At 38.3% G+C, this 121,896-nt stretch overlaps 5 protein-coding genes across 8 annotated transcripts; 2 read left to right on the top strand and 3 right to left on the bottom strand.

Annotated features, from left to right (window-relative positions):
• Window positions 1-32,430: 32,430 nt before the first annotated feature.
• Window positions 32,431-33,468, bottom strand: ccl19b (chemokine (C-C motif) ligand 19b). The gene is made up of 4 exons (XM_052117371.1): window positions 33,374-33,468; window positions 32,831-32,951; window positions 32,602-32,720; window positions 32,431-32,453 (listed from the first exon to the last, which is right to left on the bottom strand). Exons 1-4 carry the CDS (start codon window positions 33,447-33,449, stop codon window positions 32,431-32,433), a joined length of 339 nt encoding a protein of 112 aa, XP_051973331.1. The 5' UTR covers window positions 33,450-33,468.
• Window positions 33,469-47,529: 14,061 nt separating this feature from the next.
• pigo (phosphatidylinositol glycan anchor biosynthesis, class O) lies at window positions 47,530-63,254 on the bottom strand. The gene is made up of 11 exons (XM_052117347.1): window positions 63,051-63,254; window positions 58,800-59,281; window positions 57,847-57,990; window positions 54,848-54,971; window positions 54,568-54,727; window positions 53,972-54,151; window positions 51,785-53,330; window positions 51,469-51,672; window positions 50,552-50,739; window positions 50,208-50,278; window positions 47,530-49,062 (listed from the first exon to the last, which is right to left on the bottom strand). Exons 2-11 carry the CDS (start codon window positions 59,278-59,280, stop codon window positions 48,933-48,935), a joined length of 3,228 nt encoding a protein of 1,075 aa, XP_051973307.1. The 5' UTR covers window position 59,281; window positions 63,051-63,254; the 3' UTR covers window positions 47,530-48,932.
• A 1,395-nt stretch (window positions 63,255-64,649) lies between these two features.
• Window positions 64,650-72,875, top strand: si:dkey-200l5.4 (uncharacterized). The gene is made up of 9 exons (XM_052117372.1): window positions 64,650-64,780; window positions 65,250-65,303; window positions 65,652-65,684; window positions 66,752-66,784; window positions 66,889-66,924; window positions 67,804-67,821; window positions 67,921-67,944; window positions 68,098-68,136; window positions 71,747-72,875. The coding sequence occupies exons 1-9, from the start codon at window positions 64,726-64,728 to the stop codon at window positions 71,788-71,790; spliced, it is 336 nt and encodes a 111-aa protein (XP_051973332.1). The 5' UTR covers window positions 64,650-64,725; the 3' UTR covers window positions 71,791-72,875.
• A 1,450-nt stretch (window positions 72,876-74,325) lies between these two features.
• On the bottom strand, window positions 74,326-107,468 carry slc20a1b (solute carrier family 20 member 1b). Its single transcript, XM_052117348.1, has 11 exons — window positions 107,198-107,468; window positions 105,261-106,009; window positions 101,288-101,428; window positions 101,073-101,158; window positions 99,161-99,257; window positions 88,878-88,997; window positions 82,605-82,823; window positions 81,842-82,391; window positions 81,137-81,322; window positions 80,938-81,022; window positions 74,326-76,481 (listed from the first exon to the last, which is right to left on the bottom strand). The coding sequence occupies exons 2-11, from the start codon at window positions 105,607-105,609 to the stop codon at window positions 76,326-76,328; spliced, it is 1,989 nt and encodes a 662-aa protein (XP_051973308.1). The 5' UTR covers window positions 105,610-106,009; window positions 107,198-107,468; the 3' UTR covers window positions 74,326-76,325.
• A 2,256-nt stretch (window positions 107,469-109,724) lies between these two features.
• stard7 (StAR-related lipid transfer (START) domain containing 7) lies at window positions 109,725-121,318 on the top strand. 4 transcript variants are annotated; one of them, XM_052117352.1, is made up of 9 exons: window positions 109,725-109,784; window positions 111,689-112,232; window positions 114,406-114,566; window positions 114,984-115,033; window positions 115,316-115,426; window positions 115,715-115,797; window positions 115,942-116,041; window positions 116,136-116,220; window positions 118,130-121,318. In XM_052117352.1, exons 2-9 carry the CDS (start codon window positions 111,733-111,735, stop codon window positions 118,294-118,296), a joined length of 1,257 nt encoding a protein of 418 aa, XP_051973312.1. In that variant the 5' UTR covers window positions 109,725-109,784; window positions 111,689-111,732; the 3' UTR covers window positions 118,297-121,318. The 4 variants fall into 4 exon arrangements, with proteins under 4 accessions (XP_051973312.1, XP_051973313.1, XP_051973314.1 ...); XM_052117353.1 differs by having other exon boundaries at window positions 109,737-109,784; window positions 111,718-112,232; XM_052117354.1 differs by having other exon boundaries at window positions 109,753-110,371; window positions 111,888-112,232.
• The last annotated feature ends 578 nt before the right edge of the window (window positions 121,319-121,896 follow it).

Below are 121,896 nucleotides of genomic sequence, written 5' to 3' on the forward strand. Positions count from 1 at the left end.
AAAGTAACATCAGCAATATCCTCTCCTTTTCCTCTTCAGCTCCTGATTTCTGCCGTGGCAGTCTGGTATTACAAAACCTCTTGTGTAAAGAGGCCGCATTGTATTAGCAAAGCTAAACACATTTTTTATTAAGAGTCAGAGGCATATTGTATTTTAATTACATCATAAGGAACATTAAGGCCATAATTAGATGATTATTAGATGATTAGATGATGGTTATGTAATTGTTGTTACTTCAGCTGTGTTTTGCCCTATCACTTCCCACTAGGCAGGCCAAGGGACCATCTGTTTTAATAACCAGTGCATTACAGTGATTTTACCACCGGAAACAGTTGTTCTTCGGTACAACATTAAGCAAAGTCACCAATGCTCAATAAGCAATACAATTGAATATAAATAATAAATGAAATAATCATTTTTTTCTATCAAATACTATAGTTTACTGTTTATGGTTACCAAGAAACACAGCATTCTGCCGAATTTGCATGGAAGAAGCGGTCACAGGTGTGCACGTATAGTAATTATATGCCCTCAAAATAGCGGAAATGATCCAGTCAGAAATGATAGATGTATTTTATTATATATTACCTTAATTGAAGTGTTTTAGAAAATTTGTCCTAAATCATATAGTGCTCCATGAACCCAAAATTATAAAACAAATTAATTCCGTATTCAGCTAGATAAAATTTTAGTTCCGTCATCATCTGAAAACATTGCTGTTGTTTTAATTCTAATATAATGGCAGCGCATTATACTACCAGATTTCTCAGGGAAGTTTTCCAACATTTAGTCTTGGGAATGAGAAACCAAAGTTGTTCCCTGAGTAGGCGCTTCTATTTGACTAATTTCAGACATAACAACCAGAAAACTTTTCACATTTACTTATTTATTTAAATATTCTGTTATTATGTTTTATATTACATGGAGTGGGTACACTCATGGGGCTGCCATGTTAGGATCACATGATTAGCCACATACTACTGTAGAGTATGAAGTAGAATCATGAACTCAGTGATTCTGAATACAATGAACACACTGTTAAACCTTATCTAAATCACTGAAATAGCGCCAGCTAGTCTGGGGAGTAGAATGCACTATTGACAGAGAAAACCCCCACTCATGTGACTCGCCCCACACCCTCGTACCTTGCCATGTGAGAAAAGAATGTGAGAAGTTGAAAAAAATGTGTGTGTCTTTCATTTAAAACCCAGAAATGTCTTAATTTTAAGGAAATATGTTTTATCCCCGTATGTTTGTGTATTCCTGATGTTAGATCAAACTAGTTAAGATTGTTTAGTTGTGTAGTTAAACTCTGAGGCCTTATATAAAGGGTCTTAATATATATATTCACTTTTAAGTGTACCAAATACAAGTTTCTTGGTATCAAATTAAACCTTACGACTCGCCCTAGCTGAATATATATATATGGTTACATTAAAATGTATTCTGCTATGTGTTACCATCTTTTGAGTGATTCAAACCACATCCAGGACTCTGTCATAAATTAAGGCAAATGACCAGCCTTGACAAGACAAAGGGAACCTTCCCGCGCCAAAACTGAGGAGCCTCATTGGGTCATTCCTCCCAAAGGAGGTGTGACCTCCCTACCTTAAAAGTCCGGATCTGGTGTTGAATCGGCCTCTTTGCTCTCTTCTGCTGAACATTTCAACTCTGACATCTCTTTTGCTGCTCCCACTTCAACCCTTTCCTCTCTTACCCCGCTTCTGGACCTCTTCGGACCCTCTCTCTCTCTCACCCCGGCTCCCTTCTCCTCCCTCGGACTCTCCTGAACACTTCAACCCTCCGGAACACTCAACTCTCCAACAGTTACTCTTAAGACGCTTCGAACTTTCCGCGAACAATTCACGCTCTGGAAGCACCGACAGAAAGCCCATCTCAAGGACGCCACGAGGACACGACATACACGCAGTCTTGCTCAGCTACACAAAGGTCCATTGTGCAAATATTATTTCATTGAAATTCAAATGCGTTACAGTGTGTAACTTCCGTGCTGGCTCTAAAGGGTTAACTGTTGAAATAAGTTTGCTATACCTCTAATTCTTTATTTTCCCTTACTGTATGTACTTTGTTTATTTTATGTTTATTCTATGTTAAATGTTTGTTTGTTAAGTGTAGTGATATATCCTAGTTCCTTGTATTAAACCCAATTATACGCTTGATTGTCTGTGTTTGTTGGTCATAAAACAAAGCCTCTTTAATGTGCGATCTAAAGCTACGAGCTGATATTATCAAAGTAAGTTAACGTGCTTTGATTAAGTAAGCTTATACTAAGAATAAACCTTCTGGAGAATTGATCAAGAGTATCGAGCAAAGTGGTTCGTGCGGATCGAACTGGTTGGTCGCGATACGGGTCAAGTCCATTAAGGTGTATCTGAAAATTAATATAGCCTGTCTGCATATGATGTATATTCCTAATTAAATATAATTTGTTGTGTTTAATTATATTATATATATATATATATATATATATATATATATATATATATATATATATATATATATATATCTGAAGCAGACTCTTGGACTATATAAGCCCTTTTTGGGGCGATTTAGTATGTATTGTTATCTAGTTCAAACCGTATGATTAATCATTGATTACGATCATTAAAATTAATTGTACATTCCCCAAACCTGAACCTAGATACCCTACACTACTCAATTAATCTCAGTAACTGCCCTGTTATTGGACCCTTTACTTATGAATTAAGTTATTTATGGCTGACTGTGAATAGTGTATTTCTATAATGGCATTGGTAACTGGAAACTACTGCTTTTGAATAATGCTGCAGCCACATTACTAGTTGTCAATGTAAGTCCAAAATGACAAATGAAAAAAAATACTGAGTGCATCTTTAAGCATCAATTTTTACTTGATTTAACCCTTAAAATAAATTTTGTTGGTGTAACCAAATGTATGTTGGTTTACGCAGTGGTATTAAATAGTATTTTCAACATGAATCAAACCAGATGTTCCCACGTGAAGTACATTTTTAAGTTAACCTTTTTTGTAGTGTACATTAAGTTACAGAGAACCGCAGCTATAATGCAAGGTTTCCTTTCAATTTCACCAGTCTATTGGCAGATGGTGCTTGATGCAGGGATCTGCTCTCTCAGGCACAAGGCATGATCTGGCATACTTGGCAGGAAAGGTGGAAACTTCTTGTCCGTGCCATGAACAGGGCTCATCTGATTGTCACAGCCAGTGCTCAACACCATATTACAAAATCAGAGCCCCCTAAACAAGGTGTCTACATGCCTTGAAGTGGCACATTTCCACTGACTGGTGTTCCTCCCAAGGGAGAACCCAGTGCATTGCCCTGTGCACACAATGCTTCACTTCTGGCAAAAGCGTTTGGATGCAGGAATCACTTTATCCGCACTCAAAGTGTATGTGACTGCTATAGCAGTGGGCCATGCCTCTTTGGGTGTGAGCAAACACCCATTGGTCATTCAATTCTTGCGAGGAGTGAAATGGCTGAGACCCTCTCACCCCACTACTGTCCCGGTCTGGAACTTAGCATTTGTACTGAATGGGCTTACCGTTCGAGCCACTTGATGCAGTAAGCTTGCACGTACTCTCTATAAAGAATATGCTGTTACTTGCCTTGGCTTTCGTCAAACATTTTGGGGAACTTTTGTCCCTGTTGGTCCATGATTCTTGCTTAGAATTCAGACCTGGCTTGTCAAAAGCAGTTCTCAAGCCTAGACAGTGTTATGTGTTAAGGTTTAGGCCACTCCCTTCAGAGCTTAGGTGGTAACCTTACATGCTTTTCTCCTCTTCCGTTAGAATCGGATGAGGCACGGAGACTGCACATGTTCTGCCCTGTGAGGGCGCTATGCGTGAACATTTACTGTACAAGTCAGTTTCTTTGTCTGCTTTGGAGGCCATTCAATAGTTTTGGCCATCTCCAAGCAAAGACATTCTCACTAAGTTGTTGATGCCATTGTGCTTGCTTATGAGTCACAAGGGGGTAGTGTCCCATTAGAGTTAAGGCCCACACTACTAGGAGCATGGCCTCCTCCTGTGCTTAAGTGAAGAATGTGTCCTTGTGGGACATCTGCCTGGCTGAAGGCTTGGCTTTCATTAACACTTTTGTCAGGTTTTATAACTTGGTGTTTCCTATCTCTCTTTCCAGGTTCTTCCTGCAAAAAAAAAGTTGATTTCCCAGAAGTTTTGCGTTCTAGCTGTTGGTCTTAGAAACATGCCATTCCCTGACTCTTCTCAAAGTGAAGAACAATGTTTTAATGTTCTACTGCCCTGTTGGTTAGGAGCATTACTTTGTTTTGTCAGCCTATGACCATTCTGAACTATTTTCCCCACTGTCGTGTGGATGGGAATTTCTGAACAGTGTTTAAATACCCAGTATGGGTATTGTCATTGTTATATTTTCTAACCATGCATGGTTATAGAGTATCTCTCTTTTTCTTCCTATTGTTCAATACAAAGGGAATACTATGCCAACAACTTCCCATGCTGCTACGCTATCCTGTGAATCAGTAGCATGGGGCAATGGAACACATTTTCCCATAGTGTTAGCTACTTGAGCTAATTGAAAAGGAGCATTCTGGTTACGACTGTAACTACTTATTTCTTGCTGTTAAGGGCCCAAAAGATGTGCTCTCTTCCCTTCAATTGAAAATTTTTGTTGAAATTGCTCTGTGTTCTTTTTTAAGTGCCTGTGATGATGCATGTATTGCTCACACAAAGATGTAATGGCTACAGAAAACTTTTAAGACACCACACAAGCTGTATGGACTACATTTATGACACTTTTATGGTATATTTTTGTCTTATTTTAAGCTTGAGAGCTCCTGGTCCACATCTTCTTTTATTGGGCAGCTCGAAAATTCTTCTAAATGTCTCCTTTGGTGTTACACAAAAAAAAAAGAAAGTCATGCAGGTTTGGAATGACATGATTGTGTGAAAAAGATAGCAGAATTTTTATTTTTGGGTGAACTATAATTTAAAACCGTCATTAAGGTGTAATATAGATTCAACTAAAATACCTATAATGTTGATTAGGACCTCAGATATGGTATTGATCTATTCAAAAATGTGGAAATGACACCGAACATCATTCATTGCCTGTTTCCTTAAGCTACTAGACTGCCTCAAGTGTATCTCCCTTCCAGTTAATTCTGGCAAAGTGTTTTATTTGCACCTCTGGAGGAGGAAAGCTTTTTTATAAACTCTGTAGCGCAACAGATTCCAACTGTCAGTCCTCCACCATTCACCATAGATCAAACCCAATGGATATTTCTGCAGTGATTCGATTGGAATGGTGACATAAGCTAGATTTACGAATGTATAACCTTGACAGAATTTTATACTGAGTTCAAATGCAGTCCGAATTTGGCAAAATATCCTGATATTCAGCCAGTGTGGAGCTCAGATTTCCATTAGAAGTGTTCAAATGGGCAGTCTCTAGCAGCACAGCCAGACAGATATTTAATTAAATGTCTGTGCTGTCCTTAGCACATTCACGGCACTACACTGTCAAATGTATTTTATCGGTTAATCTAAAAAAATGTACTTCATGTCGTAACATCTAAATTAACTTTTTATTCAAGTCAAAATATGATTTAGTATGACTGAATAAATCTGACTAAATTAAGTTACATCAATGAAAGTTATTTTTAAAGGTCAGATCAGGCAGAAAGTTATGTCATGAAACTACACAGCTGTCCTTTGACATGTAATCTGTAAGCCAAACAAATTGCATACTCCCTTTTTGTCTAGCAATTAAACAGCCCCTGTCGTTGGCAGGTCTCACTGCAACATGCTATGAGTTTTTTCTCTGAAACCCTAGAGGTCTTAAAATTAAACCTTTACCTGACCCGAAATAAAGAAACCAGCCCAAATAGTACCATCAGATTTTAAGACCAAACTCCACCCGAACCTGAAATCCAGGGGCATACTGGCCATCAAAGGCACTTGGCATTTTCCTGGTGGGCCACTGGGTAAGCACCGGCCCGTCATATAAGATGCACTGGGCTCCAACATGCCCACATGGGCCCCATAATAAAGCAAATAATCTAGCAATTCTGCAAGATAAAGCCAATACAATGGCTTTTATTTTGAAAGAATGTAATAGGTTTTATTTTGTAATTACTAACGCATCAGAGTACATGTCCATGTGAACAACTTAATTATATAGCTCTAGTGGAACTCATTATTTCACATACAAATTACAATAATGGTGACAACCGAAAACAACATATTAAGTATAAGATGAGCCCTGAATAATCACAAAATGGCAAATAACTCCAAGTTACAACAAATACAATAACAGCAGTGTAAATAAAATCGGCAAACAGTAAAGCTATGAGCAGCACATAGTCATTTGCATAATTTATTTATACCACAAAGCATTACTGGATGAAGTCTGGCTTGCTGAATAATGCTCACGCCTGAACGCAGAAAATAAGTAACTTTTTATCAAGAATAATCTGGGGAATGAGTTAAAACACTCCAGATATAAAGACTAGGGGTCGACCGATATATATATATATATATATATTTTTCAGGGCTGATAACTATTATTAGTAATCAAAGAGACCGATAACCAATATTTGTCGCCGACATTCATTTGCAGTTTAATTTTAATTTTAAATCAACAGAAAAAAAGTCTCCACCTCTTATCATAGCTCTAATTTTTTTAAAGGTGTATATTATTTACATACAATTTTAAATCTATGTGAATGTGAATGATATACAGTATAGCAAAGGGGAAGATTACCATTGAATCACAAAACATCAGAAGGCTTCAGAAGACTTGGAATATAACACCATTTATGTGGACTACTTTCATGGTGATTTCTTTTTTTACTGTCACTTAAAGGGAGATAGCACGATCCACAGAGAGAAGAAAATCATACAAGTTTGGAACAACATGAGGGTAGGAAGCTGGGTAGGGCAACTCAAGGTGGTACCCAGCAAACAGGGGACGTCCCCTGGATGTTTGCCAACATCACCTTAGGTCTGCATTTGGTTAATTATGCAACTGTCATTTTGATCCAGGTGAAACGTTCAGAAAACCACATTTGTGGGATGTTTGCGAAAATCGCTGTTTTGTCCAGCCTGATCTCATGAAATTTATGTGACAATGGCAACATTTTTGCAAATAAAAATGACGTGCTTTATTACACATTTGGCTGCAGTTTCCTGCAGTTAGATATTAAATGTTTTAATAAGTAAAACGTACCTCCCTAACCTCCAACTTTAACCTAACCCTAACTGATTATGTAAAAAAAATATAAATGAGAGGTAAACAAAAAAGACATCCTTACCCTTAATCAATGCCTTAACCTAACCGATAGTGTTTTAAAAGCAAATTTGACACGAGAAGCACATTTACTGAATCAACCAGGTCATTGTTTTGACACTTTTGCTTCACTTTCACTCTGAGAGTTACTGACTGGGCTTGAGGCTGGGTCTTTGAGTCGAAAGATCAACACTCCATCAGGTGAGCAACCACAGAAGCTAATCATGTTGAAATATCTGTGTAAATGAACGTGGGTTTGTAATACAAATGTTAAAATGTATAGTTTTTCAAATGATGCGTTAAAGTGCTTCGATTTCATAAAATAGCAGTGTATGAGTGAAAAATAAGTGTTTATAAAGTCATAATCAGCCGTTGTAGTCATGATTAATTGTAAAAGTGAATAAAACACACAGTTGTTGTTCCACCTGTAGTAATCATTTCACCTGGAACCTGCAACAAAACCTAGAAACTGGCACATAACCTCAATTTGCAAAATTTAGTCAGGGGTGTAAAAATGGGGTATGCAACATATGCAATCCATCAGGGCACCACACGAGGAGGGGTGCCAAAATCATACTTTTTAAATCTCCTATAATACCTTACAAATAAAAAAAAGCACAATTTTAAGCAATAATGAAAGGATGTATTTTATTAAAATAAACTTTTATTACTCTCATGGCGAAATCGTCAGGATTCTTTTTACTTTTCTCAATTTGGCTAATTCGTGCGACTGCGCTCATTTGAATTCCTACGAATTTCACTTCAACCAATGACGTCACTGGACATAGTTTCCATCTAATACACATCAATTACTTGCTTCTGCCACACACAACAGCTTCCTATCATGTTTACACACTCTACTGATTGGTTAAGTTTAGATAAGGGGTTTGGGTAAGGACGTAGTATTAATAAGAATGTGCTTAATGCCTCGTGCAGAGCTCACGTTTATTTCCGCATTACACATCTGGGAATTTGCATGTGATGAACTCGTACGAGTTTATGCGAACAACATCGTGCAAGACCATATGAAATAGCCAAATAGTGTAAATAGCGTAAATTATGTAAGAATTTACATTAGAGTGGGTTGCATGGTACAGTCACAGCAAGCTACTTAAAAAAAAAAAAAAAAAAAAGCTATTGTGAGAAACGTCTAGGTTACGGATGTAACCTCCGTTCCCTGATGGAGGGAACAAGACATTGTGTCGGAGAAGTGACACTAGGGGTCTCTCTTGAGCACCGAGTATGCCTCTGATCTATGAAAAAAGGCCAATGAGAAGTTGGCAGATAGTATTTGCATACCCCGCCCCCGGACATATGGGTATAAAGGCGAGGAAATATTCATTCAGGATTTTTCTGAGGAGCCGGAACATGGTCCGCTCAGCGACGTGGTCGGGAGGACACAACGTATTGTTCCCTCCATCAGGGAACGGAGGTTACATCCGTAACCTAGACGTTCCCCGTCTGTTGCTCTCTCGACATTGTGTTGGAGAAGCGACACTAGGGGTCCAATTTAAATCACGCCATGCACTGAGCCGTGTACGTGTTCTGCTGACACAGGAGCGGGCAGGTATTTTACGTGCACAGTGACCAGCTGTGTCAGACTGCACGTTCCCTTCCCCAATTTCCAAAAAAGTCGTCGGAATCCTTCTGGTTACCCTAGACAGTGGAAAAAGGTGACGCTTGCCAACCTGGGAACGGGCCGAGCCTCGCTGGGCCTCTTTTCTCTCTATGTTTCTCGCATAGAGCAATAAACGGCCGGGGCCCTTACATGCATCAAGGGAAGGGGGTCTTATCCAGTTGCCTATTCTTTCAGGGGGAAAAGACCCTGTTGAGACCACACCTGCCCGGAAGGGGAGGTAAGAGTGGTGAATACGTCACATGGGTTTTTAGGCGACATGTGGAAAGTGGCGCAGTGGTAGATCCAGCCTCAAGGAGGGGGAGTTGCTACAACACGGCAACTGGAGGGCAGCCGGGGACTGCCTAAGGAAATGTGGGTCCACTTTTGTAAGGGGACCATACCGCGGAAAATACACGCAGGGGGAGTCCACGTAGGAGCACCTAATTCAGTACAGGGTAGATTAAGTACCTGCAGTGGATTGGGTCTGCGAGTTCCTCCGCTGAACTGCAGACCCACAAGTGCTAGGGAGGAATCATCCAGGGATCCGTGAGATGGGATCTCCTGGGAGAAACAGGTGCATGGTTTTATCTCAGCTGAGGGAAAGGGTGCTAGGTGCAAGCGATTTCACGTGGCCAGTTTGTCAGTGTGTTACCGAGTTCTATGGGCTCGAACCTGAGAGAACACGGATGATACTGACTCAACCCGGAGATTGTAATATCTCACAAAGTTATTAGGTGTTGCCCAACCCGCTGCTCTACAGATGTCTGCCAGGGAGGTGCCCCTGGCCAGTGCCCACATGGACACAATGCTTCTGGTTGAGTGCGCTCGGACCCGCAAGGGGGGGGGGCACGGCCTGGACATGATAAGCCAATGAAATGGCATCAGCAACCCAGTGGGCAAGCCTCTGTTTGGAGACAGCGTTCCGTTTCTGCTGTCCCCCGGAGAAGACAAAGAGCTGCTCAGAATGTCTAGAGCTCCGCGTGTGGTCCAAATAGGTATGCAAAGCACGTACCGGACAAAGCAACGAAAGGGCTGGGTCTGCCTCCTCCCGGGGCAGCACTTACAGGTTCACCTGGTCTCTAAAGGGCATGGTAGGAACCTTGGGTATGTAGCCTGGCCGCGGTCTTAGGATCACATATGTGTCTGCTGGACTGAACTCCAGGCAAGTTTCGCTGACAGAGAACGCTTGCAGGTCCCCGACCCTCTTGATGGAGGTGAGCGCAATCAGCAGGGCCATTTTAAGAGAGAGGGCCCTGAGTCCAGCTGATTCTAGCGGCTCCAAGGGAGATCTCTGGAGGCCCGTGAGGACCACTGAGAGATCCCAAGAGGGGAACAGGCTTGGCCGGGAGGGGGCCAGACATGGAGGTTCTAAAGGTCTGGGTGCGGATGCCTGAGCTTGCCCCGTCCCTGAGAAAGAAGGTCCTTCCTCAGGGGAATTCGGGAGGGGCTGTCGCGAGAAGCATAAGGTCCAAGAACCAAGTCCGAGTTGGCCAGTACGGAGGCTTTGGTGCTGAGAAAAAACTCAAAGCACTTACCTTGCTCCGCACACCCGGCAGGGGGCAGGTTCGTGACTGAGGAAGAGGCCCAATGTTGGCGTCCTCTGATCTCGTCTGAACCGGCCAGCCGGGAAACAGTCGTGGGGCTGAGGGCGGAGGTACCGCGTTCAGGGAAACGGGACTGTTGATATCTGGAAGCAAAGTGCCGTGAGAATGGCATTTGTGGGCCAGGTGACCCAGAGACAAAGGAAATAGCTCTGTTATTGAGAATGTGGGTACCGCAGCCCCGGCTAGGGGGTGTGGCAAGTGAAATAATTTCAACACAAGATTCTCCTCCTGGCCCTCCACCGGGTGACAGAGCGGTCTTACCACCTCCGGAGCTAACGTCTCGGACTCTGGGTCGGATGTCTCAGGAGCGCCTGGGAGCCTTCCAGGTCCTCAAAGGGGGTCTGTGAGACAGGGGGCGTGAGGAGACCTGTGGGCCGCTCCGCCATCGAGGGTAGCGAGAGCGGATGAGCGAGTGGCGTTGTGACGAGTGGAGAGAGGTGCTCTTCGATGACGTCAGCTCATCATGCACCTCCAGGAAAAACGGGACTGGGGGGGCGAGTCTGTGAATGGCGCCCAGACCCCAGGAACCAGTCATCCAACCGCGATGGCTGTGGGGAGGATGGAGGGTTCCAATCCAACCCCACGCTAGCGGCAGCCCGGGAAAGCATGTCGGTCATCTGCGCAGCAGCCTCAGCCTGGGCGTGCTGGACCGGAAGCGGAAGCCCATGGGAGTCCTCTATTAGATGCAGCGCTCTCCGAAGCAGCGGCGAGCTCATCCACTTTGAGCTCAAGAGAATAGGCAGACTGGCTGTGAGGCGAGCCGCTGTTACCTCGAACATGGATGGGAGTCAACGAGCGTGCTGGGGGGCGGGTGGTCCGAGGGGGCGTACCCGGCGGACCTGCACCAGCTGCCATCTCCAGATCGCTTACAGCGCCAGCCGCATCATCCTCAATCCCATGGGAAGAAGGAGTAATGCAGGGGGTGGCTGGAGTGGCTTGCTTTCAACAGAAACGTTGCCATGGGCATGCTCTCGCAGTGAGAGCATGAGCCATCCACAGACGCAGCCTCAGTGTGATCGCTGCCCAGACACACCTGTGGCCGTCTGAAGCGGAGAGCACTCTACCGCATCCAGGAACAACACAGGGGTGGAAAGGCATCTTTAAAAAGACGCGTCCTGAAAAGGACGTTCACCTCCGCTGTGTTTTGCTCTTTTAGAGGAAATACTCTTTTACAATACTCTCAATGAAGGGTTATTGTCTGCGCTGTCGAAGCGCCCAGGGGCAAAGCCGCTGTTATGCGCCATCAATCCAACAGCATGCAGAGCGTCAGAGGAAAAGCAGGAACTGGTGTGTGACTCGCAGCAGACTGCATGCACTACCATCGGCTCCGAAGAAAATTTCTGAATGAACTCATAGTATTTCCTCACCTTTATACCTGTATGTCTGGGGGCGGGGTATGCAAATACTATCTGCCAACTTCTCATTGGCCTTTTTTCATAGATCAGAGGCATATTCGGTGCTCAAGAGAGACCCCTAGTGACGCTTCTCCGACACAACGTCGAGAGAGCGACAAACGGGGAACTTCAGTTACTCTAGAGATGCATTGTATCCCATATTTACATTAAGTCTACACAAGAAAATGTAGAAATGCTGCTCCCAAACTCATTAAAATTACATGTTTTAGTGTGGTTCTTTTTTTTTTTTAAATCTCATGAGGAGCATGTTCCCAGACCCCCCTAAAAAATAAGGGAACATTATTTTACTTCATAGGTGAATCGAGTAAGGCTAGATCGCTAGAAATGCCCCTCATATGTGTAAAACAAAATATAATTATAATTTTTTTTTATTTCTATGCATTCATAGCCTGGTTGGATAGTAACCCTTGATGTTTTCAAATCCTAGAGACGCCTCTGACAATGTCCAAGTGAATAAAGAGATTGGTAGGCTTAACTTATCACTTTATCACTGAAGGTTTTGAAGAAACGCTTGAAGTTAACTGACATTTAACATTGCAGAAAGGTACTGATGGCCAGTTAATATAAATATCAGTTAATTTCCATGTATTCATGTAATTACCTCAGGATTTATTAAACAATGCCTGGATCAATTATTGACTCAATCCAAAAAAAATTGGGCAAAGAAATGTGTGATGGAGTGGCTTGGGTCAGAATCAATCATGTTGAAAAATTAAGCCACTTCTTTCTTTTCTTTCTTTTTCTGTTAGGATGGAAAATAACGATGCAGATCAAATTAATGTAATAATTTGTTTTTATAACTAAATGGTTTAATTACTATTTACATGACTGTTCATCTAAAAATTCTAAATTAAATTCTAAAAATAAAAGTTTTAATTAAATAATTGGCATCACAAAAAGTTGTAACTTGTTTGGGGGTGCTCAACATTGATGTTGCATACCCCTCAATGAATGTGTAGTTGCGCCCCTGAATGTAGTTATAGTAACGTTCATTCTTTGAGACAAGGTTGGTTTTGTTCCATTAACATCTCTTCGTCTTTGGTCCCTCAACCTACATTTTGACAACATTCAGTGATCATGCGTTGCAAGAATGCTTATTATTGTAGGGATGCATTTTACAGATAAGGGTGCATTAACTTTACTTCCAAGCATTTGCAAAATGTGTCCATATCATGTGTTTACAGTTACGCATTTGGCAGATGTTTTTATCCAGTGCGACTTACAGTGCATTTTAAAAATCCCCCAAGAGCAACCTGGATTAAGTGTCTTGCTCAAGGTCACAATGGTGGTGGCTGTGGGGATCGAACCTGCAACCTTCTGATTAACAGTTATGTGAGTTAGCCCACTACACCACTACCACTCACTCATGTGCTGACTTCTCTTATCAGACCTACTTACACCTTGTTAATTTTTAAGCAACTTTGTTTTACTACAAACAGCAAAACAGCATTTTGATATCTCAGGCTTTTTAAACATGTGGTCAGTTAAATGTGTACCACAATGTGCACCACATAATAAACATAAGCTTTATTAGGCATCAGTGCAATGGAAACAGACACCATTGTAAAGTTATATATTAAAAATGTCAGTGTCAGTATTACAAATAAATAGTTGTAAAATGGATACATTCATCACGAACAATAATGACAATGTCCCCATAAGTCACAATGTTGACAAGTCTGAGGCTCTTTATAAAGTAAAATGAGAAAGATGTTCAAATGAGTGGTAATGAACGTTCCCTAAAGGTCCCAGAATGTTTACTGGAAGTTCTGGGTACAATCGCAGTGACCATTACGGGGACGCTCTGGTGACCTTTTTTTTTTTTTTGTTAGCTGGGTAAATTGATGTAGGATCCTCAACAAATGTCTTCCTCTAACAGCACGGGATGAGGCAGACTGAAAATCATATACTCACACCTATACTTGTGCAGCATAGACCTCTGAAGACCTGAAGGAGCAGATTAATTAAAATGAACTGACAAGGAAGAAGCATTCAGTCTCATCCATGGAGGACTGAGGAAGAGGTCTAGCTTTATTTCTACCTGAATGGAATTGAAGCTTGTACATAAATCAAATCTCAATCAGTGTTTTGATCTCAGGAAATATACATTTTTGGTGAACTGGGTTATTCCTGTTATACAAAAATATTTCCCCAAACATATATCTCCCAATTTATGGGTTCAACTTTTTTTAAAAAGATGGAAATACTAGTTGTATTCCTTTCGTCACAATATCATAATTAAGTAAACATTCTTTGGTTTGAATATATGACCCCATTTATTTGCTATATGCACAATACTGTAATATATTACATAAGAAATATTCCAGTTGTTTCTTCATTTACGTTTCTAATTGACATTTTTTAAACAAAACATGTTTTTCTTGGTAATTCTTTTTTTATTGGTAATCAATGTATTGTTTTTTGTGTTCTCAATATCACTTTTCTCCCTTCATGACATCATTTTGGTGGATATAACCTTTTATAGCAATACTTCCCTTAATTTACAACACAAGCATATTTATTTTTTTAAAGCTACAAAAGGTAAATTCTACAAAAGGTGATGCATAATATGACCCAATAAGTAAAAAAATTATTTACTTATCTTTGGGGTCTTAAGCATAAAAATGATGCTATCCACATCTTTCATTTATAATGACAGCACTTTAGGAAGATTTTTTTTTAAGAAGGGAAGTGCTCTTCAAAATTTAAGTGCATAATGGAGGGAAATAGAGTGAAATGCACGCAGGAAGAGAGAAAAGTGTGACAGGAGAGAGAAACAATCAAAGGTTTAATGTCAATACAGTACCTAAGACATTACTTTAAGAGTTTACTGTAAAACACATCCCTATCATAGTTTGGCTAAAAGCATATATGCGCTATCTATATCATGGGCTTTCATTCAACTCCATTAAAATACTCACCTAAAGAGAATGAAACCGTACACTTAGCCCTCCTATTCTGATCAAATAGGGCTTCTTACTGTGCTGTTCACAGTCAGGTGTAACTTTTTCTTTATTTTTAAGAAATTACAACATTTCTTCTTCCCTGAGGTAAAAACAATAAAATTATGCACTTCTTTTAAAATTGTATATTTTTTATATCTTATTTACATATACAGTTCTCAATTTCACCATTCATTTCCATATGCACGTTAGGAAATGTATGTAACTTCAATACAGTAAAAACCTAGTTGAAACATGAATAAAATATGAGAATATGTCCTGTACTGAGGTCAGATTGCTGCCATCTGGTGAGAAAGAAAAATAACATGACTTTAAAATCATGTTATGAAAATAATAGCAAGCAGACTGTGTTGTAATTCCAAATTTTATCACAGATTATGCATTTAGATATATTTAGACATTATCAAACTACTACTTGACAAAGTGAAGCATTTGTTTTTTTTATTGTTTTGAAGTGTCAATGTCAAACCAGACCTGGTTTTTCAAAGAGAAGACATAAAATATAACTTTTGTTAACAATCACTTATATCAAACATCACAATTCAATAATTTAAAGTAAATTAATAATAATCTCAATGAAATGAACAGTAATAAACAGAAATTACCAGCAATGGAATGTGAAAATTCGTGTATAAAACAGAAGACTTTGTGCTTTGTTCTCTGTGTGCATGCGTGCATAAGTGAGTGAGTAAGTGTGTGTGCGTGCGTGCGTGCTTGCGTAAGTGTGTGTGGCAATACGTGAGTGTGCATGTGTTTGTGTTCTGCATTCAGCCTTCTGTGTTAGTCTCACCCATTTATTTCAGTGCGTGAGTGTATTATGGTCTTACTCCCTCTTTGTGTGTGTGTGTGTGTGTGTGTGTGTGTGTGTGTGTGTGTGTGTGTGTGTGTGTGTGTGTGTGCGTGTATTTATCACTTTGTGGAGACCAAATGTCCCCATAAGGATAGTAAAACCCGAAATTTCTGACCTTGTGGGGACATTTTGTCTGTCCCCATGAGGAAAACAGCTTATAAATCATACTAAATTATGTTTTTTGAAAATGTAAAAATGCAGAAAGTTTTCTGTGAGGGTTAGGTTTAGGGGTAGGGTTAGGTTTAGTGGATAGAATATAAAGTTTGTACAGTATAAAAACCATTATGTCTATGGAAAGTCCCCATAAAACATGGAAACACTACGTGTGTGTGTGTGTGTGTGTGTGTGTGTGTGTGTGTGTGTGTGTGTGTGTGTGTGTGTGTGTGTGTGTGTGTTGTCTTCATAGTGGCTGATTTATAGATTTTATTTAAAAAAATATTGCTCTGTTATAGTGTTGCCAGTTCATTTTGTGTGTGCAGTAGTGAGTGTGTACAGTGTGTGTGTGTTTGGGGGGTATGTTTTGCACTCTGCATGTTGTAAAATCTCACTCCTTTTCTGAGTGTTTTTTTCTGCATTGTGGCTGATTTATATATTGTATTTTACAAATAAAAAAAATTGTTCTGTTTTTTAGTCTTTCCCATTCTTTTCCAAAGGTCAGTCAGTTTTGACAGTGAACAGCAAAGGTGTTCCTTTTTTAACGACCGCTTAGACTTATCAAATCAAGTCCAGTTTCTTTTGTGTGTTCAGTTGGCAAGCAGAGCAAAAGTTATTAAGTCTTTTACCATTCAGATAAACAAAAATATTTGGTAACACTTTATTTTACAGTGTTGGTAATCATTACCACTCACATTAAAAAGAAGACTCCAGTCATATCAGTAACTTTATAAAAGCTGTTTTATTCTACATGGAGAGGGTCCGGACATGGTCAGTGTAAGTCCAAGATGACACAAAGACAAAAGTTACTGAGTGCATCTTTAATGCTGATTTTTAGTAATGGAAGCATATACACATCAATTATAGATGATTAAGGGTCCCACTTAAGCAGTTGTCCCACTTTACCTGTATTCACCCTACAGAACAGAAAAGCATTCATTTCATTTGTATTATACCTTGCCCTATGCTAAGTCTTTAAAAAAAAAAAAAAAACACTACTTCTCACCATTAATAGCTTTCCATCTTAACGGCTAAAGGCTGTCTGCATACGCCTACATGTATCCCTATAACTATGATTAAGTGTTTTGAGATACTCATCCTATTATATATCATACTTTTCCAAAGGCTACTAAGAAAGCTTAATTCGTTTTCCTGTGTAAACATGGAAAAAACATCTGATGTTGCTCCATCACTGATAACAGAAGCTACACTACTGGACCAAACAAGCGGAAAATACACAATTAAGCTGATCTTATTTCCACCTCTGCACTTCCTCAACAATTAGACCACACAGCAGATGTCCCCGGAGATGACTTTTGCAATCATCATATACTTTACAGTGGCAAACTGAAGGGAAACTTGCAGAAACACTGATCAGTTTTTGTTTTAACGCCACATTATAACAGCACTGGATGCAAATAAGCTGTGATGGAGGTAATCAGACATGCTTCTTATCGCTGAAACAAAAAGCAAACTAAATGGTGAGACATCACTGAAAACTACCGGACTGTGGTGGACTACATTACGAATGACTATGTATTATTCATGAATTTTATTCATGAATGAGATTTGGGTGTTTGAGTTCATAAGAGATGGAGAGAGAAAATGCTTATTGCTCCTCGTAAAAAGAAAAATTGGAGCCAATTATGGGCACTAATAGGTTTCTTCCCCTGGCATAAATTTAAAAATAAAGAAAAACATAATGGGAATAACTGTGAGGACAAGATGCAGGATTGAGAAACACTGCTCTAGGACTTCATAAAGTCATAATAAATTACCTTGATTTCCTGATTATGAAAGTTTAATAAGATGATCCTCTCTTTCCATACATTTTTCTGTGAAATTAAAAACAAATCTGGAACTCAAGCATAAACCTTTTCTCATAAAAAATGCATCAGCACTCTCCAACAAACCAGCTGTATTCAATAGTTACTTCTGCAGAGTTTGTTGTGTCTTCATCCATTGTTATTCATGTATTTTAATGTAGTAAAATTCCTTGTTCAAGCTCAATTGACAGCATTTGTGGCATAATATTGATTACCTCAAACATTTATTTTGACTTGTCTGTTACAGTAAGACACTTACAATTGAAATGAATGGGCCAGTCCGTAAACGTTCAAATATTTAAAAGTATACAGAAGACCTAAATTATATGAGTGTTAACATGATTTTACTTTGATAAAATTGTTACTAACCTTTGTTGTGTAAAGTTATATCGAAAAAAAAAAAAAAAAAAAAGGCTGATTAAGACGAAGTTCAGAACTTATTTTAGGAGTAATTTAGACAGGGGGATAAAATTACGATTGTAGATGGAATCTCAAGGCATGGCATGGCTCAGATCACCGGCATAATGTCTCATAAGACGACAATGGAAACTGCGCTTTGAAGGAATAACATTCCTAGAGGCATTTCCTAACCAGACAAAAGAAAAATACTCCCCCCAATGCCATCCAACTGGGAGTCAATGTCCCATCTTTCATGTCATATAAAGCATGCATACACACTGTCTACACAAAGAGCCAGATTGTTCCTACTGAATGCATTAGCCTACCTTAAGGAAGTGTCTAAAATAAAACGACTAACCGCATCACTATAAATAGTTTACTAAAATAAAACTTTTATTCACGCTATGCACTTTTGACTGTGGTAAAACTGCTCTGTCTGAGTGCTCTTGATGGTCAGGGTTGTTTCTCATTATACCGTCAAATGCAAACTCATTACATTTCTGGGAATACAAGCTATAAAATAAGCCATCAAGTTCTTTAATATGGTCTACAAGTTCATGCTATTTCTTCAGTAGAGATTGTATGAGTATTTGCCTTACTGCCATATCCTTTATTCAGTAAATCTTAAGAGTGCTTATTGATAAACTTTCTTCTGTCATTTTGCAGCAGAACAGATTGACCTGTCCTTTCAAACATCTCTGGCAGCGCTCTCCATAATTTTGTTAAACTGACACTGTGGACAATCTTTCTGCATTAACATTGTGTCATTACTGTGTTCTTTTGAATGTAATTAACAGTTTCCTTGGTTGCATTAAAGGAATATTGATGATGAGATTCTGCCTGTATGCTGTTATTTTTTTCCGTGAATACAAAAGGAGACATTTTTGAAGAATCTTTATGCAGCTCTTTCCATACAGCAACAGTTTATCTTGGTCGCCTTCACACTGGCCAACCAGGTCTCTTGACAAGTCGTAATAAGAGTTGGCTTGTACAAAAACGTGTGACTTTTACTAATATAGAGAATAAATAACCCCTAACCCAAAACAAAACTGTTAAAGGCTCTATGTTTGTGGGCAATGTCAGGAGACAGGAGACAGCAAACAGTTAAGGTCAGTCTCTTTATTGGATACACACTTCTGCAGAGAAAGTCAGCCAGAACCATCTGCGCCTGTCTGTGGTCTGTGGACCACAATGAATTTAAAGCACTGAAGAGGCTAACCCTAACCCTGCATCATATTTATCATTGTGGGTGCACAAATGTGTTTGTGTATTACATCTTTGCAATTTTTTTTTTTTTGGTTCAACTCAATTCAGTGGTTGTGTTGCTTGACCCGGTCCTGCTTGACCCATTCCGAATGGGATTTGAACCGGCGTCTCCAGCATGGAAGTGCACTAACAAAGATGATAAAGGCTACAGCCTCTAGCGTCAGTCGCTAGTGTACCTCTTGAGGTCAGGGGAGTGAGGTTTTCATAATGCACAGCTACCTGCCAGCTGGCTCCTATTACACTCACCAACCTAAACCTCACTCCCATCCAGGTCACAGCACCACAGTAACCGGTCCTGCTTGAACCGCTCAGAATGGGAATAGAACTGCCGTCTCGGCATGGGAGGCGGGCGCACTAATGAGGAGGCTAAAGGCAACAGCCACTAGCATCAGTCGCTAGAGCGCCTCTTGAGGTTAGGGGCATGAGGTTAACATACTGCACAGCTATCTACCAGCTGGCACCTGTTACAGTTGTATCATCTTGTATCAGGTAAAATTTGTCCCGCATTCCTTATCACAGCGCTTATGCAACTGAAGAAGATTAATTTTGTAAGCCAAAGCTACCAAAACTATGTGTTTTTGTTGCTATGGCCTAATTATGGATTTCAGGCACATTTTCAACTCATTTCTGGATTTCTCTGGCAGGGAAACCAGTGCAGCAGAACTTTCAGATCTGTGGAATACAAAAAAAGACACAAAAGATTACACAAAATCCAAAGAAACGAGGCACATACTGTCTTATCATCTCTTTGCTGTGCAATTCCAGGGTCCCACTATCTTCAAGCGATGATGTAAATTCCCTGCAATTATTGATTTCTTGTCTTTTTCTCAGGAAGTAAAGTAATGCAGGCAAAAGGCTCTCAATGTTTTTCAAGCCCACTCATTCTTGCTTTGAGTAGCTTGCATAGAAGTTGAAGAATGTGTCTCAATCAGCTACCTACATCAGAAGTATGTACACTAACCAGGGCTGTCCCACTGTCATAACTGTTCCAATGTACTGAAACATTCTCTCCCTAGAAATTCCCAGAATGCACCATAAAAAACAGTTAGTATTTGCTGCTCACTATATACACTTACTATGAAAGTAGTCATGTCTAAAAGTTTGTAATGTTAACACTGAAAATGCAAAAATAAGTGTACCACGTGTTCCTGGATGATGCACTTCTTCAACTGCCAAAACGGAGTGTGTTATGTTGAACATATCATGCACTCACCTCTCATAGCAGAAGCCGCTTTTATTCCTATCTTCAGTTACATGGCTGCATTGCTGGTTAAACAAAACTATTGTAAATAATAGACAGCACCTTAGTTGAATGCTTTACCGTCACACCAAGCTGTGTGAATATGTACGTTGTTTGAGATACAAGTAATGAACTGAGGTTGGCTAACGTGCTAAAGCTAGCAGCAACACATCACATACAACAACAACAACAATTTACATTTATATAGCGCTTTTCTAGGCACACAAAGTGCTTTACATAGTATGGGGGAATCTCCTCAACCACCACCAGTGTGCAGCATCCACCTGGATGATGTGACGGCAGCCATAGTGCCCCAGAACGCCCACCACACACCAGCTATTGGTGGAGAGGAGATGGTAGAGTGATGTAGCCAATTCAGGGATGGAGATTATTAGGAGGCCATGATAGATAGGGGCCAATGGGGGGAATTTGGCTAGGACACCGGGGTTAAACCCCTACTCTTTACGAGAAGTGCCCTAGGGATTTTTAATGACCACAGAGTGTCAGGACCTCGGTTTAACGTCCCATCCGAAAGACGGATCCTCATGTATTTGAAACGTCACTTCCATCAGCCGTTAAATGGCAAATGCTTCCATGTAGTAAACAAATCATGAAGTGTTCCATTTGGGACAATACTACACTTTCAATTCAAATTCATACGCTACATGGCTAAGTGCATAGTATATATTGTGTGTCGTTTGGGACACAGCTCTTGTGTAACGCAGTGCTTAATAATTGTAGTTCTACCGTCAGCCTCTCAGCGAGGCTGTTCAGACATTCAGAAAGCATTCACACGTTTTAGCAGGCAAAATATTTGACCTCCTGTTGCCGATTTTTCGTGAGATCAGTCTGATTCGTGTTCCCAATATACTGATTGACAATATAGGGAACTAGGGAGTGGAATGAGACACAGCCAGAGAGCCACATTTATGTGCTTTGTATACCACTCTAACATAGATAAGAACAAGACACTCTGCTAATTTTACCATCATCACTTTCCAGGATAATGTCCAGCAAAGCAACATTCTGTGCATGTACGTCTGCATTGCACTTTAGGGAATTACATGGCATATAGAGTGTGCCAATCAGACAATCCATTCTACTGTCATGGGAATGCAGAGTTTCCGTCAATAAGAGTGCTTCTATTAGATAAGGCCCTTAAACAGCCATTGAGAACTTAGCACAAAGTACTCAGCGCAGTACTTGTGATGAACCTGCACATTTGCTTTTGGAGATATGACCCAATTGTTTCTATTATTCTTTGCAGCAGGATATTTTCCTTCTTTTTGCCCATGACAATATTTTCAACACTGGGATACTTTTCTCATTAATGTCTCTATTTACCATGAAAGCATCCATTTGCTAGGTTTTTCTATGAAATATTAACATACTGCTTGCAGGGGTGATTCATCTCAAACACAGTTTACCCTCTCATTTCAGACTTCCTTTCAGGAGTAGCAGCATAATTTTCCTGGAGGAAAGTATACATATATACTATACGTAAGTATATAGTAAACACTGACCATGGGTAACCGGGCTTTAAGCATAAAGGACAGAGAAGGACAGAGTAATTTTTGTTTTTCATTTTGGTTCTTAACATGTCTATTACCTACTGCTCTGAAGAATATTTTGGTGAATTCTATGCAACATAAAAATTGAATACTTATGGTGTCATCCAAGCACAGAAAAAATGGAAACTGTTCCCACTGTATATCTGAGAATTCGTTTTAGCTAATCTTGCTAACAACCATTTGTGCATTGGAAAAGGACAAGTTTGTGACAATTCTCTATAGGCTTTTTTAGTTGAAGAAAAGGAACACTAGGCTTTAGCTGCCCGGACAGCTTTTAATGTATGAACCTAAACGTTAATACTGAATTTTAAGGTAATCAATTTAAATAGATGCTAATGCTAATGTGCAAAAGGAAACAGTACACAACAAGGGGTATCTTGTGGTATCAAGAAACCTTTTTTGATGTGGTAATATGTCCTGATACTGGCATATTCTTTTGCTACACTGACATATTCTGTGGTTTAATTTCAAAACCACAGCTATTAATTGGGAATTGCAATAACAGCTTGTGAAACAGCTTCCACTCTTCTGGAAAGGCTTTCTATTAGATGTTAAATCTTGGCTGCAGGCATACAGTTCCATTCAGGCACAAGAGCATCATTAAGGTCAGGCACATATGTTGGGTGATGGGTCCTGGTCTGGAATCGCTTCTGCAATTCTTTCCAGTTGTTTTCAGCGGGGTTCAGTTCTGGGCTTTATGTGAGCCAGTCAAGTTCTTCCTCACCAGACTCTTCACGCAATCTTATTGGTGTCATCCCATGACAGGTTCTGCTATGTCTCATTCTATTGAAAATGTTTGTTCAAGAAGATTGCATGGCTGTATGCTTGATTTTATGCTTGAAATGGGTGTGAATAGCCAATTGCAATTGCCTTGCAAAGCTGAAATAGCCAATCCCATTATTTAGGTGAAAGTGTCCAACTTAATTTTGGCCAGTGTACTTTCAGTGCATAGTGAAACTATGGAAATTGGAACACAGCCTCAGTGTCTTGACCCCTGATGCTAGGCATGCTTATTATAAATGACCTTGGGCTTGTTTTTTCATAAAGTCGCTTATAAACATAGCCAGTTGCAGGTTGCATCTTTCCAGAAGACAGTCACTTTTTGGGGCTTGCTGAGTCTTGGCCCCCATAACACACGAAAGTTTGAAAACCCACTAATTGCAGACATCAAATTGCCCCACCAACTGTTTGAGCAGAACTCTATATTAGTGGTTGACCCAGGGCTTTATAAATGCTTGGGCTTACCGAGGCTTAAGCACAGACGGCCCGAACTCCCAGGAGGGGGGTCCAATCACAGCATCCACCACCTTATTTCCCCCGTCGAAGTTTGCGGGAGGACGCATATGTAAGCGCATTCAGCCCCACCCCACCAGAAATTGAGATGTACACAAATATGCTGAAATGAAACAAATGTTTTTAAACAATATTTCCTCGAAATTCACAAAGAATAAAAGAAAAAACAGACATTGCACATTATTCATTGTTTAGACTGTTTGTTAAATATTGGAACTAACAAAAGGGAGTGTTAAAAATTCTGTTAATCAGCCAAGGCGATGCGGATATTGGCCAATATATCGGTCTATCGACTAAACATTATTTTATTATTATGTACAGTACAGTAGTTTGTATCTCCTTTCATCCCATGTTTCTACTTTTCTCTGCCCTTCACCTACTCCAATAATGTTTAAATATACTTTTTTTTAAACCTGCAAAAACTTGGGGTTTCTTGATTTTGCTTATATTGGTGAAGCAAAATAAGTGTATTTTTTCAAACCAAATTTCTTGTTTCTCTTGCGAGATCTGGCAATACTGTTCTTGACCATTGTGGTGCATTAGCACACATGTAGGGGGGTCTAGGAGGTGTACTGAATGATCTGACCCTCAGGCTTCATCCATTAGCTCTAATGTATTTCACTAGTCCATTTGGCCTGTTAACCCCCACCCCCACACTCCCGCTCTCAATCTCTTTCTCCCTTCATTCCCTCACTCCACCAGACTTCTCCTTCAGGACACAGAAACAGAGAGCAGGGGAGCAGAGGCCGATTCTTTTATTCTCATCCACTTCTTTTGGGCACTGAGCGATACTGAACCTGGGAGATTAGAAAGAAAAATTTGAATAAGACATTTGAGAAGCCACTGGGCTTGATATAACTCAAACAGCAGTGAAAGGACAGAAGAAAAAGACTGGGGGAAAAAATAGAATGCAGAGATTGTGTAAAGGGATTCAGCTGAGTCAGTTTCCTCTGTTCGTAGCAGATCTTAAAGGGATACTTCACCCAAAAAAGCAGTTGTCAGGCAACCAATCTTATTTTGTGACAGACAGCCTTCATATGAACCTCTTTAAGGAAGTGTTAAAATGAATATGGAAATTCTGTCATAATTTACTCCAAACCTGTATCAATTTCTTTCTTCCTTGGAACATAAAAGTTTAGAAGAATGTTCACGCTGCTCTTTCTCCATACAAAAAATAAGGCAGAAACATAATCTTATGGGTTTGAAACATCATGAGGTTTAGTAAATACTGACAGTGAATGGTGTGGTGAGCCATTAATTTAGAGGCAAAGAGACTCATTTTTCATGTATATCCCTTAACAGATTGTCTTGATATTTGAATTTGGTTATCAGTGCGTTCTGTGCTGAAGGGGTTTAAACGGGACATCTGAACACATGAGTGGTTGTGTGTAAATATGTTGCTGTCCACAGGCTAAAATTTTCTCCTAATCCTTGAGATATCTGGAATCAACCACAGCTGAGTCCAGTCCAGTGGATTAGGCTACAGGCCAACTAATGGAATGTCAGCAATACAGCCAATATTCCGCTATCAAATATACAAAAGTTTTTTTATGAATACAGAGCAGAAATGAGGAACGATAGAGAGATAATGCAAACTTCCACAGCTACGTGTCTTCTAGTGGAGTCTTCTCTTCTGTACTTCTTCCTGAAAGCCCAACTAAACCTCCTCCAAAGAAAGGTAACGTAGAGGAAGACTCCACCGTGATCTCTACTCTATCTCAATTGATAAATAGTCATTCTGATGCCCTGGAGAAAATGGTGAGTGACAATACTATGAAAAAAACAGTGGACTTTGTATGTACAGAGTTAAATGATATCAAGGGGAAGGTCAACCACTTCGAAGCTGAAGAAGATGGAGTTCTACGAAAGACAAATTATAGAGCTGGAAAGATACTCTCGTCGCTGGAATTTATAGCTGCAGGAAGTAGCTGAAAAAGACAACAAAAACATCAGAGCAGGATCCATCCGTATTTGCATGGCTACCTTTCTAGAGGAGGGTAAAGCCCAACCAGATAAGATTGACACTGTACACCGAATTGGAAAGAGGCTTTCAAATGCTTCAAGGCCACAAGACATTTTTATCCAGTTTTCCTCACGGGTGATGAGAGATGGAGTGTGGAGGGCAGCGAAGTCATCAGAGTTTCTGCGGGCGAACGATTTTCGTTTTACTGAGGATCTTACTGCTTATGACTGAGAAAGGAGGCTATCACTATGGCCATTTGTGGAAAGGCCCATAAGGAGGGGAAAATGGCTCATTTTGTGGGTCACCGTGCTTTCATCGATGGTGTTTATTGGAAATTATGGAAATTAAGCCATCGTGAGTGTTCTCAAATGGTATGGCCTAAATCAAAACAACCGTTTTTTCAAGTTCCCTTAGTTTGAAAGGAACATTATTAGTGGCTGCAAAGTTATCTGAAATTAGATTTTTCAGCTGGTAATGCATTTTCATCTCTGATAGATTTTTCTACTCTTTGTTCATTGTTAAGAGTTCTTTTTGTATGTCTGTTTTTGTTATTTCTCTCAATGCCAGAGGATTAAGAGACATTACAAAATGAAAGGTTTGTTCCTGTGTGCAAAATCATTCAATACTAACTTTTGTTTTTTCCAAGAGTCCCACTCTATTCCTTAAGATGCTGTTTTTTGGAAAAATCAGTAGAACAATGAAATTTGGAGGGCTCATGGTTCAGAACATTCCACCTGAGTTTTGATTATGAAAACCCATTTTGCTGGGGAGGATTTACATCAGTTTAGTGACCCAAAAGGGCATTTTCTCTTATTGGTAATCTGCCTTACTAATACTGTAGTAATACTGGTTAATATTTATGGTTACAATGTTACTCAGGAGAATGATTTGCTGCTTGAACAAATTGGGAAAATGTTCTGCTATGGCTTAATACAAATCCAGATGCTTTTGTTTTCATTGGTGGGGACTTTAATATCGTTCATGACAATAACCTTGATAGACTACCACCTAGACAATCTGCCCCTATTAACTCCAAATTAAAAACGTTTAAGGAAAAATTGTATATCATTGATATTTGGAGGGAGAAATCTCCAAATATAAAAGCATACACTTAGAGTAACAAAAGCCTTTCTAGACAATTCCATATAGACTAATGGCTTGTATCACAATGTGTTAAGAACTTTAATGTTTGAGTTAGCATTCTTCCTACCCTTTTAACTGATCAGTTCTTATTGGAAACTTCATTCTTCTTTGCTTAAACAAGACAATTTGAGGAAAAGTATTTCCTTTTTGATTAAATACTACTGGATCAAAGCAGTAAGGAAAAAAATAGCCTAAATTGGGAGCTTCTTAAACATGAAGTTAGTAAGTGTGCCAGGAATTAGCTAAACTTAAAAGGTTTGAAGAGGAGACTGTCATTTCTAAAAATAATGACTCTCCACGAAAAAGAACAGGATGGCTTGTCAGATGTAGAAATGATAGAACTGGCTGAATTGCAAACTCAATTAGACTCATTGTATAAGTGTAGAGCAGATGGTCCCTTTATTCGATCGAGAAGAAGATGGCTAGAGCAAGGAGAGCAAAGTTCAGCATATTTCTTTAGGATGGAAAAGCATCATGTTAAGAACTTAATGGTTAACTCTCTGAAAATCAATGGTATAGTCACATCTGATTTTAAAGAAATTGGTTCTTTTTGTGCAAAGTTCAGTTCTAATCTCTATAAATCTAAATTATGTAAGGACTCAGCTTCTCTATTTTTCCAATCTTTAAAGGACATTAAGACATTATCTTATGATGAAAAGAGTGCTTGTGATAGCGATATATCTATAGTTGAAATATTTGAGTCTAACAATGCTCTTAAGAACAATAAGTCTCCAGGTACGGATGGACTGACAGACACATTTTTTAAAAGCTTTGCTCAAGAATTAGCACCTTTCTTGCTTGAGACTTATTTAGAGAGTATTGATTCAGAAATACTCACACCTACTTTATCGCAGGGGTGCTCACTTTAATCCCTAAACCTAAGAAAGATCATCTCTTGATAGATAATTGGCGCCCAATCTGTCTTTTAAATAGTGATTATAAGGTACCGTATTAGCTCTAATAACTGCCAAAAGACGTGTTCTGGGCACAAGTATAGATGAAGCTCAGTCTGGCTTTATCCCAAAAATACATATCACTAACCAGGGGCAGACTGGGAAGAGAAATCGTTGGGGGGGGGCTTTTCTGCATAACACGGTGGCCCATTTCACCTTATCACGGCCCATTCATCCCTGTGTCGCAGCCTGCCCTTCGGGAAAAGTACCGGTTCTCCCGATGGCCAGTCTGCCCCTGTCGTTAACAATATACACCTTGTTCTAGATTTGCCAGACTATGATGAACTGATTACAGAAGAAAGCTTCATTCTCTTTTTAGATTTTTACAAAGCTTTTGATTCCATTAAACACGAATTCCTTTTTCAATCCCTTTACAAATTTAGCTTTGGTTATCCCTTCTGTAAAACTATTCGAACACTATATAAAAACAGCAATTGCTCAATTAAAATTAATTCTGGTACTTCTCCTAGGTTCAGAGTGTTTAGAAGAGCTCATCAGGGCTGCCCTGTCTCGCCTTACTTGTTCTTAATAGCTGCTCAACTTCTCAAGTCTTTTCTGATGAATAGCCAATTACAAGGAATTAATATAGCTGATAAATATATGCTGAGTCCTTTAGTGAGTTCTTTAGGTGTAACCAGTGGCAAAGATGATAGTATGAGAGGTAAATTAAACTATTATCCAGTGGTTGCAAAAGCTAAGAAGAGATTGAATTCTTGGCTACAAAGGGATTTGTGACTAAGAGGAAGGGCTCTTCTCTCTAAAGCTAAGGGTATCTCTAGATTGACCCTGCTCTTTCAATCTCTGTGTAGAGATTGACCAAATGCTTTTTCATTTCTTATGGAGACACAAAAGACACTACATTAAGAAATATTTTGTTATAAACCGCTATGAACACAGGGTCCTAAATTTTCTTGACTTTTCTTCTTTAAACTATACTTTTAAAATAAATTGGTTAAAGCAATTCCCAAATATATGTTCTCCAAAGTGGGTTGTCTCTCCTTTTTGTTATTATGCAATTATAGTATTTCCAAATTACCTATTAAATTGTCAAATTCCCATAAGCAGGTACTCTTGGCCTGGCATTTGATCTACAAACATAACTTTAGTCCCCACAATTATTTTATTTGGAATAACCAGGATATCCGATACAAAAATGTGACTTTATTTTTTCCCGATTGGTTCAATAATAATATACTTTTGGTTTCTCAACTTATAAATACGAATGGATTTTTTGGCAAAGTACTGTGTTTCAGTCACTCCTAGGGATTTCGCTATAGTTATGGATGCTATTCCTTGCGGTGCTATAAAACTTTTAAAAGGCTCAAGTGGACCTTTGCCCCCTTTTACTTCGTTTGTTTGTTTTTCTGTTTGTTTGTACGCACCTCTATTTTAGCTAGTTTTTCTTTGCTTATTTAAGATGTTTTATTTGGTTTCCACAGTTTTGATAACTTAAAAAGTGAGTAATTTCTGATGAATCTGTTTATTTTTTTTTCTTGCTATGTTTTTTTTATACATAAGTGAACATTTCTGTCTGTAAAGCCCCTAATTACACTTTTTTGTAAAGACTTGAAAATTATTTAAATACCCCTTGTGCCTCCAGCAACTCCAAAGCTTGAAAGCCTTTGCACTGTGTGGTGAATATAATGTCTTTGCACTCTTGTAAAGTATATTTGAACTGGCTTGTTTCACTTGTTTCTAATAAAAGGTAAAAAAAAAAAATCAACCAAGGGGGCGCAATAACAAAGGCAAAAGCATTTCGGGCCATTGCTCCTAAAATGTACACTACCATTCAAAAGTTTAGGGTCACTTTCTCGTTCTTTCTTTCTTTCTTTTTCACATTTTAGAATAACAGTAAAGTCTTCACAACTATGGAATAATAGAAATTGAACAATGGGAATTATGTTGTGAATAACAAATCTGAAATAAATCCAAACTATGTTACATTTTAGCCTCTTCAAAGTGGCCACATTTTGCCTAGATTTTGCAGACATCTACTCTTGACATTTTCTCAAACAACTTCTTGAGGTATCACCATGGGATGCTTTTAAACAGTATTGAAGGAGTTCCCATCTATATGTTGGACACTTATTGGCTTCTTTTCTTAATTATTCGGTCTATGTCATAAATTTCAAAACTTTTTTATTAAATAAAATTTTAGTTTTGTAATTAAATAAATGAATATGTTGGATCAATTATATTTTTGCCTATGAAACTAATTTCAAACATTTAAGCATAAACCTTCAGATCAAAAGATTTTTAAGATCATGAGAAACATTTTAGTCAAGTGTTTCAAACCTTTTGAACGGTAGTGTATGTCACAGACTTAAGTGTGTTCTTATATCATTTGAACACTTGGCTCAAGATCTCTGATATAAAAAAATGTGCGCCTTGGCCACACTGTATAGCTATACCAATGAGAAACCTACATATAGCTCTAACTATGGAATCGTTGGTCTTTTTTTTCTCCCAATTTGGAATGCCCAAATCCCACTACTTAGTTGGTCCTCATGGTGGCGCAGTTATTCACCTTAATCTGGGTGGCGGAGGACAAGTCTCAGTTGCCTCTGCTTCTGAGACCGTCAATCTGCACATCTTACCACATGGCTCGTTGTGCATGACACCACGGAGACTCACAGCATGTGGAGGCTCATACTACTCTCTGCGATCCACACACAACTTACCATGCCCACCATTGAGAGCGAGAACATTTATCACGACCACGAGGAGGTTACCCCATGTGACTTTACCCTCCCTAAAGGGCAACTGGGCCAATTTGGTTGCTTAGGAGAGCTGGCTGGAGTCACTCAGCACGCCCTGGATTCGAACTCATGACTCCAAGGGTGGTAGTCAGCATCATCATTGGTCTTGAAATTTTAAATAGCCTATATATTAATATACATTTTGTTTTGCAAGTTATTCATATCATATGATCAAAATCCTCATTCTGAAAATTTTGCCTCAAGAACCATTGGTGTCAATCAAATCATCTGTTAAATACAGGTTATGAGATGATAATCCTAGGTTCTTCATTCAACTTAAACAAAACCTGTACAGGAAGAATCTGTGGTGAGCCTAGATCAATAATTATAAAAAAATAAATAAGTTGAAATTTTTATTTGGCTTGGCTGTAACAGGGTCATTTATAAATATGGGCATGGCCTAGTTTACCAAAAGTCTATGTTAGAAATTTTTAAAACAATAAATATCTATGGTAATCAGAATCAGAATGAGCTTAATTGCCAAGTGTTCTCAGGTACACAAGGAATTTCTTTTTGGTGATAGGAGAAACAATTGCACACAGAATATTACAGTGAGACACAGAATATAAAACAAGGTAAGTGTATAAATAGACATATAAATAATAGGCTAGGACATAAAACAGAATGGTGCATGTACATGTACAATTGGTAATGTATGTGCAAGGTAGGGGTATGAACAGTTATTGAATTAAATATGTGAATTTACATATGCACATGAGATATATATTTACATTAATTTACCTGATGTTGCTGAAAATTATATTTGCTTCTCTATTTCTATCTCTATTTTAGGTGCTTATTGTCATGCCTCCAAAATACTCTCAGCATCATCCCACTCTCCGCTCCCTCACACCAGAGTATTAATCACACACACACACATATATACCCACAACTTGCTTACCTTCAGTGTCTAGTCCCAACAAGGAATGTGCTGCTCTTCTACAGCTCTCTCATCATCATCAAAGATTATCAACTGAAGAGCCTCATCTAGTGAGGTATTCTAGTCCTCTAAATGTTTGTCCTTCCACTGCTCAAATCTGCTCTGCCATTGTATTGAAGATCATCTACTACTTTTCATGCCTGCTCGGTTCATCTGCTGTCTCCTGCAAGTGTTACAATTCCCCGTGTGATCCGCTGTATCTTTAATAAAAGTTCCAGCATTTGGGTTCATTACCTCCATCGGTGTGTATGCTTCATGACACTTATAGGCTATCTGAATAATGCTTTATCTTGTAACCAATGCACTTAAAGGCCCTATACAGCTTGAGCCCCGATAATTGCTGCTTGCAGCTATATATTTTTTTTTATTGCTTTCAGCTCAGCAATATTTGTCAGTAATTCATTGTCAGGTCAAAGTTGCCAGGTGAACCCTTTTCGTGACAGGCTTTTGAAAATCTAAATGTATATGAATCAGAAACGTTTTTCAAAAACGTGTTTTTTTTTTATCTCAAATAAAATAACCTCAGAAAACTCATGTTATTCTCGAATATCAATTAAAAATGTTTTTGAAATAAAGTTGTCTGCACTCACATGTGATCAAGTTGAGGAATAATTTGTTGACTTTTTACACTTTTATTTCAATACATTTCTATAAAAAATTACAACTTGCCACATGCTTTTGAAACCAGTTTCATAACAGATTTCTTTTAGACATCCTTATCTTTGACTCAGTATGAATCTTTTATGTATTTTATTTTTATTCATGATTTAGTCATTTTTTGGGGTGGGGGGGGTTATGCAAACAATTTTCATATTAAAGAAAAACAAATTGTATTAAAAAATATTATGTGAAAAATGTAGAAAAATATAATCTTGTCATATAGTGGCTCAGGAAACAGAGTTAGCTTTATACAACACAGAAAAAACACAAAAATTATGGAAATATTTTCAAATCTCTTCATACAGACCACCAGGGAAAGTTTCACATCTCAAAAATAGACTTAAAAAGCTTCTTCCTATGACAGTAGATTTATAGTTTTAGACCTGCTACACCAAAGTACACATGTAGTAAACCTGAGTCTCCACATTTTCTATAAAGATTAGCTACCATTAGCAAACTATTGCAGAATCAGTCCCATACTGGATGCTTGTAGTGTGAGACCAAGCTGGACTTGCATCAAATGTATTGTTACTGTTTTCTCTGTTTCTTTCCTGGAAGTAGAGAAAGCAAAACATTTTATATAACGTTATAACATGTTATAACATATTATAACATGTAAAGTATTGTTATATAGCCTAACATCTGTTAAACACAGTATATTAGGCACTAACATTGTACTTAATAAGTACAAACACTTACCTCTATGTTTTTTGGGTTTTTGTACCGGTCCTGCGAGTATGATGTCAATCAGTTCGCTGACCCAAGAACTCTTACTTGGAAAGGGTGCACAGAGTTTCAAGCCCCTCTTTGTGACAAACCTATGTGAATTTAAGCATACATAATTATGCATTTAACAATCCAACCATGCATACAAGGTCTATTGTAGTTTTGGGGTGAAGTATGTTCAAATGCATGTATTGCAACTTACACAGTGGCAGGAATTCTGCAGGCTCCATCACCGGTCTGAATGGTGAAAGACGTGACCACCCGCTGAGGAATGCGTCGGTCGCTGGTGGTTAAACAGCAATCCGCTGCCACATCACTTTGAGCTGTGGTAGTGAAACAGTGCACAGAACGTTAATTTTTAGCAACATAAATAGACGCACCTATTATAAAGATAGCAAGATTGTCTTCACATATAGTGGGGTCCAAAGTCTGAGACCACTATTGAAAAGTCGGCTATTTTGTATTCTTTTATAATTTTATAGTTTGTGCATAACAATTAATAGTGCAAATTATTAATTGTTTCTTCTTCATTTTGTCAACTTTTCTTTTGTGTAATTTTTTTCAAAATCATAAAACGTTTATTTTATTTTATAGGTTTAAATGGAAAAATCCTAATATTCAATGTGCAACTACAGATATTTTTGCAATGAATTTCAAAACTGCTTTGTGATTTTTAGCTTTAAAGACCTTTTAAGAATTCAGAAGATAAATGGATGTTACTAATTAATTGCAAATTTTGACTCACCGGTTGTACAGCTCCATAGACTGACGCTCAGAACAAGCAGACCACCCGCACATAGTGTCATTGAGTTTGAGAACATCGTTTTGTCACTTGCTATGTGTTAGTTCACCTGTGCTCAGAAGATGTTAGCCTCACCTGGTCCACACGCTCCCTTTATAAGTCTACTTCTCTAACTTTCAGTTTCTTTCTCCTTTCCTGTAAATCCATCCCAATTGAAAAAAAAATAAAAAATCCCTTTCACCTTATGTTAACTGTAAATTAACTGGTTTAGCGCCTGCCAAACGGGGTCATTCTTCTGAAGTGATGGGAAAGTTTCAACATGTCTATTGGGCTATTAAAATGTACTTATCAGTGTCACTCTTTCATGGGAAAATAATGTGGTGAAAGTATGGTCCTATTAGCATATCTCACTTATAGCTGGATGGAAGCTGGTTGCACATTAGCAGCTTTTGGACAAACTAGATGCTGCTTTAATTCCAATAAGTGCAATGAGTCTAGATAACGCTTGTTCATTTGCCCACTGCAAAATTAATTTGGGCTTTTCATTTGAATTTCCTCATAGCGCTGCAAGTGCTCGCATCTGTATGCATGTATCTGGGCAATCACTGCATGCAGTACAATCTGGATAATCACTTGAATGTGGATATCTTTGATAGTACACTAATAATAATCATTAGTGGACTGATTATGACTATAACCATGATTATGATCATGTTTATGACTCCTTTGAAACATGCCTCACTTTTTTTGGTGCTGAAATATTTGATCTTTTCCCTGTAAATACAGTATTTAGACAGCAATAAGTAACCCATTGGAAGGCAGATTTCCCTGAAAAGTGTAAGTAGTTTTAATCCCGACTAGCACGAGTCACATTGGCTCAACTAATGATGTGAGTTTGTGGCAGGACTATCTGTTCATCGGCCAAAAGACGGCAGGAAGCCTGTTTGAAATCAATGATTATTTTTGCATTTAGTTTGGCGCTGCTAGAGGCGCATAAATTACACCCTTCCCCTTTAATATCAAAGTCATTAAAGGATTGTCATTAAACCTCCAATTGTTTGATTGACAGCCCTAATTTGTTGGTGCATTGGTGTTTTAGTTATAACCCAAGATATAAGATGCAGGAACATGTACTGGTTTCTTAGAATTTTGATTGTGACTGATTACTTAAGCTGCACTCTCACTAGATGACTGCCAGACAACCTGAATTGCTGTATTGCTCACATTTCTTGTCATAGCAGCAAATACAGTACACTACACAACAGATCCCAGACGAGGTGCACAAATTACAAGATCTTTGGCCAAGAGGCACCCCCAACCAACAGCAGAAAAAAACTCTTTCTCACATAATTTCAACCAAGAAATAAGAGTGGTCATGGGATTTTACGGCCATGATCATCTCGCTGTCCAAAAATTGTATGTGTATTGATTTTGTCTGACAAATAAAAGAATAGACAAATAGCACCTGCTACACAGCACCAATATTTGCACTCAGAAAGTCTGATGGAAACACTGAAATTGAAGAAAAAATGCTACTACTAAACCTACTTTAACACGATATCTGATAGAAGCTTTATGTTAAAGTATTCTTGGCCAAGAATAGGGTTGCATTAAGATTAGGTTTAGGGGTTGGTGTAGTGTGTCTGTGGGTTTATTACAATAAAACACAATTATGATTAAATTTGATGTACAAAGATGCATGATGAGATGTGATTGGCTGGAGCAGTTTGGCATTGCTGCTGCATCGCTCACACTTCAAGATTATGTGGTGATAATAATATCAAGTCATTTTTATTTATATAGCAGTCTTCCTGGCTCACTGTGGGGGCACGTTTTTTGTTTAAAAAAAGTAAACTAAGTAAGTGTTAGGGGACAACATTAAAACACAAAAGATTTTGTATGAACTTTAAGATTAATGACTTAAGTCTTTGATATCCATCCTGAATTAAATGCAGAATTGCACACAGATGCATTTTCCTTTATTATTTGGCTGATGAAAGCTTTAGTTGGTTATTAATTAATTGTCTATGTATTCCATTTAAAGAGTGTAGTCCATCCTTTGACCAAGGTGATGCAGGCAGAGGTCAGTGTGTCGCATTGCGGTTCAACTATAACCTTGTGGAACTTAATTTCTGGTGAAGTCCAACTTAATTCCAAGTTTCAGGCAGTGGCCAGTGAATTATCCCATGTCTTACGGTTGGAGCTGACATCAAACATGCTTGAGAATATTACAGCGTCTTTGACAGCTCAAGACTGGCACAGATCATATCGCTATCCTGCTCATACCTATGAGCACCGAGTTGGCTTTAGAAAATACCACACCTCTCCTCATCAAATCGCTTGATTCAAGTTATAATTCATGTCTGTAGCACAAACATATTTTCGAAAAACCCCTAACCAAGCAATAATAGTGATGATTATTATTCTGCTGATCTATAAGACAATTTGCTTGATTTCAAGTAGTTCTGAGCAGTTATTGTGTTGTAAACCAGATTAAATTAGTATTTTCTGGATATTTCCAATCTGTACAAAACAGCTGCAGTGTGAATCATAATATTCTGTTGGACAGAAATGGTCTGTGCTGGATATACTGGTAGTGCTGTCTTTTAGGCATGCATGTGCATGTGGACGCTAAATATATGCTTGGAATAAATCCAGCAAAATGTCTGAAGGCCTCGGACCTGCTGTAATTGTGCATAACTAAAGTCTATTTAAAAAAAACAGCCCATATCTAAAAATCCAGCAGGATTAATAGCACATGGTGGGCTTTAGCCTCCACACGCCAGCCAGGTGTTCCTTCTGTGATGTGATCAAAGAGTTTCTTATGGGTCCTTTGATCCTCAACATGAGTTCAGCCTGTTTCATTCCTCATTACATCTGCGTTCAGTTTTCATTCATCAGTTCAGGATTGGAGGAACGGACCACATGCCGTGTCACTTCCTGTTGCCTCACTTACAGCAAATTTCCAGGTCTACTCTAAAGTTAATTAGGCTGCATTGTCTGATAAGGGTGTGAAATTAATGTGATGAGAACTGTTATAGACAATCAAATTGTTATTATGTTAACGTGGCAAAAAGGAAAGTTTCAGAATTATAAGATTTATATGCATTTAGGTTTACAGCTACAAGAAATATGAATAAAGCAGTTGCTTCAAGTATTGCATAGCCAGACATTTGGCTAAATGGTATAAGTTTGGGTACACATTGCAGGTTAATCCGGCCAAGATTCACCAACATCAACAGGAAGTGACAGTGTGAAAAACATACAATGCAACCAACCACAGAATGAAGCCAGGCCTAAATGCAAGTTTACAGTTGATATTTGAGGATTCCTATACTGAAAAACCACTTGCACCCACTTTTGAGGAGGCGCTTTGACAGGACATGGAGACTGATGGTCAAGTATATCCTCGAGAGCATCTCAACATCTATCAGTCTCGACAGACTGATAGACAGACCAACAGACAGACAGACTGATAGATAGACAGACCGAACGACTGACAGATCAAATGGCAGCCCGATAGATAGACAGACCAAATGGCAGACCAATAGACAGACAGACTGATAGATAGACAGACCAAATGGCAGACCAATAGACAGACAGACGATAGATAGACAGACAGAACGACTGACAGACATGCCAACAGACACACAGACCGTTAGATAGATAAACAGACCAACCGACAGAGCGATAAATATACAGACCGATAGATACACACCAACAGACAGTCACAGACAGACCGACCAACAGACCAATAGACAGACAGACAGACAGAGAGAGAAAGACCAAATGACAGACCAATAGACAGACAGATAGAGAGGCCGACAGACCAAACGACCATTCGACAATCAGACTGACAGACATGCCGACAGACAGACAGATCGATAGACAGACAGACCAATAGACAGACCAACTGACAAGCAGACTGATAGATAGACAGTCCAAAAGGTAGATAGACAGACTGACTGACAGATAGACAGACCAACCGACAGACAGACAGACAGATAGAATATGGAATAGATAGACGTGGAATGTGTTTTAAGATCCATTTTGATTTCATGTTGCATGAATCAGTTTGCTTGACATCATTTAACCTCAAAATCATTGGCTAGTGTCAGTATTAAAGTATTACATCATGACATTCTCCAATAATACAATAGTCTTGCTGTATAATGCTAGCAGTTTCTTTCATCAGCTTTTATTTCATTATTTTCATTTAGATTCTAGTACATTGGTTGACTTCCATTCACACTGGAAGAGAACAGGTTTACATTTGACATCTCTATTCAGATACGCACTTGTGGAAGCAACCAAAATATTTGCGGTTAGTAATTGGCCAAAGTTGTTTAACTTGCAAGAAGCTCTAATAACAAAAAAATATTCAGTCATTTTGAAGCTTAATTCATTGTCTTCATGATGAATGCCAAATATCCTCCTTGTATAGACTCGCCCAAGTCTCAAAAGAGTTTGTTGAAACAGGAGGCTCAAATTCACTTTCTTATAATAAAAAAAGTTAAGCCATTTCCCGCAGTCTCCACACATGCCATATCTGTCTGGAATCTGTACAAGATAAACACATCACAGAAATCTACAGTTCTTCCATTTACAGCAATTTGATTGGCACTGTTAAGATGCCTTGAAACTAAAGTAAACTACAGGAGTCTTCCTTCCTAGTGTCCTGTCTTACACTTAGTCACGTACAAGCAAATCACACACCTACAACCACTTGTATAGAAGTTAAAGGCATAGTTCACAAAAACATTTAATTCTGTCATCATTTACTCAAATTCATATTACTTTCTTTTTATGCCAAGCACAAAAGGGTATATTTTAATTAATCTTGGTCAGTTGACCCTTTAAATTTACCATTACAAATTTTACATCAACAGAAAGGCATTTGTGCTTGTCTGCCACGGGGGCATTGAATGTGCAAAGAAGTGATGAACATTAGCATTTGTCTAGGGCCGCATATGCACCACAAGAGATGTGAAGAATGTGAGCTGCTATTTAGGCAATTTATGTGAAGACAAACAGGTATGAGATATACATTACACAATACTGCACCAAGTGCTTTTGTGAAATCACACTTAAAATTAGTCATTGTCATCTGCCATTGACTGAACTGGGATGTTCATATTTTTTTACTATTGTGTTCCGCATAAGAGAGAAAGTCATATGGATTTGGAAATGACATTAGTGTGAATAAGTTATGAAAGGATGTATTTTTTTGGGTGAACTAAAATGCTAATAATTCACCCAAAAATGTAAATTCTGATCATTTACTTACCTTTTCAAAACTCGTATCACTTTCTGGAAGAATATTATCTAAGAATATCTTGGTTGCTCATTTTCATATATAACAGAGAAAGAGGACTGATACTGTCAAGATCATAAAAGAAGTCCATATGACTCAAACTCTATATCAGGGGTCGGCAACCTTTTTGACATGGAGTACCATTTATTTATTTACCTTGTCAATGGCTGGAAAAATTTACAAAAAATATGTAAATAAGGTGCAACAAATTGAAAATAATTCAAATTGCACACCTTTGTTCTACAGCTTCTTTTCGAGTGTCAGATGATGTTTCTTTAGCACTAATTTCCATGTGCCATCACAAAAACAGAGATGAAACATACTGTAAGCAAGCATCTGGACATCAGACTATTCAAAGCTTAAGGATTGCATAAGGATTGGTTGTCATTACTGATAGGACTGTACTGTAGACTCACACAGTCTCTGATTGGCCAATGCCATTTCATTGCTCAACACACATGACTGAGATTGGTTCGAAACTCAACCGCTGTAAAAATAAGTTGTAAATAGAAACCATTAACGCAACAGGAGTATACTTCAATTTAATAATTGTCGGTTTTCACGATTACATAATCAGCATTAGTTTTTCGATGAATTGTGCAGCCCTACCTCTTTGCAACCTGAACTTGTTCAGAACTTTAAATCTTTGAGACACCTGCACTAAAAACAAATGCGGCACAACGAATGAAACAGAACGCGGGTGTCTCGGCCTGCATTTTTGAGACCTGAAGAGACCTGAAGTATATTTAACTTGACATGGAGTCTAAAAATATGCCAGTCCTGCGTGAGACACTGAAGAAATAATGAGACGTGGTGCAGCAGGTTCGTCCAGTGCATTTACAAAGGAAAACAACAGATGCATGCAAAAACATGTTCAGTGTGAACGGCACCTAAAGGCCGAAACATACTTCACGCAAGTACGTAAACGCAGACAAGAGCGCTTGGCCAACGCATGGTCCTATTGTACATACATTACGTGCACTCTTGCATTGCTCTGATGGTACAGATCTCAGACCACAAGAGGGCAATAGATTTTTTTAAGGCATGACCACGAAACCAGTGCTACGCGATGAATATAAGGTGCTTTTCAAACTGTTCAGAGACCAGTTACTTAAAAGTTCCATTCATTCAAAACAGCTGTCAGTTTAGTAGTAATTAAGCAGTAAGTCAGCTGTCTACATTTTGGGATGCAGACCAGATGTGGTAGATTAATTGATAGTTGAGGAGTGGGGTGAGACACAGAGAAAAAAACAAGATAATTTGAATGGACTGGGGACAATAAGTCGTATATATTTTTCGAAACGTTTCAACTAAATTGATGTCCGAATCCACCATGACAGATGTTGATTGAAAATTCGCTCTACCGCCCCTTACGGCAATGCTGCGCATGCAGCGCGTACTTGCGTTGTGTTATGAATTGAGTGCTGACACGTTTCACAGCGATGCATGAAAACGAGCTTGCATAGCAAGGTGCGTCTGCATTCACGTACATGCGTAGAGTATGTTTGGTCCTTGTCTCATACGTTTGCACGTATCTGAGAGCATGTGGGTGAAACAAGTTTGGAAGGACTGTATATTTTTTTCATAAATTACAAACCTGAACACAAAATCCTACTTGAAAAACAGACTTAAAATCCGGCGGACCTCTAACGTGAACCGCTCCATGAGCGCTGACAACAGCGTATTCGCTACGCACATGTACCAAAAACAACATGTCACCCCTCAAGCAGCATTCCTACTGATGTTCAAGGCCCCACGCAATTGCATGGTTTGCGATATAATGTTATAATCATGATCCTGCATGTGAATTTTCAGTGAGCATCTTGTGAAAGTGCTTTATTTAATGAAAACCTGTCCTTTTGTGCAAAATGAGTTAACGTTAATGTCACAAATTTGATTACTGATCATGAAATTGTGTGGAATCTTAAATATTTATTATATTATGTAATTTTAATCATGTAATCACTAGCATGCAAGCAACAGCGAAAGATTGAGCAGGCTATTTTATTTATATTAAGTTTTTCGCACCTGCATTCCAATCTTGATGTAATCCTTCCTCATGTTCATGCGGCGTGTTTTCATCAGCTGAATGGGAGGCTAAACGTTGTTAAAGTGTGACGAGAGCAATTCAAGTTTGATGTACCACCTTGATATGGCAGCAGGGGGCAGTCAGCTCCAGCTGCATAGGTTACATGCTTTGTCAGAAACAGGCAGAACAGCCTTCCACTTGAAGACAGCTGGACCGAACCGAACACAATAGAGGGATCTTGAGATACATTTTTCAAAATTTCAAACTACATTTAACTTCTACTTTAGCATTCTACAAACACAGCACTTATAACTAGAGATGCTGAAAACTAGAAAACGCAATGCAACCAAAGTGAGACGCTCCGAAATCGTTCATCTGACGCATGAGTACATACTGTAGACCAATCATTAAAAATAGCTCAGACGGAAGCAAGCCAATAATAGTGTTACGATCAATGATATATATGTTGACAATATTAGACAATTTTTTGACTCTTAGGCCACTTTTTTGTATTGTACAAATGCTTAACTTGTCTACTGCCACATTGTATACTGTAATGTATTTAAATTACCTGAATTATAATATTTATTATATTATCATAATTATTTTACAACCCCAATTCCGAAAATGTTGGGACAGTATGAAAAATGAGAATAAAAATTATAATTCCAATTATATTCACCCTTTGCTATATTGAAAGCACCACAACTACACATTATATGATGTTTTTCCTTGTGAATTTCATAGTTTTTTGAAAATGTACAGTAATTTCATATCAGATGATTACAACATGCTCCAAAAAAGTAGAGACAGGGGCAAATAAAGACTAATAACAATTAACAACAAGAGTTGAAATAACAAGGCAATGTGAAACAGGAGATGTTAAAGAGGTGCAGCAATCATGTCATAGGATATTCATTCGAGACTTGTCAATTTGCCAACAGAAGCTTCAGCAAATAATCCAGCACTTTGACAATGCTCTCCAACAATGCTCCCCAAAGACAAATTGGAAGGATTTGGGGCATTTCACCCTCTACAGTGCACAGTATAGTTAAAAGATTCAAGGAATCTGGTCAAATCGCGGTGCGTAAAGGGAAAGACGAAAACCATTTCTGAATGCGTTTGATTCCTCGAGACATCACAGTCTTAAATATAATTCATCTGTAATGGATATCATGAACATGGGCTTGGGACAACTTTAGTAAACCTTTGTTAGTCAACACCACTTGCCGCTGCATCCACAGATGCAAGTTAAGACTTTACTATGCAAAGCAGAAACCCTACATAAACACTGATCAGAAGCACTGCCAAATTCTCTGGCCTCAGTCTCATCTCAGATGGAAATAGCACAGTGGAACAGTGTTTTCTGTCCGAAGAGTTTTTTAAAAACACAGCCATCGTGTTATCTGGGCCAAAGAGGAAAAGGGCCATCCAATCGGTTATCAGTGTCCGGTCCAAAGGCCAGTGTGGGCCAGGGGTGTGTCAGTGATCACGGCATGGTTTACTCACACATCTGTGAGAACACCATGAATGCAGACAGATATGTAAACATTTTGGAGCCACAAATACTGCCATCCAGCACTGTCTTTTCGAGGGACGTCCCTGTATTTCTGGCAGGACAATTTCAAACCAGATACTGCCTGGATTTAAAGTGCATGGCTGTGTAAACAGAGACTGTGGGTGCTAGACTGGCCTGCCTGCAGTCCTGACCTGTCTTCAATTGATAATGTGTGGCGCATTATGAAACACACCATACGGCAACAAAGAGCTCATACAATTGTGCAGCTAAAAACCTACATAATGGATGAAATGGGGAAAATTCCACTTTCTAAACTTAACAAACTTGTGTCTTCAGTGCCTAAATACTTAAGTGTTATTAAAAGAAATGGTGATGTTTCACAATGGTAAACACTCGACTGTAGAGAGCATCCTGACTGGCTGTATCACTGCCCGGTAAAGCAACAGCACCACCCTCAACCACAAAGCCCTGCAAAGGGTGGTGCGAACTGCCACACACATCGTTGGAGGTGAGCTTCCCTCCCTCCAGGACATCTATACGATGTGGTATGTGAAAAAAGCTTGGAGGATCATCAGAGACTCCAGCCACCCAAGCTATGGGCTGCTCTCACTGCTATCATCAGGCAGGCGGTATCGCAGCATCAGGACCCGCACCAGCCGACTTCATGACAGCTTCTTCCCCCAAGCGATCAGACTTTTGAACTCTTGATCAATATACATCAGCACTGCACTTTATTAGCCTCAGACTGGACTCACATTTTATACTTCTCTTAATAACACACTGGCAACTGACTATCAACTGACAGCTCAAGGTCAACAAGACACTTATTTATCAACACATATTTATTTCCACTGATTGTTTCAAAACAATGAAATTCACAGGGTAAAATATCATATAATATGTAGTTGTAGAGCGTATAAACAACGATTATAATGATTCCAAGACAGCCAATCATTGTCATTAAAGACTGCCTTAATGACTATCATCCTGTAACACTGACCTCAATTGTGATGAATTTCTTTGAAAGACTTGTCAGAGACTTCATCACCTCCTCACTACCTGACACCCTGTATCCCTTACAGTTCGCTTTCCATCCAAATCGCTCAACGGACGATGCCATTATACATCTCCACATAGTCCTAGATCGTCTGGACAAGAGGAAGGGAAATTATGTTAAAATGCTGTTTGTTGATTACATTTCAGCTTTTAATACTATAATTCCCTCTAAACTCACCACCAAGTTGGAGGACCTAGGATTTATCCCATCTCTGTGTCAGTGGATCTCCAACTTCCTGACTGACCCACCACTGTCAAGTTTGCTGATGACACTGTTGTGGTGGGCCTGATCTCTGATTACGACGAGAGGGCCTATCTGCAGGAGATCAAAGAACTGGAGGACTGTTGCCAGGAGAACAACATCCTTTTGAATGTCAGCAAGACAAGGGGCTGATAGTGGACTTCAGCACAAAGCAGGCGAGGAACTAACACCCAATTATGATCAACGTGGCCACAGTGGAGAGAGTGGACAGTTTCTGATACCTTGGCGCACACACATCTCACACGATCGGTCATGGACCTGCCACATTAACACCCTGGAGAAGGACCGTCAGCGTCTTTACCACCTCAGGCACTTAAAGGACTTTAAACTGCCCTCTATTTTGCTAAAAACGTTTACACCTGCACCACTGAGGGCATCATAATAAGAAACATCACAGACTGGTTTGGAAACTGCACAAAACAGGATAGACTGGCTCTACAAAGGGTGGTGCGATCAGCAGAGCACATCACCCACATCAAACTCCCTGACCTGGAGTCCATCTACAGCAAAAAAATGTTGGACCAAAACCAGGAAGGGTATGAAAGACCTTAGACATCCTAATAATTGACTCTTCTCTTTGTTGCGGTCAGGGAAACGCTTCCGCTCCCTGATGCCCAAAAAAGAGAGAATGAGAAGGAGCTTCTTTTCCCAGGCCATCCGTGTCCTGAACCAAGGACAACACCAGGACTAGTTTCCCTATTCAACACCACACACTTGTAGCAATATTACACTCTGCATTATCATTCATTTACAACATCACCTCTATAACATCAGCCTGCGCAGGTCAACATTACTGCACAATTGTACTTTACCTTGCACAATGTACATATTCCCAGTCAACTTTTGCTTCTACCACCTCTAAATCATCAAGTCATTATGCACTACTTAATACTCATATGCATACTTTGTACATACAGTATATATTTCTTCTTTCTCCTATTTTACGGTGTTGTATATATTCCCATAATCTCTTAATCTTTTTTCTTAATCTTAAAATGGTTAGATTTTTTTTTTATCGTAAACTGTGGGGAGAAAAGTCGTTCCAAGAATTTCAACACATGTCGTACTGTGTATGGTTACGTATGTGACCAATAAAACTTGAAACTTGATAATCTTTAATGATTCTTGGAATCTAGCCATTTTTGCAGAATTCCCCTTTTGGCTGCCAGAATAAGTAATGCGGAAGTACCATTTTCAGGCAGCAGTCATGCTTATCTGCTAAGTATGCCGGATTTTATAGATGCTTTTCTCCAGATAAGTTGGATATTCCGAGCACACTTTGCAGAGTGCAGTCAGCCTTACTATAGCATAGACAAGACCTAAGGTCTAACATAAACTACATTTAGCAGCAGTGCAGGAAATATTGAGATAAGCAGAAGAGTAGTGGACCTTGGCAGCTTACTGTTACGCACCACATTACAGGACATTCGGTTGATAAAAAATGCTTAATGTTCCTGGTTTGGAATGTGTTCTTTATGTTTGTGCAGTGATGATTATATTATACAAGGGACCTTTTTGTTGTACGGGGACAAAGGACATTGGAAACTCCCCAAGATTAATTTGTTTATGTCCCCAACACAGCTGGTCAAGGACAATTTTTCAAAATGACTGACAGGTGTTTCCCACTCAGTACACAGCCTTTTGGTTTCCACCTTTATTTTTGAATGGGTGGCAATGTGTACACAGTTTTTGTTACTTGTGATAAAAAGGAAACCGCTGATGGGAGGGGACAGTGCAGGACAGGACAGGTTCAATTGAAATAAGTGCAGTTTCTGCTTTGGTTTTGGTTGCGCTTCAGCATTGCAATCAATGGTATCAATGATGATGACAAAACATATCTTGTAACTGGTTTAGCATAGCACCAGCCATGTCAATGGGTTTGATTCCCAGGGAATTCATAAAATGATAACTGTATACCAATATAAATCACCAAATTTATCAAATTTATGCATTTGGCAGACGCTTTTATCCAAAGCGACTTAGTCAACTTATTACAGGGACAATCCCCCCCGGAGCAACCTAAATGCAAAAGTGTGCAGGCTAAGGCCATGAGCGGCTTAAAGAAAATGAATGTCACTTCTTTCTTGGTAAGAAAGTCAGATCTCTTCAATAATGAAGGAAACTGGTTTGTTTTTTAGTTCTCAGAAGCTTGCCATTTATAAACTTTAAAGACATTGCCATGGACATTTAGCTACTGAAGCTACTTAATGTTACTGTCCATTTTAGGTGGGTTTTGTCATTTGTTTAGCTTTACAGTAAGTGCAGAAAATGAAATAAATGTACCCGTGACGACTATTTTATACCTCAACAGCCCTGGAAAGTCCTCTTTGCAGTGATGTTTAATAAATGGGTCATTTTCAGGAAACGGTGCTGTCTGTTACCGATTATTTCATGTTTTGCTATAATTTGAAAAGGTCACTGCTGAGCTTTCAAGCAATCATATGTTCTTATCCAAAGTATCATGGTGGAGAAAGCCCAGATGGGACTTGTGATAGAAACCAAGTGTTTTTCCACTCATTTAAGGCAAATTGTAATTACCACAGAAGAACTTGAATGCAGAATGAGATGTTTTTGTCTGCAAGTAGTTTTCTTGTGTAGCTCAAAGTGGTGCTTGATGCCGGCCTTGATGCTCTGATGCAAATTATGAATGCGGCTTCACAACTGTAACAAAGTGGATAGCCATGGTCTACCTGCAAATTAATATTGTGGAGGATGAGAGTTTAAAAGATTTGTGGTAAGAGTGGTGCGCGGAGAAGGGGAGGGTGGCAGCTTTTGAGGAGGTATCATGTAAATGGCTGGAGATCTGGGATACATTTGATGGGAAATGGGGCAGTTACTTTGTGTTTGGGGTAGACTCTCGTGGAGGGGCTGTGGAGAGAGAAGTAGTTTTAAATGTGTATGATTATTTTATATATATATATATATAGAGAGAGAGAGAGAGAGAGAGTGTGTGTATACTTGTATGTGACCACAGGGGTGTTTGTTGGGGGTCAGGGTGGGGTTGGTGATTGGGGAGGGGTAATAGTGGGGGTTAAATGTTGATTCAGTGTATGTGGATATGTTTTGTATTTTTTTGTTATATGTATGAATCAATAAAAAATGTTTATCTGAAAGTCATGGGGACAAAGCAAACAAATGGTACTTTTTGTCAAGAATGACCCGGATTTACCCAAGCAGTCATGATAATTTTCCTACATTTTGACTGAGCTAAATGATTATGAAGCCAAGTTAGATTTCCCCATCACACCCCACTCTGACTGTTCTAAGGACATTTTCCTGTACAGCTTAATTTTGCACAGTAGCTTTTGCCATATCTCTGCACACACAGGGTGCGGTTCTTGATCTGTTGGCATTTAGGGAGTTTTTGTTGTTCAAAACTGAAAGAGACCCATTCATACACCACAAGTTCGTTGGCCATTCCTGAGCCGAAAGTTAAATCAAGGCAAGATTTTGAGAATGCTACAATGCCTATATGTTGACAAATGACAAAAAAGTGCTTTAAATATTTAAGTCTCTGAAAGGAACGGAAATGTGAATTAAATGCAAATACAAGTCTAACGTGTGTAAGAACAGAGCAACATTATTTCCATTATTTGCACAGAATAATGTTTCAAACAGCTCACACTTAACAAATATAGTGTACGGAGCAATCCACTAATCTCTCCCCTGATAAATATATTATATACAGTACACGTACATGCAAACTGTTGCCTCTGAGTATCTGACAAAATCTGATGTTTCCTTATGGAGCGAGAGATCCAGTGACAAATAAACTGGATCTAGGACTTACCCTCACACTTAATGCTTGGCCTAAGAATTCGATTTCAAAGGGAGTTGTGACGTTTTTAGATAAAACTGTGTTCTCTTCAGGCTGACAGCTGCACCTGCAAACAAAACACAAAAGGCACCAAAATACACAAATACAAATACACAAGTGAACAGTTCAAATTGTACAAAATATTTAATTGATTTTCTCCCCTTGATACATTTGATAAAACAATTTTAGGACAATTAAAATTATTTATTTTACAGCCTCTAAAATCAATCTTCACCATATTAAGACTTTATTAAAAGCCATCATTTGGCTTTACAGTATTATGATAAAAAAAAAAAAAAATCCGCTCTCACTCAAAAAGAAATAAAAATGCACCATGCACCACAGAATACTTCAATTGCATCATGGCTAAATTAAACTGAGCAGATGATGTAATTATTCTCACAAAAATTTGATCAGTAAAACCATTTAATCCATTAGTGAACTAAATATGGCAACTAAATAAATAACAGTCGATGCAAATTGAAAGAACAAATTTCATTCACTAACAACAATAAAGGCAACCATTAAAGCTAGTGACCTGTTACCTGGATGAATATCTTACCTAGCCAAAAAAGAAGGAAAAAAAGCTAAGAACATACATGGTGGCCAAAAATGTTTTGTATTTGGACACTTAAGCCAAACAATCTTTGCCTTACATATAACAAAATATCAAACCAAGTGCCATTCATATTAAAGAAATATACAATTTTTCCAAAATAAATTTGTTAGGTTTCAAATGATAAATATATAGATATTGTTCAAAATGTAGACACTATTTTAGTTGTCAAAGTTAGTGGAACTACACCTGTGGTCACTCTGCTAGTACACTTGTATTAGAACTTGTGGGGAACAGATTTTATATACATTCACAAATAAATGAATCAGAGACCAGTTGGTTAAAAGTCATAACTCAGAAAAGCCCCAGAAAAGTAGTTCTGAGGAAAGGTCTTGCATGTTTTTTGCTTGCAAAAGCCACTTGGTTTGACACTGTGTTATAATGCAATTACAATTTTAAGTTTGTCAAGTGTCCAACATGACGCTTAGGCGGTTATTGCTAGGAAACGAATGGGATCCCAGAGGGTCACTATGGCTGTTATCAAACAACTTTCAAGCAATAAAGGTTGACACGAAACAGTAGAATGAAAATTACATAAGAACCCCAAAAAATGACATTTCATAAATGGTTACAGTCCATAGATGAAATTAATGATGCCCTCAAGCATGTCCTTGTATCCTTGAATGTTTGAACAGAATCGATTCTCCCAGTTCAAACATGCCATTGCAATACTGTGGATTTCATGTAGCCCTTCAATATAATAACTTATAATCTTCCCAAAAATAACCGTGTGGAACATTAAACCTTGTGGCAGTAAAAAGTCATGCACAGAAAGAGCAACAACGGCTGACAGCTCTTGGTCCAAATTTGATACAGTCAGATACAAAAATCTTCTTTCCATCCATATGGTTGGCAGTGGAGTTGAGGAGGATGACCAAGTATCTCCACATATCTGAAGAGTTCTAGATGGGCAAGATAGGCTTGTAGGGAAAAGGGGCATTGTCAGGTGTTACCTAGAGTTCTGAGGGAGGAGTTTCTTAAACAGACTGCCCACTGCCATGTCCACCCTCATCACCATGGTAATCCCCAACATCACAAACACACTGCCCAAGATGAAGCCACATGCCTCAAACATCAGTCTGTGGAAAAGAGAAAGATAATTATATAATGGTTCGGAGATTTCCAAAGAGGGGTACATGTACTTCAGGATGCACTATCCAAGGGATACTCAATTTTGCTTTGCTAAACCTTCAAAACAAAAATGACAACATTAAAATATTAGGGCTTTCAATACAATATCAAAACATGATTAAAGCTGAAGTGTCTAATTTTGACTGGGCTGGTGTCATTGTCTGGTGTGAATGGCTTTCATGTTCATTCCACAGCATCTCTATCGGGTTAAAGTCTGGGCTCTGACTAGGCCGCTCCAAAATGTGGAATGCCAAAATGTTCTGCCATGGACACATGCCTGTTTTCCATATAGTAGACTCATGAACGGAGATGTTTAACAGTCCCAATGATTCCTTCAAATCCCTAGGGTTCTTTTTTACCTCATTGAGCATTCTCTGATGTACCCTTCAAGTCATCTTGAATGAACGGCCACTTCTAGGGAGAGTAGTCACAGTACTAAATTGTCTCCATTTATAGACAGTTTGTCTAACTGTGGACAGATTAATATCCAAGCTCTTTGAAATACCTTTGTAACCCTTTCCAGCTTAATGCAAGTAACAATTATTGATCGTAGGTCTATTTTCTACATGTCAGCCGATGCTTCTTGTGAAAAGCAAATTCAAAATGTAATGAGCTGTATTAGTCAAAGTAGCTCTTACCCACACCTCCAATCTTGTTTCATTAATTAGTAATTAGCTTTTGTTGATGTCATTAGCCTAGGGGTTCACATAATTTTTCCAACCCACACTGTGACTGTTTGAATAATGTATTCAATATGTACATGAACAATACAATAATTTGTGTTATTAGTTCAAATAGATTGTGTTTGTTCATTATTGTAACTTAAATGAAGTTCAAACCAGACTTTAAGACAAATTTATACATAAATGCAGGTAATTCCAAAGGGTTCACATACTTTTCCTTTCCACTGCTAAGCAAGTCATTTAAAGGTTCATTTTGTCAAACTGTAAACAACCGTTTACAGTTTGACAGCGACCCGTCCATCCCAACACAACAACATTGACTTAACCAATGGCGTTAGTTTGGGGGTGGGTATATCGGTTTAATTGATCAAAACAAGATGGGGAGCTTATTCGAAGTTGGTGACACTTACTTGGGTGCAAACACTTTCCAGACCATGAGGTGTCTTCTGAGGATAGCTGCAGCACAAACCGATGCAAGAACCTAAAAGGTAAACAAGTGAGAGATTTACATTTATGTTTCCACAAAACTACATTTTAAAAATTGACAATTCATATGACTGCACTGTTCAAGTTACAACCTAACCATGATTCTACTATACATGACTGCCTAAACCCTATACTACTCATGCATTCATACCCAAATATGTCCCTACAGAGGACCACGAAGACAAGGTAAACCTTCAGAGTCTTTACAGGTCTGTGAGTGTTCATGTGTGCATGAAGCCTCATTGATGTTAGCCTAATTTGAACGCACCTGCGCTCCATTTACAAAGAGGTAGCGTGCAGCGAGCTGCAAGAGAGCTGCGCTGAACTTCTGAGGGTTTTCTCTTAGTCTCATCTCCATGACCGCATCCTCAATCTCCTGCCCTCTTGCTGAGCGTGTAGATGGAGCCCCACGCACCTCGCACACCAGAGGCCAGAACAACAGCAGAGGACAGCTAACTGCATGCACAAATTAGCAACGTGATAATGGAGAATTTTGCAAAGTTAAAAAGAAATTAAAGTGTACATGATTTGAGTGTTCATTAATAATATTCATGTGATATCCTTTCACAAGGTCATTTGGCTGCTTACTCAGAACAAGTAGATCAGAGAAATGTAAAATAATGTGGGCATTCAAGTATTTAATAATTTTCTTATTCCTAAATATTTACACAAGTAGGACAAGTTCCTGGGACAACATTCCTATCAACCAATCATAGCCCTCTGATTTAAAGCTCTTTAAAATGTATTTGCATTCACGTACATTTAAATATGGCACATCAAGACAGAATTTAAGTCTGTTCTTTACATAAAACTATCGTATGTATGAGACACCTACATTCTTTTCCACTCATTGTGCTATGTCTCACTTTTTAAAAGCAATAACATGTTCGGTCTGAATGGCCCATTATGGTGATTTGTTTTGGTTATTTTAAGTGTGCAACAGCCTCCTTCCCCATTCACTTTGATTATATGGACAAAGCAGCATGAACATGCTTTAAATTATCTCATTTTGTGTTCCACATAAGAAAGAAACACATCCAGGTTTGGAACGAGATGATTTTGAGTAAATTGTGTCAACTATTCCTTTAAGGGTTATGGCTGAGATTGTTTGACAGGAATGCTGATACTGAAAGAATTACAATGTGAATCATGTTGGGTATATCCCTATGCTTAGGTCATGCTTACCTGCAAAGATAATATGAGAGGAGAAAGTGTTGAGGGTCACCAGTGAGGCAGGAAGCACAGTGCCAGTGTGACCCTGAGGAAAGCCCACAAACGCAGCACCCCACTGGATGGAAGGGAAGGTTGGAAGATGTCCAGTTGCATGGAAAAACTGGGCAGCCGCCAGAGACCATGAAACAACCGGAGCCCATGGCACACTGAAGTCATCTGAAAGGGGAAAGTAAAGATGGGAGAATAGATTGAAGGACAGAAGTGTAGATGCACTTATGGCAATAGCTACGTAAAGCATAAGGTGTAGTAATACTGTATTACTTCTTACTTAAGCGTCTCTGCAGGCTGGACAGGGTGGTGCTACAGGCGTGGATGTGCAGCACAGCTCCGGCCTCCAGCAGAAGTAGGAGAAATGCTAAGGACATTCCCTCAGGGTGGAGCAGCAGGAGTGCAAGTCCCAGAAGCCCACACAGCAGGACTAGGGGGGCTGAGTACACTGTACCTAGTCCATATGCCTCCACGGCTGGCCTGCCGTTTGCTTCACGGTCCTCAGTGACTCCATCTTCCAGCGAGTGTCGGATTCGCTGATATAACTGTGGTATAAGGTGGTGAAGTTCAGCTTGCGGACTAATGCCCGTGCTGGCTCGGTACTTGGGGGGTGGTAGGGATGATCCCCGAGAGTTCAGGGGTGTCCGAGACTTGAGGAACACAGTCATAGGATCCACCCATAATAGCAGAAGCCCCACGCTCAGGAGGCAAAAGATGGCCCGTGGCAAAAACACCTGGGCAAACCCGATCAGCTCGGACAGGTGTCGAAAGGTGTCTTCTGGGGTGGCACTCACTGCCCAGTGCAGCCCCATGCAAACACAGGCCAGAGGTAAAAGGAAGCCGGCTGAGAACACAGTCAAACTGGAACAGTTAAGGTTCCCATAGTGTCTGAGCCAACGATGTAGAATGTACGCCCACATGGCCAGTGAGGCCACAGAGATAACGTAGTGGATGTTACGCAGTTGGCTGTCCTGTATACGGGAGAGAGGGAAGAGAAAAGGGGAGGGCTGGCAGGTGCCATGCTCCTCTCGACAGTTGTGGAAGGAGAGGGAGAGGTAGAGTGATCCCACCAGCAGAGCCAACCACACCAACAGGATGGTGGCCTCCCGCCGTATCACTGAAGATGGCAATGCTGTTGGGAGCAGCAGAGGGGGCTTTTGGGTATCTGGTGGGGGAAGTGGCACCAGGAGTCCATCCCAGTTGAGGCGCAGAGGAACATATACACTCAACGAGAAGAGCAAGAAGGTAACTACATGACCTTCGTAAATTACGTAACTGTCCGACAGCAAGGAGGCACAGCGCAAGTAAAGCACCAGCAGGGCCGGTGTGAGGACGTGAAAATGAGGCCACCTAACTTTCTGAGAAATTCCACAAGTCCACCATAGAAACAAAACCTCAGATGAAAGTGCTGCAGCTCCCAGGCACCATGAAAGCTCCAAATAACCTTGTGAAAACAGCTGACCAGCAGCTACTACAAGACCCACCACCAACCCTGAAAGAATTGACATCTTTGACAGACCTTCCTTAATTATTATATGAGATAACTCAGAAAGGATGTAACACAAGATACAGGCAATCCCCAAGATTAAGAGCCCTGCAGCCATTTTGAAAGGGTTGAAACGGGCCCAGGAGATTCTACAAGTCTCCCTGACAGCTGTCAAATAATTCTGCATTGAGACGACTAGCTCAGGAGGGGGTGGATGGCCCTCATGGACAGTGGCCAAGTACTGAGAGGAAAGGCTTGAGAAGTCAGCCTGCAGCCGCGACAGACTGTCTGGTGGGATGTCTTTGGCCATGTTAGAGTAGGTCTCCAAAAAGCGGTTCACCTTCAAAGTAAAAAAAATTATCAGACAGATTTTTTTGTTGTTTTGCTCATTCAATGAAAATGCACAATTTCACAAAAACAGGCATATCTGTGCTTAAGCCCGGGGGCCCGCAGCAACAGGAAACGGGAGGCCCAGTCGTGGTACTGTCCCATTGATGTTCTCGGGAGGGTGTATGTAAACGCATTCTGCAGAAGACACTGATGTAAACATAGATAGGGTTTTCCAATGGCTAAACCCGTCTGTGTAGGGCCCCGATGACTGGGCCAAGCGAAACGATAAGCCCCAGGGCCCAGGACAACCTTAATGCGGTCCTGCGTACAGTGGCGTCAAAAATCTGAAATCACTGGTGAAATGCTTCTATTTTGTTTTCTTTTCTAATATGTGAACAGTGAAAAGTATGATTACAAATGTAATGTAACTTTCAGAATATCTCAGTAATATTTGCTTTCATGGCAGAATGTGTTCGAGTTGGCATGGACTCCACAAGTCTATTCAAAACCTGATGAACTTCATTATCTCAGCATGATTTGAGAATGTAACAATGTGCATCTTGTGTGCTCTGTGGTCTCTTTTGACCCCCACTGTTTATAATAAAGCCTTAACACACAGTATGCAAGCAGATGAAGAGAAATCCCTCTAACCTGTTTGACATTAATCCACAGCGCCTCTGCCTGGCTAAGTCCTGTAGGTGCACTCTGGGAGCCATTCTGAGGAAAAAGCGGCAGAAGAACCTGGCCCACACTGCTATAGGGAATGGGAACTCCCAGTAGCAATGCCAGTGTTGGTACCAGATCAGTTTGAGGAACTACCTCAGGTTCCACCTACAATGCAAGTGTTAATTAAACAAGTAAAAATAAGGGTTTTTGTTTTCAGATTTTTTCTAATTTTAAGAAAAAAAATTAATATAAAATTTTTTTAATTTAAAAACAAGATATGAATTGAATGCAAGATATGGAATTGTAAATCATACATCAGCAGTGTTCTGGCAATAATAATTTTCACTTGGCATTTCAAAGGCAGTGATTCCTTGACAGATGTCAAGTAAGTGTTGAATCTCTATATTAACCAATCAGCAGCTATATACAGTTGCTTACCCAAACATTCAGCCATGTTGCAGACTTTTTGCTGTGTCAACTCAAGATATTCAGTATTCCCATCTGGGCACCCAATTAAAAATTTCCTTAAGGCACTTAATTACAGAACAATAAATACAGAGAAAACATAAGTGTCTCTTTACCTGGGAGCCTGGTGCTGGGAATAAGGGTGATGAACTGTAGAGAAACAGGGCAGCATCTGTCTCTTTCTGGCTCTCTCCACCATGATCCCCAGTGTCTGTCATTCCATGATCTCCCATCACCACCAAGAGAGTGTCATTCTTCAAACGCTTTATCACTGACCTGGGGTCAACAGTGTGACAGCAGCAGATGGGGAACGAATGAATATATGCAAGAACATTTAGTAAAACTGTATTAACTTGACAGAATGTGGGCAGCAAAGAGAGAAATGCTGAAGCTAACCTGATGACTCCATCCATCTGGGAGAGTTTCTCAGCCATAGCAGGGTGATCTGGGCCAAATCTGTGCCCACAGTGATCTACACCCAGGAAGTGAGCAATCAACACATCCCAATCATCCCCTTCCACTGATGAGAGAAAATAAAGCCCTTTAGCCACTCATTCAACCAATTTTCACTTGGAATTAAAAGGATAGTTCACCAAAAATTTTAATTCAGTCATTATTTACTAATGTAGTTTCAAAGCCAATTACTTTCTTTTTGAAAACACATCACCTACTAATGTAAATGCTAATGCGTCCTCAGGCAAACTGGACAACATCAAAGAACCGCCTCCTCAACTGTCAATCATCCATTGCGCTAAAGCAAGTCACAGTAGCGGACTCAAACCAACAAAATTTTTTGAGAGGGTGTCACGCCTACTGACTGACTTTGCGGGGATCTCACTTTCTTCTGTTGGAAGTATTTCACACTTGCCAATTGAGGATGGTGTCAATTGAGACATTCCGACCCCCTTCGACCTTCTCGCTGATTCTCTTTCATGTAGAACTTGTGATTGTGTATTTTTTCCCTTGGGAATTGTCACAAAGTGTCCATACACAACTTCAGTGAGTAAAGAATTTATTCAACAAATGCAGATTTTTCTGGATTCGATTTCTGATTTTATTATTTTAGTGTAGGAGGTCTCCAGAAAATCACTGTGGATTACAATTGCTGTTTGTGATTATATGCAGCTAATGGGGCTTTTCCACTGCACGGTACAACTCGACTCAACTCTGCTCGCTTTTTTGGGGTTTTCCAATGTGGATATTACCTGGTACCAGATACTTTTTTTAGTACCACATTGGTCAAGGTTCCAAGCGAGCCAAGCAGATACTAAATGTGACGTAAAAATCCTGCAGATCACTGATTGGTCAGAGAGAATCGTCACTACCAGAGTCACTGCATGTCCGACACGTGACATCAACCCGCTCGTTTTAAAGTTAGCAACAGCGATAACAGTATCATTTGTTCACAAGACTTTCGAACTGTGAATAAAGAAATGGCTGTGCGCAAAACCATGCCATGGTCAATAAACGAGGTGCAGACGGTCCACTCGTTAGCGATGAGCGAAACGATAAAGTCTCTCAGGAAGTGTCTCAGCTGTTGGCTGCACACGGCTACCACTGTACCTACAAACAGTGTAGACCACAGAACCATCACGGAAAAGTGGAAGTGGTTCGACCGAACGGACGCTATCTAGACCGGCGAGCAATGGGAGGGAGAGTGCAATGGATGTACCTGGATGGTACCTTTTGATATGTTATGCTCTATATTCTGCTTGAAAACTTCACTTTATTTAGCTGACCAGATACTTGAAGCTTGCTTCTAAAACAACCAGGCCAATTTAGCTGTTACACTTGTGTAAAAAAAAAAAATCACCATGCAACAACTGCTTTATGCAGCACAATGAGCTAGTAGCTAACAGCTAGCAGTTGTGTTATTGTTTTGGTCAGTTTGTGTCATGTTTATGACGATGTCACGGCAGTAGAGGCGGCGCAACTATAACGATCAGCCTATAATCCCACCCACGTTGAGGGGCACTAAACTGCAGTGGAAATGTAAGCTCAGAAAAGTAAAGTGAGTAGAGGCGAGTCGAACCGTAACCTGCAGTGGAAAAGTGCCATAAGTTGCTTATGAAAGCGTTCAGATCAGCATGATCTTCAGCAAAAGAAGAAGCTCACTTCTAGTGACTGGCCAGCAATTATTAAATCTGAGAAGAAATCAGCTAGTGTGACTCCGGCCTTAAAAGAAAATAATGGTCCGATTAAAAAATATGTTGATGTGTATATAATACTGGCACTTGACTACAATAAATAAAAAATAAAACATCTCACCTCAAAACATCACATCTGCAGTGAGGTTACAATTTTAATGTATATTTGGAAGCAAAAGTGCTGTCTTTGTGCTTTTATTATTTATTACTTCTGGACTTTTTTTTTCACTAGTAACACAGACTTAAACCCTATTTGGACGGCAATTGTTTCTTAGGGTGATGTCTGTAAAAGAACATTTTCATGGCTCCTCTGTGATAAAACTCATGCGTTCGGATGAAAATTAAATCACATGCAAGACTTTTTGTCTATCACATGATTGCAGTTGCGCTTGTTAAAAGAAAATCCACAAACTGTATCCTCTGTATTTGCATTTAAATGTGTTTGGAATTACACTAAAGTGAAAATACTTTTTTTAAAGCATGAGGGAACCGCACTGCAATACTGCGGATATTTACAATGTACATTTTCACATATGGAGCCAGACAAAATTCTTGCAATTAAATAAATCAAGAAACCGTAGGGACAAGACTGTTTATCAACGCAGCCAGATAAATCTGTCAACGGGGTTGCGCATGTTTCGTCACCTGCATCACCTCAGTTGCGCCGCTTGCATGCTCTCTCCTAAGCGCATACAAGCAGAAGTAAATGTTTCTACATTAAAATGTGATGCATTACAATTTTATTACATTGCTGCCATAATAATGGACCATTTAAAAAGTTTACATGATCTGGCTCTCGTTTTTCATTCCCACTCACTATGGTGAAGTGGCGACGTAATTTTATTAATGTAATTTATTGCACAATCCTGCAACTTTCACAACTGTCCATTACCATCAGAGCTGTTACCACGTGCAGAGCAAATGTACGGCACTTAGCAGTGGTCAAAAAGTATTTCCAAAATGGCTTTTGGATTATAAACTCAGAGATGTGGATTCAGACGGCAATAAAATCACTGACTACCCCCTGTAAATGCTGTAATTACCTCAAGTCTCCATGTAAATTATTTGCTGTACGAATAGGGCTTTAGTTTGTAGTCCAAAAATCTAAGACCCTCATCTTTTGCTACTACAGTTAACACAACTTGCAGACTCTGTGTTTACAGTGTAAACAATAGAGATGTTTATGTCTATTTAAAAGGTAAACAATGCAGCTGGTTCCTAACTGGAATGCCAATTCATTGTGCTTACTGGTTGGATAGATGTTCTGGAGAATGCCATTGTCCACCGTATGTAAGTCCTTCACGTTGAAGGAGGGGAAGGGCAATGATCTGTGGAACTTCTTGGGGAAGAGACTCAACCAGGTATCATCCCCCATAAAGACAACTCTCTTGCCTTTAAACCAAGAGGAGAAAGACAACCATTCAGAAGAGATACAAGCTAAAGTCTTTTCAATCTGAATATAAATGCAGATTAATTTAATTACATAAAATAGCTGGTCTATTCAATTTATACAATTTAACTAGTGTGAATAATGTATTATGATTTCTGACAATAGAAAGGATCGCTGTAATATATTGCCATGTAAAATATATTGCTTTTTTGCTGTGGTGAATCTTACAAAAAAATTTGTTCAGAACACATTTCACCTCAAAATCGAAATAAAAGAATAAAATTATATATTGCAAATTTTTGTTATGAAAGAAAAGCACATTTCCACCTAAAACCTCATTACCATAATACATCCAGGCATTAAACTTTTTAGTTTTCTTATTATTGTCATTAGAATCTCATTACTTCAAGTATTTTTTTACTATATTATAGTTAGAAATTACTGTAATAAAATGATATTTTTTTGTTTAAGTCAGCATACTGTAAATTAAAGGCAGTACAACAAATACTACCATGAAGTATAAATACTTTAAAATTAAAATAATTTATATTATTTAACATTACAGTAAAGAAAATGTTATTTTTTTTTTACATTACAGTAATAAGAATTGGGTTTAGAAATGCGTTTACTTGTCAGAAAAATAATGGTAACGGTCATCAAATTGGCATCATTTTTTTTAAATAAAAATGTATTTCTTACTGTTGTACTATGATTAGAGGAAGATATACCACCAAAGCATATTTTGACAGGTTTTGTGAGATTCACCTGGAGATAAAAGTAATTAAAGGAAAATCATGATACACTCACTCACCCACTTGACCCAACTGGTGCACCAGATTGTCCTCCAGAATGGCATTGGAGGCAAAGTTGTTCCCCACATCAATGAAAGTGGGCAGAGAACCTGTTGTAAAGCCTTTGATCCTTTGCATGGTAGTGGTAGGTGGATCAGCCTGAAAAGTGTAGAGCCTCGCATGAGAGGGGTGTGATGATGCCATCTCATCTAAAACTGGTAGCTTGTTCTCAAATGGCTTGGGAGCGGTGTTCTCAGGGTCATAGCGGGTGAAGTCTGCTTTGAGGGCATCAATGATCAGAACCACTGCCCGACGAAACCGAGGCTCGCTCAGGCAGAAGTCCCCCTTCACATGGGCTCCTGGAGATAACACATCAGCACAGGTACTGGTTCTGTTCACCTCCAGCCTGACTAGAAGGAAGCCTCCAACAAACAGGAAGATGCCCACATAGAACACAGAGCAGACCCAGATGAGGGGCACCAGGACTGGAAGTCTCTTCATTCTAGACCAGGGGAACAGACGGAGAGTGTGTATGCATATCAAACCAACAGATCATATCAACATATATACAATACACATTCACGGAGCACTATTGGGAACACCTGTATGCCTACTTATTCATGTGATTTTCTAATCAGCCAATCGTGTAGCAGCAGTGCAATGCATAAAATCAACAGTTCAGAAGCTTAAGTTAATGTTCACATCAACCATCAGAATGGGGTAAAAAATTTGATCTCAGTGGTTTCGAACGTGGCATGATTGTTGGTGCCAGATGGGCTGGTTTGAGTATTTCTGTTAACTGCTGATCTCCTGGGATTTTCACGCACAACAGTCTCTACACGGTTTACTCAGAATGGTGCCAAAAACAAAAAATATCCAGTAATTGGCAGTTCTGCGGACAGAAATGCCTTGTTGGTGAGAGAGAGAGAGAGAGAGAGATCAACAGAGAATGGGCAGACTGGTTGGAGCTGACAGAAAGGCTATGGTAACTCAGATAACCACTCTGTACAATTGTAGCGTGAAGAATATCATCTCAGAAAGCACAACACGTCGAACCTTGAGGCGGATGGTCTACAACAGCAGAAGACCATGTAGGGTTTCTCTTCTGTCAGCCAAGAAAAGAAAACTGAGGATGCAGTGGGCACAGGCTCACCTAAACTGGACAGTTGAAGACTGGAAAAAGTAGTCTGGTCTGATGAATCTCAATTTCTGCTGAGGCACACAGATGGTAGGGTCAGAATCTGGCACCAACAGCATGAATCCACGGACCCAACCGGCCTTAGTCCAGGCTGGTGGCGGTGGTGTAATGGTGTGGGGAATATTTTTTTGGCACACTTTGGGCCCGTTAATACCATCATTCATCACTTGAGTACTGTTGCTGACCATGTGCATCCCTTCATGGCCACAATTTACCCATCTTATAATAGCTAATTCCAGCATGTTAATGCATCATGTCACAAAGCAAAACTCGTCTAAAACTGGTTTCATTAACATGACATTAAGTTCACTGTTGTTCAGTGTCCTTCCCAGTCACCAGATCTGAATCAAACAGAACACCTTTGGGATGTGGTAAAACAGGAGATTCACAGTATGAATGTGCAGCTGACAAATCAGCAGTGATGCAATCATGAGCACATGAACCAGAATCTCAAAGGAATGGTTCCAATGAAGAATTAAGGCTGTTTTGAGAGCAAAGGGAGGCCCTCCCCAGTATTAGCATAGTGTTCCTTATAAAGTGCTCAATGAGTGTATATTAGCATCTATATTAGCATCTTTGAGCATACTATTTTCCGCATTGCACTAAGAAATAGTAAATACAGGGGCTGTGTTTTAAAACCTAGCTGTCTTCCTAGACAGCTTAAGTGCATTCAATGATGCCCAAAACTGCTGTTACTGGGTGGGTAACTCACTACTCACCATCATAAGTGCATATGATGATTTCCTGCTATGTAGGAACTCACTGCTCACTAGTAAGCTACCTTTGTAGACAGCACAAGCACATTCAATAACACTGAAAACTGTGGTCTAATATAGAAATAAAACACTCACTACGAGCTGCCTTTCTAGACAGCAGAAGCACACTTGATGATGCCCAAAACTAAAACTGCTGTCTACTAGAAAAGTACCACACTAACTAAAAGGTGCCTTTCAAGACAGCATAAGAACATTCGATGTTGCCCAAAACTGTTGTCTACTGAAGTATCACACTGCCTTTCTAGACAGCATAGGCACATTCATTGTAGACTAAGACTGCTGCTACTGGGTGCATAACTGTCTTTTCACTAGTGAGCTGCCTTTCTAGATAGCATACCGAAGTGCTTTCAATGATGTCCACAACTGCTGTCTACTAGATTAGTACCAATATCACTAGGAGCTGCCTTTCTAGACACATTCAATGTTGCCCAAAACTGCTGTCCACTAGGTGTGGTACCACCAGGACCCACACCAGCCGACTTCTTCCCCTAAGCAGTTAAACTTTTGAAGTCTTAATCTCTCACGATCAATATCAGCACTGCACTTTATTAATCTCACACTGGACTGTCATAAATATATTCTCTCTTAACAACACACGGGCAACTGACTATCAACCAACAGCCTGAATGTCAATACAGCACAATACAACCTACTGTATATTTAACATATACAATTTGTATTGTGTGTATTGTATACTGTATATTGTACATTCTATATTATTATTTGTATACTGTGTTGTGTGTAATTATGTGTATATTAGATATGTAAATTGTGTTGTATAAATCTGATGTTTATTGTAAATTGATATGTCTCGTCACCGTCATGACTGCTATGTTACTCGGAACTGCACCCAAGACATTCACCAACTGTTACACTTGTGTATATAGTTGAGTGACAATAAAGGGATTTGATAAGCATGTTCAATGTTGCCCAAAACTGCTGTCCACTAGGTGTGCAACCATCTTCTCACTAGTGAGTTGCCTTTCAAGACAGAATAAGCACATTCGATGTGGCTCTAAACTGCAGTTACTGGGTAGGTAACTCTCTACTCACCAGAGAGCTGCCTTGTAGACAGAATAAACGGATTCAAAAATGGCCAAAATTGCAGCTACTAGATAAGTAACACACTACTCACTATATGTGTTTTTTTTTTAAACAGCAATGCTTCACTGAACAGCATGTGACTGTGTGTTTGATGCCCAAACATGCTGCATACTAGGTAGGTAGCTAGATTTTGAGACACAGCCATGCTGAACTGCAAGAAACTGCAAGTTATACACAGGGTTGGAGTAACGAAATACAAGTAACGGAAATACGTATTTAAAATACAAAATATAATTAACTGTATTCCACTACAGTTACTAGTTAAATAATTGGTATTTAGAATATAGTTACATTCAAAAAGTATTTAGATAACTTTGCATTTTTGTGTCGTTTGTTTAATTTAAAATTTAGTCCTTTCAAGATGGAAAAATTTATAAATATATAAATGATTCGATCCAAAGTGCATTTGAACAGCGGTGAAACACTTTCTTATGTGTTACATTCATACAAGCAGACAGAGAAGTAAGTTTGAAGTAAGTTTGGAGCACAAGAAATAGAAATAAACCTTGTGTAAATTGTCAGCTTTATGCTAAGCTAAAATGCTATTTTTTAGCCATTTTACATGCACATGTTACCAGGCCCGATCATATTTTTGCATCAGGAAAATTCACGTTGGATCGTAATTTCATTTTTTCTAGTAAGACCTTTGATAGTAGGGAAAAAATCATATTCTTGATAATAATCTTTGTATTGTTTTCCTGTAAGAATATCTAAAAATCCTTAAAACAAGATCAATTTGATTTATCTTGTTTTAGAAACAACACTGCATAAGATATTTAGGTTTTTCAGAGAATGTATTTTTAACATGTGTATTTTGTCTTATTGTACTGGCAGAATTTATATAGTCAAAACAAGTGAAAAAAATCAACCAGTGCTGAAGAAATAATCCAATGTATTTAGAACACGTTACTGACCTTGAGTAATCTAACGAAATACGTTACAAATTACAGTATGTATTCTGTAATCTGTAGTGGAATATATTTCAAAAGTAACCCTCCAAACCCTGGTAATACATATAAACTCAAAAATGGAACACCACCAACTATTACGACTTTCTCGCCAGCAAATGTTACTTGAAATACATGCTACATGGCCCAAACTAGCATATAATGCGATGCACGTAAGACTGAACCCATAAAGGCATGTCAGGGGCCGATGCTGTATTCATGTGTGTGCATGAATACTGTACTGACCTTGCTTCGCTCTGTTTGTCCTCTCTCTTTTCAGCTCGGTCTTAAATAGAGAAGTACACACGCCATCCACTGCAAGAGGACTAAAGTTCCGCAGAATTAACGACATCTGTCAGTGATGTTATCTGGGCCTCAATGGTGTACTAGGCTCGGTGACATGCATGTCGGTTTTGTTGTAATATTGGTCATCTCGCAGCCCGGTTTCCACTTCCGTTGACATGCGCAGTTAACGGCAGAGATTGTTTTCTTTGTAAATGTAACAACCTCCGCGGCTCTGTCATAGGCGAGCGCAAAACTAGTGTGTTAAGACAGTAAGTCACCGTTTGCGGATACCATACAAATGCATGGGGAGAGACGGAAACTGCCACTTACCTGTCGCAAAATTGTCTGTTTTCTATTAATATAAAGCTATTTTATCGTAGTAAACTCTAAAACTAGTTCATGCTAAAATGATTGTTTGTTGTAAAACATGTTCAAAATTAGCGGACAGGTGGTCTATTCACCAAGCAATGAGCTTTTTCCTCACAAAAGCAGTTTATTGAGTGCAATGAAGCTTCTTCTCCATAGATATCTATTTAAAAAAGGCATCTTGTCTCCTCACCAGTGTACCACCCATAAATTGTTTATGTAACCCCCGCGTTATGCTACATTTACAGGTACTATAAGTAGAAGGGCTCTGGTTGACGGTTGCTTTTGAGGGGAAACTATCAAAATTAAAGTCCCGCATTGCATCGAATGATTGTCAAAATAAAAACCTTATTGAAACTACATCACTTTGAAAAAACAACAGCATGAAACTGGTATATATGGGTGTATATCACGACGCTTGTCAAATTAGTTTTTATTGGTAGTTATCCACTTTTTTTTCTTATTTTTATTTCTTTTTAGAAGTTTTCTGCAAAATATTTTATATCCAGTATGGACATTACCAAAATATAAATTATGTTTATTACAGATGCTATATGGCCATTTTTGCATACTTTGGCTTTATATGAGAAACGTGAGGGCAATGGGGTGAAGGGAAATTAAATGAATAAGAAAAAATTAACAGAAAATGACATAGCAATTAATAACTACTTACATTATTAATAATAAAATATATTAATAATAATATTAAACCTCTGTTTGATCTGTGGATGGCTCAATTCACTCCTTACATAATCTTGGTCAATATGTAATCATCGAATGTCACATGCACACAGTCTATCTATATTTTTACTATCTTTTAATTTGCTTTAAAAGTGTGCAAAACATTGTCACAGTGCAAGCACAACAACAGGCACATGTTCCAGTTACAGTGACATCAGATCTGTGAGCACAATCAATCATTTCCTTTTGTAAGATGCCAAAACCCACTAACTTCAGAAAGGAAATGACCTTTCATTAAACATTCAACCAATCCATCCCAAACTTACACCAGTAACCACTGATCACAATAAAAGAACGTCTGATCAAAAGAGCAACAATGAAGGTCATTTACTGTGGAAATAATAGCACATCTGTTTGTCGAGCGAGATGTGCCACCCAGCTGCTGTCAGGTACACAGAGACCAGCCTGTCCATCCAAAGCATGTGATGCCAGGCAACATATAAAAAGATTTGCCGCAAACGAGTGATTCAAAGCGCACACTCAAATTAATTTGTTTGACCTTGTTCAGCATCCACCCTTTTCATCCAAGATGAGAATTGTTGTACCAATAATCGTCTTTGTTGCAGTGGCAGGGTTCCACCATGGTAAGATTCAAATATACCAGTCTGTGTAGTTTGCTATCTGTTTTGTCTTTATTTAGATTTTTTTAGAAATACAATTTTGGACCAAAAAAGTAGCTTTTGTTAAAGGGTTTAAAATAATTACAATAAAAATATCAATAAAAAAAATAACAAATAAATATTTTTATTTTTCTTGAAATTGTTCAATATCCTTTAAAATAAATGTTAATATATATTTTTTTATTAAGTGTGGCCAAATTGATGTGCATTCACACTCTAATGTAAATTACAACTAATGGACAAAGTTATTTAAATAGCTGTATTCAATAGTTGTTGATTTATTGGCTTATGATGAAATTCTTAATATTAGTTTTGTATAGAAGCTAAGAACAGCAACAACAAAATAATTTTTGGCACAACAATTCTGATACTTCCACTTTTAAACTTTGTCTGAATGAAAATAAATATATATTTACATTTTTACTACCTGTAGTGATTTCTGCATCTCTGGAATTACATGAAAGGACTGAATCACCCGAAGAGAGTGGTAAATCTTCCACTACTTTCAACTATTTGTTTTCTGCCCAACTCTATATTTAACAGTCAATAAGTTATAAAAGGGGGGGGGGGTCTGATAAAAGTTGCTAAACAAACACCTTTCTTTGTTTTGTCTGGACAATACAACACAAAAACAAGGTAGGTCATAATTTCCTCCTATTCAACAACTATGCCACTTTCTTGAAACAAATTGGTTTGTTTTGCATAACTTTCTTCTTTTTGGAGGTCATTTGTTTCACTGATATGATTTATCAGAGGCAGGCTCTTATCTTATGCACATGTACTGAGTGTGCTCAGACTCTCAGACAGTGACATCATTTTGTGTCTGTATCCTCAGATGAGCTGGAGTATGAAGCTGTGCATGTGAAAGGTAAGCATGAATTCAAAACAGTTTTAAAAGCTGGTTGATTTAAAGGGATAATTCACCCAAAATGAAAATGTTCTCATCATTTACTCACCCTAATGTCATCCCAGATGTGAATGACTTTCTTTCTTCTGCTAAATACAAAGATTTTTGGAAGAATATTTAAGCTCTGTTGGACTGTACAATGCAAGTGTACAAAATGAATGGTGTCCAGACCTTGAAATCTCCAAAAAGCATAGAAAGGCCACATAAAAGTAACCCATAAAACTCCAGTGGTTAAATCTGTCTTCATAAGTGATATAATAGGTGTGGGTGAGAAACAGATAAATATTTAAGTCATTTTTTTACTATAAATCTACACTTTCGCTTTCAAAATGTGAAGAATGTGAAAGTAAAAGTGGAGATTTATAGTAACACGGACTTAAATGTTGATCTGTTTGATTTAAAAACTGGAGACTTACTGGAGATTACTTTTATGCTGCCTTTATGTGCTTTTTGGAGATTTAAATGACTGGTCATCATTCACTTGCATTGTATGGACCAACAGAGCTTAAATATTCTTCTAAAAATCTTAATTTGTGTTCAGCAGAATAAAGAATGTCACACAAATCTGGGATGACATGTGGGTGAGTAAATAAGGAGATAATTATTATTATTATTTTTTGGTGAACTATCCCTTTAAGTGCTTGAACTTGCCAAGTGTGTGTGTGTGTGTGTGTGGGGTCATTTCCAAATGCTCACTATTTATTGACTTAATGACAAACTAAGTTTTTGAGTGACTAAAATGGGTAAGAAAAGTTTTGTGTTGTTATCAATCAATTACTCAAACAGATCTGAATATTGTCTAAATCAACTCAAGATGTGATGTGCAATAACTATTAGGCCTACTATTCACTATATTATTCCTTAAATGCTTAAATAATGCACTGTATAAAACAAAATATATTGCAGAGGAGGAAAATCTTGAAGAATCAGAAGGTGACAAAGAAGGAAATCTAATTTCTAAATCACATTAAAAGAAAAGGATTATTGTTAAAAAAATATATATGCTCATTAACTCATTCATTTTTCAGAGACTGAAGTGCTTATTGGAGATGATACTGAGGGTAAGATTGCAAGTATATCTGTTAACAACCAGTTATATTTTTCAATTTACTATTTCTGATTCATTTGTTTATTCATTCATTCATTAATAAACCGAATTTGACAGATGGTGAGAAAGAGGTATTAACAGACACTACTACAGGTGAGAGCAATATTACTTTTTATTATTTACTGAATTTCAGAACTTTATTAGGATATAGCCTACATGTAGTACGTAGTAGTAGGGCGTTCCATATGTCAGTTCCGGTCTCGGAGAAACTCGGAAAATAACTCGGAGCTCCGACTTCAGAAACAAATGGAACGCACGATTAGTAACATACTTTAAAAAATAAAAAAAATAAACATAAAAGTTCACGTTTAAGGTATGACTGTGTTTATTTTATGTTGTTGAACAAAACGTTCAAATATTACGTGTGCAAATTTCTCCTCAATTTGAAAATTGGCTAAAAGAAAAATGGCCTCCTTTGTTTTCTTGTTGTTATGAAATATAATGTCCTTCAATGTACAAGTATGATTAGAAAGTACAAACAAGTTGTATCATGTCTCACGTGATGACCGCTTGCGTAATATTTGATTTATAGGAGTAAACACCGGAAGGGTCGAGCCCTTGGGTAAGATCCATTCAGACCACACGAGGGCGCCATGTGTCACTTACATTCACTGCAAACAGACGCATGTGACGCGTGATATAATCGGTACACCTTGACCGTTGGCGTGTTTTTGTTTGTTTTATATACAGACTCTGAGGGCGACTGTGAATATAATCATTACAATTGTGATATGAGGTGGAAGCTACAAAGATAACAAAATCTTAAAGAAAATATTGCAAAACCAACCTCTGATTAAACGCATTTAATGACATGCCTATACCTTTGAAATGTTATTGTCTTCTTATCTGTTATCTTTTTGTGTGGGTTTATCCCTATTATTATCTTATTTGTGTATTATGTCTTAAGTGTTAGTCATGACTGCTGTAGTGCTACACTAAGTAAATATTCTGTGTGTGTATCTTAATTCACAGCCTTTAACCAGAAGAAAGGTAAAGGCTTCACATGACATTACATAATTTAAGAAAAACATAGTTATAAATCTAAGATCTGTCTTTTCAATAAACTACAATACTTGTATTTATTCCCAGCATGTGCCTGTGGCATGTCTCTTGGTATGGATGACTTGGACTTTCTTGTCATTTACAATAATATAATATTATTCATAAAATAATATTTATAACACTATAGTAATTGACCCGTCATCTGAAACAGTCTCCTGGTATGGTTTCCAGTCCATAACTATCATGTCTTTTTATTCTTCCCAGAGCACAATGAGCAGGCTAAAGAGAATGTGGAAAGTGTAGGTGAGTTCAGTGTTTTAAGTATCTTTTATCAATCTTGAGGCATTCTTGCTTGTATCAAAATATTAATGTGTGTTTCTTCAACTATCGGCACATTTGGACTTTTAAATTAACTCTCTTTTCACACTCACATGCCTATTTCTTCTATTTGAAATGCCCAACAGTGGAGACCACAGAAGAATTATGTCATTGTTGTTATTTCCACCACATCCACACAGCATTCTGTGTTGGAAATTACATTTAAAATTTTTTTGGAATGAAATTAATCTATTTGCCTTACTAGGACTAATTTCATAACATTTTCATGAATGCATGCAGTTATGCACACCTGGAATGGCATGAGGGTGAATAAATTATGAGAGATTTTTCATTTTGGGGTGAACTATCCCTTTAAATGATGTTTATCTTTACACAACACACTTAATTTTTAATCTCAAGAATGAAATTCACTGACACGGTTGTCTCCGTGGTAAATGAGTACACTAACTTTTGAAAAAAAATATTAAAGGGGCAAAAATGGCTTGTTGTGGAAATAATTCAACAGCTATGGGACAGTTATATATTTTTAACAAATTTATATAAATTAACAATAAATATTGATTTTTTGTTTTGTTTGTTTATTTCACTCTATGTTGAGATCATCATAGTTTTAAACATGTTTTAAAATATGTTTATTTGATGGATTTTCATAATTTAAGATTGAACGTCTTGGTCTGGGACAAGGCTAGAACAATAAAATCTATGAAATGCATTTAAAAAGTAACAGGCCAAAATAGTAAGGGCATGATACTCACTGAAAAAAGGGAACACTCTATTGAAAATACCAAAATAGTACACTTGAAATCAACATAATACATTTATGTTTGAGATGAGAACATAATTATAATGTGTAAAGTCCAAGTGATTTTCAACACAGTCATACATTGCTATAAAATATTCAAATAGATTCAGTCTTCTAACGGATGGTGTTCACTCACGTGATTTTTACTACTTGCTAATTCACTTATTTAAAATGAGCTAATGCAACTCAATTCTTTAGCATTTGGTCTCAACTTAATTTAATTGTTTACAATCCAACTGTTCACTTAATCCAGTTTTGTTGGGACTATGAATTATATTTGTTGCATCATTGTATTACTGAAACCGGAGAGAGGATTTCCAGTTCCCAGCATGATTTGCATGGGACTTGATTGGAAGAGTACAAGTGTTATTTTAATGTATTTATACACAAAATGAAACAAGTTTGAGACTTGTGTTTAACGTTCTGTTGAAATTTAGAAGAGTTTCTGTCATGTTGCATTTTTTACCAATGTGGTGAACAGTGGAGCTAATGGGTTAGGTCCAAGTTGGGTACATTACTACTGAAATATCAGTGTGTATTGCTTTTCTCATGAAGCAAATATGAGGAATCATCAGTATAATGACCATTTCATGATCTGTAAACTCTCAGCAGCACCATAATGGTCATACAGTACTATATATATATATATATAATATTCTACTGTGTTTGTTGTTAGCTAACAAAAGCTCCAAGGTTCAGTAGTTATATGAACTGATCAAATTTAAGTTAGGTTTACTCAATTCATTTAGGTTTTTGCTACTAAAGTGTTTTAGTAGAGGCTACATTTTAATTTCATATGAAAGAAACTCATTTTCATTGTGTGGAAGCAATGTCCACAATTAAATGAAGTTAAACCAACATTTTTTTTTCAGTTCTTGTAAAACATTCTCTAGACAGTTTTAAAATGACAAAAGTTGAAATCTGTTAATTTGAATAAAAATGAACCCTTGAGGATAAGTAACATAAGTGCCAAAAGTGTAAGAAGCGCCCTAATAACCTGTTATAGACCTGAATTACAGTAGCCTTATGGGTATATATATATAATATTCTTCTCACCACAATTGTAAAGTCTACTGTTATCTGAGTTACTGGAGACTTTGTTAGTTCAAACCAGTCTGGCCATTCTCTATTGACCTCTCTCCTCAACAAGGTCTTTACATCTGCAGAACTGTTTTTGGCACCATTCAGAGTAAATTCTAGATTCTGTTGTGCGTGAAAATCAGATGAAATCCCAGGAGATCAGCAGTTACAGAAATACTCAAAACGGTTTGAGTATTTCTGTAACTGCTGATCTCCTGGGATTTCATCTGGCACCAACAATCATGAGATAATTTTTATTAAAAAATTTCCCCATTCTGATGGTTGATGTGAACATTAACTGAAGCTCCTGACCCGTATCTGTGTGATTTTATGCACAGCACTGCTGCCACCCGATTGGCTGATTAGATAATCATCATAATGATTAGATAAGATGGGATTTCAGTAACTGCTGATCTCCTGGGATTCCAGTGGGTCAGAGGTTTCAAACACTAAAATAACTGTGCCTTTAAGCAGCTTGCAAAATTCCAGAAAATGATGTCAAGCCTTTAGACAATTAGCCAATTAACTTCTGATAGGAGGTTTACTGAATCAGAGGTGTACCTGTGGATGAATTTTACGGCCTACCTTCAAACTCAGTGTCTCTTTGCTTGACATCATGGGAAAATCAAAAGAAATCAGCTAATTGTAATAAGCTAACAATTTTGGAACTTCACAAGTCTGGTTCATCATTGGGAGTCATTTCCAAATGCCAGAAGGTGCCACGTTCATCTGTACAAACAATAGTATGCAAGTATAATCACCATGGGACCACGCAACCATAATACCACTCAGGAAGGAGACGCATTATTTCTCCTAGAGATGAACGTGCGAAAAGTACAAATCAATCCCGAACAACAGCAAAGGACCTTGTGAAGATGCTGGAAGAAACAGGTAGACATGTATCTATATCCACAGTAAATTGAGTCCTATATCGACATAACCTGAAAGGCTGCTCAACAAGGAAGAAGCCACTGCTCCAAAACTGCCATAAAAAAGCCAGACTAAATTTGGACTGCACATGGGGATGAAGAGAACTGTTTGGCCATAATGGCCCTTGTTATGTTTGGAGGAAAAAGGGTGAGGCTTGCAAGCCAAAGAACACCATCCCAACTGTTAAGCAGGTATGTGGCAGCATCATGTTGTGGGGGTGCTTTGCTGCAGGAGGGACTGGTGCATTTCATAAACTAGATGGCATCATGAGGAAGGAAAACTATGTGGATATATTGAAGCAATATCTCAAGACATCAGCCATGAAGTTAAAGCTTGGTCACAAATGGGTCTTCCAAATGGACAATGACCCCAAGCATACCTCCAAATTTGTGGAGAAATGGCTTAAGGACAACAAGGTCAAGGCATTGGAGTGGCCATCACAAAGCACGACCTCAATCCGATAGAACATTTGTGGGCAGAACTGAAAAAGCGTGTGCGAGTTAGGAGGCTTACAAACCTGACTCAGTTACACCAGTTACACCTGTCTGGAGGAATGGGACAAAATTCCAGCAATTAAGGTGTATGTAAACGTCTGACTTCAATTGTGTGTATGTGTATGTATATATATATATATATATATATATATATATATATATATACACAGACACATATATATATATCACACACACACACACACATTTTAAAAGTGATAAATGTAAAGGTTTGATTTTGATTCACCTCACTGTCCCCTTTTTTCCACAGATGATATCACTGCGGATCAAGACAGCGAATATTACGACACTTAGACTTGAATGATGTCAAGCCCAGTGTGTAAAGGGACTGTAGTGAAATAATAGCATCATTTAAACCTAAACAGCAACTTGAATAAAGACAAATTGTTAACATATGTGCCACCTGGCATGAAAGGACAAAGATCACTGCATGTTCTGTGACCTTTACCCAATTTTCAAAGATTACTGAATGCTTTTTAAAAAAAAAGAATAAAGCCTGAAACATCGACCAATGTCCAACATTCATATAAAAATGATAACATTCAGATGAGTGTAATAAAAGACAATGATTAAATGGCCTCTTAGGATGAAACCATGTATGTAACCGTGAGTTGCAGATGTAGGTAGTGTTTGAACGAATCTAGGACGGTTATCCAGGCCAGCACAGTCTACTGTCCTTGGGTGCTCATTTGAGCTTTACTTATATAGTCTGCATTGTCCCAGCTTATTTTTGGATCAAAGATGCAATGTTGCACTAAGTCCCACAGCAGCCTGATGAGACCGAGCTGTTTAACTCAATGTAGCCTCAAAAAGCCCTTAAAGTCTTAAGGAATGTTTTATTGTTTGTTATAGCGTAAGGTTGAAATATTGATGCTTGTGCTGTAAATAGATTAGTGATATTCCCAATTTTGGCAATAACTCATTTTATGAATCGATACATATTTTTAGACCTAAAATTGGTCATGAATATGAGTGGATTTGTGGACTACTCCATTTGCTGAAACACTGCCAGCACTTATGAGGAGGATTTTAAATTATACTTAGCTGGGTCAATTTTAATGTCATGTTGAATTTACAACTTGAGAAACCTGGCAGTGAAAAGACTACACTTTTTGAAAAGTTTAATAATATCTTTAAATATCGGCCAAAAGAAGACTAATAGCAATAGCTTATTATGGCAACTACAGTAGCTGCTCCGTTTTGAACAAGTGGCAGCTTATATGTGGAGACACTGGGACATCCCACCAAAAGTGCATTACAATAATCAAGTCTCGAAGTTATGAATGCATGTCCTAACTTTTCTGCATCTTTATTAAAATGAAAATTTCATAACGTAGCAATATCTCTGAGATGAAAGTATGTTCTAGAGACAAAAGAAATGTGGCTTTCAAATAACAATTCACTTTCAAGTATGACAACCTTTGATTTAAAGGTGAAGTACTGTATGTAACTTTTTTTTGGTGTAAAAATACATTCCCAGTTTATTGACAACTATAAGTAAGCCATTCGTGTTTACGTCCCCCAAAAGTATAAACACTGAGCCTTCCAGACACTATTAAAAAAGGAATGTTTATATTTGAGCGACCCACTCAGCTCCACAGATCCCTTTCTAGCTCAAACTATAGCGGGAGCTTGGGGCGTGGTTACTTTTAGTAAGCAGTTCAGCCAGGGGAATATGAACATCCATGGCAGACGTGTACAGAGGAAAAGAAATTAAGCTTTGCCAAAATTCGAAGACTTGGTTAAAGACACAGAGACAGGGAATGGAGTAAAACCAGAGTGAACACTGGCATCACATTTACAAAGTGGAGGACTTCACAAGACATTCAGAATATGTAACAATGTGCATACTAGTTACCAGAAAAACCATCCTACCACCTGTTATGGATCCCCTGCTCACTCAGCTGCCGCTCAATCCGGCAATGTTATTGAATTACCTGATTTCTCCACCTTCTCCCCCCAGAATTTGGAATGCTCTAAATCCTCGTGGTGGTGTAGTGACTCACCTCAATCCATGTGGCAGAGGACGAACCTCAGTTGCTTCAGCCTCCGAGACCATAAATCCACACGCATCTTTTCACATGGCTTGTCGAGTGCGCTATTCTCCATGTTATCCATGTGCCCCACCACATCCAGAGTGAGAACCACACATTATGGCGACCACGAGGAGCTCAACCCTCCCTAGCAACTGGGCCAATTTGGTTGCTTAGGAGACCTGGATGGAGTCAATCAGCATGCCCTGGATTCGAACTCACAACTCCAGGTGTGGTAGTCAGCATCTTTACTCGCTGAGATACCCAGGCCCCCGTTTATTTCAATGTTAAAGGTTTATCATCTTTTTTTAGTATAGCTTATTTGTTCATATAGGGAACCAGAGAATGTGAAAGGGCACGATGAGTCTAATAGGTGTTGGCTAAGGTTGTTTGAAAACATACTATGTTTTTGTAATTCTAATGGTGCCACTAGCAGGGCAGAAATTAAAAGCTTCACCTTTAAAAAAACACTTAGTGGCAATAGCCTTGCCACTATAATTAAGTTGTTTTTTAAGAGGGGTTTCTTGCCACTGAAAACATTTACATAGTTGAGGTTATTTATAGAAGCATTTGACCTAATAATTTAAACTTCTGTATAATCATAATTTAGCAGTAGGTTATTACTAGTTATCTAGTTTTTGATGTCTTTATGCAATCCAACCTCTTTAAACAGTGAAATTTGTTCTGGTCTACAGGAAAAATAGACATGCGTGTTGTCAGCTTAAAAATGAAAGTCTCATAACATGGTCACCAATAATACTGTACATCCCTTGCCATGAAATGACTGGACAAAACATTTGATTTTCAAAAAGACATTTATTATTTCATCCTCAAAGCCCAGAATGGAGAATAATGTATGCTGGCAACATCAACCAACAATACACTCTTCTTTTTTCTTTGGTACATAAAAAAACACACACCTTAAGGCAACTACAGCAACTATATAAGGTCTAACTCTGTTAAGTTCAGTAACCAAATCACCACTCAAAATTATGGCTTCACAGCAGTGCAGATCCTCATGTCCAGGGAAGGACGGCAAGTATCTTTTAACACAGCTGCTGAGCTACTGCCAACTTCAGTTCAGGGAAACCGGTAAAAAACATTTTAATGCCATTTCCCCACACCTATATATTAAATAAGTTAAGTCATTCCTGTTGCTGTAGGGGTTGCCATAAGCAACCCTGTATATATATCTATACCTATATATACTGGGTTTGTATTGATATACATTCCTCAGAAGTTCTGCTTTACTACGTCTTTACTAGCATATGACAAGGCTGGAGAAGAAGAACCACATCCTCTTATTGGATACCGTCACATTTTACAAGAACTGTAAAGGTTTCATTTCCAGCGTAAAGTTCACTCCATTCACCAAAGTTTAATTCACTGCCTTTTAGGTACTGATTTTGATGTCATCGCAAGTGCCACCGCAAAGTATTACTGTAATACTCTCAGAGGAAAGAGGCTTATTGGTTGATTTTAAAGGTTATCAGAGGTTCATTAAGCAATAAATGCTAAAAAAAAATCTGGCAATTTGGGGTTATATTCCTTAAGTGAAAGCAAGCGACTGCTGAATTCCTCCACACAACAGCACTATTTTGGCAGGGGAGAATTATTCAAAGACTGATCAATAGCCTTGGCCCTTGCAATAAGCCTGGGGTGCATTACATTGGTAAAAGAAGATCTTGGGTATCCTAGTAACCCTTCATCTGTATTCAACAACAGTGGAACATGGTGACTGAGCACAAAGGGACATAATTCACCATATGTAGTTCAATTGTCGACAGCAAACATTCTGGGACACATTTCAGTTAAGGGAGTCACCAATAGCATAGTAATTACGGCAGGGCACCCACAGAAGAGCATTCTGCACATTCTGTGCTGGTCTGTTTAAATAGTAGCTCTTAAAATGGTTAAAAATTCTGGGCAAAGAAAATATTAACAGCTTAATTTTAGTGGTACAGAAAATTATATTTTGACATTCCATAAACCAAAAAAAAAAAAAAGTACAAATCATTACTAATGTCTAAGAGAACAACAACAAAAGAACTGCCTTTTTCAAAGGCTAAAACTTTTATAAATGTGTCCGGCGGAATACAGAGACTGCTTAGGGGGTCTGTTTTTGTAGTGTAACCTTACAAACAAACTAAAAATAAACCAAGAAATATGGAAAAGGACAATGAGATTATATCAAGGAGCATGATGTGAACAACCAATTTCCTTACCAAAATGTGGGTGTAATAAGGCTCCATTTTGTAGTCACATGCCCAACTTGAGAAAAACTGGATATGCATACAGTATCAAATGTACAATAGGGGGGAAAAAAACCTTAATTCATCTTCCCCAAATTATTTTGCACCTAAACACAGCTCCTCTAGGCAACTCTCAGCAAATCATGAATGCTATAAAAATTTATGTCGAATGAAGCCTAATACTGCATTGTAATTGTTCTTTAAAAAACTTAACTGTACATAATTACATAAAACATGGTGATTTTTGACTATACACAAGAGGAAATTAGATGGCAACCATTCTAGATATGAAAAGATATTTTCTCCCATAGCCTATGGCATGTGATGCACTGAAATGCACAAAGGTCATCAATATAGACTAGGAATGATGCAACCAAGGCTCTATCGCAAGGGGCCTTTTTAAATCCCCACCCATTACAAAGATGGTTCGGGAAAGGTGTACAGATAGAGACAAAGAGAAGGGGAGGATGATCATAACCTCAACCCCTCTTTGCAGGTGGGAGGTCCTCATGAGCACAGGGAGGCAGAGTGGAGTTCGAAGGCCTCACAGAATGACGTAGATAAACAAGGCCATGATGGCAGCGCTGATAAGGCCAGAGATAGGCACTGTGACAAACCAGGCCATGAAGATGTTTCTGAACAGACGCCAGTCCACAGCCTTCCTGGAGCGCAGCCAACCAACTGCCACCACTGAACCGACCTGAAAACACATGATCACATCTTAAGGATCTAAAAATATACTGCTACCAACTGTTTCTATACTTGAGCTTTTGGAGTGGACACAAGTTTGGTTGGGGTCAAAACGTTTTTTCCCTAACTTGAGTGCCCCACCAGCAAATCGCACAAGAGTCAACTTGAAAAGTTTGTCTGGGGTATGGCTCTTGTGAACGCTGGTATGATTTGCAATTGGTATTAAAGTACTGTGCCCTAACTAGCTGAATTATGTATAATTTGTAACTCTGCATGCTCCAGGTAACACTTATCATTAGAATGCATTTCTCATCAAGTCTCTGAATAAATTGCCTTCAGAGAGCATTCTTTTAATTGCTTGCAACTCATCTGTAGTAGACAATTATAAGTGCTATGGAATGAGTGAAAAGTTTTGGTAAATCCAAAGGGACAAAAGTAGAGGTCGACCGATATATCGGTTTTGCCACCGAGAAAATCCACACAGATAGTTTTTCCCCAGTTACGTCTGGTGCTGTAGTGGCTGGGAAGAGTCCGTATGAGAGTGGCCTCTAGAGGTGTAAAGTCCTACCCAAATGTTTAAATGTCACGATTGTTAACACCTAAAACCATCTATTTACATTAGTTTATATCCAGCTGGTCACGTGTATGCATTCGTTAGCCAGCTAAGTTGCATGTTTAAAGCTAGTTATGTGAGAAAGCATATTATTATCTTAATGCCAAAAAAAAAATTCAAATAAAACAACATATAAACAAATGAAAAACGCATCTGATTTCAATTAAATCTTTTTTATTCTCACTGTAATATGATGACTTCAAATTGATCGCATTCTTGTGCTCAAAAAGGCTCAAGATGCTTTCACAGTTCTTTTTATTTAGACACATCATCTAAAAGAGTGCTCCTGCACGAAACGCTGAATAAACAAAAAGAAAGGGAAACAAAGACGTTTGTCTAGCACACATTTACATAGAAAAACAAATGATGGTTGTAAAAGTGTTCAGTGTGAACAGCCCCTTAGTTAATGGAGGTCTTTGGCCGTTGTGGTTTGCTCTCTTATAAGCGTTTCTCAGATTAAGCAATGGATTTTAAATGCTTTGTCAGGAAAGATGTTCAACTTGGAAATGTGTCTCGAGATTCTCGTGTTCAGTTCCAGTCTGTTGTGTTCTGTCTGATTGAACAACCCCTGGCCTGGGCTCATAGTCCGAGCCCCTTCACCACCAAGTTCAGACGAATACCACTGCTATCTGTGAATAATGCTACTCTACATACAACTGTACTGAATAAAAAACAATGTGGTATTTCGCTGTTATTATGAAACTTGAGTCTGGAGTAGTAGGAATCAGTGCAAGTGTAATACCATGTGATCAGTCTATTAAAGCATTTCCCCCTCATTTTACTTTGTAATTAACATTTGACAGTATGGACCGGCTAAAACTTTATACATGTTATGCACATTAGAAAATGAAATGCTCTTTATTTAACAGCCAGTATAGGAATGTTCTATACAATAATATAAAGGTGCTGAATGGTTTATGTATTTATTGTGCCCTCTTGTGGACCAAGGAACAATGTCAATTTAAAAATCAGCTGACAGTCAGCACTGTTTATTTTTGTAATCAATGTCAGCACTATTTTAATCTGAATGTTGTTTTTTCATTCAGTATCCATTTTTTAAATGCTCGATTAATCGGTTATCGGCAGGTACTGCCCAACTTAGTCATCGTTATCGGTAAAATCCACTATCAGTCGACCTCAAGACAAAAGCATTAAAGTGGTCATGTCATGAGGAATACAATTTACTTGATATGTTCATATATAAGAGGTCAATTCACAATAAAAACATCCTGTACATTTCAGAATTCAAAACTAAATCCGCAATGCAATAAAGGCCTTAATTTACCAAACTGCAAAAAAGCCTCATTTACGTTCTATTAATTTATCACCACCTCTGCAGTGAAAACATCAATGCCTATTTTACATCATCATACCCATGGCCCCGCCCACTGATGCTTCAATTCGTAAACAGAGAGCAGGAAAGACAGGCCTAGTGTGGCCTAACTACAGGATTTCTGAACACCAAAGGGGACTCATCTTGACTATATTTAATTATATTTGCATATAAACAAACACTAGACAGGAGTCTTTGACTGTTGTCATGTATCTCGCACCGATTTAAAAAGACGTGGTGTCAAGTTACAACTCTGAAGAGGAGACCCCCATTTTATTTAATTGAGCTGCTATTGCTGTTTTGAGCACAAATGCCTCCTGGATCCTTTCTCATGCTCATGTGTGCTATTTTTAAGTGTTGGTGTATGGAAACATGCTGATGGACATCAGTGACCGTTTTGATGCGTTTCCAGTGATGTGATACTGTAGTTGTGTGTGTGTCTATTCACCATGCTTTGTACTATGTATGTGTGTTGTTTTTGGCTCATATCAGCATGGATTGCTTGAGAATCAGTCATAATAAGATTCAAGCGTGGCAAAGGAACTGTTATTGAAGGATAGGGCAGTTAAAAACACTTGGACACGATCAAAAACACAAGTAAACAGTTTCATTCATGAACATCTCAAATTGAATGTCATGACTGTTTGTGCTTGAGATAAACAGTGTAAAAAATTTGGATGCAATGTGTTGGGTGAACAATATGTGTAAACTAGGGGTGTAATGTTCTCTGTAAAAAAACGAACAGTACGGTTCGCCACCCATGGTTCAGGAAGCATTGGCACCATGGTCGGTTCACCTCACGTTTAATGATGCATCTAGCATGCATAGTTACAACCTCTGCTAAATGGATCTGTAAATGGATGCGCTCCACCTGTGTTTCAAGTGGGTCAACGTGATGACATCACTGTTCTGCAAGCGTTGTATGTGGTTGAAAATGGCAAGTGGAGAAAACGAAACGCTGATAGTGAAGCCCACTGCGTTTCTCTTTTCTGGGACAATTTTATTTTTGCAGTCTATTACAACAGAGATGGTCAAAAGACGTTTACAAAACAGGCACCGTTTGCAGACATCGGTCGACACGAGTGCTGTATATTGGTAATATTTGTCAATAATGCGCGGGAGTGTTTATTTAAAATGCGCACGCAAGTTCTTCCTATTTCCTTGCGCGTAGGTAATCTATCACAAGCATCAATAATGCACTTTCATTAATGGCAATAAGATGCCGTTATAGTAATACATTGATACATGATTAATCGTTTACGTCAACATCACCCAGGGAAAGAGCCACAGGTGAGCAAAAGATGCACATTCCCTTCCATTTTTAAGCAGGGATTCAGTGCTAATTTGGACAGACATGAAACTAAAGTGCTTGGGGTGTTCATGTGTGATTTCCATGTATGATTACATTTCTCAAGCAGCATTATCACAACATCCCTTCTCATATGCATTTTAATAGCAAGGTTATTCCTTCTATAGTGATGTACAGCTTCCAAATATTGAATATGTTGAGATGAGTTTGAAGTGCAATTCATGTTGATGCATGTAGCATATTAGTGCAGATATTAAGTAAACAATTTGATTTAGTAATTTGAGAATATATATATATATTTTTTGGTTTTTAGTAAAGGACCCTGACAAAAATTAACCATGGTTTTACTATAGTAATACTTTAGTAACCATGACAGCTGTCACCATGTTTTTCTGAGCATAAATCATGGTTTTGATACAATTAACCATGGTTTTATAACAGTAATGCTGTATTTCTATATAGTTACCATGATTTTACTATATAATGTAACCATGACAGTAACCTTGTTTATATTGTGGTTACTATGATTTTACTACAAATGCCATGGTTAAATTATGGTTACTGTTGTAAAACAGTGATTGTTATTTAAGGGCAAACCTGCAGAAGTGTTAATCAATAGATTATTCTTTGGATTTGGCAATAATATACATTTTTTTTTAACAAAGCAAATACTGAACTGTACCAAAACCGTGACCCTTAATCTGTGATACAAACCGAACCGCAAGAAATGTAACATCCCAAGTGTAAACCCTGAAATTTGGATTTAAATTGTTGTGGAGCTTGTTTATTCTCTTCCGATAGAGTTTAAAATATGGGTGTTTTCAAGGCACGATGCGCGATGTTAGCCAATCATAACAAGTGAGCATTTCGATTGAAGTTTAAAGAGTCACTTAGGCCAAAACCAAGTGTTTCAGACAGAGGGTCAGAGGCAGGGTGATAAATGATCATATATTACTAAATTATAACTGTTTTGGTGCAAAAAAAGAAAAATCCATGACCCCCTTAAAACAGCAAAGCTGGAGTCTTTTCCTCTTGAGTCATTAATAATACTGTGTGAAAAGTAATCTGTTGGGGCAGTAAGGTGGACTGGCAATCCAATAGTAAAAACATATTAAAAAGTCATGCTTAAGTTATCAAACTCATTCAAACAGTCTCCGTCTACAACTTCTTTTGCATCCATTTGTTTTGCATATAAGCATCCATTGGCTTACCTTGCAGTGAGTGGTGGAAACTGGAAGACCAATGTTGGAAGCGACCACAACTGTGACGGCTGAGGCGAGCTCAATGCTGAAACCACTGAAATTAAACGAAGCATTTTTTAAAGAAGTCTGTCATATGGGGAAGATTTGCTTGGTTAAGACTACAATGCAGATGCTGTATCTGACATGAGAATCGTGTATCTTTATATACCTAGATGGGGTGATGGGAGTCAGGTCCTTGCCCATGGTCTGGATGACTCTACGGCCCCAGACCCACAGACCGACACAGATGCCCACTCCTCCATACAGCAGCAACCAGATTGGAGTTGGTGCATTTGACGTTACAGAACCAGAGTCATAGACCAGCCACAGAGCAACCAAAGGACCAATTGCATTACTGAAATAAAAAAAGAATACATTTGTTTACCGAAGTTGCTTAAGATTAATCATATATTCACAAATCTGCTTTATAAAACAAATATTTAAGACTCTAAACGATTAAAATACCAATAAGCACATATGTGATTGCACATTCTATATTAATGTGCAAAGTGGCTATGTTGTTAGGCAAATGTAAACAGCCTGCAGGCTAATCTATTGCAATACAAAATATAATATATAGCTGTGTATATAATATATAATATATTTTTTGACAGAAGAATAGAATTATTCTGATTATTATTTATAAAAATACTTTTTTTTTGTATTCAGTATAGAAGTCAACCACATTGCAGTAGCCAGTTTAATAAAACCTTGTGGATTACAGCGAATTCGGGTGTAAGAACATCCATTTTCTGTGATAAAAAATCACCCTAGCATATGTCCTTAAGTGGCTTGTTGTTTAACAGAAATCGTATGAGACACTCAAGTCTGAATACTATTTAAAGCACTGTACACTTTGACGCATCTTTATTACCTGACATCATTTCCGCCATGAGCAAAAGAGCCAAAGCAGGCAGTGAGAATTTGCAGGAACTGGAAAAGCATTGACACCTCAGGCCTGTCAGCATCAGATCGGTCTTCTTCTAAAGAACAATGGCCGCTCCTGGCATCATCATCTGTTATCTCCAAGGTGACCTCAGCCTCCCCAAGGCCCTCATCAGGTGTTACGTTCTCTGCCACTGCATTACAGTAACTTGTGTAGCTGTCCATGCGTATGCGTTTCCTCTCCTGGGTGCCGGCTTTGTCCTTGTCTCCATCTTCCGAAGCACGAAAGTCAGCTTCTTTGGGCTTGAAGTCTCCATGCATGCCGATGATGGCCATGGTGTAGGAGGTGTAGCTGTTGTTGCGGCGGATGGGCCGGTCGCCACCTTCCCCCATACAGTCTCCAACTTTGGCCAGGTGGAGTTTGTGCAGCAGGTCCTTGTAGAGGCCAGAGTCCTTGTGAACCGTGTGGTACTGAGTGTAACCATTGCTAGGAGTGTGAGCTGGGCCGTTGGTGAATTGAACATGGGCCATCTTAGGACCTGGTGAAGACAGAGTCAGGTTAAACCATGCATCTTTGATGAAAACATCTAGATTATGATATGACTGGCATGGAATGCACTCTGACCCCAGCTTAGCTGGGATATGTGAAAACTAATCAATTTCACTGTATATATGCAAAAAACTGTGTGTATAATGTGTGACCAAAATAAAGGATTCTATTCTATGTGAAGCATCACACCCTACATACTTACCATTAACGGTTTCTGATTCTTTGCAATCCTTCTGATCTGCGTCATCTGAATCTCCAATGTTAAAGGTGACCCGGCGCTCCTCTGAAGGAGGGGGTGGGGAGGTGGGGAGGGGAGCCAAAGACTCCTCAGGAACAGGTTTCAGGATGGGACTGTGAACTTCATTTAGTTCCCTCTTCTCCATCAGAGGACATTCAGAGGGGCTGGAAGACTTTAATTTACCTGTATATACAGCAAGAGACTCATCAGATGCTCAGGTCAAAGCGGAGAAGTACAAAACATGTTTGCAGACTATGTAGTCTGAAACAAATTCACAATAGAAATGTCCATAAGCCTGGAAATCACAATTTAAAAATTCTAAACTAGCCTATAAACTAGTACTATTCTATAAACTAGCTGGAAAATTTTTTAAATAAAAAAAAATCCCCTAATTTGAACATGGAGTAAGAGTGGATCCAATCCATTGATTGTGATAAATAGAATGGCTGGTAAGCACATTACATTACATCCAATTCTATCAAGTCTGAGAGGCAAACTGTTTGCTTAAATGGTCACTGCAAACAACATTTCAAGGTCGGTCTGACATAACTCGGTCCATTGTCCATTGATCTTGTCATAGCAGGCTGTCAAAGGACACATATTCTAATTAAACAAGTCATGTTGAACTGTAACTGAATTCCACAGTAGCCCTACGAATCTAATGCCGGGTGAACACTGTACAATTTTGGCCACGATACGGTTGATTAAGTGTCTGAAATTTAGTATTGTAGCCGTATAGCGTGACTGCTATTACGACGGCCAGATGATATATTTCGCTCCTCTCTCGCACCCTAATTCACTTGGAAAGAAACCTGCTCCATGTTTGCACAACCATAGCAACATTTGTGCCCAGTTATCACTCTACTCAAGCACTTTCAATGTTTTTTCTTCCTTTCAATTTATATAAAAAGTTTTAATAAATAAATAAGTAGAAAATACTTCGAGAAAGGTGCAAAAGTGAAAGCATTATTCTCTGAATTAAATAAATACAGAGCTTACAAAACTAAAATAAATTATTGCATTTTCAAAAAAAAAAAGATTTAGATTTATCATGCATTTTCTTTACAACACGCCTGTAAACTTCTTTAGTTAAGATTCATACCACTCCAATTTTTTTTATAAATAAATAAAATGATTGAAAAAGTTATACTGATAAGTATTTATGGGACGTTTTATCCAAATCAGCAAATACAGTTGGATACAATTACAGAAATCTATGGCATTTTTGTGCATCAGCCTTCATGAATTTTCTAAATTTTGCATGGCCTATAGGTTACTAATCTAAAAGAGGAGGAAGACGTACTATACCCCACCTTTTTTCTCCAATGTGAATGGAGAAGTTTGTAATATTCGTGCCATCAGTCTTTTTATTTCCACAATGAATATTTGCTTGTGTTAGCTCATTATTACTGTAGGCTGCCTCCTACACTCACGTTCATTCTCAACATCTGTAATTTTCTGCATTTGTGATCAAGCTGTCTTATTATAGGCCTATCTGACAAAATCCATCTTTCTTGTAAATGTTAGCCTATGCTCCTGATGGAGTGGTATTGGAGCAATTTAAATGCTGATGTCCTGACTTTCAGAGAGAAAAAATGCTCCTCCATGGCGGGAACATTTTGCCGTTTCGCTTCTATTCCGCAACAATCCCGTAACGTGAGTCACGTTCACTGATTGGGACAATTGGAACCACAGTCAGCTACAATGTATATTGTGCAGTCTGACATAATGTCGCACAGTGTGCCATGGCGATATAAATGCGTTCATATCGTACAGTCTGATAAGCAACAATCGTAAAGTACTATTATAAATCGTACAGTGTGAACCCGCCTTATGTTAACTTACTGTCAACACCCCAACTTGACTACAGGCTATTCTAGTACACCAGCCAAAGACCAATTAGTAGATATCTATGGCCCAGATAGGCTGTGTCAATACACAACCAGACTATACTACTATAAACAGACAATGCTACTTTGTTCTGTTTTTTTAAGAATCACAACAAACAGATATCTTAATCTAAAGTCTAAATTTCTTGAAGTGAAGTGGGTGTTATTGTTTTTGAGATTCTACTATTTTCAGAAGGAAATGAGAAGATGAACATCAGATGCTCAGGTCAAAGCGGAGAAGTACAAAACATGTTTGCAGACTATGTAGTTGTTTTTGATTACTGGATAAGGATAAAAAAAAAAAAAAGCATTAGAAACAAATTCACAATAGAAATGTCCATAAGCCTGGAAATCACAATTTAAAAATTCTAAACTAGCCTATAAACTAGTACTATTCTATAAACTAGCTGGAAAATTTTTTAAATAAAAAAAATCCCCTAATTTGAACATGGAGTAAGAGTGGATCCAATCCATTGATTGTGATAAATAGAATGGCTGGTAAGCACATTACATTACATCCAATTCTATCAACTCTGAGAGGCAAACTGTTTGCTTAAATGGTCACTGCAAACAACATTTCAAGGTCGGTCTGACATAACTCGGTCCATTGTCCATTGATCTTGTCATAGCAGGCTGTCAAAGGACACATATTCTAATTAAACAAGTCATGTTGAACTGTAACTGAATTCCACAGTAGCCCTACGAATCTAATGCCGGGTGAACACTGTACAATTTTGGCCACGATACGGTTGATTAAGTGTCTGAAATTTAGTATTGTAGCCGTATAGTGTGACTGCTATTACGACGGCCAGATGATATATTTCGCTCCTCTCTCGCACCCTAATTCACTTGGAAAGAAACCTGCTCCATGTTTGCACAACCATAGCAACATTTGTGCCCAGTTATCACTCTACTCAAGCACTTTCAATGTTTTTTCTTCCTTTCATTTTATATAAAAAGTTTTAATAAATAAATAAGTAGAAAATACTTCGAGAAAGGTGCAAAAGTGAAAGCATTATTCTCTGAATTAAATAAATACAGAGCTTACAAAACTAAAATAAATTATTGCATTTTCAAAAAAAAAAGATTTAGATTTATCATGCATTTTCTTTACAACACGCCTGAAAACTTCTTTAGTTAAGATTCACACCACTCCAATTTTTTTTATAAATAAATAAAATGATTGAAAAAGTTATACTGATAAGTATTTATGGGACGTTTTATCCAAATCAGCAAATACAGTTGGATACAATTACAGAAATCTATGGCATTTTTGTGCATCAGCCTTCATGAATTTTATACATTTTGCATGGCCTATAGCAGTGGTTCTCAACCTTTTTTGAACAAACGCCCCCCTGACCTCTTCATGATCCTCTTAACGCCCTCCCCCCCCCCAAAAAAAAACAAAAACACTTCAGAAATACTATTACAGCCAAACAATTGCAACACTGATACTTGAAGCCTGAGTTTTTGGTAAAAAAAAAAAAACTGAAACAGAAGTTTCTTATTGTATTTAAACTACATGTAAAAGCCTCAAGTTGAGTAATATTGTGTTTGGAAAAAAATGCAAAAACACATGGATTGTTTGAAAGGTATTGCAAATGTATTTAGAAATTCAAACAAATTCAGGCTCACACAAATTTTTTTTTAAGATGAACCAATCACGTGAACAATAACGTAACTAACCTAAATGGCCAATGAAAAAGCAGCGGTTGTTCGCGCACTCAATTAGGCAATATATACTAGGCTTCAAATTTGAATAGCCTACAAACGGTCATTTCTACCACTCTGACAGCTGCGGCATTTGTTTTTAGGCGTTGCTATGGAGATCATTTGCCGGTAACTAGGCGAGTGGGTTATTAGCAACATTTAAATATGAATTCATTAATTTGCACAGACATAATTTTATTTTACATTCAAATGAACATTGTATGAGTTGTCAGAGGCTTAAACGTTGTGATGAATAACAGTGAGTAACGTAGGGTGACCACCTGGCTAAGGCTCTGTTGCAGGTCAGCAGACCTGATTTTGCGGGACACGAGGGAGAGAACTTAAGTTAATATTAATATACTAGGTGAATAACTGCAAAAGACAAATAATATAAAATCAATATTTATATTATTATGACTTTATTATTCCCATCGGCCAATTACACATTGCAGAGTAGAGATGCGTGGATCAGCTCTAACGTCACCCGAATCAGCTGTTAAAAACAAACTCACCATCACCAATGATTTTCTCCGATTAGATATCCGCACCCGATCATCACATTATAATTAAAATTCTCAGGGCCAGATGTACTAACGCTTTTACGCCCACTTAAGGCGTATTTGTTTAGCAAAGTGCGCATAAAACCATGGCGAGGTATGTACTGAACGGGACGCACCGAGATGAAAGCGCAGATTGCCTGTCGCGTGTCATGCATATGCATTCATGGGATGGACAAGGGGAAAGTGGGAGTGTCACATAAATAGATGGGAGGGAAGCGTAAACTGCGCCTAATTATGTATTCGCGTTATGTACAGAAAAAGCCGGTGAAAGCGCCTCTATTTTGCGCTGAAAATTCTCCGCCTCTTAAAAGCATGTGTAACTTAGGAAGCGGCTCTCCTGGCATATCCTCCTGGTGAAGTGGCAGCAGTAATCCGAGCAAGACGAAGACATAGGCTAAGGAGAAGTGCTGAAAAGATTTTTGCGCAGGCCGCCTGTTGAGTACCTCTGAGTAACGCCCCCATTTGTGCCTGAGCGCCCCCCTCTTTGCTGCCTCGTTCACACCGCCCCCAACACTGTCCAAACGCCCCCTAGGGGGCGGTACCGCCCCCGTTGAGAAACGCTGGCCTATAGGTTACTAATCTAAAAGAGGAGGAAGACGTACTATACCCCACCTTTTTTCTCCAATGTGAATGGAGAAGTTTGTAATATTCGTGCCATCAGTCTTTTTATTTCCACAATGAATATTTGCTTGTGTTAGCTCATTATTACTGTAGGCTGCCTCCTACACTCACGTTCATTCTCAACAGCTGTAATTTTCTGCATTTGTGATCAAGCTGTCTTATTATAGGCCTATCTGACAAAATCCATCTTTCTTGTAAATGTTAGCCTATGCTCCTGATGGAGTGGTATTGGAGCAATTTAAATGCTGATGTCCTGACTTTCAGAGAGAAAAATGCTCCTCCATGGCGGGAACATTTTACCGTTTCGCTTCTATTCCGCAACAATCCCGTAACGTGAGTCACGTTCACTGATTGGGACAATTGGAACCACAGTCAGCTACAATGTATATTGTGCAGTCTGACATAATGTCGCACAGTGTGCCGTGGCGATATAAATGCGTTCATATCGTACAGTCTGATGTATCAACTTTAACAATCGTAAAGTACTATTATAAATCGTACAGTGTGAACCCGCCTTATGTTAACTTACTGTCAACACCCCAACTTGACTACAGGCTATTCTAGTACACCAGCCAAAGACCAATTAGTAGATATCTATGGCCCAGATAGGCTGTGTCAATACACAACCAGACTATACTACTATAAACAGACAATGCTACTTTGTTCTGTTTTTTTAAGAATCACAACAAACAGATATCTTAATCTAAAGTCTAAATTTCTTGAAGTGAAGTGGGTGTTTTTGTTTTTAAGATTCTACTATTTTCAGAAGGAAATGAGAAGATGAACAGTTTGAGGAGCTTTAGGGGAATGAACAAAAATGTCTTGCCATCAAATTACTGTTCACTTGACTTCCTATTAGGAACAATAGCTGTGACTTTACAATTTATGCTTATTACTATTATGCCATTTTTGCAGTGTTAAAGGTTACACCCAAAAATAATTATTCTATAGCCATAACACAAATTTTAATATGGCATATTATTTAATATTTCAAGTTAAATATTTTTAGATTCCTTTAAAAGGAAAAGGGTATTGAAAAGTGAATGATTAAAACTGCTGTCCACTGCCGGCATCTTTAATCTGAGGGGAATTATCCTCCAAGAAGACCTGCCGTGTGTGTGTGTGTATATATATATATATATATATATATATATATATATATATATATATATATGCCTAAATTAGACTTCAAAAATGTATGTTTTCAATCTTCAAGTGCAACGCAAGAAAACGTCTTTATCAGCACTGACATAAGGCTTTATGTAATCCCACCGATTTAACACATTTTTCGGAATGTATTTGGCACTGATTATTCCACAATATACAACCAAGTTGTGCTCTTGTGCTGATACTGGACAACTGTTGGATGTGACTCCACGTTTAACAGTGACAAAATTGAATTAATTTGGTTTACATGATAAAGTAAATAATTACAAGATTGAGACATTGATACTCACATTCGATCTTCTTCTTGAGCCGAGGGCAGACAGCAAACCAGATGATGAGGCCGACCAGAAGGGCAAAGCCGATTGAAATGAGCAGCACTCCCCACCATGGCAGCTTATCCAAGCCCAGCACTGCAGTACCATCATTCACAGGGGGAAAGGGACCAAGAGGGTAGTGGAGGGGAAGAAAGGAAAGGTGCTTTTGAGACAAAAGGCATGTGCTACAATTAACAAAATAAACATTAGGGAATGGACAGTGACATCATGGAGTCCTGGTTGTTAGTAACAGCATTGGAGTTGCATATTAATTAGGCACAAGAAGTGGATTCTGTCATACAGTACAAACAGATGTATAGCACTGCTTACACCCCTTCATTTTCAGTTAGAAGGCTATTGTGACGAGTGTTCCAAGAAAAATGCACTTGCATTACTTGTTTAAGTATCAGAGACATCAAGCCAAAACAACCACTGCAACAAGTGTCAAATAACCTGGTTGCATGTAAAATGCAAGCACAAGGCCAGCCCTCTTATGTAACGCCTAAGGCAAGATGTGAGTGTGAATGGAAGCAAAATGGAGTACTGACAAGGCAGCATGCAAAGCTACTATAGAATATGGTCAGCAAGTTTGGGTGCCTTAAAGAGGCCCTATTATGCTTTTTGGAATTTTACCTTTCCTTTAGTGTGTAATATAGCTGTTTGTGCATGTAAAAGGTCTGCAAAGTTACAAAGCACATAGTCCACGCCAAAGAGAGTTACTCTCATCCACAGAAAACACTGCTCCTGAACTGCTTAAAATGCCTGGTTTGCAGTCCAGCCATTACTTCCGTGACATAGCTACGTTACAGTGTAACACATCTGCATAATGCCCGACTAAGGAATGCACAGCTCAGGAAGCCTCGGGAGCTGTAACTCAATAATAGTAAGGGCCGTAACATTTCCGACACATGCTCTAAGTGGTTGACCAATCACAACAGACTGGGCCAGCTGAACAATCAGAGCAGACTACACTTTTCAGAAAGGGGGCTTTAAAGAGACAGGAGCTACTATACAGCGTTTCAGACAGAGGGTGAATAGAGGTGCTGCAGTAATGTAAGAAAATAATTTTTTGAACATTCTAGTACCTAGGGTTGTGCCAATGGACGATATCATCGTCCATCGTGATGGCTGACCAACATCACGATGTAGAGCCACCATCGTGATGCCACGCCCCCTTTTGCGAGTCTTGCTAGTGTGACTCACTAATCCTAGTCTCTTCTATAGTTAACCTAAAAACTTTGCAGGGATTGCTTTGTAAATTAAATTGAGAATATAACTAATGCATATATGCTATTTTAAATACTGTAGTATATGCCAGAGACGTGACGTGTTAGTCTATGAAAATACCGTGTCAGGCAGGCTACACAAATATTGATCTTGACATTGTTAGCTTCTTGTCTTTTTTTACATGTCTTACACTGTACATTTAGATTAAAATATTTTATGTTGTAGGCTACAAGAAAATAGCCTTTATTAATTAATTATTAGTAGTTGTAGTGTCTCAGAAAATCTTGCTCATTGTCACATAGCTCTTGTATACACTGAAGCGGCAGTTTAAGATAAACCCAGACCAGCGAACGTCAAATAACTTTTGTCTGGTTAATACTTTTAAAGAAAAATTTCCTTGGCCATAAATCCATAATGTCAAATCAAATGAAAGAAACAAGGTGAATATGAATAACACCCATTTATTAAAACATAGAAGAACAACAAATAAAACAAGAAAACGGGAACAACACTCAGACCGAAACTCGCCATTAACATTTCACTTATAATTAGCAGCACAATTAACTTCAGCACAGGCTACAAAATAAATTACGTTATTGAAATATTGTAAAGTGGTCATATGAACTACACAAATGAACGTTTAAAAAATAATATGCAAAATCGAATAGCTCCGCAACGGATGGCGAAAAATGCGTAAAGAATACTAATATCTTTCACCATAGACCATGTTTAAATTTCTGGCCAGAAATACCAACATATTCACTTTATCTGGTTTTAATAAGCTGTGGATTGGAGTAACTACACTACCCGCTGTGCTGAAGACCCGCTCTGATGGAGTACTGGTAGCACATATGCACAGATATTTCCGTGCTAATCTTGCCATGAACGGAAACCTTTTGTCGTTCGTTTTCCACCAAGTCAGCGGGTCCTCTTCCCCATCAATGGCCATTTCCTGCAGGTACATGGTCATTTCTGCCTCGACCTTTTGCTCATCAGTGAGTAAAATAACGAAATTATAGTTTTTAAGTGGAAAATAGTATTTATGTAAAGAGATATATTAAAATAAAAAGTGCACAACTCTTCTTAAGTGAAAGCTAAAAACAAAAAATGCTTCACTTGTCGTGCAACCTACTGATAAAGCGCCGACGAGTCATTTAGTTGGGTTAGTAAAATAACGAAATTATAATTTTTCATATAATTTTTGAAAATTATATGAAATTATATAATCCCCCCCCCGACGATATCATCGTCCATCGCGATGTTTTACTGTCAACATCGTCAACTGCCAATTTAGGGGACATCGCCCAACCCTACTAGTACTTATTCTATTCTAATTCTATTCTATAAAATGATGAACCTGTAAATTAGCATAACATGGCCTCTTTAAAAGGCTATTGCATCAAGATATCACCCCCACCTCACAGGGAGGACAGGGAGAAAAAAATGTGACCACTCCTGCAGAAAGGTAACATCTGAGCCAAGACTGCGGTGGTAGCTGTGGTGCTGGAGAACGCAAGCTGTCTACTCAGTGAAAAGTGCTGGCAGAGCAATCAGCAATTTACAAATTCCCCATGGGGGCCAAAACCACAAACAATGAAACGTGTTGACATAAAAGTTCTAGGAAACAAAGTGGGGAAAACTTTGGCCAAATAAAATGTGGAGAAAAAAGAAAAAGGCATTGGTGGAGCTGGGATGTGAAAAACAAACAAAGGAAGAGGTTTTGAAATAAGAGGACATGAAGCAGTGGGGCACAAACTCCCCTGCAAACACACACGCTCCTGCAGGACACCGCAGGGTATGTCATGCCTCATGTGCATTGGTTATGCAACCCCAGTTCAACCTCCCCAGGAGACAAGAAACAAGGAGTGTGACATTCTTTGAATAGAACGCTCATGCATGTGGGAAGAACAGATGAACCTGCCAATACTGGAATGATCTGGCAACATCTACAGGGTGATGAACAGGTGTGGGGCAGAGTCCAAAAGTAACACCCGGAAAGCACCAAATAAGACTAAGAATTGGCTTTGTTGATTAGCTTGCCGGTTTGCAGATAATATTCAGAACGGCAACTTAATGTTAAATTAAGGCTGTCCATTTAACACAGTCAATGCAATTATATATATATATACATACAGTGAGGAAAATAAGTATTTGAACACCCTGCTATTTTGCAAGTTCTCCCACTTAGAAATCATGGAGGGGTCTGAAATTGTCATCGTAGGTGCATGTCCACTGTGAGAGACATAATCTAAAAAAAAAAAATCCAGAAATCACAATGTATGATTTTTTAACTATTTATTTGTATGATACAGCTGCAAATAAGTATTTGAACACCTGAGAAGATCAATGTTAATATTTGGTACAGTAGCCTTTGTTTGCAATTACAGAGGTCAAACGCTTCCTGTAGTTTTTCACCAGGTTTGCACACACTGCAGGAGGGATTTTGGCCCATTCCTCCACACAGATCTTCTCTAGATCAGTCAGGTTTCTGGGCTGTTGCTGAGAAACACGGAGTTTGAGCTCCCTCCAAAGATTCTCTATTGGGTTTAGGTCTGGAGACTGGCTAGGCCATGCCAGAACCTTGATATGCTTCTTACAGAGCCACTCCTTGGTTATCCTGGCTGTGTGCTTCGGGTCATTGTCATGTTGGAAGACCCAGCCTCGACCCATCTTCAATGCTCTAACTGAGGGAAGGAGGTTGTTCCCCAAAATCTCGCAATACATGGCCCCGGTCATCCTCTCCTTAATACAGTGCAGTCAGCCCTGTCCCATGTGCAGAAAAACACCCCCAAAGCATGATGCTACCACCCCCATGCTTCACAGTAGGGATGGTGTTCTTGGGATGGTACTCATCATTCTTCTTCCTCCAAACACGGTTAGTGGAATTATGACCAAAAAGTTCTATTTTGGTCTCATCTGACTACATGACTTTCTCCCATGACTCCTCTGGATCATCCAAATGGTCATTGGCAAACTTAAGACGGGCCTTGACATGTGCTGGTTTAAGCAGGGGTACCTTCCGTGCCATGCATGATTTCAAACCATGACGTCTTAGTGTATTACCAACAGTAACCTTGGAAACGGTGGTCCCAGCTCTTTTCAGGTCATTGACCAGCTCCTCCCGTGTAGTTCTGGGCTGATTTCTCACCTTTCTTAGGATCATTGAGACCCCACGAGGTGAGATCTTGCATGGAGCCCCAGTCCGATGGAGATTGACAGTCATGTTTAGCTTCTTCCATTTTCTAATGATTGCTCCAACAGTGGACCTTTTTTCACCAAGCTGCTTGGCAATTTCCCCGTAGCCCTTTCCAGCCTTCTGGAGGTGTACAATTTTGTCTCTAGTGTCTTTGGACAGCTCTTTGGTTTTGGCCATGTTAGTAGTTGGATTCTTACTGATTGTATGGGGTGGACAGGAGTCTTTATGCAGCTAACTGACCTCAAACAGGTGCATCTAATTTAGGATAATAAATGGAGTGGAGGTGGACATTTTAAAGGCAGACTAACAGGTCTTTGAGGGTCAGAATTCTAACTGATAGACAGGTGTTCAAATACTTATTTGCAGCTGTATCATACAAATAAATAGTTAAAAAATCCTATATTGTGATTTCTGGATTTTTTTTTTTAGATTATGTCTCTCACAGTGGACATGCACCTACGATGACAATTTCAGACCCCTCCATGATTTCCAAGTGGGAGAACTTGCAAAATAGCAGGGTGTTCAAATACTTATTTTCCTCACTGTATATAAAAGGTCAAAAAGTTAACAAAATTAATCACGCTCCCTGAGCGTTTGCAAATTCAGTAATATGCAATTTTTCTAATAGTGCAATTCAAGGTTGAAATACCATTTTTTTTTTTTTGTCTCAGTCAGCAAGCTCAACTCCAGCTGTACAGGCTGAAAATAACAAACAAATAAAAAACAACAACTGTTGGACGGAGCAGAATGCCGGGTTCTTGAGCGTTTTTCAACATTTCAAACTGCATTTAATGTCACAGTCCTAAAAGTGTGGTTTTCATGGCTAGCAACATGAAAACCAGTAAAATGCAACAACCACAGTGAGATGATCCAAAAGCATTCATCTGATGCATGTGGACAGACAAAACCCAACATAATTAAAGCATGTCTCATGAGAACAGCTTTCGGAGCTTCCTCAGACAGAGTGACAAACTTAATAAAAAAATGGACTGATGTGGCTTTAAGGCCAGTTCAATAATATGGAAATACATTTAACAATATACTGACTGCTAAAGCCACTTTTTGTAGTGTCTAATAACTAGTCTGCCACAATAATGCAACATCTCTGAATTATTTGTGTAGCCTATATTATATATATATATATATATATATATATATATATATATATATATATATATATATATATATATATATATATATATATATATATATAGCATGTATAGTTATTTTTTAATCAATTGAACTGAGGCCTTTCTCTGCTTATTTTTATATATGCCAATTAATTAATCAGCATATTATACAATTAATCGATTGACAGCCCCCAACTAAAAATAATGCAAAATAGTTTAATGGCCGGTAGTTAATACTTATAACTTAAAATTCTCTGTTCCCCTGCCTTTGCTAGGTTGTCAGTAATTTTGGACCCTGTGGGGGGGTGAGCAACAGAAATAAGATAAAGGCCAATAGAGGATATTCTAAAACGAAAGGAAAAAAAATCCTGAATGTGGCCCATTTATATAAGTATCTCCATCTGGCACCATTCCAGCTCACAAATACAGTATGTGAGAAATTCTGTTATATATCCTATTTTTTGTATGTCTATTTATACTCTTTCCTTGTTTTATATTCTGTGTCTCACTGTAATGTCCTGTTTCGCCTATCACCAATAAAAAAAAAATTGTTTTTAAATCCTTGCAATGGAGCTCATTCTGTTTCTGAAATGCAGCCTTGTACAGTTAAGCTGGGAATGCATTCGTGGTTGCATCTATGTAGCTTGCCTGAAAAACACTCCCCCACAAAAGGGGGACAGCCAGACCACAACCATGTAGTGGGATGAATGAATGGAAGTGGATTCATTTCCTGCTTCACCTAACAATAAATCCTGCTATCCATGGCCTTTATTACACAATAACACAGGCTGTTTTTCCAGACAGAGTAATGCTCCATCCCTCATCGTGGTGGTGCATGAGTCAGTGTGGGCTGGACACTGTTGTTTATGCTAATTATGCTCTTTGACTGATGCTGGTCTCTGAAAACAATATCAGCTTTAAAAGTTCCAAGTATTTTAGATTATCAACTTGACATCATGAAATTGAACTTTCATGCTGTCTGAAGCACTCTTAACATTATTCCACCTTTATAGCACAATTTAATACTGCCAGAAAGGTGTTTATTGTCTGCGGTGACACACCCAGTATTTTAGCTCTTGCCAAGCACCAAACCTTAATCCGCAGCTTCAAACAAAAGATTCATTTTGTCACTGTTGAGCAATGATGAATAAGTCTGGCCAAATATAAAAACTTTCCATTTTAAATCCATGAGGCCTGTGACCGCGCGAGCTGTCTTGTTTGCTTTACATCCCCAGGGCAACCGAAACAACCCACTGTCTGTTTTCCAAACGAGAAATAGACCAGAAAATAAGCATTGAAGTACTGGGGGTGGGAGGGTGTAGCCAATTTTTTTGACCCTTAATCTAAGAATATGAATACAATTTAGAATGAAATCAGTCTGAAAAGAGGTTGACGGGGACATTTTTGTCCTTAAGGTCCTGAGTGTAACTATTTTGTGTACACCATCTATTATAGGAACTGAGATTGAAATATCAAAATTCCCCAAAAGATAAAAAATTTGGCAAAATTATTAACACAGCCAAAATGATTAAAAAAAAAAATGTCCCAAAGGTGGCACAAGGGTTAAAAAAATAAAAGTGGGCAATAAAGGGTAGAGATTAACAAAACAAATGCTTGTTCTTAGCCAGGATTTAAATGCTGCCACAGGCATACAAAATAAAAAGAGAGAAACAGAGCTTATGTGTCATCTGTGCTTTGCATGGTGAGAAGTTTCCAGGCATTGCGGTTGTTGAATGACTATAAGGCCCATGTGATGAATTTGAGGGTGGGTTTGTTATGGCAGAGGTCACATGATTAACAGAGTGAAGAGAGGAACCGTGTTTGGGGAGGAGTTTGTAAATAATTAGATAGAAACAGATCCCTTACTTTGGCTTGCATAACCTACATGTCACACGCCAAACTAGCTTTAACCTGTTGTACATTCACACTTCTGGAAGTTAGAATGTGTTATATCACACAGCCCTCAATTCACACAAACGGTTAAAATAAAACCAGAAGAACAAGGACTTCTAAGTACGAGTACAAACACACTGCTTCAAGGAAACTCCACCTAGTCATATATAGACTGAATTTTTATGAGGCATGTGTGCTGTTTGACTCCCTTTAGAACACAAAGGAGGTGGATCAACAATTAATGACATGCCACATGCCTCTCCACCCACCCCCAACCAGCGGCTGCTGGTATTGTCCTGTCCTGTCTAGGGATAGAAGAGGCTCTGGATTAACTTAACCTGAGTGAACTGCCTCAAACAGGAATGGGAGGGGGGTCTGGGAATGAAGGGCCTGTGTCTGGTGTTCTACTGCCTTTAAAGCTAATCTAACATCCGATGACATGACGATGTCTCTAAATGTGGCCAAAGATCGGGATAATCCTGTGTTAAGATGGCACTGTTATGGCCAATTATGTTGACCTAAATTGGTAAGTGAGATTCTGAGGAGATACATGTCCTCATCCAGGTGTGATGTTTGAGCATGACTCACACGATGTCCTGGGTGTCAGCTGATGAATTTGGCTGAAACATTTATTGATTCAGTCCTGAAGTAGCACACTAGAATGATTAATTGGACTCTTGAGGACAGTCTTTAATTTTGAGACTATAAATCTTTATTAAGTCATTAGACACTGCACTCAAACGGTGTCAGATAAAAACCAATATGCATTAATAAGGATAATCTTATCCTTATCGACTTATTTTCAACTTAAGATACATTTCTTTTGAATTTATTAAATTATTTTTTGAGCTAATAACGCAGATGGCTATACTTTCTGAAAAAGGTGCTCCATTTTGCCCACAACTAACTTAGAAATACACTCACCTAAAGGATTATTAGGAACACCATACTAATACTGTGTTTGACCCCCTTTCGCCTTCAGAACTGCCTTAATTCTACGTGGCATTGATTCAACAAGGTGCTGAAAGCATTCTTTAGAAATGTTGGCCCATATTGATAGGATAGCATCTTGCAGTTGATGGAGATTTGTGGGATGCACATCCAGGGCACGAAGCTCCCGTTCCACCACATCCCAAAGATGCTCTATTGGGTTGAGATCTGGTGACTGTGGGGGCCATTTTAGTACAGTGAACTCACTGTCATGTTCAAGAAACCAATTTGAAATGATTCAAGCTTTGTGACATGGTGCATTATCCTGCTGGAAGTAGCCATCAGAGAATGGGTACATGGTGGCCATAAAGGGATGGATATGGTCAGAAACAATGCTCAGGTAGGCAGTGGCATTTAAACGATGCCCAATTGGCACTAAGGGGCCTAAAGTGTGGCAAGAAAACATCCCCCACACCATTACACCACCACCACCAGCCTGCACAGTGGTAACAAGGCATGATGGATCCATGTTCTCATTCTGTTTACACCAAATTCTGACTCTACCATCTGAATGTCTCAACAGAAATCGAGACTCATCAGACCAGGCAACATTTTTCCAGTCTTCAACTGTCCAATTTTGGTGAGCTCTTGCAAATTGTAGCCTCTTTTTCCTATTTGTAGTGGAGATGAGCGGTACCCGGTGGGGTCTTCTGCTGTTGTAGCCCATCCGACTCAAGGTTGTGCGTGTTGTGGCTTCACAAATGCTTTGCTGCATACCTCGGTTGTAACGAGTGGTTATTTCAGGCAAAGTTGCTCTTCTATCAGCTTGAATCAGTCGGCCCATTCTCCTCTGACCTCTAGCATCAACAAGGCATTTTCAGCCCACAGGACTGCCGCATACTGGATGTTTTTCCTTTTCACACCATTCTTTGTAAACCCTAGAAATGGTTGTGCGTGAAAATCCCAGTAACTGAGCAGATTGTGAAATACTCAGACCGGCCCGTCTGGCACCAACAACCATGCCACGCTCAAAATTGCTTAAATCACCTTTCTTTCCCATTAAGACATTCAGTTTGGAGTTCAGGAGATTGTCTTGACCAGGACCACACCCCTAAATGCATTGAAGCAACTGCCATGTGATTGGTTGATTAGATAATTGCATTAATGAGAAATTGAACAGGTGTTCCTAATAATCCTTTAGGTGAGTGTAGACTGGGTGTATTAACACAATAAACTGTGTTCATAAAACTCTATCTGAAGCCCTGCTTGATCTACAAATGTATCCATTCTGGTGCAGAATGTGTGTGCAACGTAGGAACTATGTGTCCTGCTATGTGCATGTTGTGTATAATGCACCTTGCTGTGACTATGTAAAGAGCACATGCCCGGGAGTGCACACATGTTCACACTCTGAGGTGCATATCATGTCATATGCTGGCCTGTAGCCTTCATTTAATGACCCAGGCCAGTTGACTTCTTGAATTGATGAGCCCTGTAGATAAAAGAAAACAAAAAGGAGCAGATGTCGCTCATTTAATAAAGTTTCAGACTTCGAATGCACTCAAATATGTGGTGCTTTCTCAACATTTGCTGAGTATAAGGAGTCTTTTTGATGGGCGAGAACTCTTTACTCTACTTTTTTTTTCTTTCTCCCATGATGGAGAAGGAATAAACACTGACTGAGGTCATGAATACGGGCACCACATGTCCATGTTATGAGTGGTTCACTGCCAACTTGGTTAAACATGGCTTTGCCTTAAGCACTGTGAAGAGTCTGGCAGTTCAGTCTTGGGCATCAGGGCTTCAGTTTGGGCATCTGGTTAGGAGCATGTTACTTGTGTTACACGCATGCAAACTAAGGGTAGAAATACAGCAATACTCACTCGGTGCTCCTGTAAACATGATGGAGAACAGGTTGATTCCCATTGTAACAGCATAAAAGAAAGGAAGTGCCCTCAGACCATTGGGCACTGGATCCTTCTGCAAAGGGACAAAATACAGACTTGGTCAAAATTAGGGCTGCACGATTTGGGGAAAATGTCACATTGCGATTATTGAGGTTAATATTGCTACAGCGATATAATAAACAAATGGTATCATGAGTCAACTTGCTTGGTTATCAAGGAAAATGCACAAATAGATTACTGAGAATGCTGAAATTTGTATTTTTCAACTAAAACATACAAACTAGCAACAACAACAACTATAAATGCACAGTTTCAAATTAAAATATTTTTACAAAATTAAATAATATCTTTGCATTACTGCAAACTTGTTATTTTCTCAATATTGCACCTAAAAAAATGGAACAATAAATAAGAACATACACATTTTTACGAAAATAAGATTGTACAAACAAACAGGGACATTTAAGCAGGATGTAACGTACTTTCTATAAACTCTTTTGAAAAGGAAATTGGATATAAATGTGTGGTTCACTCAATCACTAAAACTTTTTTGTTGTTGTGTATATATATATATATATATATATACACACACATACACATTTTATTGTTGTTGTAATTTTAATGTTATTTTTCACATAAGATTGATCTTATGATGATCTCATCAATTATGCAACACGTTGCAAGCTGCAGACAGCGGGGTGAGAGATGAGCGTCTCCGTGTTAGAGTGAACATCAGCCGGTAGAATTTTAAATCTCTCCTGGTCTCGACTCCCGCTCAGATTGGGTCTCTTCCGCGACTGGTTGAAGCGGCTCTGACCCCAAAGAGAATGACAGTTTTGGAGTTTGTGTTTATTTACATGGCACGCTCCCGTATTATATGAACTATAATTAAGGATAAAATAAAGATATATCACAAAGCTGTGATCTGTGTTTCTATCAGACATTAGAGCTGCAGACAGCGGGGGTGAGAGACGAGCGTGTTAAGAGTGCGCATCAGCCAGTAGAACTTTAAATCTCTCCCGGTCTCGACTCCCGCTCAGATTGGGTCTCCCGTATTATATGAACTTTAATTATTGATGAAATGAAGATATATCGCCAAGCTGTGATCAGTGTTTGTGTTATTTTTTCTAAACACCAGTTCAGTGTTGGTCTGCTCGGCATCCATCTTCACCTGATTTCCACGCTGAACACCGGAAACGGACACAACCACACATGCCACTCCGTAAACTGAGACTGACTGGTTATCTTTTTATTAGCGGTGTAGAAAATGGGCAAACAGCTCTCAGAGAGAATGGGCTGTCACGTCCACTTATTTATTTTATAAAATCGCAGCATTTGCCGTCATATAATCACACAGGCTGACATCGCGATTGCGATATGATTAATCGTGCAGCACTAGTCATCATTCAATCAGGACATTATATTTGGGTACATATAGTCGCTGAAGATAGTGATTTGACCTGACCCTAACATAATGATCACGATTGCAAAAAAGGAAATTTGGCTGAACTATAAACATAATAAAATAAATAAATGTATCAATTGTCACACATTATACATACATTTCTGCATATACATGGTGAAATTATTTATTTTTCACATATCCCAGCTAAGCTGGGGTCAGAGTGCAGGCTCAGCCATGATACGGCGCCCGTGGAGCAGATAGGTTCAAGGGCCCAACAGGGGTGTCTTGGTGGTGTTGGGGCTCGAACCCCTGACCTTCTGGTCAGTAACCCAGAGCCTTAACCGCTGAGCCACCACTGGTGGATATCTATTTAGATATCTCCATATTACCACAGATATCCACCATTATTCTAATTATTCTAATTCGAACTGTATCTGTATGTAATTTACTAAGATGAAGTTGGAAATGATGGTTATTATTTACCTTTTGCAAGATGAACATACGAACAAAGTAGAAAAGAACAGCAGACATGATGCCAGAAAGGAGAGGAGAGAGGAACCATGATGCAACTATAAGGGATCAAAGAAAAAAATATATATAAATGTAACTAACCAAACAATTGACCATATCTTGACAACAGCATTAAACATAACAAGTCAAAGACAAATGGATTCTCCTTGAGAAAGTAGCCAACTTACCAATTCTGAGAAGCTCGAACCATTTGACTCCCTGCTGACCTTTGGCAACCAGTGAATATCCAATAGTAGCTCCCACGATGCAATGGGTCCCAGAAATAGGAAGCTTCAGAAAAGAGGCCATCAACTGCCATGCAGCGGAACCTGTTGGGCAATGAATTAAAAAATTAATAAATGATATATATATACACATACATACATATGAACCAATGATTGTAGACTAAATAAAAATCATATATGGATGATTCTTCAACTTCTGGAACTGTTAGCACTATTAACTTTTAGAAAATATAGTTGAATCCTTTTTACACCCTCACCATATTTTCATCTCAAATTTGATATTGTGGAAACGACAGTGACGGAAATTTATAGATTTTTTTTAAATCAATACTTCAGTTAAAGTATTGATTTCCGGTGCATTGGGATCGTCAATTGAACGATATTGATATAAATTCTTAAATCCCAAGATCGATCTTTTACTCTATGCACAAACCTATACACTGAGAGGAAACCGTTCGCATATGCAACCACATTTCGTGCTATGCAACTAAAATGTACATTGGCAACTGGCTAGTAAATGTTTAGATTTCATTCAGCAGTGATTATGTAGTATAGCAGTGAAATATTTAGCAGCAAGATCCTTTCACTGAGTGTAAAATTGTTCCATGTATGTGTCCAAAGATGAGATCTACACGACCCATTTGTCATTGAATAATGTCTCTTTGAATACCCTTTCTGTTATTTACAGTTAGTTGTTTTTCAAAACATTTAGCTGTTCTCTACTAATTACTTTAACTCTATTATAGGCTATATCTAGGGTCTTGTGTTTATAACCTCTTTTCTTAAACCTTTGAACCATGTCTTGAGCATTTTTATCAAACACGTCTTCAGAATCACATATGCGTTTAATCCTTTGAAATTGGCCAAAAGGGATATTCTCTATTAACCAAGGTGGATGGTAGCTTTCTGCCCTCAGTATGGTATTCCGATCAGTGGGTTTTCTAAACACGGACGTATGCAATTCACCTTTGTCATCTTTTGATATCTCCAGATCTAGGAAATGGATATTTGTTAATGAGAACTCAGCTTCAAATTGGGATTAGTGTTATTAAGATATGTATGAAACTGTAGCAGCTCTTGCTGTGACCCAGACCATATAAGAAGAACGTCGTCAATATACCTACCCCACCATACAATCTTATTAACATATACATTCAAACTCGAATAGACAAATGTTTCTTCCCAGAGACCCATAAACAAATTAAAATAATTTGGTGCAAAGCAAGCTCCCATTGCTGTACCTTTTATCTGCTTAAAGAATTTGTTTTGGAATAAGAAAACATTGTTAGTTAGTGTCCATTCTGTTAGTTTCAAGATAAACTCTGCTGGGGGCATCTGTTCTGGTGGTCTCTACTCCAAATAATGTGTCAATGCCTTTAAACCTTCTTTGTGATCAATGTTTGTATATAATGACTACACGTCCATCGTCACTAGAAAAGCAGTACCAATATAATAAAAAGTGATACCGTTTTGAGAGATGTACTGCCGGAGGTACCTACTATTACCTTTAAACGAGCCCCTACTCTAAAAGATAGTCTTGTGAAAAGCTATATGCCTCCTGTACAGACTAAAACCTGGCTAGGCACAAAAAGAGGTAACTATAAGTGTGGAAACTGTAATCACTGTAGCAATATGGTCAAGACCAATATTTTTATAGATGTGACATCAAATCGTGAATACAGTATACACTCATTTATTAATTGTAATACCTCATTCGTTGTCTATAGACTTGAATGTCCTTGTGGTTGTTTTTATATTGGAAGAACTAAGCGTAAACTTAAAGAAAGATTAGCAGAGCATAAATATGCGATAAGAACAAGCAACCACCAGTATCCTATGGCTCTACATTATAAAGAGGCGAACCACGGAAATAGCGAGACTCTAAAAATCTTTGGGATAGAACATGATAAAATATCACCAAGAGGGGGAGATAGACTCAAAAAACTTTTACAAAGAGAATCCTTTTGGATTTATACTTTAAAAGCTAATCAATACACTGGTCTAAACTTAGAATTTGATTTTTCTCCTTTCTTGTAACTGACTATATGCACATGTTAATGCTTTGCTATATGTATCTATCTATATTGATATTTCAAATTGTATCTTGATGTGGAAAGTGGTAAAATATAGAAAGTGTGAAATTATTCATCATCTGAGACTGCACATATTTTAGAGCATGAAATGAAATATAATATGTTTTACAATGTAATCTTTTTTGTAACTTGTCTTATATAAAGTAACCTCTTGCTATATGTATCTATTTATATTGATATTTTAAACTATCCTGATGCGAAAATGTGACTTGTCTTATCTAAAGTAACTTGTTGTAATTGCTCTCTATCAGGTGATATGTGCAGATGAGCACCTGTGCTTCTAGGTCATGTGACCAGCATGCAGTCTACGGACTGCCATTTTGAATTTGCCCTGAGGAAGGCCAAAGAGGCCGAAACATGTTGGCATGTGCTTTTTAATGGATAGCCAAGTTTAAATAAAGGCTTTTTAAACTTATATTCCTTTTGAGTGCCTCAGACTTTCTGTTTATTTGGGAAACATTTTGGATCTCCAAACTGAAGAGCATCAAAGGAACACATCTCTCAACACCCAAGTAGCACTCCTAGTAACTCATTTGTCTACTGCAAATATATTCAAAATTTTTGTAAGTTGTACATCGATATAGAAGGAAATTTGCTATTAAAATGGATATGAGGGATGTTGTGATACGGCTAGTGTTTTAATCATACCCTAAAACCACACATCTATGTCAATGGAGTAGGGAAACTTATCACTGGCAATGAACACCCCAATCACTAGTTATTGTCTGAATTAGCACTGAGTGCCTGCCGAAAAACGAAAGGGAATGTGTGCAGTTTCGGCTCATCTGCAGCTCTGTGTGTGCCATACGCTATCTTTCCCCGGTTATTTCGGCGTAATTACCAGTGTACAGCACTTGCGTCGAGTGATGTCTGCTAACAGTGCCTGTTTTATAAACATTTTCTGAACATCGCTGTTGTAATTGACTGCAAAAATATGTTTTCAGACAGGAGACCTGAATAACCCAGGGGGCTTCTTGATCAGCGGCTCGTTTTCTCCACTTGCCATTTTCAACTACAAACAACCCTTGCAGAACAGTGATGTCATCATGCTGACCCATGTGAAACACAGGCTGAGCTTTTCCATCTACAGATCCATTCAGGGGTATCAGCAGCGGTGGTAACTGTGTGTGTCTATTTGATGCTTTATTTTCTTCACAAAACCTTGTGCTCCAGATGCATCAATAAACTTAAGGTGAACCACGGTGCCAATACTTACCGAACCGTGGGTGGCAAACCACACTGTTCATTGTTTTGACCAAGAGTCGTTACACCCATAATATTTACCATGATTTTTCTTTTCTCATATTTCATCTCAAGCATGGTCTTTACTAACACTTTTGTTGAATTGGTTAACAAATACACTTACTTTTGAAAAAACTTGTGACAAAAATATTGTCAAAATTGTTTGGTGTGGTTGAAATGACGCCACAACTCTGGGACAATTGTCATTTATGTAAAATCGATATAAATAATTTTGACAATAAATATTGAGATGGTTTACGTTTGTTTCACTATTTGTTAAGATTATACTAGATTATACATGGAATTATTTGTATTTTAATAATGGATTTTCATAGTTTAATTTTGAAAGTCTGGGACAAGGATAAAACTGTTAAATATATACAAAAATACTAAAAAACAAAATATATGATGATAGCTTAGTAAATAGTTTTTTTTTTTTTTCAGTTTTAATAAGATCTTCATATAATAGAAAGAAAAAAAGATTAAATCTGTTGGTTTTAATAAAAATCAACCCTGGGATATGAAATTGCCCAAAGTTGAAGAAACACCCAAGCATATCAGAACTAAAAATAGATACTCACCAAACATAGCACTGACTGAGCCAGCCATATAGAGATGCTCCGAGTTGTTGTACATGGTCACGTCAATAATGCCTTTGCGGATTGTCTCGCTGACCTTGGCTCCAAGCAGCACAGAGCCCAGAGTCTCAAAGATTGTAGCAAGGATACAGGCCTGTTTAAGGGTAACCACACCTGATCCCACTGCCGTACCAAACGAGTTAGCAACATCATTAGCACCCACCGAAAATGCCAGGATAAAAGCTATGAGAAAGCCTACCACTAAGAGCCATAGATAATCTGAGAGATTTATCTGAGTGACGAACCCAAGCGTGCTCATGACCGTTATTGTGGCCAGAGTTGTCGACACCATTGTGAGTAGATGGTTTTTTAAGTTATGGACAACAAATTAACAATCTTACAGAGAGGATTACCAATTTTAATATAAATAAATAAAGCAGCACACTGGATGATTTTTTTCTATTTAACCCCCAGATAATTGAGGTACTAGTGTTTCTAGAACTGTTTTCTGCCTCAGACCGACCTTCACCCTTCGCTAAACCAGCAAATCAAAGCAATTCAGACACCAGAGTGAATCTGCACTGCTCTGCTCTAAACTGATGTGTAACGTTGAGGGAGAGGGTGGAGTGAGGGCCTATTGCTATCCTCTGAATAGACTAGATCTGTTACGGTTTGTTGTGGCCTGGGCAATTAGGCAGACAGAGCGGACATCCATTGTGCAACAGACAGGGTGGGTGAACAGCAGCTCATTCCTGGGGGGGGGGGAGAAAAAAGAGGAGAAAGTTGGCAGGTTCCTGTGTTATGCAACAAATTTCACTGCAAAGAACTGAAGCCTGAACTTGGACAAAAGTCCACTCTTAAACACTGTATAGCAATACTTTATTTGCAAGAGAGAGGTGCTGACAGTCTCTCGAAAACACTTTCACTATACAAAAAAGGGGGCATACACCAAGACTCATCTAGAACATAAGGCAGGTATCTGAATGCACGTGAGATCCTACAAACTCTTAGAAATGCATCCATCCCCCTTATGGCAAATTAATATGCACAAATAAAATCGATGTTTCGATCTCCATACGACATGCTGCGATCGTCGTGAATAAAGCATATTCAAAGTAACATTTTGAAAGCAATAAAATATAACAATAAAAAGGAGTCGCCTGTGTAACTAGCTTCAGAGAACAAAGTGAATTTGGACGGTTTTAATTTTACAAGGCATGGGAGACACCGTGACTGCTTTGATAAATATTTTAAGCTCGGTGACAGCAAACAGGAACTAATATTTTAATTAAGCTGTCAGATCATGTGCCTTTCCAGCACATTCCTGCAATAACACCTTCATAGGCAAAGCAGAAAACAAACGACAAAATGCGGTTGACTGTCACTGTCAGTCTGTTTCAGCCAGTTCTCTCCGCTCACGCTAGACATGGACTTCCTCGCTTACGTTAGCTCGAGGAAGGAAATTGCTCACGGACACCCATCCAATCGACAGTTGACAGTTTACAAAAGGATACAGCTCGATTATGTTAATATGAATACTTACTATAACAGACGACGTAAATGATAATACAAATCAAAGCGTTTTTATTAGGTTATTACGGGGTTATTGATCTTTGCTGCGCGCGCCGGTTCCGCACTACACGTGTCGTCATTCATTCACACCCGCTTACAGCTAACCTTACACTATAAATCAAGTGAACTTCAAAACACTTACAAAACAAGTCACTTACACACTAAATATCGTATATCAGTCAAGTTTTATCATTTAGTCGTTTAAACATACGTTTCATAATCGACTAGCGCGAGTCAGCTGACAATAGCCACAAGCTCGCGCTCGTTCCAACCGCTCAAATTATTCAAGAAAATAAAAATGTTATTAAAGAAAGTAAAACACAACTCCACACTGCTACCATAAAACATATAAATAGATTTTTACTCACCACTCAAAGAAAACTGTTGATAAATGACGATTTATGTATTTTTGATAGCGTAGCCGCCTTCCGCGCGCGCGGGGGATAAGGTACGGTAATAATCTCGCTTTTCCCTGAGCACTATCGTTGGGTAGATACAGTAAATTCCAAGGCGATATGAACGATACTGCTCGGGGTGTCCTAAATTGATGTTTTCAGTAAGTGGGGGAAAATCGCAAATAAACCGCTTTCAGCCGGATTCAGATGAGTTCCTGCTTGTCCACGCAAGACATACTGTATATCGTCAAGTTGCGCGGGCGTGACCTGTCTAGGTTCACAGTGACGCAAACAATAAACCCCGCCCACCCTGACCTTATTTGGTGATGTCAGCAAGAGGGGAAAAAATACCATTTATTTACCCATCTAACCATGGACCTTTTGTATCAACCATTACTACAACTCTGTAAAACATTAAAAGTCAGCTAATACTTCTACTAATTTCCTAAACTGTTTTTAACTGTCTCCCATTTTTTAATGTACATATACTTTATTTAGACATTAGTTCAGCATAGCCGGCATGACATGAAGGTTCCTAAATAAAACTGACGAAAATGAAAATCTTTGTCTATCAAAGAATAATGGTCAGTCGTTCAAATTAACAGATTTAATGTTTCTCATTGTTGCAATCCCTGAGCCACAAATTTTCTTTAATTCCTGTAGTAGATTATCGAAATTTAAATCACGGGATAAATTCAAAAGTAGCTAAATGATGATTGCTGCCAGCTATGTTAGAACTCCCCCATGTGGCCACAGCTGTATGAAGGTAAATATGTTGCTAAATTCGAGAGATTGTAGATGCAGTGCTCGAATTGTAGATGCGTCCCAAAATATTTTTATTTTACAATACCAAATACCATTTAATTTACTCAGTTAGGATACTGTAATTTCGTGAATAATTTACAATAATCGGGGTTCTACAGTGCGAGCGTTTTACTTGCATTTGAATGTGAAAATTATGCGGAATGCGGAAATTATTTGGGCGCAACGGCTCGAGTGACAGCTGATCTAACGAACAAAGATATGAACTTATTATTGAAGCCTATCATGGTATAGCTCCAAGAAAACTACCACTAATCGTCATAGATACGCGGATTCGAATCCAGCTCTGGAATATAATCCTATATATAATTTTATCACTGCGTCAATATATAATAGACCAGTAGAAATCTCAACTGTTAGAAATGTATCAAGTATCATGTCTATTGAGGTTATGCAAAATCCACGGCATTGCACGTTCCAAAAAATCAGTGTAGGCTATTATAATCATAGTTTTTCATTTCTCGCCATCGATGAAAGTGCTCTCTGGCGCGCACACGAGCAAAAACATCGCGTGCGAGGAGAGGGAGCACGCATCCATGGCGGTGAAATACTGTATGTGTATTTATATATAGAGGGGCCTTCAGGGTAAAAAGTTTGGGAACCACTAATCTGGCAAAGATTTTCATAGAAAAACAAGTTGGTCATATAAAATGCATTAATAAACCATTTATAAGCATTATCTGCTTAATTAAGCTAAAACTTAAAATACATGTTAATTAATTCTGTAGTAATTTTGAATGCATGCATGCTCTGTAACAGGTTTTTGATTATTGTCTTTGAGTACAGATTTTTGTTTTACAAGTTTTCACATCTGGGCTATGAGTTTACATTTTAATTTACAAGTACAAACATTTTTATTTCAAGTTCTCAAATTCAAACCTACAAGCTCTCGAGTTTAGCAACAGATTTACCTTCAGCTGAAAGTAACTTGAATGGCACTTGCATTTCTCCCCTATCTAGTCCAGTAATTTTGTACATTTCAGTTAGGACCAGGGCTCATGAGGTATTAGTAATTGCCCATGGGAAATAAAAGGGATATGGATTCATATTTGAATGGGTTTAGAGAGGAATGGTTTGTATTTCTAGAGATATTTCCACTGCCCTGATGACACTTGACTAAAGGTTTATGCTTACATACTTGATATTAATTTTGTAGACAAATATTGATTGTGCCCGCATTTCTTTACAAAACTAAAATGTATTCATTTGGAATGGATGAGTTGGAGTGGATAGTGGGGGAAAAGCTGACAAGTGCCCAACATACATGGAAACTCCTACAATATAAAAGCAAGTGACACCAAAAGCTATATAGTGAAGAAAAAAAAGAAAACATTATATATATATTAAACATTTTTGGCCACTACATAATTCCTAAAAATACTCATTTGTAACAATCTAGAACGTACTGTTCTAGAAATGAGAGGTTCGTAAAAAATAATAATCTTAACAATTCGAGACAAACATGTGGTAATTAACTTTCACCTTTTAGTTGCAGAGGACCTTTTACCATGGGATGACTTAAGGTGAGACGTGCGAACTTGCTGGTTGATCCAGGGTGGCGGCCAACGAAAACAGACAGCGGTGACAGCCAATTAGAATCAAAGACACATACTCGACGTAAACGAGGACCACTAGAAACATCCGAATAATGAAGTAGGCGTGGCAATAAGGCGTGTGTTCGTCACGCAAACCACACTCCACTGGAGAGGCGTGGGGACATGAGACTTGACGATAAAAAGTAAGATTAACTACGCGATAGGAAAACAAAATGTAGCCGTTGATACATAATAAGTATGACGCACCTTTGAATATATTAGTTGTTTTAATTACAGTTCGCGCGGGGTTGCTTGTCAGCGTTGCTAGCTAGTCGATCTGTTATTGCACTTGCTATTACATGTCAACTTGTCTGTTTATCTAGTAAAATATGATTATCGCTTATCATATTATGAAACGAAAATACGAAAAGCGTAATTAGAATTTGTTTGCTCTCGTGCATCTCATCTTTCCTTTAAAATGTAGTAATCTATTTTGCAACATAATCGCATGTGCATATCAGCTTGACATTGAGCTGCACTTGTTATCTCAGTACTGTTCCCACATGGGAACTAACTTGTTTATTAAAGCGTTGCTTTTCAGCTAATTCAAGTCGCTTTAAACTAGGAGCACAAAGTCAAACCTAGATATCAGATTGCGCCATAGGTGCATCTTTCTAGAAACAAAGATGTTCTCCTCTTTCCAACATCGGCCTGTATGCAGCATAGGTGCCAGAGCTGTTCGTCAGCAACGCTTAAGTACTTATAAACAAAGTGATGCTATCAAGGCCGGATTTACCACCGGGCCGATTGGGCCGGTGCCCGGGGGCCTCCGACCTCTAGGGGGCCTCCAAGACCACAGTAACTGTGTGGCCTCATCCTTTTTTGTAATTTTTTTATTAGTATTAAATTAAATTAAAATTCATGAATGTGTGTGTAATTGTGCGTATGTGTGTTAACAATAATTTATTTACACGCAAAAAAGTATCATGATCAGTTTTTCGGCTGTGTCGGATGATGACGAGTCAGGTTACCGTGGAAACTGTTGATAGCGGCAAAACAGGCGGTAGAAGATAGTGTGAAAAACAGAGAGTTGAGGACATCGAAAAAAACAAACAAAATGGATAAAAAACGGTGGAGCAGCGGAGCCACAAAACGTAAAGCTAAAAAGGAGAAGGATAGCAGAGAGGTTTTAATTAGGAGTAATATTCCAGCCATCTCTACTTTTTTCAAAAGTTGGCTCGACGAAAATAAAGAGCCTGGCGGCGCCGGCGCCTGCGGTGATGCTGAGTTTAGCACAATATCCAGCTTTGCTATTTTAGATGAACCTGAGCATCAGCACCAGCACCAGCACGACAAGACAGAGAACCCCAGCCCGCCTGGAGTGACAGACACCTATTCAAATGCCTCCCCACCACCACAGTCTCCGACTCCGCTTGAGACCGAAACCGAAGCAGGTGCTGAAGGCGGCAGAGACCCGGCGGTGACGTGCATTACCAGTTTGACCGCCTCAAAATGTAGGCATATCTATTACCTTTTCCCCTTATTAAAAACCCTGATTATTAGATGCCCGGATCTAGGGAATTGGTTGATGAAACTTTGATTAAAATTAAGATTTAAATGAATACAAAACGAAATTCACTTTAAAGAAAGGCTTTGTGCTTTCTGTTTGAGGTCTCTGTGAAAACGTTTTAAAGCATTCTTTTACTTTTAGTGCCACTTTCAGAGCGGTCACGTCCGTAACGGAGAACTGTCACGTCCGTAACATTTTTTTCCTCATAAATGCGAACACGAAAAATAAAATAAAATGAATATTTTATTCTGTGGAGACTGTCAATCCTTCTTCATCCGGTCGCGTACTATTACTTTTGATTTGCGCAGTGTAATTCACTGAATTGATTGCTCTGCTACCAGCCTCTGTCACGCTACAACCTAGTATATCGTTGATCATCTGTTTCTCCGTAAAAAAACCAGACTGTACAGACATGACTATAGTTATTCTTAGTTATGTTATTAGCCTGTATTTTCATAGATTTTAATCTGCTTTTATTCCAATAAATTCTGTTGATTTTGTTCTGTGATAGTTTCCATTTTGTCTTTTGTTTTATAGATATTTATAGATCTCTTTTGCTGTCACAGTTAACATCACAAGAAATGGAGTTGGTGTTTTTGTTTTTAACTAAAGAAAAAGGAGGAAAGGAAAAAGAAAAAGAGGAGAGGAGGAGGAGGAGGGGCCTCCAAGATTTTGTGCCCAGGGGCCTCTGCTTCCTAAATCCGTGCCTGGATGCTATAGGTAAAATGATCAACACATCGTGGACTTTCTCTTGGATGGGGCAGCGTGTGGGCCTGCTGCTGTCATGGTTCCAGAAAGCAGGAAGAGAAACAAACAAACTGGCCTCCAATAAGAAGAAAGAGAGACTGCTGTCGATATTCGCCAACCACTGTAGTTTTGTGACGGGTCAGAGGTTGAGAAGGGCTTTTCAGATTGGGGAGTTGTATTCAAACCTGTACTCCGAGAGAACCAGGTGGACACTTGCGGGCAGCATATGGCGGCGGCTGCAGAGCAAACACGCTCCGGCGGGAAAACTCATCGCTGCGCTGGCTGGAGACTTCATGTGGGAGGATGAGAAGATCCGAGATGATGAGCTGAGGAGGTATTTCCCGCACAACTGTATTGGGTTTTGTGAATTTCTGTATTTTAACACAATTCTTTTGTTGTTTGTTTACGCGTAGAGGTCGACCGATATGGTGGTTTTTTTTAATGGCCGATGTCGATTTCCAGAGACCGCTGATTGGCCGATATATAACACAATTTAATATAATGGTAAATTACATGCATAAATTGGCTATATAAAAAAATCACATTTTATTTACCATTATATTTACTCATAATTTCAAACAAAACTTCAACTGTAAAAATAAAAATAGTATTTTGTGTTTTTGATGAGAGTTTCTACTGGTTTCTGTTTCAGTCTGTTCTGTTCCATTTTTTATTTGCACATAAATAAATTATGTAATTTTAAGTAATCCATTAGGAAGAAGGAAATAACACTACACACAGTAGTCCAGTAACCATGGACTGTATGTGTGCATTAGCAATTACAAAAAGAATGTATCAAACTAATTGTACATAAACTGCACATTGAATATGACATTTATTTAAAGCACACACACAAAGCACTTGAACTTTGAAGTTGCTCTATCGCTCTTGTACGGATCCATCTATTATAATCAGGGATGCAAACTAATCTCCTTTCTGAAGCTAACTTTCCCAAATTGTTTTGGTAAAATTGTGTACAATTTCTTTATTAAAGTAACTTGAAAGGATTACTTTAGGCTTAAACCAGAGGTGCCCAATCTTTTTCCTACGAAGGGAAAATCAAACTTGATTGAGGGGCGTGGGCCGAAAGTAAACGTTGTATTATATTAAAATATAAAAGATGCCCTGGTTTCCCTCCTTTGTGATTTTATAATATAGAAACACATTATGCAATCTGATGCATATTTTTGTACTCATCATATGTGGCAAGGCTGGCCAAAACAAAGGGCCCTATCTTGGGCATCTCTGGCCTAAACACACACACACACACACACAAAAAACCTTTAAAGCTGAAGTGTCCTTTTTGCAACACCAAACAGATTACAAAAATAAACTTTCAAAACAGTTTTCTGAATACGAGCAATTATGATACTAGCAACACAGAAAGACTGCTTACAGTTTTTGAGGAAATTAACCTGTGAATGGCTTACTTATAGTTATCTCTGCTTTTAACATAAAACAAACAAATCAACTGAACATATACATCTGAACACCTGCTATTAGTTTCTCACCTTTTTCACCTCTCATTAGTTCCATGAACCTCTTATGCATCCCTTAACGTGCTTCAGAGGAAGATGTATGAGCGTGAATATGCTAGACGTTTTGTGGATAAAATCTGTTTTAAGAAGATATCTGCATTTACTGCAATACTCAAGTGTAATTTATTTCTGCACATGCAAAACCTAAATATTTAAAATCACATCAATGAAATTCTGATTCATATTTGCTAAATTAGGTTTGTTGCTGATCATTATCATAATATGAGCTATAAAAACAGTAATAATAATAAATAATAATATTAATAATAAATTCAGAGTGAATATTAATAATGAATTTTATTGAATTAATTCAGCTACTCAACAAAATCACACAGTAATGTTATTCTGAGATAAACCTTTGGTAGCTTCAATGAACAAAATCCAAAATGTGATAATTCATCACTACTGCCACAACAGTCATATGCGAATGTTGGTAACGGTGAAAAGGCAGCTTAAAGCTGAAAGTGATCATGATCTCTCAAACCATCTCTATCGCTCCAAACAACATCCGATTTTCACGACTCACGTTACATTTATTTGTTTTTTAATTAATTTTATACCTGTTAGTTTATCCTCTTTCTGCTCACTGTGCAGCGAGTCAGAATTACTACCGTAATGACTCTAGAAAATAGGCAACTTAATATTCATACATGTGTAATTCTTACAATTTCGTTTCAAAACAAGCCAGCATATTTATCTAAATTACTGCATGTTTGAATTTGTGAATGCTTAGAACTGCCAAAAATTCACCCCCCACAGGCCACGCTATCATGCATCAAGGGAAAGCACGCATTCAATAGAATAGCTGTTTATGTGTGATTTACTGCGTGCTGCAAAAAAGATCAGCCCTAAATCTAAGAAGAATTGTCCGATCACAGATTTAAGACGAAGATTTGCAGATTTAGATCGGTGGCTGATCGATCGGTGAACTTCTACAATTAAGCACATTCACCTAAAATTCCCTAATAGGTGTGCATTGGAGCTGCAGGCATTGGAGGGTGTGCGAAGCCAGAGTGGAGTCTCAAAGGCTGCTGTTGTTGTGGATCCGGGATGGGAGGTGGTCATGGAAAAGAAAAACTTCAGAGTGTGGAGGAGGCCAATCCAGGGTAGCCATCTGTTTGAGTACAGAGGTAAGTTTAAAATCACAAATACGTATATAACTGTACTTCTCAATAACAGCATAAAATCTTCTTTTTTTTTTTTCTCAAATACTTGGAGTCAAAAAGAGCCCTATTTACTTTCTCAATGCACATTCCTAGGCTTATTGAGCATGATTCATTTTTGCATGTTATTCAAAGAAAAAATAATGTTTTTGTTAAATCTGCCTCCTGAAACAACTTTCCATTTTGGCTTACATCACCATCAAGCCCTTTTATTTTTCAACCCCTTCCCATCCAACCACCTGGGAAGTAACGGCAATTGAGGTTAAGGAAGTAAAATGGGATGCAAATGCCATTTCATGTTGACATTGTACACCAAGTATCTGTGTCCACTGTAAAAATAATAATAATAATTTTGTATTTACAATACTGACCCTCTTTTTACAGTGTTTGGTTCATACACTGATGTCACCCCCCGGCAATTCTTCAACGTTCAGGTTTGAAATGATTTAATATGAAACATTATATATTGAACCCCTTGAGTTTTACTTCATTATTAGAGTAAGACAAAGTAAAACAACTTGTACGTTTGTAGTGGGGGATTTAGGAATTTTGAGTGATTTAGTCTTTCCATTGCACATGCCTTGCATGTTTTCAGACATCACCTGCCTTGTGCATTTGTTGTCTTTGTTGATATATCCAGGTTTACTGTATGTGGTTGGTATCTGCTTATGTTTTGTTATATTTAGACCTCTCCCAAATATTTCCCTTTACTCTAGTTGGACACAGAGTACAGGAAAAAGTGGGACGCATTAGTTATCAAACTGGAAGTGGTGGACAGGGATGTCAACACGGGCACTGAGGTTGTTCATTGGGCAACGCGTTTTCCAGTAAGCTGTGAATCATGTTCCCTGCTGCATCCTGTCATAGCAAGGACACATTCCAGAGATTTTTGTATTGGGCAATGAATTGGGTCTTAGTTGAATTACCTCTAGTGTAATCTAGTAGTAGTGAAAGATTTAAAAGAGTAATCTGTCTGTCATGTTTCATCAATCCTTCCTGTTGGATTAATTTGTGTGGACCAAGCCATTATGAATTCTTTGATGAGGAAGTTGCTTGAGTGATTCAAACTTTTTGAATAGGAAAAAACATGTAATAACTTGACCTTTCCTGTGCAGTATCCTATGTACTCCAGAGACTACGTCTATGTGCGCCGTTATCACTTTGATGTGGAGAACAGCTTGATGATCTTGGTCTCTAGGTTGGTGGTGGTGTTCTTGCAATCTTGTGTGAGTTGTGGGCCAGTTAAGGGAAAAGTCAATTACTTTGTGTCATTTATTTCTTTTGATTCATATTAAATGCTTGATGTGTCTCTCTTACATTCTTACCTTCTTTCTCTACTCAGAGCCGTTAATCAACCCAGTGTCCCAGAGACCCAGGAATTTGTCAGAATTAACTCTTACCAGTCTAAGATGGTCATCCGGCCACATAGATCTTTTGACGAGGTGATAATAGGGTTGTGTGTGTGTGTCCGTCTGTCTGCTCTTGGTCAAAGTTTTGGTCTTACAGAATCTTAAGCTAGTTATCATGTCTTAACAGAACGGCTTTGACTACCTGCTGACTTACAGTGATGACCCTCAGACGGTCTTTCCTCGCTACTGCGTCAGCTGGATGGTATCGAGTGGTGAGCCGTCTTATATATGCTCTCATGCTTTGTTCCATAATTTGAGTTCATATCTGAACTTGGATGTTTTTTCTATCTGGACAAATGTATTTTCAAAAGAGTTAAAATTCTATAACTAATTTGAGTTTTTATTTGTGTTTTAATAAATTACATTTCTTATAATAATTTACACACAAATTTTTTTTCTATAGTCAAAATAAAAAAATTAAAAAATTAATTAAATCTAAACTGACACTTTCTACTTTAGGCTTTGTTCACACTGCTGGGAAAATCAGTTTGTTTTTGTTTCTTTCCTCAAATCAGATTTTTTTAGTCTGACTGTTCAAACTTCAAGTTATATGTGCCAGATCAGATTTTTCTGTTCAGACTGCAGTCACTTTTGCTAGCATTTGTTTCATGGTATGCTCTTTAGTAAATGTAGTAGCCAAATAAAAGCACTGAAATCGTCATGATATTCTTAATTTTGCTTAATAGGGATGCACCGATACCACTTTTTTTCTTCAGATTTCGATATTGTAAATCTCAGTATCGTCCGATCCCGATCATTACACGTGTTGTTTTTTTTGCATAATCAGTTTAGGATGTCTTTATATTATTGTGTGGAACTAATTTGGTGTGCTCTTTAATATGTAAAGAAACACAAACCTCTAACTACACATTATTCAATATAAATGTATAGCTTATTAAGAAAAACTTTATTGTTAACTAGTATACTGGAAAATGTAGCAGAATTATTATTTTTTTTACTTGTATATGGACTTGAAAATTGGATTTTATAAAAAGAAATAAAAATAATAATAATTCCGTTCAGACTACAAAATCCAAAACAAGTTTGATTCAGATTCAGAAAATCTGATTTGTTTCTGCCTGTGTGAACATAGCCTTATTGTGCTCGATTCATCAGTGCATATTGTTCCAAAATGTATTAATTTGTTTTGTAATCTTTCATCAAAATGTAATAACTTGGTCCATCACAGAAATAACTGTACCACTGACAAAATCTTTTAACCAATAGCTAAATAAATATTTGGCCATTCTTTTAAGCTGCTGTTGTAGGTAATGCAGCTTTTCTAAAATCTTACCAATACTGAGCACAGTAATATTGCCAATACAGTAATAATACCAATACTGAGCACAGTAATATTGCCAATACAGTAATAATACCAATACTGAGCACAGTAATATTGCCAATACAGTAATAATACCAATACTGAGCACAGTAATATTGCCAATACAGTAATAATACCAATACTGAGCACAGTAATATTGCCAATACAGTAATAATACCAATACTGAGCACAGTTGAAGTTTGTTTTTTAATGTCATGTCAGCTTCTATGGCTATTTTCATGCAAAATACTGCTTGAAACTTGTTTTCAGTTAAACCACTGAAAACCTTTATAAACGGTATAACATTCATTTGGCTGGTTAAAGTTAATTCAATAAAGGTTACGGAAACAATAGAAAATAACTAGATTTCGAAAATAAGTTTTACCATGGGATATGAACTTGAACTTGACCTCATGCCTCTGTATAAAAGCCTCCCCCAAAATCCACTGCAAACTCACATTTACAGTGCATACATTTATTTAAATCTGGAATGAAGCAGCAACTTTTCATGAACCAATTAATACTTGATGGATAAAATCAAGTTCCGCCTTTTTCTTGTGAAATATTCTGTTTTACTCAGAAATACGGAAGCAAAATGGGTTGCAAACACCCATTCTCATCTAATTAGTCCAATGAATAGTAGTAGTATCACAGTATGGACTTTCATATATAAATTGACTGCCATCATTAAAGCTGGCCTTAAATTCTGCCCTTTCAGCAACTGCTGTTTCTTAACCCCTGTTCCCATTGCTTTTACTGAAGGTCTTTGCAAGGTCATCAACTTCCTCTCTGTCCCACAGGCATGCCAGATTTTCTGGAGAAGCTTCACACAGCTGCACTCAGAGCTAAAAACATGGACGTAGATGTCCAAGACTACGTCAGCATTGTCAAACCTATCCAATCCACTCAAGAACGGCTAGGAGCTGACAACCCTCACACCGGAGGCCCAAGTCAGATCTATGCCTGAGTGTCTAGCCACAGGGAATAGTGGATGCTTGAAGTATTTTTAGTAACATGAATAATGGGACTGTGCTGGACAACTCAGCTGTTTGCCATTTTGACCACACCTGCACTAGCTGTCTTACTAAGTGGTTATGTTCTCAGTTTTTTTTTAGCTGTTTGTTTGCTTCCTCTTTCTGTGGGGTGCACAGAACCAAACTGCTGAGATGAGCCGAAGTTACACATATAACAGAAGATGCTTCTGCCAAAGCAGTATTTTCTCCCACAATTCTTTATCTTAGGTCATTAAATCATCAAAATTAAGCATGGTGTTGAGGTGCAAAAAATAACGAGATGATAGGAAAAAACATTAACATGCACCACAGGCTTGAATTTTAGGAAGTTGCTTGTGCACAAAGCAATGTTTTTTTCTTTGTGGTTCTCCTTTCCAGCTTCTACTGTGATGTTCTGCCCTTGGCAGCACCAGACTTAATCACTGTTGCCCTCATTTACTTTGCATGAGTGTGTGTGAATGTTCACTGCCAGTAAAACCCAAACAGCCTTCATAGGATCACGAGAACTCCTCTGGAAACAAAAGAGAGGTGTGTCTTATGCCAACCGCAACATCCTAACGAACATGCTCAGAATTGTGGGGGTTTGTGTGTCTGAGAATCTTTGTTACACATGTTTATACTTAAAAAAAAAAAAAAAGGAAGATTAAAAACCTTGTCGAATAGTAAATTGGTACATTCAAACACAATTTTATAGAAACATTGAAACATAAATTAATAGGCTTATTAAAGGAACATTCTGGGTTCATTGCAAGTTAAAATCAATCGACAGCATTTTTGATTATCTAGATTACCACAAAAATAAATTGACTCGTTGCTCCTTTTCTTTTAAAAAAGCAAAATTTGGGATTCCGTGTACTTACAATGGAAGTGAATGGTGCCAATCCGTAAACATTAAAACATGTAAACAATATGCGTGTTAACATCATTTTAGTTTGATAAAATCACATACTAACCTTTTCTGTTTAAAAGGTGTAGACAAATTTACAACTTCGCTACCATGACGATGTAATGTCAACAAACCCTAAAATGATTGAAAATCACGATTTAAGCAGCTTTACAGCTCAAGTAATACATGAGTTTTAACAGAAGAATTAATATGTTAAGTGCTTTTATAAAATTATAAGATTCACATTTCTAAAATGTCCAAAGATTTACCCCATTCACTTCCATTGTAAATACCTCAATGTAACCTTGATTTTTGCTTCTTTTTTTTTTTAAGAAAAGGAGGAATGAGTTGAAATAGTTTTTTGTGTTAATCATCATTGTGCCACAAATTCTGTCAGTTGATCTTAACTTGCATTGAACCCGTAATATTTTTTAATGCGGATTACACATCATGCAAGTTATATTTTGACTTTGAAAAGTTGTCCTAAATCATGCTGATATAAATCAGAATGTTTGCTGTTTTGGTCTCCGTCCAATTGTTTGACCTTTTGTCACACTAATGTATGTCATTTTATACCAGTGATGTTGAAGTTACTGCACATCATTTTGCATCAGACAAGAACAGAATTTTAAAACAAGGTTTTGTAAATCATCTGAGGCAATTTGAAGGTACACTGCAAATAGATTTGTTTTTATTTTATTTTATTTAATTTGTGTGTTTTGTTGTCGCCTTATGATGTCTGCAGCAGAGCATTTTAAAAGGAAGACTGTTGCTTGTGGTCTATTGAATCCCAAGGTCAAATTTTACTCTGATGTTTTGTGCATATATATATATATACATACATACACACTCTTGTATAACATCCAGATGTCCTTTGTGTAAATGAGGGTAGCACTTGAAAATGGCATGACACTTTTCTTGAAACATACAAAACAGGAATTGAATATATAACAGATTATTAGATGGGTTCCTGAACCTTTTATTAATAAAAGTAGCTAATAATAGGCATTATTTGGAATGATGGAATTATGAGTTACACTTACAAATGGTCCCCACAAATGGTCCCCTGAAAAGCCAGTCATTTCTGCAAAAGGATTCCCGACCAAGTATTGAGAGCATAACTGAACATAATTATTTGAAGGTTGACTTTTTTTGTATTAAAAACACTTCTTTTATTGGTCGGATGAAATATGCAAATTTTTTGAGATAGGAATTTTGGGTTTTCATGAGCTGTATGCCAAAATCATCAGTATTAAAACAATAAAAGACCTGAAATATTTCAGTTGGTGTGCAATGAATCTAAACTATATGAAAGTTTAATTTTTATCATTACATTATGGAAAATAATGAACTTTATCACAATATGCTAATTTTTTGAGAAGGACCTGTATATATGTATATATGTATGTATGTATATATATATATATATATATATATAAAATCAAAGACAATCAGTTGTTACTGATTTCAGTAGCGTTTTTTGTGTTTTGCTGATTTTATAAACGTATTGTCCACAATGGTCAGTCAATTTATTTGGTTTAAATATTTTCTGCTCATCTTTATGTTTGTTAAAAGCAAACATTGTATTCAGAAATGCACTTACAATGAAAGTATAATGGGGCAAGTGCTTGAGTTGCATTATTTTCTGTGGTAAAAACTTGATATTTACCAAGGTTTATATGCATATAAAAATACAAATGTACAAATCCTCCTGGAGTTGTGGAGTGTCTTATATCTTGGTTCTGTTTCTCAGTAAAGGGTTTAAATAGGAGCATCCTGAATGTTTGGTTATATCCTTGCATTCTATATCTTCGATATTCCTACACATTCATAAGATTGAAGTTACATGGTGTTTGAGAGTACTCCACTTATGAATTTAAAGTATCTGATGCAGTAATAAAACGTGAATCAATTTAATGCATTCTATAGCTTTTTTCACTTTTTCTACTATCTAAAGTGTTCTACTGTAATTTCAACTAAATTAAAGTTGGATTCGTTTATGTATGAATGAGTAGGAAATGTGAAATCAGGAGCATGAGAAATTAAGTTTTTTGCTCCAATGTGAAAATAATCCATCCAATTAATTAATTGGTGACAATAAAACAATTTATAGTAATTTGTGAGTCTCCTTTTAACTTTTTCTTTTTTTCATGATTTAGTAGTCACTTGACTGCTGTGTGAAACCAAAACTCCTTAACCTTCAAACCCGGTCAAAAAAAATTTTTTTTTTTAAAGCTTTTAAATTGTAAAAGGAATGTATGCTACTTGTTGAAACACAAACAGACAAATGTATGTAACACCATTAATGCTGTGTATTCATTGTCAGATATTTGTTATTAGTTGTGCTTGCTGAGGCTAATTATTATTCCTTGTCCTTATGATTATGTATATGTATCTTAAATGTGCAACTCATCATGTTTGAACTATGGAGGTAATGGATAACTCAAATTAAGTGACTTGTAAGGAGAGGTGTGTAGCTATTACCTTTCTAAGTGATCAGTCGTTTGGCTAAAACAGGCAAAAATACTAACAAAACAAAAAAATCTGAAAAGAATTATATGAACCATATCTTGGATCAGAATATAATTTTAGTTTAATATAGTTTTGCTTGGGCAAGCACCACTTCAGATTCTTATTTATATGTCTATTACAGCACAAATCATTTTTA

The sequence above is a fragment of the Xyrauchen texanus genome, chromosome 44 (assembly GCF_025860055.1).
Source record: "Xyrauchen texanus isolate HMW12.3.18 chromosome 44, RBS_HiC_50CHRs, whole genome shotgun sequence".
In the NCBI taxonomy this organism is placed as follows: domain Eukaryota; kingdom Metazoa; phylum Chordata; class Actinopteri; order Cypriniformes; family Catostomidae; genus Xyrauchen; species Xyrauchen texanus.

Coding starts and splice junctions, on each gene's coding strand:
- ccl19b (XM_052117371.1), bottom strand. CDS start 33,449: ATGTTCTCAAACTCAATGACACTATGTGCGGGTGGTCTGCTTGTTCTG. Junction 32,721..32,830: donor TGCAGAATTCCTGCCACTGT/GTAAGTTGCAAT, acceptor AAATTCACATAG/GTTTGTCACAAAGAGGGGCT. Junction 32,454..32,601: donor AAAACCCAAAAAACATAGAG/GTAAGTGTTTGT, acceptor CTCTACTTCCAG/GAAAGAAACAGAGAAAACAG.
- pigo (XM_052117347.1), bottom strand. CDS start 59,280: ATGAAGAGACTTCCAGTCCTGGTGCCCCTCATCTGGGTCTGCTCTGTG. Junction 54,728..54,847: donor CAGATGGATGGAGTCATCAG/GTTAGCTTCAGC, acceptor TGTTGACCCCAG/GTCAGTGATAAAGCGTTTGA. Junction 53,331..53,971: donor TGTGGATTAATGTCAAACAG/GTTAGAGGGATT, acceptor TTTACTTTGAAG/GTGAACCGCTTTTTGGAGAC.
- si:dkey-200l5.4 (XM_052117372.1), top strand. CDS start 64,726: ATGAGAATTGTTGTACCAATAATCGTCTTTGTTGCAGTGGCAGGGTTC. Junction 64,781..65,249: donor AGTGGCAGGGTTCCACCATG/GTAAGATTCAAA, acceptor TACTACCTGTAG/TGATTTCTGCATCTCTGGAA. Junction 65,685..66,751: donor TGAAGCTGTGCATGTGAAAG/GTAAGCATGAAT, acceptor TTCATTTTTCAG/AGACTGAAGTGCTTATTGGA.
- slc20a1b (XM_052117348.1), bottom strand. CDS start 105,609: ATGGTGTCGACAACTCTGGCCACAATAACGGTCATGAGCACGCTTGGG. Junction 99,258..101,072: donor GTATGTTCATCTTGCAAAAG/GTAAATAATAAC, acceptor GTCCCTTTGCAG/AAGGATCCAGTGCCCAATGG. Junction 88,998..99,160: donor CATGTTTACAGGAGCACCGA/GTGAGTATTGCT, acceptor ATGGTACTGCAG/TGCTGGGCTTGGATAAGCTG.
- stard7 (XM_052117351.1), top strand. CDS start 110,699: ATGGATAAAAAACGGTGGAGCAGCGGAGCCACAAAACGTAAAGCTAAA. Junction 116,042..116,135: donor CACATAGATCTTTTGACGAG/GTGATAATAGGG, acceptor ATGTCTTAACAG/AACGGCTTTGACTACCTGCT. Junction 116,221..118,129: donor CAGCTGGATGGTATCGAGTG/GTGAGCCGTCTT, acceptor TCTGTCCCACAG/GCATGCCAGATTTTCTGGAG.